Source organism: Carassius auratus, unplaced genomic scaffold (genome assembly GCF_003368295.1).
Source record: "Carassius auratus strain Wakin unplaced genomic scaffold, ASM336829v1 scaf_tig00032276, whole genome shotgun sequence".
NCBI classification, from domain to species: domain Eukaryota; kingdom Metazoa; phylum Chordata; class Actinopteri; order Cypriniformes; family Cyprinidae; genus Carassius; species Carassius auratus.
The window spans coordinates 19,021-143,967 of record NW_020525987.1 but is presented as its reverse complement, the minus strand read 5'-3'; the positions used below and the strand labels follow the sequence as shown (position 1 = coordinate 143,967).

General features: G+C 37.0%; 2 protein-coding genes, 1 long non-coding RNA gene, 2 other non-coding genes and 1 pseudogene across 6 annotated transcripts in view; 2 read left to right on the top strand and 4 right to left on the bottom strand.

Annotated features, from left to right (window-relative positions):
• Positions 1 to 13,750: 13,750 nt before the first annotated feature.
• Positions 13,751 to 78,984, bottom strand: LOC113080852 (attractin-like protein 1; annotated as a pseudogene).
• Positions 78,985 to 79,035: 51 nt separating this feature from the next.
• LOC113080851 (uncharacterized) lies at positions 79,036 to 108,023 on the bottom strand. The gene is made up of 3 exons (XR_003282032.1): positions 107,536 to 108,023; positions 107,235 to 107,315; positions 79,036 to 79,147 (listed from the first exon to the last, which is right to left on the bottom strand). It is a non-coding gene; the product is annotated as an uncharacterized LOC113080851 (long non-coding RNA).
• On the top strand, positions 93,558 to 93,628 carry trnag-gcc (transfer RNA glycine (anticodon GCC)). The gene has a single exon. It is a non-coding gene; the product is annotated as a tRNA-Gly (tRNA).
• trnag-gcc (transfer RNA glycine (anticodon GCC)) lies at positions 104,465 to 104,535 on the bottom strand. The gene has a single exon. It is a non-coding gene; the product is annotated as a tRNA-Gly (tRNA).
• A 3,537-nt stretch (positions 108,024 to 111,560) lies between the features above and the next one.
• LOC113080849 (hyaluronan-binding protein 2-like) lies at positions 111,561 to 122,907 on the top strand. Of its 2 annotated transcripts, XM_026252904.1 has the most exons (16): positions 111,561 to 111,686; positions 111,977 to 112,097; positions 112,186 to 112,272; positions 114,305 to 114,412; positions 114,491 to 114,607; positions 114,756 to 114,866; positions 115,271 to 115,442; positions 115,731 to 115,825; positions 116,003 to 116,122; positions 119,381 to 119,500; positions 120,307 to 120,426; positions 120,800 to 121,091; positions 121,593 to 121,735; positions 122,046 to 122,180; positions 122,270 to 122,415; positions 122,519 to 122,907. In XM_026252904.1, the coding sequence occupies exons 1-16, from the start codon at positions 111,627 to 111,629 to the stop codon at positions 122,681 to 122,683; spliced, it is 2,112 nt and encodes a 703-aa protein (XP_026108689.1). In that variant the 5' UTR covers positions 111,561 to 111,626; the 3' UTR covers positions 122,684 to 122,907. The 2 variants fall into 2 exon arrangements, with proteins under 2 accessions (XP_026108689.1, XP_026108690.1); XM_026252905.1 differs by lacking the exon at positions 119,381 to 119,500.
• A 633-nt stretch (positions 122,908 to 123,540) lies between these two features.
• LOC113080850 (E3 ubiquitin-protein ligase TRIM21-like) overlaps positions 123,541 to 124,947 on the bottom strand; it is a 2,634-nt gene continuing 1,227 nt past the window's right edge. Inside the window, exons 2-4 of the mRNA XM_026252906.1 lie at positions 124,918 to 124,947; positions 124,229 to 124,371; positions 123,541 to 123,886 (exon numbers count right to left, since the gene is read on the bottom strand). The exon at positions 124,918 to 124,947 is cut by the window's right edge and continues 257 nt beyond it. Of these exons, the coding sequence (XP_026108691.1) occupies positions 123,597 to 123,886; positions 124,229 to 124,371; positions 124,918 to 124,931 (447 nt within the window). The 5' untranslated portion in view covers positions 124,932 to 124,947 and the 3' untranslated portion in view covers positions 123,541 to 123,596. The remainder of the gene's footprint in view (positions 123,887 to 124,228; positions 124,372 to 124,917) is intronic.

Sequence of the window (124,947 nt, the reverse complement as noted above, 5' to 3'; positions counted from 1 at the left end):
CACATACACAAGGTGACAGAGCTCCAAATCAATGCTCCTTACTGCCTTTAACAAACAAACAACCATTATTCATCTGTGTAATTAAAACAACTTGAAATAACCAATGCAGCACACTCAATGTACTACAATAAAACATTTTCCATAGAGCTTTGATGTCTGTTTTGGCATTGTAAAACAGTCCAGCATTTGACTGAACTTTGGCTTTGAAGGACTTGGCTTGAACTACAAGTATACTCTCAACAGAGGACCGGAATTGTGAATCCACAGCCACAAGATATGAGAGGGGTGAGGAAAAAGAGAGAAAGAGATAAAAACGGGAGAGATACAAAGTATACGCACCAATCTCCCTCAAATGCCATGATGAATTTCATCAGACGCGTCCCTCGCCTGCAGAGGACTAAATGCACACCAAACAACAAAGCCCTACAGCCTCTAGCTTCAACTTTGATATCTATCAACACACTCTCATGCCCACAATTGCCAAACAACAACAAAAAAGCTCTTGCTATTCATACTGGATAATAAGTGCAAGAATCTGTATAGCAAACATTGAATCCCTGTTGCCATGATTATAACCTTTGTGAATGCTGGGATGCACACACTCACACAATCATATCCACTGAAATTACTGCACACACATATGGATACAAGAAAGAAAAATGCCAAACGTCAAAGTGTTGCGGTGCATTTGCAGCACAATCATTAATAAAACCTATATATCAGTGTATCAAATTAAAATTATGTAAAATTATTAAATACTCTTATAATAAAAATGGCAAGACTAAACCATAGCAGATTACCTTCATCTCAGTTTAATTTATAGCAATATTCTGTATTTTTTTTTTTTAGAGAAACAAATTAACATGTAAGGTTGGGATGAAGTTACATGACATCAGTTTTGACCTGACAGTTAAAAATTCCACAAAAACACAATCTATAGTGCGGCTGACAATCTAAGGCGAGCGTCAATATTTATCCAGAGCAGGCGGCATGTATTATTTATACAGAGTAGATGGCATGCAATTATTTTGCTGCACTTTGAGGCACTTTACATACAACTTAGGTCACTCAGTTCTGTAATTTGACTCTCCAGAACAGAAGTATGACATTTTAAAACACATACGACTAGTGAAAATTGAAAACCAGACCGTGCATTTGCAAACATCATGTGCTGTCATGGACAGTTCACATCAGTTGTTACCATCAACTGCAAAATGTGTATATGGTATATATAAAATCTATATTTTATTATTTCTGCAATTGGAAAACAGCCACATGGTCCCGAATGTTTGAATAAAACATTAAAATATGGTTTAATTTGATGATTTGGCTAAATATGACTTGATTTGCTGCTCAAGAAACATTCTGTCTTATTAACTGAAAATGGCTGTGTTGCTTAAAGGGGAAGTGTTTAAGTTTGAAAAACATGATTTATTATAAAAACATTATACATGTTTTGACTATAATTTCTGATCATTTTAATGTGTACTGAAAAAAGGTATTAAATACTTAAAAACAAAAAACAAACAAACAAGTTTAAATAAATCATACTGACCCCCAAAATATCCAGTGTATACATATAAAGTATTATGATTTTTATATCACATATTGTTCTACTGTATTTATCCACCATTCATTCTCAAAAAATATAAAAATTGCACATCGTAAATAATGCAGGTTTGAAACGACATGGGGGTGAGTGAATGCTGACAATTGTCATTTATGTGTGTACTATTTCTCCAAGTTTATAAAAAAGTAGTTTAATCATAAAAAATAGACAATTGTAATTGTTATAATATAATGCATTTCTCATTCCTAGTTGTTTCCATTGAAATTGTCTTCAACAAACATTCCTCAAATCCATTAAGCTGTTTCTAAACGCAAGAATATGTCCTTTACAAAGATCCCTTAAAACAACATAGGATGCATTTATCTGCAGAGACAGCAAGAGTGGTAGTGTTTGGCTTCAACAACCAACACAATTACAACTATTGTGCTTATTCATCAGCTAGCCTTCATTAATGGCTTTGGATAGTAAGGTTAATGCATCCCTGCATCCTCAGCAAACTTATCTCACTAAATTCCAAAATCTAGTCAATGCATATTATGGAGAAATAAAGTAAATTTTAATTTAGTCACAAAGTGTATTGTTTAATTACACAGAACATTTAATCTAGATCAATGAAGTGTGGATACCTGAACAATGTGACCAAAAAATGGACCAGGTCTATGATGCTGCTGTGTTGAGAGAAGGATATCTGTGAGAAAAGAAGACAGGTGTTTGAGATTGGATTATTATTACACCTGTAAAATATCATGCAAAAACTACTGTCGAAAGACTCCCAAAAATATTTATAAGGGGACATCGTGCTACTGTGAATAACAATCTTATTTCTCGATTAATGTCTCCTAAAACAGCCTTAGTCATATTAAACATAACAGGAAAAATGTGGCTTGACTAACAAACAACATCCATCAGTTTACAGTGCAGTTTAAATGTCTCAATATAATAAATGTTTTAATTACCAAATGGCTTCAAATTTGAAAAAAAAAGCAACACACTGAATTCTGGGCTAGGTGACAAAAAATAAATAAACTACTGTTAAACCATGTTTAAAAGCGTTTGAAAAAATTATGGTCTGTTATAAACTTGAAAAAAATATTTAATCAAGTGTTTATGCTGTTGATCTCTAACTTGAATTTGTTGTGCACCTTTCTCTGCAAACTTTCTGTAGAAGAATACATGCTTTTAATCAAAATAATTTTATTTGACATGTAAGTAGTTTTATTACATATTCATGGCATATTCATTTTCTACAACTTGGCAAGGTTTCCTAGAAAACAAACAACACAAATTTTCCACAAATGTCGAACAGGGACTTGACATACTCTGATATTTAATTATGTGCATTTATGATGCCTTATTTATCTTTGTCAATGTGGAAATTTATTTATTTATGGATTGTATTTATTTGTTTACTTGTTTTGCCACCGTTAAACATAATATTTCCAGCTCATTGCCTAATTTTAAATATTCTAAAACTCCAAGGCTCAAAAACACAAGTATTTTTACAAAGATAACCGCTTGCTACTATCTGCATCATGGAATATTATAATCCACATAATGGAAAGCAATTAAAAGTAAACTCATTATCCAGTGAAACATTTATTCATTACCAAAACACTGGGCAAACAGAACAGTGTTGGCACAATATTGAAACTTCTAACACTCAAAATCTACCCCAATTAAAACTAGCGCATCTCAAATATTAAAGGCCTACTTAAGTGCTTAAAAAACATCAATTAAAAAAATGCGGGGGAAAAAATGGATCCCAAGGTTAGACGAAACACACACACACACACAACCAAATTTTTTCACTCACATAAGGATGAAAGACCCCAAAAGCCACCTAATGAAAGTCTCTGTTGGCTAATTCATTACATTACATGCCAATCCACAACTTGATAGTGTTTGTGACACAGTGCATTAACCTTTCTCCCTGTCCTCCCTTACGTAAGCTGTTCAATAACCAGTGTATTATATAAAATACATTTGATTTCACAACTGTTGCTTTCAACCCCACAAATAAGTTCCTGTGTTCCTGTCCATTCGCTGATTGCTTCAGCTACATGACCGAATTATTTGGCTTTTCAATATCTGAGGCCACTCACATCGATTGCTTAAAAGAATCCAACACACAATTCTCCCAACAAAACCTATCTAAATCTTAATCCGCACTCCGCCTCCATCTAAAAATCGACCATCTGATAAAAGAAAATGTCATTTTATGATTGATTTGTAAATGTCAGATGTTATCACAGTGATTTATTTTTATTTTTTAAGAAGTGGCGTGCTTTAAAGGTTCAGGCGACAAAATGTGTTTACTTTGTTGGAATGAGTTTTGGACTTGCACTTTTCTTTTTGTGGAGGACACACTATTACCGACTGCGAAAAACGAAGGCAGGTATATAGCAAAGCAATTACACACACACACATAGAGACATTACATGTGGACCTTCTCTGTCACGCTACGCAGCTGTGTTCATTTGTGCCAGGGTGCACAGCCGGTGATCATGAACGGTGACTAATACATCCATGAGACATTTCCGAACGTCATAAATGTGCTCTTATCTCTGGTGGAAGAAAGGAGCATTAGGATAGATGGAGAGGAGTGGATTGGGAGGTGTGTGCGTGCGCAGGTGGAAGTGAAGTGGTCAGCCCTTAAGTGATTTACTGGCATTTGCTTTTTGCAGTGAAAGTGCATGACAATCAAAAACTGAAAGAACGAAAGAAAGAAAGTGTTGAGAAAAGCTGATTCTCTTGCCAGAGGGACTGGCCATTAAGCGAGTCAAGCTAGCGGCTGGAGCTGGTACCCTACTGAAGTGCTCTCGATCCTCCCCGCTCCTGAATTCAGCCCTTTACTGTAAACATCACGCTGGGTTGAGATCGGTAACACATGAACTGAGAAAACTACTATTAGTGTAAAAATATAAATAAATAACTGAACATCTGAACATTGAATGAAACCAGGTTCAAAATGTTCAATTTAATTTTGTTGACATAGTAGACTAAAAAAAGAAATACGCAAAGAATAGATGTGATTGAGAAATTTGGTTTTCTTTATATACAGTATAGACCAAAAGTTTGGACAAACCTTCTCATTCAAAGAGTTTTCTTTATTTTCATGACTACGAAAATTGTAGATTCACACTGAAGGCATCAAAACTATGAATGAACACATGTGGAATTATATATGGAATTATATACTTAACAAACAAGTGTGAAACAACTGAAAATATGTCATATTGTAGGTTCTTCAAAGTAGCCACCTTTTGCTTTGATTACTGCTTTGCACACTCTTGGCATTCTCTTGATGAGCTTCAAGACGTAGTCACCTTAAATGGTCTTCCAACAGTCTTGAAGGAGTTCCCCGAGAGATGCTTAGCACTTGTTGGCCCTTTTGCCTTCTGTCTGCGGTCCAGCTCACCCCTAAACCACCTTGATTGGGTTCAGGTCCGGTGACTGTGGAGGCCAGGTCATCTGGTGCAGCACCCCATCACTCTCCTCTTGGTCAAATAGCCCTTCATGCCTTCAGTGTGACTCTACAATTTTCATAGTCATGAAAATAAAGAAAACTCTTTGAATGAGATCCAAACTTTTGGTCTGTACTGTATATATGGCATCAAAAGTATATGGATTAAAAGACACTTACTCATTTTGTCTTCAAGAGGCCCAAGGTCATTGGCTACACAGTCCTAGTGGCTTTAAGCCTTGGCAGATGCAGACACATTCTTTTTAATGGTTTGTTGTCTCATTGTCAATTAAAATAATAAAAAACCATAACAAGCACTGAGCTTCAAATGATGCCTTTACCTACCGTCAGCATATTTCTCTCCATCTCATTCAAGCTTCTGGCTAATAACCCTGACTTTGCCACCTCCATTAAAGAGCTCTTTGAGGACATAAAAGAACATTATGGGTATGCTAGCCAGCAGATTCCAAGCTCTCGCCTTTTTCCTGACCTTGTAGATTTTAGATATCTGCAGAAGAGATTTAATGACCTGAAAATGATGATTGATGGTCAGGCTCAGAAGTTTAGGCCCAAAGTCCACTAAAGCAAAATCACGTTGGTCTATGAACGAGCGCACGTCTCTGTTAGTGCCAGACCTCTGGCTCGTAGGGCCGTGTCAGCCGCACTCACAGAAGCTTCACCAGCATATTTTATTGCAGGTGGGTGAAGAGAGGGTTTTTTAGCACATGCTGTATCATGCTGTCTTTTTTGTAATTCACTTATATTGATCAAGCTATAATTTACCATGCAGAGTAGAACCACATCCTCCAAACACATATAGAGAATGAATAGTTTAACTTGACATGACAGCAAAAAAAGCTAGTGAGGTCTAAGCTACTAAAATAGTGTTTTGGACTATAACGGAAGTTTGTGGAACACCGTGCCAGACATCAGGGATCACGGAAGCAGATTGCATTACCATAATTTATATTTTTACAAAAAAAAAATTTTTTTTTTTAATTGTGATAATATTTAAAACCAACTCCCTCAATACTAAATGTATTGATTTATTTTTGCATTAGCATCCAATTATCCTAAAATGCTTTCCTATACATCTAATTTACATTTAGCTGCTGCCCAATGCAATATGAAAGAACAGTTTGGCAGGAAAAACACTCTAGAAAAGTTTCTTAAAGGCAGACCCACTTTCATGAAACTTTAAATCTGTCAGAAAATATGTTTGCTTGTGCACTAGAATGGAGCTGCGCTTGCAAAGGCCCTGTGCATGTTACAAGAAAAGAGCTGATAGCAAATTAAGCAATTTTGTTTCTTGTTTCCTGTCATGTTGTTGGCTTAATGACAAATATTATACATGACCATTTGCAGACTAGAGTCATCATTCAGGAGGTCATTTTTCCTCCGACTGTAGCTTCAGAATGATCTCAAATTGCACTCTTACATAAACTCATAAAATAAGAATGTCAATAAAGCATACTGAGGTCTTTAAAAATTCAATAAAACATAACAAGTAGAGACCAAACATATGGAAATATTGATCAAACTACAGCTGATCTATCAAGCATTTTACTACTCAAGTACTAAGCAAGGGATTTTCAATCTTTCTGATGCCAAAGACACTGCACTGCACTGATATTGACACTGCATTCAGCTCTACCCACTATTAATGTTAAAATAAATTATGGCTGTCAATACATAAAAAATTATTAAATTATTCTCGTAATTTCCTTTAGAAATTCTGCACAAACCTGTTTCAGACACTGTCACACCTCATCTTAAAGTATATATTGTAGGTACTAATGTACAATGTAACAGGGAGCATTAGAAACAGGTTGAAAATGTAGTTCAGAAGCACATAGAACATCTAAAGTGATCTGACGGAAGAGCTCATGAGAATTAGCATTTTAGTGTTAGTGTAAAATTGTCCACCACTACACCATAATTGTACACAGATCAGAGGCTAAGTGATTATTGAGTGCATGTGCTTTTTAAAGTTCAATACCACCTTTGAGCACCAAGAACTCTGAGGCAAAACAGAATCGGGGTGAATCAGAGGGTCTGTGAGACCTACACATTAAAGCACAGGGAGCTGTTAAAGGCAAATACAACAATTCTCCAAAGAGAATATCAAGAGCTGGGGTGAGGAGAGGACACTGCTAACCTCAGCAAAGGTCAGTGAACAACATGCTGTTGCAAAAGGGGGAAAACATTTGCTTTGCGGTTAAGTGCATGGAAAAGGGTAGAAATAGATCCCCTAATTTTTCCAGGTATATTAAAAGAGTAGGAAAAGGTTTATGAGTGTGATGTCTGACTTCTTGAACTGGATGTGTTGGACAAAGAGATGGCAGAGCAACACGCAGACAGAGAGAGAGAGAGAGAGAGAGCATGAAGATCTGCAGAAGGTACATTAACATATTCATTACAGAAACTAATGACTGTATTAAGATATTAGTTGAATATTATGCATACCTCCAGTATTCAGATGAGCTTCATATTTGTAATCAGTGACATTCAGAGATGTGGCTCACCCATATTAACGGAAGTGGAATAAACTAATCGTATGCTTGTTTGACATAACGCTAAATCATACACAATCATAATCATAATCATCTGGCATCAAATCAAGCCACAATATTAAGTTTTGCATCCATAGTTTATACTGAATTGAAATCGCTGCTGAAACTAAAAACGTAAAGTTTTAATAAAACTTTTTTTATATATTTTTTTATATAAATCTGTAAAAAAATTAAATAAGTTGATGGTCAATTATATAGATTAGCCACTAATTACAAAATAAAAGCATTTCATTTTATTTTTAATAATTTATTTTTAGAAGCAATAGTTTGGTTATGTGTGGTAGTTTTTAAAATACAAAAAAAAAAAATGTTCAAATAATAATATAATAATATCAAAAACTAAAGTACATGTAAAATAAAGTAAATAGGTGACAGTTATTTTGTCTCTCATAGTATTCACATCAGAGCCAGTTTTGCTCTTCTTCTTCCCATTCTTTCTCACAAAAGAAACCATGGAGCATTCACTACACAGGTAATATAAATGAGAGAATGAGTGAGAACAGACACAGCATATGAAGTAATCTCTGCCGTCATGGCCTTCTCGTATTCAAGAGCACTGAGCACTTAGCTTTACCTATCCTCTTCCAAACCAATGAAAGCCAGTCTGCTGTGATAAAGAAAATCAACAAATATTGCACTGTGTTTCGCCTTTATCCAAAGAGACTCAAACAGATGTTAGAAATGGACAGACACTGAGGTAGACCGCAAACTGTCTGTCAGAAATGAGATTACCAAAGGCATTCTATTTAATGATGTCCACAGGACTGGGGAAAATAAGCGATGTGTGTAGAGAAAATCAAATCACCCTCCATTGCTTGGTCCAGAATGGCTGCGACAAAATGACCATTCAACATGGAAAGCTATCCAGTCAGAATAAGTATTGTTGCTTATTGTTAGAGTAATATAAACACTTTTTGTTTTTTAATTTATTGATATTTTGAGATAATCCTTTTTCATATTCATAAAAAATAAAAGATGCAACTGAGGATGCAAGAGAAGTGTATCATAGACTCAAATCAGCATTGCACACAGACAACCCAATGAGTCTCATTCATGAAACATTCGTAAATATACGAGTAAATATCTGAGTGATGTTCGCGTAAAGTGAACTTCCCGAAAACTCTTCTCCTGATTCACAAAAACTTTGTAAACTTCAGATGTGATAGTGAAATGTGTGTGTGTGTTAATGAATTCCAACCAGTCGTAAATGGGACGCGCGTGCATGCTCACTCTCAATTACCATAAATCCCGCCTATTAAATCCGACTGACAACTATATATGAGCATCATATTATGACACCCAACGAAGGATTTCAACATGTCTTCTCAAAACCGACTGAAAAAGAAACATTTCTCAGCTGCAGAAATTGAAGTTTTATTATCAGAAGTTCATTCAAAACGCCACATTTTATTTTCAAGCGTACTAGTGGCGTATCAGGTCCTAAAAAAGGAAGTTTGGCAGCATATTACAGATCCTATTTCTGGCTCTCATAATAAAAGTTAAAAGAAAAACCGTATGTAATTAATATATATAATATTTTTTTCAAAATGCTGTGTAAATATGTACCCGATTAAGGTGAATTAAAATGCAGCCGTATTAATGAGCAAAACGTTCAGACGTTAAACGCACTATTTACGTTTAACTATTTTTGTTCTGCTCGTGTTTCATGAATGAGACCCAATGTCTGTACACTGTGTCCAAATAGTGGTCACTTAAGATGTTGGTCAAACAGTCTTTTCTTGTCTAAATGGGAAGTAGAGTAAACTGAAAACTGGACCAGATTTAGCAGATAGTTAAAACCCTACCCTCTGTGCTATTCCTTTAAGACGATATGGACATTGATGTTTCAAAATAGACTAATAAATAATAATTATATAAACAGCAACAATCATCATTATGGTTTCATATGCTGTCATATGTTTAGCTATTGGCAAAATCCAATTATTGACAAAACATGACATTAGTGTCACTATAACCTTCATTATACCCATCATTCATAATGAACATCATTCAGTTTGATTAATGGATGATTAAAACCAATACTAAACTGTATATTAAACTTCAGCACAAAATCTAGTTTGCTGAAAAAGTTGAAAAAGTTTTCTAGTTTGCTAATTCCTCATTTAAAAATAAACATATTAATGAATATAAAAAGGTGTGAGTAGAGCGACCAGCTGTGATGTGGACTGAGAAATAACCGAGCAGAGGAGTACAGGATCATAGTGAAAAAACTAAATACAAGTCTGTTCCAGTAGGATGGCCAAATCCCCTTATGTTCTGCCCTCTAACCAGCCCTCAGCTCTAAGTTGATGTCATCCTGAGACTGGGGCGATAACCCCAGGGAGCAGAGTGAGGGCAGGAAATGCTTTCATCACTGGGATCAAGATGCCTCCTCTGCACATGACTGCCCTGATTCTCCTAATGTTACTCATTAATGAGTCTGAAGGGCTGGGCTTATTTGATCTGGATTAAACCTGATAACCAGGTAATGTTAAACCATGAGCACAAATTCATGATTAATAGGAAGAGATGCAAATATTGGCAAGCAACAGAGCAGAAACACATGTGCAAACACATGTGCAAACACTGCTGGGAATAAGTGATTGATTCTTTTTTTCTTTCTTTTTTTTGTAATAAATACATTACCACATTGATTATATATATAATAAAACAAAAAGAAATACTGAAATATCACAAGTATTCAGACCCTTTCCTCAGTATTTAGTAGAATCACCCTTTTGATCTAATACAGCCATGAGTCTTTTTGTGAAAGATGCAACAAGTTTTTAACACCTGGATTTGGGGTTCCTCTGCCATTCCTCTTAAGTCAGGGCTCTGGCTGGGCCATTCAAGAACAGTCACGAAGTTGTTGTGAAGCCACTCCTTCATTATTCTAGCTGTGTGCTTAGGGTCATTGTCTTGCTTGAAGGTGAACCTTCGACCCAGTCTAAGGTCCTGAGCACTCTGGAGAAGGTTTTAGTCCAGGATATCCCTGTACTTGGCTGCATCTTTCCCTCGATTGTCGTCCTGTCCCTGCAGCTGAAAAACACCCCTACAGTATGATGCTGCTGCCACCATGCTTCACTGATGGGACTGTATTGGTCAGGTGATGAGCAGTGTCTGGTTTTCTCCACACATACAGTACCACTTAGAATTAAGGCCAAAAAGTTCTATCTTGGTCTCATCAGACCAGAGAATCCTTCAGGTGTTTTTTTAGCAAACTCCATGGGGGCTTTCCTGTGTCTTGCACTGAGGAGAGGCTTCCGTCGGGCCACTCTGCCATAAAGCCCCGACTGGTGGAGGGCTGCAGTGATGGTTGACTTTCTACAACTTTCTCCCATCTCCCGACTGCATCTCTGGATCTCAGCCACAGTGATTTTTGGGTCTTTACCTCTCTCACCAAGGCTCTTCTCCCCTGATAGCTCAGTTTGGTCGGACGGCCAGCTCTAGGAAGGGTTCTGGCCGTCCCAAATGTCTTCCATTTAAGGAGATTATGAGATTAAAGTAGAAATTATAAGAATAAAGTCACAATACTTTGAGAACAATGTCGAAACATTACGAGAATAAAGTCAAAATGTTTCGAGAATTTAAACAGTAGAAATTAAAGTTATATTATTTTGAGAGTACGCCTTTATTGCGCATGTAAATGTCCCGGATTGAGAGCACTGGGAGAAGTTGCAGGCAACCGGGATTGATAGGGGGCACTGTGGCTCTCTTATTTAACGCTTTTTTTATATAAATTACAAATATATGTGGGAATATTGACAGGAATCATACCACGTGTGTCATACTCACGGGGACAGTATACTTGGAAATAATATTTCATATATTCCATTGCATTCGTTATTTGTAGAGCGCCAGCCACCTAATAGCAATAAGATTTGTGCTTTTGATAGAATTATTTTTTTTTTTACGTTTTATAGCAAAACACAAATTATGTGTCTTACAATAATGTGTTTTTCAAGCTCTTTAATGATCAGATCGCTGTATTTATGTGAAACAATTCATTAAATTGAAGTCTTTGTGAAAATTCCAAATATGTGAAAATGTATTCTTGTAATATTTTGACAATTCTCAAAATATTTCGACTTTATTCTCGAGATATTTCGACTTTATTCTCGAAATATTTCATCTTTATTCTCGTAGTATTTTGACTTTAGTCTCATAGTATTTCGACTTTATTCTTGAAACATTTGACTTTATTCTCCTAATTTCAGTTTTATTCTAGAAATATTAAGACTTTAATCTTGTAATCTTAGAATTTTTTTTTTTTTTTTTTTTTTTTTTTACGTGGCACTAAAACACCATCGTAATATACAGTATAATTCTATTTAAAAGCATTTATTTTAAATAGAAATCCTTTCTACCTAAATAATTGACAGTACAAACTATCACTTTACTGTCACCTTTGATTGATTAAATGCATTCGTGCTAAATAAATGTATCTATTCCTTAATAATTCTACTTTTGTTAAGTAGCCTACTAATAAAAATAAAATAAAAACACTAAGTATTTATGCATCTGCTTATCTGCTCAACTCTTTCAGACTGAACACGGACTGAGATCTGTTATAAATTCAGAATCTCTGCCAGTGTCTGACATGAAAGAGATAGAGAGAGCGTACGAGGAGTGAGTGAGTGACTGCAAGAGAGTGACTGCAGGCAGCAGAAAAGTGAAGACTGAGGGTGATGAATGCAGAGCACAACTCCAACTGTGATAGCAATCACTTACATGTCAGCAATTCACTTCAGCCTCAGGGCCGACTGCGACACATCTCTCACTCTTCCTTTGTATGTGTCTAGCCTGTGGATGGGTCACTACAGCCTTGACCTGCAGAATTAACCCACATGAAGTATGAGACTACATAAAATACTGTTCTTTTAGACACTTGCGACCACGCGTAACCTTCACTGACAGGCGTGAGTGCACATGGGCCACGAGACACAGAGAGTAATAGAAAACACATTTGGAGCATTTGTCATTGTGTCAATCTTTCATTATCACTTTGTATGAAGAAAATAGGCAAATAGTGAAAGACAGTGTGCTCTAAGCGAGAGTGGAAGCGGCTTCATCTCTTTCTCTAGTCGATAAAAGAGTCATTTAAAAGGAAGATGCAAAATCTCTCACTGCAGATGGCAGGAGGAAATATTATTTTATCTTTATCCACCAAATAGGTCAATGAATCTGAGGGATAGATGATTTTATTTTGAAAGCAGTTTGGCTGGATGTCCATCAGATGTGATGAAGGTCAGCAGCGGTGCTTCTCAGGTTACTTGGATCAGTCTACAGATGACTGGGACTGATGAGAACAATTAAGGGCTCGTGTTACTCTCTCATCTATATGTGGCTAAGGTAAAACTGCATTAATGGGAATGATTCACAGCCACAATCAATACCTAGTTGAAACTAACAGGCCACAGTGCAGCTGCACTCTCACATACGCCACAGCAGGATCTGACTGACGGTTGCTGGGAAGGCTGATGACTTTTGTGGCCCGATTACAAACAGCACCACCTGTTCTGTCCAAAACCTTCACATGTAAACTTTACTTTAGAGTTGGGATAGATAAGTAGGGTAAACTTTTTGATGGATATACCATTTAAATATTTGGGGTCTGTAAGAATTCTTATTTCATGAATTTAATACTTTCATTCGGCCGAGAAATGCTGTTGTTGTTTTATTTTCTATTCAACAAAAACATATTAACAACCGTTTTCAGCAATGATAATGATAAGAAGTGTTACTTGAATATCAAATCAGCATATTAAACATCATATTTCTGAAAGATTATGCAACAGTTTTACCAGCACAGGAATAAACTGCATTTTAAAAGAGTTTCAAATAGAAAATGGCTCTTTTAAATTGTAATAATATTTTACAATATTAGTATTTTACTGTATTTTTCATCAAATAAATAAAGCCTAGGTGAGCATGAGAATCCTCTTTCAAAATATCAGTTCACTGACAAAGCCCTTTTTCTCTCTCTCACACGGATAATAACAAACATGACCTCAAAAATACAGTATGAACTTTTATGAAATAAACCATATTTGTCAGGATTATCTAAACTCAAAATTCAATGGAGATTATAAGCACACTTATTTAAAAATGGTCTTTAATTCATAAATGAGAATACTGAGAGAATAAAGATATGTTGTACAGTTTGTCAGAGCTTTTCTAAATTGATGAGCACAAAGCTGACTCATGGATCATTAAACATATTATTTTTGCATAACACACTTCATAATGGTTTATGCTCTGTGGCCTATTTAGACACAGGGGCTTAGAGAGTCTGTCTTGAAATCAAAAACAAATTTCATGGATGATATTTACAGAAATTTGTTGTTATGGTCCATTACGAGGAAGGTATTGATGACCATAATGTCGTTTTGATCAAAGTCAGAAAAATCTCAGCAAAAATGTAATCAGTTTGCAACTTTATAATTTACCATATTTAATACATCAAAATAAAAAGCTATTCTGTCAACAGTTTGGCACAGAACAAGATGTCATATTAGCTCCGAGTAAAGCAGTCAAACTGAGTGATGGAGCTGAAACTAAACTTTTTCGTTTCTTTTATGCATGTACATCTATTAAACCATTTTGTATGAAATAAAATTGATATATGTGCTGCATAATAGAACACCTATTATTATAGAGATTCAGATTATTTGTGTAGACAACTGTGAAAAAACAAAAACATTGTGATTATCTTTGATTTTTCTTTTCATTGTCTATATTGTCCAGCTTGTGTATGAGTGTAGTCTAAGTCGTGGATGAAATGGGTGAATTATTTCAACCCCTGTACTTGACAAATAAGAAAAGGCTGTTTTGGACTGGACTAAATCAAATGTACACCTGGCAGCTGATCTTCCCTGTATTTTAATTGGCCATGAAAATTTGCTGACATGAACGATGGAAAGTGATGCTGGGATTTGCAAGGAAGGAGCATGTCTCAGAGGAGAAGCAGTCTCTGTATTCTTTGATGTTAGTCTCGGACACTATGGGGAATTCCCCCCCGGAGATCGGACCCGCTGCAGGGACACAAAACACAGCATCAGCACAGTGCACATCAGCCAACAACAACACCCGCATACAAAACCTTCTGCAAGATTAAATATGGCATAACATTCTGATCAACCCTGCAACCATAAAACATCTGAATAAAACCACTGTAAGGAGCTGTACGTGAATACCAACAGGATCAATAGTGAAATTATCATGACAAAAAAAGCCTAAAAACTTCACGCTTCTTGCCGCTTTTCAAAACATTTTAACAGATTAAAATGGTTAATAGTGAATACAAGTTCTATTATAAAACAGTAAATCCCGAACCACAAATGAACATGAACATCAGTGAGTATATACTGATGATTCCCAGACGAGCCCTTCAGCGGCTGCTCCATTAAATATGACAGGATGAAAAACTGATTTATTTTAGTTATTAGCAATTCATCACAACGCAAAATGTGACTTTTCCATAAACCCCTCTTTTGTGCTCAGTCATAAATATTTCTATAAACATGCACGCACACTTGTCTAGTGATCACTGGGAGTCTCTATAGCATAGCATCTATAACACTTCGACTTTAATATCTGTTTGTCCTAAAGGTTTACTCAAACAGCAAAAAAAAGTAGGCATTTGCCGGTGAAAGAGCACTGCATGTTTATCTTTTATGTGCTATATTATTCCCAAATGTTGGTAACATTTTTAAAAGGACAGCCACAGCTGTGAAGGATTTTCAGCACATTATAACGATTTAAATTTAGAATAATAGGTTATAATATTATATTCTAATGTCTTTATCATTTCATAAACATATTGCCTGTGATTGTTATGTGATTGTAGATTGTAAAAAAATAAAAATAAAAAACACACGCAAACAATTTGTATTTGGAATTCATATGTCAGATTGTTTCAGCATAAAATCATGATTACTGTATGTTAGAAAGTGATTGCTTGGCAAAAATTCTTCATGTTGATGTCATGTTGAAATTACAACATCACGGCAATCACAGCTATTCTTCAAAGTAAAACAAACTCTTTGGGAGAAAGAAGTAGTAGTGATATGAAGGACTTTTTGACAGCCCACATCTGCACGAGCAACTAAAGGTCAACTTGTCCGATTCAATCGTGAAGAAGGCATATGATTAAATAGCAATAGACAGAGAAAGGCTGAGGATTGATTTGATTGTCCAGCAGGTCAAAATTAATATCAACTCTGTCGAGGGAAGAAAACATTGAACTGTCATTGACATTATTGCACAAAAAGATCAAAAAGCTTTCACTGGATTCTAGTTATCATTTATGACCTTCAAGAAATCGTCAGAACCTTTTACAGATTAAAAAATAGTGGTGGTGTGACTTTTTCACTTTTTTGTGATTACAGTTCAATTTATTGCTAATCTAAATCATCAAGACCTTGATAACACATCATCAACCCTTAAATGAGCATTTTGCAATCTAGCAAAACAAATTAAACGGTTTCTGACCCCTCACCAATCCAAGAAAAACTTTCAGGCCTTGTTCACAAGATGTTTATCACTGCATAACCATGCATGACATAGCAAATTCACACTAACCCATAGCAGACTGGGAGATGTTCACAGAAAGCGAGCGAAACGAAAGGATATTAGCTTCAACAAATAGCCGTGTTCGTTCCGCAAACCACAGCGAGAAGGAGAATTACCACAGATCAGATCAAAGCAGCCATCTTGAGCTTATCTCTCCCTCTGACCACTCAGAACCCTCTGATGTCATAGAAATAGAGAGATTACTGCAGGATCCCTCTCTCTATTCTGCTTGTTCTTGCCCCAGGTACACAGCAAAGATATGTTTATCCCATAAGGGTCTTTTTGGTAAACTTCAGAGAGTTTTTTCATCCCATGAAGGGGAAAATAAGAGCAGAAAATCTTAAAAGGGATATCAACAGGCTTGTTTTGGGTTGTATGATATACATGTAGTTATGTCTATGGTGCTTGAGAGGACACTTAGAGCTATTTATTGGCCACTCTTTTAGACTTCCTGCTGTGATGATATTAATACTTTTGAGCGTGCATCTGTGTTCACTTGCATGACTTTATTTATATGTGTGCATGAGTGAATGTGTATCAAGAGATCATCAAGCACAATGTTAATATTAAACAAACCTAAATTGCAATACAATGAAATTTTTCACTGGCTCCAATATTTTTACATTCATTTAGCAATAATAAGCCAATTTATTGTACAAATTTAGCCTGTACATCAAATTTCCCCATGAGAGAAATCAGACGAGACTGAATGATGTGGTTATTTTGTGGTAATTTAATCCAAGCAAAATTGTATGAAAACATATGCTACTATTCAATTCAGAGGAATGAAATTATTAACATATGAGGTTATTAACCTTTCATGAACTCTGGAATATTTTCACCATCATTTTATAAAACAAAACATACATACGCAGCCAAAAGAGGACGTTCTGATTACAAACGACAACGTCATTCTCATCTCGTGACATGCACTGGTTACAAAATACACACATTTACTTACAATACATAATTCAATAAAGCTATTACAGGGATCTCAAATAACAGTCTCATCAAACCGAAGTATATTTGTCTCTAAACATCCTGCAGAACCCATTTCATTTCCAGGTTCGGAGGTGTGAAATGAAGCAATAACAGAAAGCCATCCCTGGCAAATGGGATCTAGGTATTTTATTTAATGTCTCCTACCATAAATGTTATCATCCTCAATTTTGGAACACATTGCTGGCGGTAATGAGAACAGCGGAGAGTTAGGGACATCTGGAGTCATCTTTTTTAGAAGCAGGAAAGAAAATGGCACACTTCCCTTAAATAATAAGCTGGAACAAATTATCAAAATATAAAATATAACACTAGCTTGCTCTATTCTTTTTCTATTATGTCAGTTTCTTTTAATGTATTATATTATTTAAAAGCCCTTGCTAAGTGTAATGTGTTTAGCTAACTGAGAACTAGCACTTGTATATCATTGCTCTTTTGTTGATTTTGATTGCTTCCATTGTCCTCATCTGTAAATCGAGTTTTTTTGTTGTTTTTTTTCACTGTAGACCTGTCCACATAACAAAAAAGAATGATTTAGATAAACAGACCTAATAAGATAAGGTCAGATATTCATGTTTACAAATTATTTAGCCGGTATGCTGTAGCTGAATGCCAAGTTCTGTCATGAGACTCTAGATGGTGCAGGCCGACAGGTCCCTAATGCAAATTTATGATATTCACAGCATTATACTACTTGGCAGAAGCTGATTGGTTTATGTTGCATGCTCAGCCAATGAGCTTTCTGCTTTAAATTTAAATGGCTGGTTAGCATTTGCTAGAACATTTTGCAGTTCACTTTCAGAGTTCCTCTGAAACCCTCCGAAACCCTCCACCTTCCCCAGCTCCACCTGTATAGATCTGCTATGGGTTATTATGTATGCTATTTGTGCAGCAGCAGTATGTCTTAAATACTCCCAGCACCATACTGGCGTATGCATCGGCAGTAGCAAGTTCCTGTACTTGCTTTGCAGCATCAGCAGCAGCAATAATCTACAATAACAGCAATAACCAACAGCAGCAGCAATTCAGAAGTGTAGCAGATCCATTCCGCCAAACACATTAACATTGAGATATACATTACCATGTTAAAATTTTCTGAGAGTTGTCATGATAGAAATACTTTTTTTTTTATGTGTACCGAAACACAAAATACAATCTTAATCACACAAATGTGTGACAGTGGACCACAAAACCAGTCATAATTTGCATGGCTATAGTAGCAATAGCTGACAATACATTGAATGGGTCAAAATTACCAAATTTTATTTTATGCCGTAAAATCATTAGGATATTAAGTAAAGATCATGTTCCAATAAGATATTTAGTAAATTTCCTACCGTAAATATAAGGTGATTTTCTTTATATTTTGATTTTTTTGGACCCTCAGATTCCAGATTTCAAATAGTTGTATCTCTGCCAAATATTTTCATATTCTAACAAACCATACATCAATTGAAAGCTAATCTATTCAGCTTTCATGTGATGTATATATCTTCATTTCAATAAATTGACCCATATGACAGTCACATTTTGCATGTTTTGAATGGCATACTAGTACTTTTGTAGTATGCACTGTGTATTATGTGTTTTTTGTTTTGTTTTTCTGTTCTGTCAAATTGTGCAGTACACAGCTTGACTTAACTTGACTATTGTATTTCTAGTGTGACAAAGAATCTGGGCACAGTATCAACCAACATATCCATTATCACTGACTATTTTCACTGACTTCATTTGAAAGTCCATATTATTGACATTAGAGGTTCTGGATTGATTGCATCATAGCTGTATCTTGACATCAATTTATTTTCCATATCACCAGCATGCCCAAAATATGATAAAGAAATGAAAATCCTACTTCATCCTCATGCACATTGGAGAAAGATACCTACATCGAAGGCTTAAAGCCAATACAATTATTTTAAGAAAATAAAATAGGTCCTTAGATGTCCAAATAAAAGTGCCTTTGTGTGCAAGTACAAAACAGCCTGACTACAATTATTTAGCTGTCTAGGCAGAACGCCAGATTCGATGAGGGGCCCGAGGATGTCTGGTAGTCTCTGTCAGGCTGGTGGGACACTCATTTCTGTATGTGTTTAAAGCAGTAGTTATGGCTTTGATTCAGGCTGAGGGAAGTTAGCCGTCGATCAGTGTGTCAGGTGTAATTATCTTTTTAGGGGTTCTTAATATCTTTTCATTGTTAAGAGTTTCAGAGCTGTCTTTAACGAATCACAGACTTCAGTTAAAGTACAATATGGTTCAAAAGTTTGGGGTTGGTAAGATTTGTTTTTTGTTTTGTTTTTGTTTTTTGGTAAGGTTTTTTTTTTTTTTTTTTTTTTTAGTCTTTCATACACAACAAGGCATTTACTTGATCAAAAATAACAGTCAAAACATTCATATTAGTATTAATATTCCTTAATACTGGTGGTAGATGAGGAGATACCCCCTGACAATGTAAAGTGCTTTGAGTGCCTAGAAAAGAACTATATAAATGTAAGGAATTATTGTTATTATATTGTGAAATATTCCTACAATTTAAGATAGGTGTTTTCTGTTTGAATATACCTGGAAATGTGTTTTTACCTATGATTTCAAAGCCAATTTTTGAGTCCGCCAGACAAATTCAGTGAGTTACTGTGAAAGAATCGTTCAGTGTGATCTGTGAAACATTTCAATAGGTTCACAGAAAAGTACTGACTCAAAAGAATGATTTGTACACAAATTAGAAATAATACTCGAGCAGGCCTTGATTTCTGCAATTATATTTTATGTTTTTTTTTTTTTTTTGACATTTACTGGAGCAAAAATGTAAAGAAATCCTAAAAGAAAGAAAAAAAAAAACTAACAGTGTTCTAATAGTGTGAAATTGCAGTACAGTAAAAAATACTTTATTACACAGTCCACCGCTGCTATGTACTATTAGAATATGATACAAGACGGTAAATATGACTTCTGTTATGATAAAGACAACAAATTGCTAACTGATTGATGCAATATGACCCTAAAGACATTGGAGGTCAGACTGTAATAAATAGCTATCTGTTACGTTTATTCAAGGAGACGTTCAATTACTGTTATGGCGAGTTGCATTTATGGTCATCATTAGTATTACCATGTTTGATGGCCCTTGATTTTTCTCCTTGTGATAACATACATTAGTGTGTGTTCAAGCTTGTTACAAAGCCGAAGCATAACCATCAATCCCAGTCAGTGGGTAAATGTCACAGATGTTCCCTTGGGGAGTAAGACTTGTCTCGCTCCGAACTGCCTCTTCTCCGTGGCTTTAATTGGTCAGATTAGCATGCCCGCCCCACATATTTGAAGCTGAACAACTGAATCTCTGCAAATGTGTGATGAAATCCATAGTGACAGAGTTTTGAGAGCAGCTCTAGTAAGAGATAACAGCTGGATGCTGGAAGTGTGAAGTGCTGCTTGTGGTTGCTGGGATGTGTGTGTGTGTGTGTGTGTGTGTCTGTGTGTGTGTTAATGTGTTTGACTGTGAGAGAGACTGCAGGCCAGCTGCAGTATACACTTTAGCATTTAGTACACCATACAAGAAGTATGAAATGAAGAAGCTTGAAACAGTTGCTTGAATCTGAACTTGAGTGTAACATAACCATAAATACTACAGAGGTTATGTTATCTAGCCATGACTGACATCAGATGCCTTAGACCATGTGCTGTGAGTTTAATGTGCACTTGGAAACGCAGAGTGTGCTAGGTTCACTGTATTTTCACATGACATCATTTCTAACATTATAGTGCACAGAAGTTTACAAGTTTTTGCCAATATTCCACCAAAATGTGAGGCTTGAAATGTTAAAAGCTTGAGGGTTTGAACATCAGAAAGTGATGCATGTAAGACATAATTATTAATATTGTAATTTGTTGTGTAATATATATATATATATATATATATATATATATATATATATATATATTTTTTTTTTTTAAGGAGTATCTTATGCTCATCAAGGCTGCATTTGTTTGATCAAAAATACAGGAAACAATTTAATATTGTGAAATATTATGATGCAAAAAAGTTTTTTCTATTTTATTATAATTTATTCCTGTAGTGCAAAGCTTAATTTGTATCATCATCATTACTCCAGTCTTCAGTGTAACATGATCTTTTAAGGCACAGTTATTTTTATTCTTTCTTTTTTTTTTTTCTTTTTTTTTTTAAGAAATTAAAACTTTTATTCAGCAAGGATGTATTAAATTGTTAAGAATTAATGGCAAAGATTGATATTGTTAGAAAAGATTTATATTTTAAATAAATGCTGTTCTTTTTAACTTTTTATTCATCAAAGAATCCTGAAAAAAGTATTGCAGTTTCCCCTCAAATAAACTGTTGCCAACACTGATAATTCTAATAATAAAGGTGATTAAAGAGTGATTAAATTACAGAATTTTATAAATTTACAGTCACAGTTGTATTTATCTGCGTTTTACAATAAAACATCCAATGGGAATCTGCTTTATAATGCATGTTTCAATTCAGCTGGAAAGAGTGGGGATGTTGGAAAGGATTTGTTGACCACAGGAGGATATGATGCAGTGTGCTATCAATCATGAAGTGATATAACAGTATTGTGCTGCAGAGACTGGAGGGGAGGTCAATTATAAATAATGCATTGGTAATAAATCCTCCTACATACAGGGAAAGCGAGTCTGGTCTGCTCATAAAATCCTTGCAAACCCCTCACACTCACTTTTGACACACAGTCATCTCTTATGTGTGTTGATTAATCATAAAACTGAGAACCTTTCTGCCACAAGGCACCTTTTGCATTTGTAATGCAGAAGATAACACAAATGCCTGGGTAACCAACAGCAACAACAAAAAGTGTTGTCACACAAATTGCTAAGAACAGAATAGATCCCCTACTGATGATTTTGCGTCCATTAAAACAAACGGGCTGTCTGGATGTGGTCTGCTTATCTGAGACTGTAATCAAATGGAGCTTAGCTTTAAAAACCTTCATTGATGACACTGGCGACAATTTACATAAGCCTGGTTTGGTTGGTCAAATCTGATCTGGGATGGAATTTCTGGGAAAGTGGTGACAAGTACTGATTAAGAACAGGGTTTTTTAATTTTCTTTGAGTACTGACTTAGTTTAAATTCCTGCGTCTTGAAGTTTGTGTGGATAAACTCTGTATATCTTTTATTTTTTTCTGTGGATGGATTAAGTTATGACCCGCTCTAAACTGTTAATTTTGAAAACTGGACTAGTACTAGAGCTGTAAGGCTGCCATCTAGTGCGCTCAGTGTAAACTAAATCTATATTGTGTGTGAGACAGAGAATTTCTGTGATAGACAGAGAATGCTAAACAGGCAGAGCTATACAAAGCACAACAGCATGACATAAACATTACTGCATTTCTAATTACTGCAAAATAGTTGCTTGTAATCACATAACGGCTAATGTTCACTAGAGTTGTGGCACAGTGAGTGGTGCACACGCTCACAACATGTAGCAGTAAGTGCTCAAGGGATTCGGGATGTGATTCTTAAGGTAAAAATATTGGCACCTGTGAAAACTTAAAATATAAAGTCATTTTTTATTACAAAATAGAATAAAAATAAAATAAAATACAAAAATAGATTAAATAAATATAAGATATTAAAATATATTGTTTACCTTATATAACACTTTTGTTGTTTTTTTACAGAATTTTATAGCAGCAGATGTGTGGGAGTTGAATCAAACCTGACTGTTTGCCCACTGCACTCTCTGACCTTCAGATATCTCTCTGAGGAACCTTAAATCAGAATCTGTGATTGTGGCTTGAGGACATGCTGCCCACTTGCACTTCTTTGAAAATGGAACAGAAGCCCCTACTTAGGTGGAATAACATATGTCACCTGAGTCAATGTCCATGTTACGGCTGCTGAAAATGATTCTGAATAAGATTCAATGTCCTATTTATTAAGCACTGACAACAATTAAACATAATTCCTCCGCACACTCTTATTAATGTAATGCGAAACAAATCTCATTCTCACTACTGTGCAACAATCACCTTTACCGGATTTTAAATCTGCATAATTAACATTGGATAAGACATGAGATTCATCCATATGAACTAAAAATAAATCAATGAATGTGCAGAATGAATAGGTAACAACAAATGTTGTCACTCCAGGGCATATGTGATTATTATCCTCAAAAAGTCTGTCCCAACTGTTTCCAGTCACAAGACATTTTGTCTAACGACATCAACAGAACACAGCCTTTCTCTGAAATCCATCACAAACAGCTGTATAGAGAACCTAAACCTCTTTAAATCTGCTCAAATAAGCAACATGTGAAACTAACCATCTCAACTCAGATTCCCTCACACACAGAGTGTACACATTTACACATAAAGATACAGCAGACAGAAGCCAAGATGAACAACACAAGTGGCGATACACCGTCGACAACAGATGAATGCTTGTGTGATGGAGTCCTGATAAGGGGTTAGAAGGAAGCACTTCCATCTGCTGTTCTTCCAGAAGGTGCTGTAAATGTTTACTTTGTGGACACAGGATAAAGACTCAAAGTGCATGGGTGAAATGTAGGTTTGACACAGATAATGTGTTTGAGTGTGTAGGGCTGGATGATACACTGAATACTTACATTAGATTTGTGGTGTTTTTGGTACTTGTTCTTTTTTTGGCTATATGAAATTACACAACATTGAGACTATCACAACGTTTATTTTTTTGCTTTTTATTTTGCCATTAAGTTTCCTAAGGGCTGTGTTGTTGTACTGTTCTTACATTAAATCGACTTGATTCAACAATGATTGTTAAAATGATGCAAGAGAAAATAAATAAAAAACTGATAGAATATAGAGTACATTAACAAAACAAAATGGCAAGATATACTAGATAGCCATATCACCATGTATGTGTCTGTGTGTGAGAGAGGTGAGGGTTACTTACAGTAACATGTTCCTCTAAGAGGGTTGCCAAGGTAGCTATTTTTGAAATCACATCTGCAGTAATTTAAAAGGAAGAACAATTAGTTTACCAATATGACGCATACACACAAACAAACTACATCTGGCAACTCGTTTTGACACATCAACTGAGAAATAGTTAAAGGGGGGGTGAAATGCTCGTTTTCACTCAATATCCTGTTAATCTTGAGTACCTATAGAGTAGTACTGCATCTTTCATAACCCCAAAAAGTCTTTAGTTTTATTATAATCATAAGAGAAAGATAGTCTGTACCGATTTTTCCCGGAAAAACACGAGCGGCTGGAGGCGTGACATGTGGGTGGAGCTAAAGAATCACGAGCGCGAGTAAGCTTTTGCGTTGAGAGCGTTTGGAAGCTGTGAAATTACCGTGAGGAAAAAAAATCATCTAAAACAAACCATGGCTAACAGTCAGATTCAGCGTATATTTATGATCCAGAATCAGATCCAGAGGCTGAAATTTAACAAGAGCAGCAGCAGCAACGACGTCTCTATGTGGTGTGTACTGAAACTGTATATATTTGCTTAGCGGTTTTGAAAAATGACTAAGTTCCACTTTATGTCGTCTTTTTTTTTTTTTTTTTTTTTTAAGCTTTACATGTGGAAAGTGCAGTTTGATGACAACATCGCATGTTGTTTACTTGATGTGCTTATGCGCTGATAGCTAAGTTAACAACACAGAGATATTTGAAGCAGTTTTACTCACCGCATGCGGTTCCAAGTCACAATCGTGACCCTTTTTCGTTGCGACTGCATTATCCTTAAGAAATAAACGATGTGCAAATCCGGCGTCAAACTGGGCCTTGTTTGTAAAACAAGCATCTTCGAAATGCAGGGAACAAACACAAACACTTGCACAACTCTGTTGATGCTCTGTAAAAAAATGTCTGTGCTCTCAGTGCTGTGCTATACAGGAACGCGTGCTTTTCCGGCAGAAGTGCCCTCAGGACCCATATAAGGAAATTCCGCTCCATCTAACGTCACACAGAGCCATACTTGAAAAAAAACTTTCCGAAACTTGTGACAAACCAGAAGAGGTATTTTGGGAACAAAAATACTCCTTCAAACGTACAACTTAATTTTTGAAACTTTGTCCATGTTTAGCATGGGAATCCAACTCTTTAACAGTGTAAAAAACTCAGTATGCATGAAATAGCATTTCACCCCCACTTTAATCTAAAAGAAAATTCTGTCATTATTTACTATAGGTATACAACAAGACAATAGTTAATGTTTGGACTTTTCATCTAAACTTCTAATTCAAATGTGCTGTATTCCTTTTAATCAGGATATTAGAGTTATTTCTGAAAGATCATGTGACACTGAAGACTAGCGTAATGACTGAAAATGTAATCACACGTTTACATTTTTAAAAAAAAGTTATTTAAAACTGCGATAATATGTCACAATATTACTGTTTTAAGTGTCTTGGTGTGTATAAGAGACTTTCAAAAACATTTTAAAAATATTACCAACTCTAAACATTTTTACATTATTCTAGATACTATGTTAAAGAACCAAAATTTGTTGGTACCAAACACCGAAACTACTACATTGCTTTGTCTCAGAATGATGATTGTGAGTGTTTCTGGTTTGTGGGACTATAAAGAGCTGTGTGGTTTTATTTTTATGGTGATTTTCACCCTATGCTGAAGGTAGTGTATTCTCAGCTGAGCTTGAGATGATTATAGCGGACGGGCCGTCCGGTGCCTTGAAGAGAAGGATGAGACCACACTTCTGATCAATTCAGACTGAAAACCAAACAAAACCCTTTGTGCTTTGCCAAAAGCACAAAACTATCACCTGACTCAAGATCAGAGAGATGAGCAAAAACCCTACGCGAAATAAACAGCATAAATACACTTTGTATGCAGATGAGAAACATGCATCAGCTTAAACAGTGGGTCGGAATAATGTTTAAGCTTTCATAAAAGGAAAACTATTGAGACAAACTTGTGTCAAGGGCAAATGTGTTGATAGGTTTTTGTGAAGAACATATTCTTTTCAATTACCATTCTTGAGATATATATATATATATATATATATATATATATATATATATATATATATATATATATATATATATATATATATATATATATATATAGTCAGGATTATAAGAGATTGTGACAGACGTACAGATAGAGTCTGTCTGTGTGAAGAACACAGTGGCATGTCTGGTTCAGTTTAAAGCAAACACTCATTACTGGTAAGTAAACACTGAGTGTTTATTATTCACCTCATGCTACAGAAGCAGTGAGTTCATGTGTGTGGATTCCGAGCTCAATAAACACACAGATGGATGGACGGACCAGCAGGGCAAACACGAATGATTAATCAACAAATTGCCCTTTGAAGTGCAGAAGTGGCCGAGGGCCTGAGAAAGAGTACTGAAATGAAAAAGAAAGAAGGCTGCTCTTATCTTATAAAAAAATACAACAAAAATGGTAATAATAATAGTAATTTATATATATATATATATATATATATATATATATATATATATATATATATATATATAGGCAAGGCAAGGCCAATACCAACTAATACCAAGGTAGTTGTGAACAGTGAAATATTATTACAGTTTTAAACAACTGTTTTCTATTTTCATATAGCTTAAAATGTAATTTATTCCTGTGATGGCAAAGCTGAATTTTCAGCATCATTACTCCAGTGTTCAGTGTCCCATGATCCTTCAGAAATCATTTTATTACGATGATTTGGTGATAAAGAAACATTTTTATTATCAGCAATGTTGAAAAGAGTGCACTTAGTGATACAGACAAACAGTGATACATTTTTTTTTTTCAGGATTACGTGATGAATAGAATACAATGAACTTTCACTTTATAAATAATCACTTTCACTTTATAAATAATAGAAATATAAATATTCAGTAAGATTATAAATGTCACTTTACTTTTGACCAATTTAAAGACCGCTGAATAAAAGTGTATATATATATATATATATATATATATATATATATATATATATATATATATATATATATATATATATATTTATATATACAGTATTGTTCAAAATAATAGCAGTACAATGTGACTAACCAGAATAATCAAGGTTTTTCGTATATTTTTTTATTGCTACGTGGCAAACAAGTTACCAGTAGGTTCAGTAGATTGTCAGAAAACAAATGAGACCCAGCATTCATGATATGCACGCTCTTAAGGCTGTGCAATTGGGCAATTAGTTGAATTAGTTGAAAGGGGTGTGTTCAAAAAAATAGCAGTGTGGCATTCAATCACTGAGGTCATCAATTTTGTGAAGAAACAGGTGTGAATCAGGTGGCCCCTATTTAAGGATGAAGCCAACACTTGTTGAACATGCATTTGAAAGCTGAGGAAAATGGGTCGTTCAAGACATTGTTCAGAAGAACAGCGTACTTTGATTAAAAAGTTGATTAGAGAGGGGAAAACCTATAAAGAGGTGCAAAAAATGATAGGCTGTTCAGCTAAAATGATCTCCAATGCCTTAAAATGGAGAGCAAAACCAGAGAGACGTGGAAGAAAACGGAAGACAACCATCAAAATGGATAGAAGAATAACCAGAATGGCAAAGGCTCAGCCAATGATCACCTCCAGGATGATCAAAGACAGTCTGGAGTTACCTGTAAGTACTGTGACAGTTAGAAGACGTCTGTGTGAAGCTAATCTATTTTCAAGAATCCCCCGCAAAGTCCCTCTGTTAAAAAAAGGCATGTGCAGAAGAGGTTACAATTTGCCAAAGAACACATCAACTGGCCTAAAGAGAAATGGAGGAACATTTTGTGGACTGATGAGAGTAAAATTGTTCTTTTTGGGTCCAAGGGCCACAGGCAGTTTGTGAGACGACCCCCAAACTCTGAATTCAAGCCACAGTACACAGTGAAGACAGTGAAGCATGGAGGTGCAAGCATCATGATATGGGCATGTTTCTCCTACTATGGTGTTGGGCCTATTTATCGCATACCAGGGATCATGGATCAGTTTGCATATGTTAAAATACTTGAAGAGGTCATGTTGCCCTATGCTGAAGAGGACATGCCCTTGAAATGGTTGTTTCAACAAGACAATGACCCAAAACACACTAGTAAACGGGCAAAGTCTTGGTTCCAAACCAACAAAATTAATGTTATGGAGTGGCCAGCCCAATCTCCAGACCTTAATCCAATTGAGAACTTGTGGGGTGATATCAAAAATGCTGTTTCTGAAGCAAAACCAAGAAATGTGAATGAATTGTGGAATGTTGTTAAAGAATCATGGAGTGGAATAACAGCTGAGAGGTGCCACAAGTTGGTTGACTCCATGCCACACAGATGTCAAGCAGTTTTAAAAAACTGTGGTCATACAACTAAATATTAGTTTAGTGATTCACAGGATTGCTAAATCCCAGAAAAAAAAAAATGTTTGTACAAAATAGTTTTGAGTTTGTACAGTCAAAGGTAGACACTGCTATTTTTTTGAACACACCCCTTTCAACTAATTGCCCAATTGCACAGCCTTAAGAGCGTGCATATCATGAATGCTGGGTCTTGTTTGTTTTCTGACAATCTACTGAACCTACTGGTAACTTGTTTGCCACGTAGCAATAAAAAATATACTAAAAACCTTGATTATTCTGGTTAGTCACATTGTACTGCTATTATTTTGAACAATACTGTATATATATATATATCCATTCATCCATCCATCCATCCATCATCTTCCGCTTATCCGGGGCCGGGTCGCGGGGGCAACAGTCTAAGCAGAGACGCCCAGACTTCCCTCTCCCTAGCCACTTCTTCCAGCTCTTCCGGGGGGACCCCGAGGCGTTCCCAGGACAGCCGGGAGACAGTCCCTCCAGCGTGTCCTAGGTCTTCCCCGGGGCCTCCTCCCGGTGAGACGTGCCTGGAACACCTCAATGGGAAGGCGTCCAGGAGACATCCGAAATAGATGGCCGAGCCACCTCAGCTGGCTCCTCTCAATGTGGAGGAGCAACGGCTCTACTCTGAGCTCCTCCCGAGTGACCGAGCTTCTCACCCTATCTCTAAAGGAGCGCCCAGCCACCCGACGGAGAAAGCTCATTTCGGCCGCCTGTATCCGGGATCTTGTCCTTTCGGTCATGACCCACAGCTCATGACCATAGGTGAGAGTAGGAACGTAGATTGACCGGTAAATCGAGAGCTTTGCCTTACAGCTCAGCTCCTTTTTCAACACGACAGACCGGTACAGCGACCGCATTACTGCAGAAGCTGCACCGATCCATCTGTCAATCTCACGTTCCATCCTTCCCTCACTCCTGAACAAGACCCCAAGATACCTTAACTCCTCCACTTAAGGCAGGAACTCTCCACCAACCTGAAGTGGGCAATCCATATTTTATATATATATATATATATATATATATATATAAAGAAAATTATTATTTTAAAAAAATGATGTAAAATGCATTACTATCTATGGGTAGGTTAGTAATTTAGTCAGATAGCACGATAATTAAGAAAAAAAAGTAACAATAAACATTTACATTTAACCATTTATAGCTCTGGTTACATATACTACATTCATTACACCGTAATAGTTGACATATAACTTAAAAGACATTAATTGCCAAATTACAGTTATATTAATAAACATAAATCTTTAGAGCAAATTTTTTTTTTTTTTTTTTTTTTTTTTTTACAATTTCAAATCAGGCACTGGAAAAAATTACCCGTTAAAACATCTTCCAGCCAATAGAACTGTTTTGGGTTCTGAGGGGAAAGCATTCTGTGGAAGGGCAGGACCTTGCATGAGCTCACCCCAGGACAAAAACATGCAAAAAAATGGGTATACATAGAAAGGCTTGCCCCTCAGGGCTCCAATGAAATGATATAATTCCAGAGGAACATTTTTAATGATGACTATTCACCATGCACAGTTAGACAACCATACACGCTGTGCTCCGATTAACAAAACATTTCATTATAGTTCAAATATTTCTAATTCTCTACAACTCATGCTTGCTTTTTAAACCCATATTTCTTCTTCATGGCTTTACACTGCACTGTGCAAAACAGTACCCTACTGTTAACGCTGTTTTCCTGTATTTTTATTTCATTAAAGAGATGAGAAAGAAGAGAAAAAAATCCTTTACTCACCCTCAAGTCATTCCAAACCTGTATGAATTTCTTTCTTCTGCGGAACACTTAAGTACGTATTCTGAAGAATGTTGGAAATCAAACGCTTTCAGTTCCCACTGACTTTCATAGTCAATCTTTAATGTTCCACTGAAGAAAGAAGGGCATACAGGTTTCAAACAACACAAGGTTTGAAAACAACAGGTCAGCTGAGAAACTGCCATTATGATGAATGCTAATGCGAACACATAGCTATATTTTTTCTCCGGGTATTACTGACCATCTTGCTGTTGAATGGCAGCAGTCAGTCGAGCAACAGATTAAAGCAAGTGAACCACAACATGAAGTCCAGAAAATAAATAAAGGGACAGAAAATGAAAACAGCAGGTGTCAGACAGTGGGCATGCCCTCTAGTCATCTGTCTACTCCTACTGCTCTCTTAGTTTGAAGGAAAGAAAGAAGACAAACAGGTGAGACAGAGTGGTATGCTAACCGCCCTGTGTTGATCCTTCTAGCCACACGGTAACAGGCTCTCATCCTGACTAAATAAACAGAATGTGTGTGGCGCCTGCTCGCAGGAGACTGAATTAGCAGATAAATCCTCCGAGTGCCACATTTCACACTGAGAGAGCTCTGTGTGTGCGGATATAACAAAAGCATACGCAATAGCTGCTTGCGGGGTTTAAGCGTTCTCGCTTGAGTACTCCTCAGGAGGGCCTGTCTAATTAAATAGCAGCTTCCTCGTGGATCAAAAGTGCATAAACACTTATGGATATTAAAAAATGGATAATAAGTTTAAATGAAACAAACATTAACATGAATGTAGGTGTGATGAACAGGAAACTAAAACCCCCCAAAATGTACTACAATAACAACATGAGTAAACTAACTTTGTCTTGAGAGAACCTAATCTGAAAGCTTTTTTGGTGTGCCGAGTAATTTAGTTTCTATTAAACTCTCATCTGACTCTAATCTCTAATCTGTACACACTTGAATAAAGCAACATTATCTCTAGTCAGAGGTATTAAGATGACCAACATTACTTTCTCTGATAGATTTGGTATGGTCGTGCCATGGTTTCCCGTGTACAGGCTCATCCTATGCATGTTGTCTGAACAACCATCAGTTGGAATAAACAGAAATTCAGTCTAAGTACACTTGAACTAATACTAAGTGTTACCTAGGTCTCTAAAGATCCAGTTGGTGTGCCCTATGCTCCATCTCAACTGGATTTTAGTCTGTCACTAATCTGATGCAGAACTGTGATAAGTTAACAACATAATGCACTAGAAACAATAATTTTAAAGTGCACCTATTTAGCAAAATCCACTTTTACAAGTTGTTTGGACAGAACTTTGTGTTGGAACCATTTTAGAATGATAAAAATCCATCCAGTTTTTTTATTTTTTATTTTTTTAATCGTCATAAAACCAAACTAGACTAAAAAAACGAGTGATTAGTCTGATTTAAAATCTACTGTTTTGTGCCACATACATATAATGGAACACACATCAGCAGCCCAATGCAATATCTACATCCATCCAGGAGGATCCAGCTGAGAGGAAGTATGTCTTTATGAACAGCTCCAATAGCACTAACTTTCAGTCCTCTACCAGCTTCTAAACGAGTACCAGATCTTCATCTCTCCCGCCGTGCTCAACAGACAGCTCAGCTCATTACTAAAACAGGCCACAGGCCACCTGCCAGCTCCCTCTCTTCCTCCCTTCACTCTGTCTTTTTCTTGATCCATCTTTCCCTCATTTTATTTTCTCACACTCTCATTTTGACTCTCGCCCTTCCTCGCGCTTTCAAACACAAAGACACGAAGCAACAAAGAGAAGAACCTTGAAAGAGACCTTGGTGTTCACTGTCTCACAGACTTTAGCACCTCGCTCACTTTGTCATTCTCTCTATATATAACACTGGTTGAATTCCTTGTCATGTCGGGTTGACTGCTTTCAAAATAGCACTGAAAGAAAGAAAAAAATTAACAGTGACCCTACAGAACCATAGGAGAAACCAAATGAGATTGTTTTACTATCTCAGTTGATTCTTAAACGACTTCTAAACTACCATTTTTTCAGAAAACGTCAATGCCACAAACAAGATACCAAAGTCTGCAATCGAGTCAGCGATTTGAACATTTTCCATTTCATTCTTCCAAAAATTACCAATGTTATTCACCTTTCCATTGAACAAAACATTATTTATAGTGGAAAAAGGTTCTTTGTATTTTTTAAAAATGTTCTCCACACTTGATTCGTTCGGTTATTTTAAGAGTTTACAAAAGGTTCTTTGGAAAAAGAAACATTTTCTTTGGATTATTAGACTTTTCTCCTCACCAAAGTGGTTCTTTTAAGAAGTGTTGGCTAAAAATTTCTTTGGGGAACCCATAATATTTAGTCCATGGCATTTGCTGCCATAGATTTGTTCCTGCATCTATCTATCTGAATCTATAAGATCTAGTGGAAAAATTTCCAGAAGAGAAGATATGCAGAGGTTAGAGAAAGAGAAGTAAAGGTCCATCATGGAACCATAGATACCAATAAAGAACATTTATTTTCAAGAGCGAAGTACACAGAACAAACATTACATATTTTACTGTTCTGTGGTTGTGTGGTACACTGCAGTATTCTGTAATATAACTGCTAAAAGCATGTTATCAACAGACTCAAAAACAAAAAGGACAAACAGTCCCTCAAAACACACATCTTCTCAGCTGTTGGGCCAGCTTTCTCAGCTCATTTCACTGAACACACAAACAGGCACATCTGAGGTTAAATGGGGCACGGATTAAAATTCAGACCCAGAACTCCAGACGTAAACATCCAGACCCAAATCCAAACCAAACCAAAATCAGAGCAGATACATTTTCGTATCCATTTACAAATCTGGAAATCTGCAAAATTATCAAGTCTGGATCCACTCGTGTGTCCAACAAACACTGCATGTTTCATTCCTATTACATGCAATCTGATTAAAAATGTAATTAAAATGAGATGAAGTGCATGAAGCAAATGGAGATCATGAGTTTACAGAAGGAAGATTGATGTGCTTAAAAACAAGAGATTCAGCGCTTGGACTGTGCGGCTCAAATGCTCATGTACCAACTGGTAGACAACAAAACATATGGCTAGTCAATGTTGTTTGGCTTATTTTGAAATGAATTCATGTTCACCGTTGATTTTATGTTTAAAAGCAACATTCCAGTTCATAATAAATATGGAAACTGTATTTGTACATTCTTGAACTAATAAGAATAATAAATAAATCTACCGGTAATTGCTACGTGTTCTTAGTTCTTCACATATTCAGTTTGACCAAATGTCAAGATAAAGACAAAACATTAAGTTGGATTATGTTAGATAACCCACCTTACCATGCACGGTCCTCTTGGCTCAAGCTTGCGTTTGAAGCTCTACTGCTTGTTTGGCATCTAACTCTCTACCCACGGGTCATATGAGTGATATTTTAAATAAAGGATAGATGGTGTGTGGAAAAGAGAAACGTTTGAGAATCCTGGGGAACTCATTACTGCTTAATACATTATCAGTGCCACTGGCAGTGGTGCAGCCTGTTACAAATACATCCACACAGCACTATGTCTTTATGGACCTCAGTACACACACACATAGGCCACAGTGTCAGCCCCAAAAGCGATATTTAAGCTACTGATAAGTTCCCTTTGCTACTAAAAACAGGGGCTCGCTGACACAGCACAGTTCTGGTTGCCATTAAAATTAATGTCCCAGGATTATAAAGACACTTAGGTGGGAAGTAATAACAGAGAACTTAGAAGAGGATTAAATATGTGAATAAAATGTGCTATGATTCTAATGAGAGAATTATAATGCGAGAAAACTTGTTGAAGGTCATGTCAATCACTCTCTGACTGACTGCAGTTGATGGGAAATGCAGTCATACTCACAGCTGGCATTGGTTCCCTTTGACCCCTTTAGTGGTACAATAGCATTTCCCTGAGCTGGAGTGACACATGTTGGTGTGGTTGTTACATCGGCAGGCTGAAGAGAAGATGGAAGCTGTAGATAGAGAAAAAAAGAAAAAAAAAGGGAAGAAGAACATTAAAGGTATATTTCACCCAAAAATTAAACCATTATTTACTCACTCCCATGTTGTTCCAAAACGGTATGACTTTATTTTTTTCTGTAGGACAAGTGGAAAAAATTGGAGACCTTTTCCATGTAATTACAATGACAGCTTCAATGAAAACCGAAGCTTTCACACTTAAAAAAAAAGACCCAGAAGCACCATAAAAGTAAAAGTATTCCATCAAAGTCTTCAATATGAGGAACAGACCAAAATTCATTCTTCACTGATTAATTATGCTGTCAAATACTATATACTAAGATGGTTCACTTGTATTACTTGGAAATGTAGAAGCTGCATGGCTCGCCATATTAGAAGTAGAAGAAAGTCCTGCCTTCTAAACAAACGAGCCAGTTGGCAATTGGAAAAGTTATCGCTTCACTGCAGCTGCTGTAAGAAGCTCCAGAAACAGTTACCAAAGTTTCCTAAACTTATACTTAGGGACTGCAGATTCACATTGGCTGGATGAAACTGAAATATACGCCTTTTTACCACTATTTGAATGTAACAAAAAACTTTTATTAGACAGGGAATGTCAAATTTACTGTTGATTATTTACAGGGAAAGTCAGACCCAGAAGAATGATTAATTCATCAATACTTCTCTCATAAACATTCATAAATGCATGATTTTTGGATGAATCGTGCCCTGAAAAGTTCATAAATAAACAGAGTCCAGTTTGCATTTAAACAGACAATTAATGTGACAATTTTAACAAACCTGAGCCTACATCTTTGGGGCTAGTGAAGAGTTTTGTGGTGTGTGGTATAGTATCTAAAGCCCCCTGAGGTAGTCCAGAGAGGATTTTTGGATAAAACGTGTTTGCAAAATCACTACTTGATAAGACCTACCTACTTAATTAAACTGCCTAATTATTAGATTAACTCTAATTTCTGGTAAGGCAATTGTTTGGCTGCAATTTCAACTCACAAGAGAGACAGTCCTAGTCAACATCAATTTGCTGTCGGTATGACTGCCAGGGTTTTGATAATTTTTTACTTTTCATGGCATTCATGATACCTGAAAAAAAAAAAAAAAAAAAAAAAAAAAAAAAAGATTGGCAAGAACTGTGGCAAAATGCTGTAAAATGAGTCCGCTTTCAAAAATAATGTCATAAATATATTTACTTATCAGTTAACTTCTATTAATTAAATCAAAAAAAAAAATAAAAAAAATAAAAACAATTGGTGTGACCACTCTTTGTGTTTAAAACAGCTTTTGTCCTAGGTGCAGTTGCGCATAGTTTTTAATGTAGCTTTGCAGGTACAGTAGGTTTCTTCAAGTATCTTGGAGACATTGCAACAGTTCTTCTGGATTTAGTCTGTCTCAGTTTTTTGTTTTTTTTTCTGTTTCTTCATGTATTTCCAGATGGACTGGATGATGGTGAGATCAGATCTCTGTGTGGAGCACAGTGGTGTCAGACTCCTTGTGCATACAAAAATCTATTTTATGGCAAAAGGAATGTTTGGAAATGTAAACTGATATTTCCTATTATATTGACACCCCTGCATTTGTGTCAATACTTCTCTAAAAACATTGTTCCTCTTTCCAAAAAAAATAAAGACTTTTCACACAGAATTCTACAAATAAACTGAACAAAACGAAGACCAGCTGTCTGACACTGGGCTCTACACTTTGCCCTAGAATTCATAAGTAGTCTTCAGATTTCATAATGCCATGCACACAGTCAATACATCCAAAGCCTGAAGCAGTGAAGAAACCCAAAACATCAGGGAACCTCCACCTTGTTTGACAGTAGGTATCGTGCTCTTTTCTTTGTAGAACTCATAATGTTTTCTGAAAACAGTAGAATGATGTGATTTTCCACTCTCATCTGTCCAGAGGACATTCCCCCAGATGGATTTTGGCTCCCTCGGTTATGTTTTGGCAAACTCCATTTTGGCTTTTTTATGTGTCTGTGTCAGCAGTGGAGTCCTCCTGGATCTCCTACCATAGCTTCCATTTTCATTCAGATGGCGATGGATAGTGTGAGCTAACACTGTTGTACTCTGTGCCTTCAGGTAGCTTGAATTTGTTTGGAATTTGATCATGGCTCTTTATCCACTACTTGAACTTTCATCAAAATGTCTCTTTCGTCTATATCTACAGTGCCAAAGGTTGTAAACCTATTGACAAAGTTGTGCACACTGGACAAAGGAACATTAAGCTCTAGACTTGTTTCCTTAGGATTGTTAATGCTTTTCCACAAATTTGGTTCTCAAATCTTCAAACAACTTTTTGCTCTTCTTTCTATTCTTCCCTTTCAACTGTTACTAGTGCGATTTCTATATTGCCAGCCCCTGTAAATTGCTACAGGTGAGTCTAATTACAGAAAAAGGACCATCATACAGTTGAACTAAGACTGCTAAAAAAACTAACAGCACACCTGTCTAAAAGAGCTGTGGTTGACGTATTTTTTTTATTTTTTTTACAGCTAAGAATGCAGGTGTTTGCCAGAGCATTCATCACCTTCACAGAACAATGACACAGAGGTGCTTGTACACTATATGGTGAGGTGTGGCTGTTTATGTTGATCTATTCACATATCTTTATGCTGTACACATTAATGAGCTAGTTTAATCACTGTGTAATTTATAGAGTATGGCTGTATTTGTTCCTTCTCCGGTACAACTGATATCAGCAGACTCCACATGACTTAAACTCCCCCTCCGCCCAAAGTGTCATATTATACAGTGCCATTAGACTAGAAAATGAACGAGATGCCTTTCCAGAGCGACCCTGCATAAAAATGTTTTTTATTGACTTGTTTAAATAGCATGGGATGGATCTCCAAGTCAAAGACTTTATTTGGATTCAGATACGGCCGTAAAAAAGGCTGTCACATTTCTAAATGAAACAAATAAAGAGCAACAAAAAGGGAGAGAAGAAAAGAACACAGACTTTTTATCAAGAGGCTTTACAGCTTGTTGGCTTTTTATCTGCAGGTCTGTTCTTTACACAACTCTCTGTTCAAATTCCCCCAACATGCACTGCAATCGCTCTTTCATTCCAGCCAACAAGAGACAACTGGCAAAGGAAAACATTCTTTTTTTTTACCACTCAAAAGATTTTATTGGTGTTGTCTGCTAAGCGTATCACTATTATGAATGCTCATACTTTGTGTTAAAGGGGTTTTCACACAGTTTTTGTTATGAACATAAAATAATGAGAAAGTAGTCATAATTACTTGTCATGAAGTCATAAATTTCTATGCATTCAGACTTTCTGTCTGGCAATCAATAACACACACACATACATATATATATATATATATATATATACACGCACTTCATCATCATCATAACCATCCTTATAATTAACTACTGTTCAAAAGTTAGGGGAAACATTTTGAAAGAAGTCACCAAGGCTGCATTTATTTGATCAAAAATATAGTAAATTGAGAAATATTATTACAAATTAAAATACCTGTGTTCTTTTTGAACATATTTTAAAACTTAATTCATTCCTGTGATGGCAAAGCTGAATTCTCTAGCATTATTACTCCAGCCTCCAGTATCACATGATCCATAAAATATGCAGTTCTCATATGCAGTTTTGGACTGTTAAAAACTAAATATAATTACTTATATATATTATATTATATTTTATATTAACCCAGGCAAGGGTGAGGTCCACTCTTCCCTGCAGAAGTTGTACAAAATGTAGATGCAGGACAAAATACTAGCACACATTAATAACAGTGCATTAAACAGTGCGGTAACATAAAAGGTTTCAAAAAAAGCCAGTATAAAAGACTCGCATACATGATTTTCACATGAACTCAAACGTGTACATGCATGTTCTTACACATTATGTGTATGTGTGCATTTGTGCATCTGTATGCTTGTCATTTTGACAGGACTGTGGGGACAGGTCTGCTGCAGAGTGTCGGTGGACTGTGCATGCTGCAAAAAGATTTATAGCTAAATTATGATGTGTAAAATGTACTCACATTATAGCAGAGGAAGAGCACTGCCTGGAGCTGCTGTTTCAGCACTTACTCTGAAAGCGATGGACTACACACACTCACACGCAGGCAAATGCGCACACGTACACGTCCGCTCTCTCATAAATATTTCTGCCAAAAGCCATTTATGCCCTGGAACTGACAAAACACACTCACAAACAGGCATACAATGAAAGTAGTCACCAAACCATGTCTAACAAAACTTTTTCATAACGCACACAAACATTAGCAAATATCTGACATGCTTCATTTAGATCCACAATAAAACTTAATGAAGAAAGGAAATAAATATGAAAATAAAGGGAGACAGAAGAGATAAACTGTGTATGAAAACAAACTGTGGAACATAAGTGACAAAACCAGAGGGAAGGCTTTCATAAATCCTCACAAACAGATGTGTGCACGCACACACACACACGACATTAAAGCTGATGGAAGTTTAACCAGTCTTGAAAGGAACAAGGCTCAAATGCAATTTATTCTGAGTTTATGACTGGCTAAAAGTCAAATGTGATAATGCAAAAAGGGTATTTTGGTTTTACTCCTAAATTGACATGATTTAATGTTTGAAAAGTGAAAACTATTCAATATGCCAAACACTTTTATATAATCTATCCACATGCATACTAATTAAAGATTATATATGTATATATATACACATCCTCAAAACTCATTTACTCTTCATTTTGCAAGCACCACACGTGTAAAAATGTACACATGTATACCATTTTCAATAAATGTTTCAATTAATGACTTTAAAATGTTATGTGATATATATTTTTTTTTCATACACCTTCAAAAATTTTGGGGTCCTTCATATTTGTTATTTTAAAAAAACATTTCTCAATACATTTTAGAAGATAATAGTATTTTTTACAAATATCATGATATATTATTCTATAAAAATCAACAGACAGACAGACATAATAGAAAATCATCTGTTTATTTTTTTTTATTATTACTATTAAGGATAAAGGTAACAAAGCACAATATACCATCATTTATCATTCACCACTTGATAAATAATTTAAATTTAATCAGTGATTTCTACAACTTTAACCGCTTATAGATATGACATAATATATATATATATATATATATATATATATATATATATATATATATATATATTACACAAAGATGATTAATAATTATTATTGCTATAAAAAGTGCTGTAAAACATATCTGATCCATAAAGCTAAAAATAAGCATTTTTTTCTCTTTCTCATTCACCAATTTAGATTAAATTAACCCTGAATAACGTTACTCATTCCTGGCTTGTTAGAGGGCTCAGAAGTTATATGGACAAGATAATATAGCCTACATAATGAAGGCACATAATTTATAAGAACTATAATCTACCTCTTAATGTAATATTCCCATGTCTGATTAAAATAATACAATAGGAGTTGAGTCACTTTTATATAAAGCACACAGTTGAAATGGCAGAAGTCACAGATATTCTGAGTAAATTGGTTCCACTCACCTCTATGGGGCAGAAGGTTTTAATTAATGGATAGCAAGGTGAACCTGATGCTGTGCCCCTCATGACCTCCATTGTCAGCTCACAGTGATGAGCCAAATACAGCAGATGCTGCCAGCAGACTGCGTGGAGACATCGCAAAGACTGAGCCACTGTACAGGGACATCAGGAGCTAAAGGACACATACAGTCCCAGTGTACTACACAACTGTTCAAACATATATACACATTTTTATAACATATATACAGCAAGATTAATCAGTTAATAAAATCTTGAACCAATTTTGTTGTGATGTCAATCTATTATCTTTGCAGAGATTATAGCAACTTCAAATGAGATTTCGTATAGGCCATGCATTATTATTAGTAAAAATATATATTGTACTAGTATTAAATTAAACTAGTTATCATAATATATGAGTATTAAATACAATGAAAAAGTGCTCGCTCAGTGAACTTTTATAACATGTAGGTGGACTGAACATTAAAAATAAATAATAAAAAAAAATGTGTTGCTTCAGCTCATTTTAACAACATTCTTTGAACAAGCAGCAACAATTTTTCTTGAGTGTTTAGGCTGCTTTTATTAGGGGTCGCCACAGTAGAATTAATTTAGATATAATTGAAACATAATTGCTAATTATATATTGTTACCGTAAATCAATAATGAAGCAAATATTTACAGGGCTCATTTAACAGGATGCACATGCTCCCATGAAGCATTTCTACAGATATTTATAAAGAACTTCAAGTATGATCCTCTATGAAAGCACCCCAATCACCCCAAACCCAACAGAAGCTTGTACACCACAAACTGGATTTGGCAAAACATGATTAGATGCCACAGTTGTTTTGTTGGGGATGAGGAGCGTGGAAGGAGCCACGCTTTGTGTAAAAGCAGACTGCCGTCTCAAACGATCCTTAAAGAGGGGTGAAATGTACGGAGCGAGAGGCAAAGCAAGGCTCTTTTCCATCTGTGCCTGATGTTAGTTTCCCCTCCTGTCTGCATTATATGACTGCCATGTGCTCGTAGAGTGATGTTAGCAGTGCTGACACATGGGAGATCTTGATGCCATGAGTGAATGATTAACAAAAATAATACTTGACAATTTAGGACAGAAATATGCATACTATACATACACAGATATGCTGGTCTTCATGTACCCATCCACAGTTCCTATTAAATATGAGTTCATGTGTGGCATCGAGCAGGCACAGATGGCTTAGTAAAGTGAATCATCGTCAGTGAGTGAGGTTTGTTAGAAATGAATGGCGGACTACTAGCATGTTTTAAAGAGGATTCGTGCAAACGTATACAGGAAAAGACAATAAAGGGAGAATGAGAGAGAGCTACACTAAATCCCTCTTTGGTTCTATCAATAATGTTCAAATATTCTTAAAGGGTTAGTGAAAAAATGAAAATTAGGCTGCATTTTACTCACCCCCGAGGCATCCTAGGTGTATATGACTTTTTTTCTTTCAGAAGAATCCAGTCGGAGTTATATAAAAATTGTCTTTGATCTTTCAGGCTCTATCATTGCAGTCAGTGGGTGTTGCATTGCTTCAGTCCAAAAGACGTAAAATAAAAAGCTCCCTTCCATTAAAAAAAAAAAAAAAAAGTCTCACACGGATCCTTGGGGGCGGCTCGCAGACTCGATGTGTTCTTTTATGAAAAATATTCATATTCAAAACGTTATAATCACTTAAATCTAGCTTGCAGTAACAGTTGTACAAAGAAGCAGTTCCGGGAGCATGACGTAAGAGGTCAGCATTGTGCTTGCATCAGTGAGTCTCGTGAAAACCAATTTTTGTTTACAGGATCAAAAGAAGCAAAGTTTCCTTACTTTAGCAAAGGAGGAACAATCTTATCTTGTCTTATATCGAAATCCTCGGTCAATCTTCTTTACAAATCCTTGTTTTGTACTTCTAATTAGTGACCATATTGTTTTGTTTTGATCTCTCTGCTGCGTTTTCGGATGCATTACCTCTGAGTGACATATGCACGCCATTCCCCCAGAGATGCTTCCATGTACATCAGTGAGCACAAGCTAGATTCAAGTGATTATTACGTATTGAATAAGGTAAACTGAAACGTGGACTCACTACAGGTCTTAGTTCAACCCCCGGAGCCATGTGAGACACTTTTTATTTACAGAAGGGCACTTTTTATTTGAAGCAATGCAACACCTGCTAACTGCAATGATAGAGCTTGAAAGATTAAAGACAGTTTTTAATGTAACAGACTGTATTCATCTGAAAGAAGAAAGTCATATACACCTAAGGGGGTGAGCAAAATGTAGCCTAATTTAAATTTTTGGATGAACTTACCCTTTAAAGGGCTCATGGACTATAAAATCAAAGTTCACTTGATCTTTTGACATAAGAGGCCATTGTACTAGAAAAACATCTGGTAAGTTTCAGAACTCAAAACTTTCTTATAGCTTCTTCTGAAGCCAATCTGCCAAAATGACTGAATGTGAAACTTTGTGACGTAATAGTGTGGCTTCTTCCTCCGCAGAAGATGATCAACTCCCACTTCTACATCACTGCCTGTTTTTAACCTAAATCACAGCAGGGCCCATCTATGAAGGCTGTAGGCTGCCAAACATACACAACTGTAAGCCAACCATAACAGTGGGAGTTTACTTCAGAGTAGATGTAAAAATAACATTAGTATCATACAGAAAACATTACATGCGGACCTCAGAGAACAGAACAAAATAACAAAAAAGGCGGTTCATGACCCCTTTAAAATGTTCAGATATATTAAAGCAAACCAGGTTTGAAAAGGCTCAAATAAGGATTGAGGATGAGGAGATATCACAAACTCCAGAGGAATAAGAGTGGATAAACAGCTGCTTATTTACCTGTAGCATTGCAATTAGCGGAACTATTTAACATGCACCTCCCAAATGTTCATTATAACTTCATTATATACTGTCATACTAGTTCCACCAGCTTCACAATCATTAGGGAACCTTCGTCAGACACTATGATTAGTTGGAGTGCTTTCAATTATCTTGTTACCGAGGCAACAATTTTACAAAGCTAAAACAGATTTAAATGGATTTTAATCTATTATTAGAGGTTCATGTTTTTATAATCTATGAACAAATGATTCAACTTTTTCTGTGGTTTAGCTTGAAATTAGGTTGATGAACTTGCCAGATAGCTCACCCAAATAAAAAAAAAATAAAATAAAAAACATCCTAGTAATTATGAAAATGACGGAGATTGTATGTTGATTAAATGAACACACTATTCCAAAATGTTCATGTTTTCATGCTCCAGGTCCAGCTTTGACTGTCATGTTGGGTGACTGAACAGGTGTGTGTTTTATACCTCAAGCAGAGAATGACTTATACAGGTCAAATAAAGAGAGGGGAAATAAGGGTGTTGTGTGCATGTGTTTGTCCAGTCAGAGGCCAGGAATAACACCGCTGTAGGGTCAATATGACTCTGTCAGGTTCACACACAGACACACACAAAAAAACAAAAAACAGTAAATGTCTACAAACAAGTATATGGATAAACACTACCGTATTGTGAGGCAGTTGGCGATATCCATACCTAGCACAAAATAGCACAATAGTGTAACTGGATCAGGCAAAACGTGCATTGCAAAGATCACTATGGCAATTGCTTATACTTGTAATGGTAAGATGAACAATTGAAAAGCCAAATTACTTTAATGATCAAATTACAAAATCACTCAACATAGAAAGTATGCCAGAAGCACAGTCAAATTTTGCTCCAATACCTTTTTGTAAATTAAAAATAGGGTGAATGGGTCAAATGTAAGATCAATTTTGAGCATTATACAGTAATTTTTGAGTATTTGTGAATCTGTTTGATTCCATTAAATCAGCTCAGAGTTAATTGTATTTGAATTTAACAGATTTTTTTTAATTAATTCTGAATTAACCTAGAATTTAATCATTATCATTTGACAATTGTTATTTTTAAGGTGGAAAATTATCGCTGCTCATCTTGATTTTTTTATGTTTTTAGCATTTTATTTATGTTCATTTGAACACAATTAAATCGTTTACAGTTTCTCATCTGAAAGTAATTAATTCTAAAATAAATCACTCAAACAAATAAACAAAAACACATACTGTACATACACCAAATCCCAGGACTCAGTCTGCCCTCCGTTGTCCCCTAACTAAGTGGGCCATTTGAAAAGGACACATGTCCTCTATCTTCTACAGACGGTTTTCTCTCTCTCATCAAGGGCAGCCGCCATGTCTCATATTTTACCCTGATCTTACTTTGATGGCCTGTCTCTTTTCTCCTTCAGAAAACACACACACACACACACACACAGTGAGAGATATCCATCCAGCCTTCCCTGCTCTCCATCTCTCCTCGTCTAATCTAACACAGATCAGTGGTTTAAACGTATTAATGTATGAGTCGAGGTAAATCTCCTCCATTCACTAACTTTGAAAAATGACACTGCTGGATTAGCGGTGGCCACAATCAGAGCATTAAAGGCACGTGCACATTTACACCAAGACGCAGTCAATAAAGCACTCTTAATCATGGTGATAGTCAACAGGGAGGAATGAAGAGGCAGAGCGTGTTTCCTTGAGAGATGCGGAGGGCCGCACATCTATCAAATCTCCGCTGTGAGCACTGGACTGCTTGTATAGATGAGGAGGTGGGACGGCCGTCAAGTCCAGGATATAAGAAAATGATTGAGAGTGATTTAATGTCACATAATGTTGAGAAAACGCACATCTGTCCGACAGAGAATGATGTTATTACACCAACTTCTTTGCTCCTCTTTCTCTCGCTCCCACCGCAGTTTCATCTCAATGAGTGATGAAGCTTGTATATAAACTCACCGATTGGAAACTGGGAGGAAAGCCACAGTGAAGAGCTAACACGAGTAGCCCACATCAAATCAATACAATTTGCGTCAGGTTGATTACTGCACTCGTAATAAAATATGGCCACAATCACTATTAAAACAAAATAAGATGGGGACACTGGGATATCCTCTGGTTCATCTGGATGCATGCAGACTGTTTATGAATTAACTACTGAATCGATTTCAGTTTGAAATAGTGTGTGGCCACATGTACACCTTAAAGTGGTAGTTTAACAAGTAATGAAAGTTCTCGCATCCTCTACTCACGCCTCAAGCCTTTGCAAACCAATATGATTTTTTTTCTTCCACTAAAAAGGAGTTATTTAGCAGGTTGCCCAGGCTAAACTGGAAAGACTCCCTCATTAGCTTGCCTTGCGCCACCTCAAATTTGCACAGAATTCACACTCCATTTTATGACGATATATGCAAGAACCAGGGGTTAAACTGGAATGGCATTCAAATAAAAATACAAAATATAGTGGCAATCTGTTGGTCAGTCAAGTTTGCCCATGAACGCATACATTTATACAAAATGTTACATATTAGCTTCGCTCTAGTCAGTCTGGTAGAGGCAGGTCCTGTCTAGTGAAATTGCAAAATTAAGAACAAACACAAATGGAACAAAATAATGATACATATCAGGAAAAACGTCACATTTGCATTTACATTTTGCTTTGTTCTTCACATCAAGCTGTGGTTTAAATATTTGGAATGTATGGCATGTTCAAACGAACTCCTTCTGTGGCTTCTGTTTTGATCGTAGCTCGGCATCCATATTTATTATTCACTTTCATTGTATGGAAAACAACATCTGGATATTCTGCTAAATATATGTTGTTTCTCTGAGACTAAATCATGCATGCTTGAAAGAATGAGCAGATTTAGGGAAAAAAAAGAAACTATTCCTTCAAACGCAGATACAAACAAGCATACAAATAGACAGAAACACACTTTTAGACATATCTCATCTTGGCATTTCCCTCCATTTGTGGGGTCTCTATAGTAACCAGGTAGACAGATCTGGCACTGCGTCCCAGTTGTGAGATTCTTGCACTGCTCAGATACACTGCCATTAACACACGTCATGTTCCCGTTACATTGGCATGCTGAAACATACAGTGAGAGGAGTGTGTGTTCATTTGATTGGACCGATTTAACACACAACATCATTTACAGGTTTTGAGCATGTGTGTTTTGAAGTTTATCTGGGCAGGTTATGTTGGCCCAGTGTTTCCTTGCATGGATACTTGTGTCCAATACCCTCTCTCGTCTCTGTCTGCTCAGGCTCCTCATTGGTCCACGGTATGATCCCTCAAAACACTGACCCTGACCTGTGTCTGTAGGGTCCACGCACAGAGCACATGTACGATCACCTGAACAGTTCTGAGCTAGAGAGAGAAGATTTAGATCACTTTTGAATCAATTAGTACATGAAAACTGAAATAAATAAATGGAAATGCTAAATATACTAAAAGTAAAATACAAATATGTTCCATGTGGCACTGAATACTGAAGTGCTGAGAATTCAGATCTGCCTTCTTTAGTGCAATAAACCAGCTGTAATGCTTACCACTGAAGTGTGGATGAAATATGGCATTTAAAGTGATTTTTTTACAGTCAAGCAAACAATTATTTGTTTAGCCTAACAGAAAAGACCACCCACAGAAGCTGTTTTGATGATCTCCAGCAGATACATTTAAAAAAGTCCAGTGACAGTCACTGAAGCTGACAGAGAAAAAGAGGGAGAGACATGAAACAAGAAAAATAAAGGCCTAGAGACCCGAAACATCAGCTTATTTTATCTAAATAACCCAAGACGAAACAAAAAAAAAAAAGAGAATGCAAATGCATTTTCACAGTCTGTCTGTGAAACTCACAAGACTGCCAGATATATATACCTGAGACATTCATGATGCAAAAAAAAGGAAAAATGTTAGCACCTCCTAGAAGCTCCAGCAACTTTTAGTTTATATGAATCTATATCAGTTTTGTTGCAAGCACTGAAATGTGCTTTGTTATAGTATCTGACATTTTAATTTCAAAACAGATCGCGTTTTGTGCCATTACATTATGAATGCATATTCATAGGATGTGTCTGACATTCAAAAGTGCTGGACATTTGAGACACATGGGACGTGTCATATGATTTACATTTTCTTTGCTAGTAGCAGTTTTCTATAACAAAGTTTCCTGAGCCTCTCAGTAATGACCTCCTTTCATTTTTAGACGGAGCAGAAAATGTATGCAGGCATTAGGGACAGAAGCAGCATCCATCAATGTACCCCTTGACCAGTCCCGTCTAATGGGTCCTTAGACAGTGCGAGGGTCAAAAGTGTCTCGGGGTTAATGGCGAGGGCAGATTCTAAGAGATGAGGAGTGTATCATTAAAAGCAGGGCAGAAAGGCACTCTGAGGGAACGACACCTCAGTCGGTGTGATACTCAGAAGTGAACGAAGCTCTCTGAAGTGCCACAGTATTTGACCTATCTTATAATATTCAAAAAGGTGCTGTTTGGAGACATTAGGCGCTTCTAATAAGAAATTTTAAAGATAAAGTTTTATCATGTACATGGAGGCTTTCAAGCTATTTTATTAAATTGAAAATATTGTTCATGTGTGTTCATGTAATAATATTTAAGATTACAATTTATCAGTATTTACAAAATTTATCATTATCAATATAATAACACCAAACCACTGACAGGGTGAACTGAAGCTATTCTCATTACTGAAGGATGTATACAAACATCTTGTATCAATAAATAATACACCACATGGGGAAAAAATGAAGAGATTTGAAAAGTTTTCTGACATATTCTGTAGAAGTTCTGGAGATATTTGCATGTTCTTTTGCATTCTTGATCTAGATTTCCACAGCACACAGATGCGTTAGGTCAACTCTCTACCCAGAAGATCCTCACTCCTCCTGCATTATTCACGATCAGTTTAATCATTCATTTTGCCACGCCATGCATTCAGCACAATCACAGAGGTGTTTCATAATTACAAACACAATTCTCATCTCTTCCTCTCACTCCTTCCTTTCACTTTTTGTGTTTTAGCAAGAGATATGAGTATTATCCTTAACCAAGGACACCTACACATTCATTGCATACCCAAATTCTCAAATGTTGTGTTTTTTTTTTCTTTCTAAAAAGTATCACTTGCTTACACTTAATAAATGCACAGATGGGACTTTACACAGATTCAGTGTGAAGTTTCACAAAAGGTAATTACAAATTAAGTCTAGAAATAAGTCCTTATTATAACGAAGTAAATTGCTAGTGGCACTGGTTCAGATATTAGACTTTATTCTGGGCATTGAGTGAAATCTCCAGAAGCTGTGAGAACTGATTTACCTATGTTTTTTATAACTATATGTGTGGACGTTATTAGCACCATTAATTTATGAATAAGACATCAATGTAACTATTGTTTAATTTCACCAAATGAAACTTTAACAGAAGTATTAACTCTAAATTAAAATCTTAGGGATGTCTGACCTAATGCCAACATGAATACTTGATCTCATGGAAAGGTCTACCTGGGACAAGGATGCCTGTCGAATAGATTGCAGTTTGGATCAACAAGGGTTACACTTTATTTTACAGTTACATCTATAAGTTGCTTATTACTAATAACGATGACTTTTCTCTTGATAAATTCTTAATTTTCTGCGTACATATTAACAGTAAGGTAGTTGTTAAGTTTAGGTATTGGGTATGATTAGGGATGTAGAATAAGGTCATGTAGAATAAGACATTAATGTGCTTAATTAGCACTAATACGTGGCTAATATTCTATTAAAATACACGCTAATAAGCAACTAATATATGTACCCCTAAAATGAAGTGTTACCGCATGCATGACCACATAGATATCAAGGGAGGCACACACCCCCCTCAAAATAATGGGTTTTGCAAAGACTGATTGCAAGTCTTTGGATAAGTGATCTTGAAATGGCCATGTAAAATAAAACAGGTCACTGAAATCAGCCTCTTTAAAACAAGTCACTGTCATTAGCCTCTTTTACACAGATATTCAGATAAATACACGGATAATGTGTCCCGTGATCATTTGATTGTGGTACATTCACACTGTCAGTGCTTTTCTGGAATCTGTGTGTGCTTTCACACACATCCAGTAAAGATCCCATAAAAAACACCTGACATTACAATGTGACATTAAGATGTGATGTGTAATGTGACGTGTTCTGTTTTACTTAAGATGGTGAACGATCTCAGTTTCAGCGCTGAAAGAGAGGTGCTACCTGATCTCTGCTTCATTACAGTTTGCACAGATTTTTTTGCCGTGAACATTGATCTGCCTTCAAAACACCCAGGAAATGAGTCGCATATGGCATTGGTTCTCATTCAGGGACTATACCCAGCAATGTTACTAGGTCCCCAACCTAGGATCGATCCCGGAATCAATCCAGGGACACGTTTGTGTTCACATAGAAGGCACTCCAACAAATTTCCGGGACCAACATGCAGTGTAAAAGGGGCTATCATGTGTCAAAGAGATTTTTATTTTTTTAAGTAGTGAGTATTTTTATTCAGCAAGGGCACATTAACTTTATCAAAAGTGGTGGTAAAAACAATTGTAATGTTAAAAAAAATTCATCAAAGAATCCTAAGAAAAAAAAATTGTGATATAAAATTATTAGAGAGCACAACTATTTTGAACATTGATAATAATAAGAAATGTTTCTTGAGCCCCAAAATCAACATATTAGAATGATTTCTGAAGGATTATGTGACACTGAAGACTGCAGTAGTGGCTGCTGAAAATTCAGCTTTGGCCATCACAGGAGTAAATTGTTGCTGAGAACATTTTTGACAGAAAGGAAAAAAACAAAGAGCTGCTCACCATACAGTTGCCTGAAGAACATTTGCACATTTGTCCGTGTGTTGGACTGAATAATAACAAAGACTTTAGAACATTAAAAAAAAAAAAAAAAAAGACTTCAAACTAATTCGTACTACAACAATACAACACAATGGATGCAGCCGACTTGCAACATGCTGGCGCATTGTACAATATGGTATTTCCATTATCTCAACTTCTGAATTCAAAAGGCTATATTTGCTGAGCATATTGAGCCAGCGAAGAAGTTCGTTTCCATTTTGATTAAGTGCATATTATCGTGCAATCACATTGTTTCTTTATCTCTGTTTGGACCTTTGTTTAAATATGAAAACTACTTTCTCTAATTAAATTATCCTCCATCAAAACAGGTACATCTCTGGGCCTTCACACCAAAGAATCACCCAGTAAAAGCTTTGGCCATGAACTGACTCCGCAATTGACTTCCGTCAGAGAGCTGACCTTAATGATATTTATTCTCTGAAAGATCGCCTCTATGAAATACAACCATCAACATCTAAGTTAACAACGCACTGGAGGCCTTTAGTCCCTGCAGTCCAGACAAAATCAATGTCCAGCACATCCACTGAGAAAGAACAGTAATAACTGTGTAACTCTATAATGGAAAATGGAAGTGGAGGTCATGGTCTCAAAGCCATGAAAGACTTTCCACATCCTGAGACACTACACTCAGGTTTTTGCAGTAGTATTTTTTTCTGAAGAAATATGTTATTAAGCATTATGCCTCTCAGTTGGACTGCATATCCATTTTTCATTCTCATCCCCATTGCATCTGCTCATTTATGCAGCATTACGATTCCTGCTCCAGTGACTCTTAATGCAGAAAGAAAGCATGGCTCCACGCGTCTACAAACTTGCTGATGAGTATACAAGGTAGGTCCAGATCAGCTACTCCTAAAGCTTTTCCGAGATGACTACCATCAGTCATCTCAGATACTTTGGCATGATTCTGTGTTGTTTTGGACCAAGATATCACTTTTGTGTATAGGGATATGTCTCTTAGAAGGAACTAAAGCAGCTGTTAAACCATAAAGTGACTGAGCAGAGATCTGAACAGCCTCAGACACCTTGCTCATCTGACACATGATCTGAACTTCAGAAATAAAAGCACTTAAAAACATCTCAACAACAGAACTTTGTTTACAAGAAACCGAACTGATAAAATTAACAAGTTATATAAAGGAATATTCTCTAGATTTGACAGATTACTGACATCAAATCTGTAAAAATAAAAATAAAATAAAAAAGTATTGTGATTTTCTTTCCACGGAGACAGCCATACCATTATTTTACTAAAAAAAAAAATATATATATACTTTTGGGGGTCAAAGCCTCACATTTCAGGATTTTTTTTTTCCAATTTTTTATTATTTGTATTATTATTATTATTTTTCTGCGCCAAATGTGTCTTTACCTCAGAAACTTCTCAGCATTGCAATTAATGAAAATCTGAATTGAAAAATTAACATGAGTTTTAGTGATTATGGTCAATGAGATATATTTAGGTATTATTATATACTACTGTTATTTATTAATATAAACATTTGTCTAAGTTTCGAAGCAACTATTTCTAAGTTTTTTTTTTTTTTTTTTTTTTTTTTTTATATTATCAATCAAAAAATAATAGTAATATTAATAATAATAGTTCTACAGTTTTGTCAACACTAAAAGATGATAGTTCCAACCATGTATATTACAATCATGATAATGACAGTATCTATTCTTACTGGTCCAAAAAAAAACAACTGAAATGAGCACAATGATTAGGAAAAACATTTTAATAAGACATTAAAAAGAGCAGAATAAACAGAGAACAGAAGAGGACCAGTTGAAATTCATTCTTTATGCTCTTTGTATGTATTTGTGCAACTCTCGTTCAAGGCCTAATTTGTGCTTCCCCTAATCCAGAGTGTTTTAAACAGGTCCAACAGACATACTGCAGCAAAGTACTCAACAGCTCTGCACATATACAAAGTCAAAGAAAGAAAGAAAGAAAGAAAGAAAGAAAGAAAGAAAGAAAGAAAGAAAGAAAGAAAGAAGAAAGAAAGAAAGAAAGAAAGAAAGAAAGAAAGAAAGAAAGAAAGAAAGAAAGAAAGAAAGAAAGAAAGAAAGAAAGAAAGAAAGAAAGAAAGAAAGAAAGAAAGAAAGAAAGAAAGAAAGAAAGAAAGAAAGAAAGAAAGAAAGAAAGAAAGAAAGAAAGAAAGAAAGAAAGAAAGAAAGAAAGAAGAAAGAAAGAAAGAAAGAAAGAAGAAGAAAGAAAGAAAGAAGAAGAGGAAAAAGAAAATTATATAAAAAAACAAATAACTATATGCCCTGGTTTTTACTGGAAATTATCATTTTATAAAATATGTAATTTGTTCAATACATCATATATAGAAAAGAAGATGAAGACACCAAATCACATGTGTCATAAATAAAGCCAAAGGCAGGCCCAGACTATAAAAATCAGTATAAAATCTCCAGAATTCTGTGGAACAGATATTAAACCGTTTATGTTACCAGAGCTAAAAAATACTACACCCAAATTGCTAACAAAAAACATCAAATTAAGACCAAATGTATTTAATAAAAGTCTACTAAAGGAGTAGGGATGTGTAAAACAGTGTGAATGCCAGACGTCCCATTTCTTCAGAACTCAGAGCCAGCGCTGAATCGCCTACAGGTTCATGTTACAAAGGAAAGGTGAAGAAAAACAACAATACACACAACGAAAACTTTTCTCACAGATAGTCCCTCCGTGTTAGCAGTGCAGGGTTTGGCTTTGAGTCTGGCCACCTCAGCTCTTTCCAGGTATACACAAAACCCTGAGTCACTTGGCTCCCCTGGTACCCACTACAGCGTGCTGGCAGTATAGGGAGATGAATATGTCCTCCCACCCCCAGTATGAAACATTTATCTTTCTTAGACCAACCCAGGGAGTTAGTTTCTGCAAGAAAGAAAACGGCCTTGTTCATGTCTTCTTTACATAAAGTACACAACATATAATACAATTCAACATAAATGCATACAAATTTAATTCATACATGCAATGACTTAACTAGACCTCTTCTATGAATAGTTATTATTTCTGGGTTATTTTTTCATTTAGTAAAAAGCCTCGAATGAATGTACAGACTTTAAAAAATTGCTTTTTTTTTTAATTTTTTGAAACCACAAAAGCAGTACTATTATTTGAAAAACAATGTGTTTTTAGAAAATGCGCTAATGCAGGAACATGTTATTTGAAATAAATGCATACATACGGTCATAAAAAAAACTTTCCATTTGCTGGATACTAAAATGTGACTGTGCCACATATCTAACACAAATCATGTTTAAATGCATTAAAATTGCTTTGAAAAGCTTCAATAAGCTTCTATCGGTCTGTGTTCATAAATACTCTGATTATGAACATTAGTGTGAAGAACAGAAAGACATTTGAAGTTAAAACGATAAACAGACTGACATATTTGCAGATGTGATAAATTCAGTGAAATAAAACCAAAGAGTTCATCTTCATAAACTGCTATTTGAACTCAATTTGAACCCGATTTTGCAACATTACAGACCATCCTGTTGGACATTCATTCAGTGCACCTTGACATTTTGATGGCTTATAAACCTGTCTACTGTGCATAAGACATGTTATGGTCTTATAAATATGCCTTTCTTTCTGTCTCTATTTTCTCTCTTCTTTAAGGAAAGGCAAAAGGCCAACCCAGTTTAGCTATAAATTCAAGGCAAACAAACTGAATCTGACATACCCCAACCTTTCAGATTTTCCATTCAATTGAACAACTCCTCTGTGTGAAAAGGTCTTGTGTACTTTGATTAAAAGGTTTAAAAGGTTTAAGATCTCCTGTGAGTTTTTGAGGGAGTGACTGACTGTCTGTGTGAGTGACAGCAAAGACAAAATATAGTGGCAACCAAAAAAAAAACGTGCATGGGAATCTTTTTCACATCAAAGGTGGGTCTTTTAGAAAACTGTGTTAATCTTCAAAGGACAAAAGCTGCTTAAACACAGAAGCTCACGCTGCAATCAGCGAGGGAGCGGATTACAGGGAGAGTCACTCCTTTCCTTTTAATTAACACATGACAAATATTTACAGCACAGGACCGTGGAGACTCCACAGATTTTGTGCAGAATGACTTTTTACTGAAGCCATGAGTAAGGTTTTTTGACGTGTAAAGTTGAATCTTTACTGACACTTAGAAACCAGCCTATACCCGAAACATCTGGACTTGACACACAGAAACTTACCAAATAAAATGTAAATGCTAATGTTTGTTTTACTTGGACAGAAATATCTGTCGGGATATTTGAGGGTGTTTAAATTATCACTTTAAAATGGGCTTCAGAGCAGTGCAAGGCAAATATACTTAAAAACGAAAACTAATTTAGGTAAACAAGTCAAGTGCCCAGACAGAAGCTTAAAAAAATAAAATAAAAAGCTTGCTGTCACCATTATTACTTTATTTTACACACTGCAGCTGGTGTACAGAAATACTGCCATTTCAATACCAAGCCAATGTTATATAAAAAAAAAGAAAAAAAGAGACAAGATATGTTTTCTACATTCTGTAATACCTGTCGTGGCATAGTATTAAGTGAATGTAAACTGGCATTATTACTATAGCTCATCCTTGTATGAGAAATTGTTTTTGATGTTCTTCATGTTTAAATTGTTTTAGAAAATAGCATATTTAATGACTGAATGTAAGAGATGTAAAAAAGGCATTTTTTTTATTCATGAAAAAAACAACTAAATTCAAAAAAAAAGGAGAAAATCTGTCACTGCTTTCAAAACCGGTATCTAGTACCATGAAATTTCACTGGTATGGCACTTACTGGTGACATAACTAATCAGTATACAACATATTGAAAAAAATGGTAACCGCTGACTGTGCTCGAGATTAATAGCAAACTATTACCAAGACAAATCAATGTAAACTAGCTCACAAGCAACAATGGCTAAGCTTGACTCACCTTCTCCAGCAGCTCATCCAGTATGAAGTCCACCTGCCTGGTGGGGTGTCTTATCAACCCCAAACTTTTGAACATCAAGTGTAAATCAAACTACATTTTAAAATTAAGGACCATGCTACAATTTTGTTTGAACTCTGAATAATTAACTGTAAAAATGGTTAACTACAAACACCCACCTCCTCAAATTCCCGAAAAGCAAAACAAAAGGAAAAGCACATGGCCACTGTCAATTATGAAACTACACAACACTAAAAATAAGCATCCCTTCAACTGTGTATTTTAGAAAATGCGGTTGATTATACTTTAAGATAAAGGCTGTTATGTGATAAAGAAAGAAGTATCAGAGTGAAGAAAAAGAACAATAAACACTGGGTTTCTTGACAGGATGCTCAGCCATGAATGGATAAATAGCTCTGTAAACTTGAATAATTACTGCACTTGGAACTGGCCTTCTGGTCAGAATTGTTATTGCTTGGATATGCATATGTCTTTAATACAGAGTTGATGTCCTTTGCAGATAAAGTTGTTCTCCTGTGTTTGTATGTACATGTCCAATTGAGCTATCAGTCAGAAATATGACAGCTGAAAACTTAGTATTTCTGCCACCCAAGAATGTTAATAATACTTTAAACAACTGTATCACTTCTTTCTCTCAAACTAGATCAAATCAAATAAAACAGGTAGATATTTCCTTTGTTTATGTGTCAGAGATGTACAAACTCACATACAATTAAAGGTGCCCAAAAAAAGTAAGACATTTTATAACTTTTCTACCCATTCCAAAACAGCATCCCCCGAAAATCAAAACCCAATCAAAACCGGCAAACCCAATGTCAACAAATCTGAATGCACAAGATGATCACAGGTAGAGAGCACTTGTACCTGGCTGGTGTTCTGCTAAAAAATGTGGACCACTTCCGTATGCCATTTTTCAAAAAGACCGGTGTGAAACTTTGACACTTCCACTACTGTTCAAAAGTTTGGGGTCAGTAAGATTTTTTTCATTTATTTATGTTTTTTTAAGACATCTCATGCTCACCAAGCTTGCATTAAAAATACAGTTAAATTGAAACATTTTGAAATATTAAAATTTTAAAAGACCTGTTTTTTATTTAATACATTTAAAATGTAATTTATTTGTGATGCAAAGTTGAATTTTCGGCATCATTACTCCAGTCTTCAGAGTCACATGATTCTTCAGAATTCATTGTAATATGCTGATTTAGTGCCCAAGAAACATTCTCATGATTTTAACAACTAAAACAGTTGTGCTGATATTTTTGTGGAAACAGTAATATTCTTTTACAGGACTATTTGATAAATGAAAAAAGTATTCATTTACTTTATTATTTTAATCTTAATAACCTGTCTAAATTACAACCTTGTAAACAACTTTTTGTAAGGTCCAGGTACTCGGCCCAAGGAAGGTATCCGGTGCTGGATGAAGGTTTCCTGCGTGCTCAGTCTTTCAGCGCGTAGAGTTATTCAGTTTAAATTAAACTCAAATCTGGCTCCATTTTATCATTTAATCTGACTCCATTTTCTTATGATCTCGAATTTAGGTTGAAATGCAAATTGGTTGAATGCCTTTTTAATTAATATTCTTCTGACATTTGATTATTCTAGTTAACTCTATTTTTATATTAACTCATTCATTCGGGTGCTCATGTTGCTAACAAGGATACAACGTAATCTACTAGTCAATAATTACAGAGTAAAACAGAATAGAATCAAATTGTAACAATTTATTTACAGTCAGGTAGATATGTATTTTGCCAATTACATATCCAATTGAAACGCATCAAATCATATCAGTACAAAACATCAAATTCTCAAAGATGAATCTAAATGTAAAATATGCATACCTGACCTTAGAAAATACATAGTATGAAGTGAAGAGACACACAACACACTACGGGCTTTCTGGCTACAGAAATCGCCCTGATCCTTTTGCTGCAATCCTTTAAATACCTCAGACCAAGACAAACATCCCCCGAGATGGAGACAGAAACTAACAATTGGAATTTGCATTACCTCAGGTACCAAGCCTGGGTGGTTTTACAACACAATGGGAATAGCGGGTAATTTACATGGAGGGCCCTAGGAAAGGACACTCCCATCACAGTAATCAAGATATCTCTTGACTCTTCAGATCTGTATTATCTTCTAATCTACTTTTGTAAGATTGAGACCATTGTACCAGTTGCACTGAGACATTTCCAAAGATACTAGACATGAGTGTTAGTTCACTTGCATTGACATTTTCATGTAATCATTTTGAGCAGACTGAGTAGAAGGAAGAATGGGTGAATGGGTCCACTCTGTGGGGTGTCTCGAAGATGCCCGTGTATGTTAGTATTGTCTGTTTTTCAGGAGATCAAAGTATCTCAGGTTCTTTCATCCTTACATTTTCAAACAGATGAAATGTCTACTTAAACTACTGTTTATAAGGACATGAAATTGCTCTGTCAGTACATCTATCCATTCATCCATAATTAAACTCACCAGGCAAAGCGTGACATTCCTGCTGTTATGGCTCCCATTGACAGTTGATGTTAAGCAAGCAACTCCTGCAGTTCTCCAGTTTGCTGCAAATCTGCTCACTTCGAACACTGTATTTGGTAAAGTTCTTCACAGACTGAAAAACATGAGGTCAGAAATAAGATAACTTCTAGTTCTATATTTTTAATATGCCAAGAAAATGTACCGCACAACACTGTGTTGTGTTTAAAGAAGAAATCCATGGAAACCCCCTAGAACATATATATGTGGAAAAACGAGAGAAATCAAGGAGTTACAGATGAAAATTCTCTAAGCCAATCAATCGATCAAACATTTTAAAAGCTTTGTTGCTGCATACCTGGCCATTTTTGCACACACCAGGTCTCCAAATAGAGAGCTGCTGCTCAGAAAGCATTGCAGGGGGAGGGTTGAGGTACAGGGGACCTCGAAGGTGGCAGGCAAGCTCAACTGTAAGCTGAATGCAGACAAATCATATTTTGATTGCTATAAATGCTTTTAAATCCTTTTAACAGTGGTTTCTCTATTTGGACATACCACAGTGCAGTTACTTGTAGAAGAGATGCATTTCTTGTCTTCACACCATTGGCAGTCATTGGTGTTGGCCGTACAGGAAACAGTCTGAAAACTGCTTGCACTGCTTATCAGCTGAATCTATGGTCAAAAATAGAGACATGGAAAACATCTACTTATAAGCATAAAACATAAAATTGAAGGTTGGAGGTAGCGAGGGTCTGACTCAGAGCTCTCAAGGTGAAACACTTCACAACTGTGGTAAAAAAATTAGTTTGCGATGACACAGTTAAAGGCTGAAGTTGAACAGCGGAGGTGGACATGGGCAGGGCAGAGCAAAATTAAAACCACAGAATCGAGGGGAAGAGCCAAGGACAGAGAAGAAACTTTTGTACTGAATTTGTTTATTTCAGACCATGAATAACCAGCATAACACATAAGTTGTTCATGTTCTTTTCTTGTTGGGAGGATGTTTTCTGTTTGTTGGTTTGTTTTCATCATTATTTCTTGGATAGAGAGATGACACAGGAACTGGCTTTTGTCTGGAACCGTTTCAAAGAATAAACAACGAGAAAATCCAGGACAAAAATGAACACTATATATATATATATATATATATAAGTGGTGTAACGGTACGCAAACGGTTTGGTACGTACCTCGGTTTTAAAGTCACAGTTCGGTTCATTTTCGGTACAGTAAGGGAAAAGAAATGGAAACATTAAACTGCAGGTTGTTTATTGTTTACACTTCTTAAATATATATAAAAGAATACAAGAATAAGAAATAAAATACTGCTGCAAAGTTCTCCACTAAATAAAATACTTTTCCAAAGTGTAAAGTTGCAAGTGTAAAGTTGCAGCATCAACGGTTTCAGATTTTAGACCTGCTCAGATTTATTTTGTTGGACCGATCGGAATTAAGAGCAAAGGTCTGTTTAAATGCCGACGGGAGCTGCGTTTGAATTACAATCGTTTTTTTCCTAGTTGTAGTGATGCCTTTTGAAAACCTAATTCCGGTGACACACTGGCATATTGCACCTGTGAAGACAAGATCCTGGTCTGTCAGCAGCCTCTCTCTATGTCACTTACAGTAGCAGCAGCGCGCCAGTGCCGCATCAGGCACGATTCTGGTGTCTAAAGACACAAAGCGCGAAGCAGCAGAAACGCCACGCTCACGCCACGCAGCCAGTGTGTCACCGGCCTTAGAATCAGCTGCGGGGCAGGATTTGCGCTAAACGCGGAATCTTCCGCCACTTAATATGTTCGTTTGGAAATACGAAAATGTATATGTTCCGCATACAAAATATACACACATGCACTGTACCGAAAGCCCTGTACCGAAACTGTCCGGTACGAATACACGTACCGTTACACCCTAATATACCTATATATGGTAGGGCATTGTTTTGATGCTTGCATCCTAAAAAGATTAGTAGCTAATTTAGGCACGGTCATTTTAAGAGACGATGAACGCATCCCATTTTTTTTTCCTCAACTGTTTACTTTCACTTAAGAAATAACTGACAGTTTTTTCTAGCATAATTTCCAAGGTGGATATTTTGACATATTTTGTATGTATTTGTCTGCCCAAGAGCAAAAAGAAGCAAATTCGATGTGCAAGTGTTTTGAGACGCCTTTCTCTGCATGAGCCCTGAACACCGTGAGTACTGAATTGGGCTCTTTCACATCTTTTTGTTTCTTCAAACTGCGATTTGTATTTGTTCGTTCAGGTGAAGTAGGGTCTTCGAGGATAACTTCACAGAAGAGAGCTCTGTTCAGTGTCACTGTCCGTGATAGGCGGCTCTCGATCTCTCTCCGCGTGCACACTGAACACAGCGCGGGAGTAACCAGCTGTTAAGCTTTTCCGCGTCTTGTGTTTGGATGCTTTAATGTTTAAATCGACAAGCGGTAAGGCTTAAAGACAAGTGAAAAAGATAAGCTTACGTGACGATGCGCAGCAGTTGCCCGTCAACTGTCCTGAGCATCTTTTTAGGCTGGCCTCAGCCAGTCGGTTATATAAAATATCAAGGTGAAAGTCATCATAGCTTGCTTAGTATAGACCCAGCTCCCAACCCAACTTTGAGAATAGATTTTTTTTTTTTAATCGCCCGATAAGAGTCTCACGGCCCACCACTAATATATATACACACACAATGTTATTGCTCTGCACTATTTTGTCTGAACAGCCTCAGACTTTTGAATGGTAATGTGTGAGTGTATACACAATATATAATAATATCAGGAACATAGTGCACGGTAAAGCATACACCACCCAAACAGACGATTACAGGTCTCTGAGATACACGCAATTTAGAATAATCCATCATGAACTTGTGTCGTCCAATCCACCTCCCATAGCACTCCAAACTCCACACAGTAATTGCAGTAATCCTCTCGGGTCCAGTTTTGCCCACAGACAAAAACATCTGTATCCCCAATCGCTGGAGTTTGGTTTCACTGCCATCATAATTACATCACAATGAGATTATTATGCGCCAACTGACCTTTTGTTCAGTCAATAATCAACAGGCATTTTTCACAGTCAGGCAGGATTTACCCAGTGGAAAACAGGCTGTATGCCATCAAGGTAAAGCAGAACATGTGAGTGGCTCTGCATATAAGTTTCCCAATGTATCAAGTGTAAATAGGATTATAAGCGTTTTAACAATAATCTCCTGACAGAGGATTTATGGGAAGGAAAAATACTCTCCAGGTGTGTGTTTGACACAATTGAATGAGATGTAAAGTGAACTTCACCCCACTGGGATGGTGATGTGCGATAGTAAACCAGGTGTATAGATATTCCCACAAGTTGAAAAGGATGGGTAAACATTTATAAAAGATCACACTACCATTCAAAAGTTTGGCGTCAGATTTTTAAATAAGTCTCTTATGCTTACCAAGGCTGCATTTATTTGATCAAATATACATTTAAACATTTAAAACAGTAATGTTTTGAAATATTCAAAGAATTTAAAACATCTGTTTTCTAGTTTAATATATTTTAAATGTATTTGTTGAATTTTCAGTCTCTTCAGTGTCACAATCCTAATATGCCGATTAGCTGTTTAAAAAACTTTTCTTATAATCAATGTTATAAAGAGTTGTGCTGCTAAATATTTCTTTTGAAAGGATACACAAGATTTGTTATGCTTATTTGAATAGAAAGTAAAAAATAAAAGAAATAAACTTTTGTATTGTTAAAAAATGTTTACTGCCACTTTTGATCCATTTAATGCATCCTTGGCGAGGAAAGATCTTAATTTCTTTCAATAGCCTTGTTAAATAGTCTTGTAGTAGGTGGAATAATTTAGTCAACCACGAAATAAACCCCTTTAGCATGAAGCAAAACCCACTTTCGCTGACTCGAATTAGAAATACATTTAGTGTGAATGTATAATGAAACGTGCCTCTAAAGCAGGTCACAATACTTCCATAATTGACTATAGACGTAATTCTGTGTAGCCAGTGTCTTAACTTAAGCTTTTAAAATGAAAGGTTCTTATGTGTAAATGCAGGACAGAAAGAGGCAGGCACACTGTCATTAGCAAGGCTGCAGTCCCAGGGTTCCTCAATCCAGACACAGCGAACACCAGGACCAGAGCTCTGACAAAGATCCACCTCGATTGAGGCCTCACATCTGGCAGGCTTATACACCAGCATATCGTTCAGGATCATACCAGAGAAACCACCAAAAATTTATATCGAGCTGAGGAGAAGAGAAAACACAGACCTTTTCTGTTTGTACTTTAATCTGTTTGTCTTGCCAAAACATCTTTCCAAAAGAACTGAGAGGATAAGGCCACAAATTCAAGTGAACTTGTTTTCAGACACAAGATGAGTTGTTTAACTAAATGTATTTCAGTGTAAAAAAAATAACCTGGGTACAGGAAGAGTACATATACTACTGATGGTATCAACACACGGAAAGAGACCACATTAAGAATTTACTCATTGCTCACAACTGCTGTGTCCAAAATGGTTGACAATACGAAGATGATTGGGATTCGGAAGAACTGTCCACTCATCACATGCTGCAAAATACACACGCAAATAAAGTAAAAGAAAAGCGAAATAAATAAAAAAAATAAATAAATGCTATTGAGAAAAAATTACAAATTTGTAGATAAAATAATTAAATGCTTTTGAAAGAAGTCTCTTATACTTAAAGCTGCATTTATTTGTATTTAGATCAAAATACTATAAAAACAACAATAATGTAAAATATTATTACAATTTAAAATCACATTCTTTTAATGGAATTTATTCCAAATTGCTCAAGAATCATTTCTTTTTATTATTAATGCTGAAAACGACTTATGTATTTGGAAACCATGATTCATTTTATTTTATTTTTTTTCAGGGTTCTTGGATTAGAAATCTTTTGTAACATTATAAATGTCCTTATAATTTAATGCATCTCTTAATGCATTTCTTTAGAAAATCTTACTGATTTCATCAGTCTTCAGGTGCCCAAAGTCCAAACTGAACTGACTAGCATCAGATAAAGATATTCAAAAGACATCACACACTTTCTTAGTCAACACAGACTACCACGGCATTACTATGTAAATTTGGCATTTACCCCTCAGCAATCTCAGACAAACAGGGAGCTGAGAAAGTGTGGCCAGGTTGCAAAAAGCTCTACTGAGTGTAATTCTGATCGTGCTGCTGTTTAACCAAGATCACACAAGCACACACGCAAAATTTTACCTCAGAAAACAGACCAAATGCCCACACAAAGTGGATTCAGCACATTTCTGACCTCCTGTGAATCTCTGCCATTTGTGGATTAATCCATTGCAATTTGATGGAACCCTCTGTCATTTAACTGTATCATACACTTTGACATCATACAGCCTATAAATTGCAGCAGAAGCTGCATGTGAACAACTTACAAAGGAGTGAATCAGTGTTAAGAGTGTAAATTAAATTGAAATACTGCCCTATTCTTATCAAAACACAACTGACATAGCTTAGAAATATCTTCAAACATTTTACATTGTCCTGATATCTGTTAAAGCTTTTTGTAAGTGATTTCTGCATCACATTTGCAAACTGTCCCCAGGAATGCATAAACTATAAATGTAAGTCACTTTTACACTGGCTGCATCTGAAAGCTAGATGCATACGGAGGTAGGCCGTAGACTGAAGGCAGACTGAAGGCAGACTGAATCCAATGATCGTGTCTCTTCCTGTCTCCTGAGATGACTACATCTATTGATTTTTAAAGGCAGAATGGATGTACTGTATCCTTCACTGCCTATGATATTGCACTATTCTGCACATTCAATTCCAAGACAGTTGAGCTAAACAATAAAGATGGCATTTGAAAGTTGCGTTTGGTTGTCAGTTTGTATATAAATCTAAGCTTTGACCAACTTTTTCCACTTTTGAAAAAAAAAAAAAAAATCAGCAGTGTAGTAATTAAATGTTTGCTTCGTTATCACCAAAACTCTATTTTGTTGCAGATCACTGAATTATTATGCTGCTTCAGAAGTTTGTCGGAAATCAGTTTCAGGGGGTACCTTCATAAAAAATGCTGCCTGCACGGTCATTGCATCATAGGGCAGAGAGGCAATAAGTCAGTTGCCTAAGCTTTTGGAAGCAGCCACTGTTTTCATCCCATCACAGTTTAGTCAAATACTGTAGACCTTCCAACTGGAACAATACAATTCTTCAACAAATCTGGTCCAAACCTCTACAGATCTAAAGATGACACTCATATTCTCTTAAATGGTAAAACCATTCCTGATAGTCATCGTTGGCTCTGCCCAGATTTCATTTCCTCACAGGATATTGGCTCAACTCACATCGCTAATGTACAGAAGACAAATAAACGGAGCGAAGAAACACTGGATAACAGGAGCAGATAGAGTAGAGGTAGAGAACAGGAGAAGCAGTAGGAAGGAAATCAAACCCATTTTAATTGCAAGCCTAATAAAATATGTTTTTGTGCCGAGGCAATCTGCTACCTAGTCTGTTGGTTGTATTAAAACAAAAGGTCTGTGCTGAAAAAAAAAAAAAACAAGCTTCACAACGCCTCTCAGCCAGAGCGCTACAATTTTAATTAGGGTTCATTTTCACTGAATCTAATTAGAGGTACAAGAGTGGGGGAAGACATTTCAAGAAAACTGCTTTCTGTGTCATTCTGAATAGGGATGGGCATGATTAATCGACGATCGATAATTGATCGTTAAGATTTTCCTCGATCATGTTAATTTGTTATCGATTAATCTAAAGCATTTTTTTTTTTATCTAATGCAGGTTGCGTTGCGTAGTGCGAGTCTTCAAGCAATTAAATGAATTTCACTGTGTGGCAGCAATTAAATATTTTACCACCATGGGGCAATATTTGACACCCTACTCGGTTATCTGTGATCTTCCGTTTTGATTTCAAAGAATAATCATGAAGATGTCACGGCGAAGTGTGGCGTGGGACCATTTTGATTTAAAAAGCGAACTAGTTAACTGCAAACATTGCGATGCCGTGTTTAAGTACAACACGGCCACGACTCAAATGATGTACCTATGCATCCCGGCAAATTTTCATGAGGCTTTAACCCTTTCGAGTCGATTAACGCATATGTGCGTTTTGAGTCATTTTCTCCTGATAACCCCTGATAAATTACACTCTCAGTTTTAATCGTACAGATAAGAGCAATACATCAATCGAATCTGTAAAGGGTCTAGTTTTTTTTGGATACAGACATAATAACAAAAAACCTTTGTGCACTTATAAAATAAAGATAACAAACAAGGTGCGCTGTCTACAGTCTTTGTCTCCGCTGGTCGTCATGTACAAACATTTCATTAAAATGAACCGTAACTCCGTGAATACTCAACGAAGAGACATGAGAGAGATATCTATAGAAAGCCTGGAATGTCTACTTTTAAACTAAACAAGTGCTTCCGTAAAAAACAAATATTCTGAGATAAAGTAATCCATATGAAAACAACGCAATGTCTGTTTTTCATATCTTCCTTCATTATATTTAATGTGACCACGCCCCCGCGCTGAACGCGCTATTCAGATTCAAACTGAAGCGCGCGCTTGAATACGCCCACACAGAAGAAAAGGCAGCGAGACTGTTCTTCAAGTTTTTATTTTATTTTACTGTTTGCTTCGCGATGAGAGGACTAAGACATAATTCACCCCAAAAAGATGTGATGTGGTTGATGATTTGAGAAATGGATTTCCTCAGAAAAAAGAATGAAGCACTTTATTCAGACTCAAAACGCATATATGCGTTAATCGACTCGAAAGGGTTAAGAACGCCTGCTAGCAGCTGCAGGTTCCGCTGCTTTAGAGCACTGCATATGCACGCGGGTATATGTTCGGTTTGCCTGAACGTAGTTTAACTGTCTGCCACAAGTTGATCTTGTAATAAAGGTCTCACCGAGGAAAAACACGCTGTATTTTTGTATTCATTGCATTTTTTTATTATAAAAATTAAATAATTATATTATAAAAATATTAATGATTAATCGATAGTCGATCGTTAATTCTCCCGACGATCGACTAAGAAAATTTAATCGAATGCCCATCCCTAATTCTGAATTCAGTCCCTCATTGTGAGAAAAACTGCATAAAAACAGCTAACAATGTCCCTTCTCTATCCTCAAAAGCTGAGGCAGAGTAAAAACAAAAAGAAAGAAAAAGAAATCAATGGAGAGATGGAGTTTGCTCGAGCAAAAAGAGGAGAGCATGGTTGAAGACAGGACAGGGACCTAAATATCATTAAAAAGCTATTAAATATGGTTAAAAAGCTCAGTAACGCAAACAAAGGAAGAGAAAACTAAGGCCCACTTCATATATACACATATACTTTTCGTCTGTAGAATATGTGTGTGTATATATATATATATATATATATATATATATATATATATATATATATATATATATATATATATATATATATATATACAGTATTGTTCAAAATAATAGCAGTACAATGTGACTAAGCAGAATAATCAAGGTTTTTCGTATATTTTTTTATTGCTACGTGGCAAACAACTTACCAGTAGGTTCAGTAGATTCTCAGAAAACAAATGAGACCCAGCATTCATGATATGCATGCTCTTAAGGCTGTGCAATTGGGCAATTAGTTGAATTAGTTGAAAGGGGTGTGTTCAAAAAAATAGCAGTGTGGCATTCAATCACTGAGGTCATCAATTTTGTGAAGAAACAGGTGTGAATCAGGTGGCCCCTATTTAAGGATGAAGCCAACACTTGTTGAACATGCATTTGAAAGCTGAGGAAAATGGGTCGTTCAAGACATTGTTCAGAATAACAGCGTACTTTGATTAAAAAGTTGATTAGAGAGGGGAAAACCTATAAAGAGGTGCAAAAAATGATAGGCTGTTCAGCTAAAATGATCTCCAATGCCTTAAAATGGAGAGCAAAACCAGAGAGACGTGGAAGAAAACGGAAGACAACCATCAAAATGGATAGAAGAATAACCAGAATGGCAAAGGCTCAGCCAATGATCACCTCCAGGATGATCAAAGACAATCTGGAGTTACCTGTAAGTTAGGGCTGCAACTAACGATTATTTTGATAATCGATTAATCTGTCGATTATTTTTACGATTAATCGATTAATCGGTTTATTTACTTATATTTTAGTTTTTTTCCATTTTTTCCCCAAGTAAATTATTAATAAAGGGTCTTTATCATTCAGCATAGATTTTTAAGAGATTTTAACCATTTTGCATTGTCATATCCTCATCAAAAATATACCTGGAGTTGTTTTATTATGTTAGTAATCCTTTGTCGAACTCTTCTGCAATCAAAACACTGACCCATACTCTAGCAAAATTCACAAGGAGATTTCAAATATTGTTTTCACCATGGCAGTCCTTAGAGCTCCTAAAGTAGTTTAACATCCCAAACAAAGCTTAAGGAATCTTTGAGAACATATTTTCACGAAGTCTAAGGATAAAACAGAATAAAATTGCAGTGCATTGTATTTTATTATTTACTGGGAAAAAGCTTTATAGCTTACGCTGTGAAATTGTAAATAATCCTTCGAAAAAAAAGTGCCAATGGCATGAAACCTGAATGGAACTCACAATGTAAAGTAAAATCCATCAGAAGGTTGTCCAGAAAAAAAAAATTTGGGACACACACAAAAAACCTGCTGTGTGAAAAAGAGCAGTGAATACTTAGAAAAGAAGTGCATTTTAAATATACTCAAACATTTACCCATCTCATCCAGTCTTAATTAGGCTGCAAGTCTGAATTATGAACTGGTAAACGACAAACTGATCACATAACATGTTTGTAAAGCTTTAAATGTTAACTGTTAAAAAGCAATGTTATCAGCTTGTACGACTAAACATTTGCAAACAACCTTGTACTGGAGAATCTGCACAAATAAAATTCTTACGGGCCGTTCACATATCGCACCTAAAAACGCGTGGAAAACGCTAGTCGCGACGCTTTCTCCTTCTTTCCAAAGCACTCGGGCACAAGCGCCCCTGAGGCGTCTGCCTTTGCTAAGCAACCATGACGTTCTTTCTCCATGACGTGCCCTCTCCATGAAGACCCGGAAATTTCAGCAAAGGATAAATGGATGCGGTGTGGACGCGCCTGGAAAAACGGGCGCATCGCACTGCGTGCGTGTCGCGACCGCGTCGCTTCCATTATGAGAGTGCATACTGCGCGCATACATAGGAAATAACGAACTTGAGCACGCAAAAGACACGATATGTGAACGGCCCATTAAACAGTTCAGTAGTGCAGAGTTTACAGGTTACTCTTCATTTTGAAGGCTCAAAGTAAAGTACTCCCACTTCCCGCTGAATGCTGCAGAGACGCTGTTCGGGAAGCACGTGACATAAAACGAGGCCAGCTATTGGCTATTCGCTACTTCACCTGCTGTACTGGCTGAGTAAAACCTCCGGTGGCTCATTACTGCCACACTTTGGTCACCGCAGATTTGAAATATGCACGAAATGAGCCGCTTATGGCAAATAAAATTTATTTAGCGACGAATCGATTACTAAATTAGTTGACAACTATTTTAATAATCGATTTTAATCGATTAAATCGATTCGTTGTTTCAGCTCTACTGTAAGTACTGTGACAGTTAGAAGACGTCTGTGTGAAGCTAATCTATTTTCAAGAATCCCCCGCAAAGTCCCTCTGTTAAAAAAAGGCATGTGCAGAAGAGGTTACAATTTGCCAAAGAACACATCAACTGGCCTAAAGAGAAATGGAGGAACATTTTGTGGACTGATGAGAGTAAAATTGTTCTTTTTGGGTCCAAGGGCCACAGGCAGTTTGTGAGGCGACCCCTAAACTCTGAATTCAAGCCACAGTACACAGTGAAGACAGTGAAGCATGGAGGTGCAAGCATCATGATATGGGCATGTTTCTCCTACTATGGTGTTGGGCCTATTTATCGCATACCAGGGATCATGGATCAGTTTGCATATGTTAAAATACTTGAAGAGGTCATGTTGCCCTATGCTGAAGAGGACATGCCCTTGAAATGGTTGTTTCAACAAGACAATGACCCAAAACACACTAGTAAACGGGCAAAGTCTTGGTTCCAAACCAACAAAATTAATGTTATGGAGTGGCCAGCCCAATCTCCAGACCTTAATCCAATTGAGAACTTGTGGGGTGATATCAAAAATGCTGTTTCTGAAGCAAAACCAAGAAATGTGAATGAATTGTGGAATGTTGTTAAAGAATCATGGAGTGGAATAACAGCTGAGAGGTGCCACAAGTTGGTTGACTCCATGTCACACAGATGTCAAGCAGTTTTAAAAAACTGTGGTCATACAACTAAATATTAGTTTAGTGATTCACAGGATTGCTAAATCCCAGAAAAAAAAAATGTTTTTACAAAATAGTTTTGAGTTTGTACAGTCAAAGGTAGACACTGCTATTTTTTTGAACACACCCCTTTCAACTAATTGCCCAATTGCACAGCCTTAAGAGCGTGCATATCATGAATACTGGGTCTTGTTTGTTTTCTGACAATCTACTGAACCTACTGGTAACTTGTTTGCCACGTAGCAATAAAAAATATACTAAAAACCTTGATTATTCTGGTTAGTCACATTGTACTGCTATTATTTTGAACAATACTGTATATATATATATATATATATATATAGTGTATATGTTTTTTGTATATAGTGTATATTGACCATACTGGTCAATTGTAGCACTAACCATCTGATCACACTGTGTTTGTTTGCATGTCATGCATCTAGCTAAATAATGAAAGAAAAAAAAAAAAGTCAAAATGTTATAATGCATTTCACATACTATGATTTGGCAAGCATTATTCTTAATTTAATACAATTAAGAATAATACACAAATGGAGTTGGTAGCCAACATGAAAGGTTATTCTGGATATGTGACATAGTCGGCCTGAATATTGACATAACATTTCAGACATTAGCACCAAGGATTACGTGAAAAAAAAAAAATGTTGTGTTGCGGTGTGCATGCCATTTTTGGTAACGTGAAGGCACGCCATTTTTATGTAATGTGAAGTTTAAACTCCATCAGGTGCTTTTTGACCCTTTGACAGAAAACAATACATTGTTTTTTTTTTTTGCATAGTTTGTCCAAGGCTTTTTATTTGAAGTATGTTTTATTTTTATTGTATAAAAATAGAATTAGAATTCATTTAGATACTAATTATACACTATTTGCTTAAATTTGTCTTGTGTTTGATGCGAAATAAAGTCAATAGTTTAAGATTGTTTTTATAAAGAAATTATTAATTCATCAACTGATTCACCACGCATAAAAATCTTGTACTGAAAAATTACAACAACTCACCGGTGATACCCGATAGTTTTAGAGGACAATTACTCTTCGTCGCCCCCCGTCATTTCAAATAATAGTACAATGGCGAACATGACATATACGTAATATTATGGCCCTGGAGTGCGAATTTTACCAGATAAACCCCACTCCATTGGAGCGTCAACCTCCCAATCTCTCTCGTGAAGCCCATACAGACTCACCATGTTAAAATAGCCAACTTTGAAAGAAAAAAAAAAAAGAAAAAAAAAAGAAAACATGTTTACAGCCTGGTTCAAAAAAACTGCTTGCTCTATATACCTAATTTTGCCCTTCATGACAGCTGTGAGGGGGAGAATTTTTTTACAACTCATCCATTTAAATTATATTAAGCCTTAAAGTTCGGCATGGGCTCCTCACTGGCCTTCCCAAAAAGACCATTAGACAGCTGCAGCTCATCCAGAACGCTGCTGCCAGGATTCTGACTAGAACCAGAAAATCTGAGCATATCACACCAGTCCTTAGGTCCTTACACTGGCTTCCACTTACATTTAGGATTGATTTTAAAGTACTTTTACTCATATATAAGTCACTAAATGACGTAGGACCGAAATATATTGCAGATATGCTCACTGAATATAAACCCAACAGGCCACTCAGATCAATAGGATCGAGTCAGTTAGAAATACCAAGGGTTCACACAAAACAAGGGGAGTCCGCCTTTAGTTACTATGCTGCCTGCAGTTGGAATCAGCTTCCAGAAGAGATCAGATGTGCTAAAACACTAGTCACATTTAAATCTAGACTCAAAACCCATCTGTTTAGCTGTGCATTTATTGAATGAGCACTCTGCTATGCAACAGATTCCATTATATTTTCACTTTTTTTTTTTTTTGTTAAATCATTTTCTAACAGTTTTTAAATGTTTTAATCATTTTAAAAGTTCAAAAAAAAAAAAAAAATTTTTTTCTTCGTGATTTTTACTTTCTTTTATGTAAAGCACTTTGAATTACCATTGTGTACGATATGTGCTATATAAATAAACTTGCCTTGCATAATTAAGGGCGAGGCCACTTGAGTGACAGGTGAATTGCCGCTGCGGTCACTGCCGTCGAGCTAAGTGGGCGTGGTTTCAGCAACCAGTTTCCGACCTTTTTGCCCATTTTCGATTATGCAGGCCGGCTCCGCCTACTTTTGGCTTAAAAAATGCTCTTCGGAAACCTATGGGTGACGACACTACATCCATTTTTTTTTAATACAATCTATGATTTTATCCCCCAGAAAGCAATTTTTAACATGGAGTCCCCCCCTCGAAATGTGACTGAGATAGTTTTTGCTAGCAATTGGGTGGGTTTTGTTGTGAAAACCTGGCAACTCACGAATAACATCTCCATAACTGCTCTGAGAGTCACTTGATGAGTATTTTACCATTTCATTTGAGTAAAACTAGCGTCATATTATATACACACAGAAATATAAAAGGTATTGACGGCAACCCATCAAAATAAAAGTTCAGATTTAAGCACATTACAGCAGAAATACACTACATTTGTTCTGCAGAATGTACATACTACTACTACTACTTAAATTATTAAAACTTTATTCTTTAAAGAAATTATCACTCAACATGTCTTCCATGTTTTAAGTTTAATAGTAAATTAGAGCTGAAACAACGAATCGATTTAATCGATTAAAATCGATTATTAAAATAGTTGTCAACTAATTTAGTAATCGATTCGTCGCTAAATAAATTTTATTTGCCATAAGCGGTGCATATTTCAAATCTGCGGTGACCAAAGTGTGGCAGTAATGAGCCACCGGAGGTTTTACTCAGCCAGTACAGCAGGTGAAGTAGCGAATAGCCAATAGCTGGCCTCGTTTTATGTCACGTGCTTCCCGAACAGCGTCTCTGCAGCATTCAGCGGGAAGTGGGAGTACTTTACTTTGAGCCTTCAAAATGAAGGGTAACCTGTAAACTCTGCACTACTGAACTGTTTAAGGGGTCGTTCACATATCGTGTCTTTTGCGTGCTCAAGTTCGTCATTTCCTATGTAGGCGCGCAGTATGCACTCTCATAATGGAAGCGACGCGGTCGCGACACGCACGCGGTGCGATGCGCCCGTTTTTCCAGGCGCGTCCACACCGCATCCATTTATCCTTTGCTGAAATTTCCGGGTCTTCATGGAGAGGGCACGTCATGGAGAGAGCACGTCATGGTTGCTTAGCAAAGGCAGACGTCTCAGGGGCGCTTCTGCCCGAGCCCTTTGGAAAGAAGGAGAAAGCATCGCGACTAGCGTTTTCCACGCGTTTTTAGGTGCGATATGTGAACGGCCCCTAAGAATTTTATTTGTGCAGATTCTCCAGTACAAGGTTGTTTGCAAAGGTTTAGTCGTAAAAGCTGATAACATTGCTTTTTAACAGTTAACATTTAAAGCTTTACAAACATGTTATGTGATCAGTTTGTCGTTTACCAGTTCATAATTCAGACTTGCAGCCTAATTAAGACTGGATGAGATGGGTAAATGTTTGAGTACATTTAAAATGCACTTCTTTTCTAAGTATTCACTGCTCTTTTTCACACAACAGGTTTTTTGTGTGTGTCCCAATTTTTTTTTCTGGACAACCTTCTGATGGATTTTACTTTAAATTGGGAGTTCCATTCAGGTTTCATGCCATTGGCACTTTTTTTTCGAAGGATTGTTTACAATTTCACAGCATAAGCTATAAAGCTTTTTCCCAGTAAATAATAAAATACAATGCACTGCAATTTTATTCTGTTTTATCCTTATACTTCTTGAAAATATGTTCTCAAAGATTCCTTAAGCTTTGTTTGGGATGTTAAACTACTTTAGGAGCTCTAAGGACTGCCATGGTGAAAACAATATTTGAAATCTCCTTGTGAATTTTGCTAGAGTATGGGTCATTGTTTTGATTGCAGAAGAGTTCGACAAAGGATTACTAACATAATAAAACAACTCCAGGTATATTTTTGATGAGGATATGACGATGCAAAATGGTTAAAATCTCTTCAAGATCTATGCTGAATGATAAAGACCCTTTATTAATAATTTACTTGGGGAAAAAATGGAAAAACTAAAATATAAGTACATAAACCGATTAATCGATTAATCGTAAAAATAATCGACAGATTAATCGATTATCAAAATAATCGTTAGTTGCAGCCCTATAGTAAATCCCCTTTGTTTGCCAATAATAATAATAATAATAATAATTTTTTTAATAATTTAAAGGCAAATTAATGTTTTATGCCTTCATTTGATAACCAGATACACAACAGAATTTCTGAGAGAAAAGAAAACATTTCATAAAGCTATTTTTAAAAGTATGCGTGAAATCAAAATTGACTATTTATTTTACTAGTGCACATTGCTAGTCTTGATGTAAACAATCCGTGCAAGTCAACCAGCTGAAAATAAATAAATTGTAATCAAAATATGAACATTTGCATCCGCTCTGAAATGGCATTCCTTTTCTGATGACGTCAGTTTGATGGCTTGGGCAGAAAATTAAACACACCCATCCAACCATTAGAATGCTATGAGTGAGAGACAGAGAGGAGGAGCGTAAAACCATGCCTTCTATTCAGTAGTCTGTTTCAGCTGGAAATACTTCACTACACTGAAATAAAGTTGGTAGCAACTTCCTGTTCACGTGGACTTTAAGGACAAATGTGAATAAAGTTGTTTTTATGCATTCAAATAATTTACACATGATGATGAAAGAAAATAAAATTTCATAGGACCCTAAACATGTAATTTTTGTCAAACTTTTAATAAACTGATGTGACATTGTATAAGTTCCATGATTTTAATAAATTTGACATACTAAATACAATGTAATTCAACAATTAAAAAGGATTCTAGAAAAAATATGAATGGAATTTGGGAAAAAATAAAACAGATTTCATAGGGCCCTATATTTAACACAAGATTACAATAGCATATGGTTTGTATGTTCTTTTTTTTTTGTAATGAATTTTATTTTATTTTTTACAATAAAGAATGTTAACATAAGAAATGCAAAGCTGGTAACTTAGTATATAAAAAAAAAACTACAAATATGTTATTACAAACACTCAATGGTTTTGAAGTTATATTTGAGTAAAAGCTTACTATTAATTTTATTAAAAAGCCTTAGTTTGGTGCTAATGTTAGCTTTAATGCACCTGTTACCCTGCTGCGAATGTATTTCATGATGTATCAGAAAAATTCACTTTGTAGGTTGTAAGGAAATATTGTTTTCTAGAAAGACACTTCTATGTGGACCAGGAGACTATAAGGAGTGCATAAAGATTTTCAATTTCATGAAATGTTTAATAACCTAATGTTATATGTCACCTATACTACAAAAGGGTAGTTAGCTGGTTTGTTTTATTTAATTTCATGTTCAACAGGTTTTAACTTTATAATTCAATCATATAATTATTAAAGCACCTTAGGGTGTACTCACACTAGCCAGTTTGAACCGTGCCCGAGTGCGTTTGACCACCAAAGCGCGGTTCGTTTGACTAGTGTGAGTGCTCTGAAACGTGCCCGGGCGCGGCTCGATTAGCCGGCCCTGGCCCGCTTGGAAGAGGTGGGCCAGGGCACGGTTCAGTTGGACTCGGGCGCAGTTCGCATGCAGATTGAGCGCTAACCGTGCAGGAGCACGGAAAAGGACGCGCTGCGTCACGGTTTTGCGACGCTCCAAAACAAACATGACAGGGAATTGTACACTGTATAATGTCAAGAAAATAGTTCTTGACAAACCCTTTTAATGTGTTCCATAACACTGCAGCAGGTGGAAAGGTCAGCCTCTGTATCATCAGTAGGAAGAACAGAAGACCAATAGTTATGAGCAATACCAGGAGCATTTCCAGGAAGCCTGGTTGTGGACAGAAAATGACCTAATCTACTACTTTAATGATTTAAGTGAGTGGAGCGGATTTTAGGCCAGTGCTTTAGTGGTAGTGATGGATATATGGACAGACCAGAATGTGTAAAGCCAGTCAAGGCTGTCCAAGCGAACTTGTGCAATCAGACAAAGTGGCTTGAGCACAAAGAGCCAACTTAGACTCAAGCCAAAAAAGACCACTCCTTAAGACCAGAACTGAGCCAGCACAATCCACTTGAGCTGCAAAATACAGTGCAAACATACTGCAGTAGAGCAGCGCCAGGTGGAAGTGATAGTTTCCAGTCTACATTTACTGAAATATGAAAGACTGTGGGAGGAATTCTCAAAGAACAAGCACAATCTCTTTCTTGTTCTCATCCTTTCTCTCACCCTCCCCTGGCTCCACAACCTCCTTGTCTAAAGTAGTGTAAAATATATTCATACACCATCTGGCCTGCTGGCATTCACTGCTTTTTATGAGGATTTAATGATGGCTAAATATTACTGTCAGCGCTGAAAGGAACACTTAAATCATTCACTGATATTCCTCGTACATGTCCACCATTCAAAAACCTACATTAGCCAAAGTTGCCGAAGGCCATAGTAAACCTATAGCTTGTACTTTGTGATCCACTGAGGCATTATAAGCTGTAGAGAATATCAAACAACAGTCATAAAATTAATTGTTGGTTTGGAGAAAGTGGTTGAAATGTTGTATTTTAATTGGTATTGGTATTATGTATGCCGTGCACCCCTTATCCATATCAGCCCATTATAAATTATTATTTAAAGTGTTGTCAATGTTTACAGTGCCTGACTCTGCAGAAGAAAGTTTTGTGAACAAAGTCTGTAAGCAAAAATCATTTCATAAGTTATTTTTTTTTTTAAGCCCTGGAACACAGCACCACACAGTGAGTGAAGAAATGACTGCATACCGCCAAATACCTTCAGACAGATGACTATGGCCAGACATTATACAACAGAGGTCAAAGGTTTCAGGAGCAATCAATCACAGGGGTCTTGCCTTGAGAAAGGTCATACTGAGGCTATCTGTAAACCTATGTTAGCCCCTCAGCTGCATGTGTGCTTGCAGATTTACAAATGATCTGCATGACTGCAGCAACACACACTCACATGCTCTGTTCCAAAACCTAGCAAGCCACCTTGCTGTACTGTTTGCAGCCTACATAGGAAGCTCCCTTCAAACACCCAAAGTATACTCCTTTTGCATGTAACAGCATAGTATTTGCACAGCCAGATTTGTTTAACTGCGTAAACTCAGCTTGCACATGCACCTTGATTTTTTTATGCTAATTAGTTGATCTACAAGGTGGCAACACTAAAGAAACTAACAAGGTACTAAAATTTCCTGCAAAATTATATTATGTTGCTTCTTGCATGTTTTGTGACACTTTCAAAGTGAAATCTCAAGTCGGTGGCACATTATGCATGTTCAGTTTATCTGAAACAGATGAATGTTACTGTGGGAAAGATTTATTACATCAGTTGTTGTACGTATTACGGAAATTCAAAAATATAATGTTTAGTCAGTGGTGCTACAAGTTAAATTATCTATATCGAAGAAGGTAATATACCACCTACATTAATCCTAGCTGATGAGAACAAACACATTGCCATTTCAGCTTGTTTCTACAAGCTTATCCTTTTTTTTTTTTTTTTTACTGTGACTAATATTTCAAGTGCAGTGCTGTACCAGGTGAGCTACCAAGCAAGTTTATTGCATCAGAAAAGCTGTAAAGTACATATGGAGCTGGTAATGTAATACCTACCTCAAATGTGGTAAAAGTGTTTAAAGAACAGTACCGTGCAAAGAACAATGCAAAATAAGTCTTTATTGATTAATTGTCTGCCCGTTAAAATTTATAAAAAATTAACATTTGTGTGAAAAGAATAAAGTTGTTTGTGTTGTACCACCACTAGTGTTCATTTCAGTTAGAAGCCGCAGTGAAGTGTATGAATGGGAAATTAAAAAAAAAAAAAAGCCTATGAGCCTAGATTGGCATTTAGGTTTCAAAAACAGTGTGCTGCATTTGGGACATACTTGACATTTTGTTCACTCCATCTTTGTTTTCTGGAAATGATCTTAGAATTCAACCAATAAAGGAATCTAAGAAGCTTAGTTATATCATTCAACTAGCTTCATGTCTTTAGCATATGATGCCTTAAAATCCTTACCACATAGACAGTTCCTTAGGTTTTGGAACAGAGCCAGAGGCACTCACTTCCGAAAAGTGAAGAGCACTGACGAGGTGGTATGTGTACTAATTAAAGGTTCGGCACTGGGAGGTCTTCCATGAGGGTACCACCAAAGATCTTATTACAGACACCACACATGGAGTCACTGCATCCTGTATGTTTCTCACATCAGCAATATTCTTGGAAATTCCATTCTGACTCAACTGTGCATTCCAGTAGACCTCCACTGGCTTATCAGCTTTCTATAATGAACTGTCAGTAAAAATCACAATGCAGCGGCTTGAATGAAACAATTTATAGTAATGGTTCTGCTGAGTGCGCATGCATTCTGATCCATTCATATTCAAGAATCGTAAATAACAGAGTATATGGTTAATGAATAAATAGTGTGGCGGTAGTGTATGTTAGAAAGCTTCATTACATGTGAAAAAATTTACAAGCAGTGGCACTATTATTTTTCTGAAAATCACAACTGGGAATTCTATAAGAATTTTGAAAGAATTTATAAGAATTTTATAAGATGTAATCAGAGAAAGAAGCTCGCAGGTGGTACATATAGAGGTCATAGGACAGGAAGTCAGAAGAGAAGCATTTAGCCCCGATACTTAGCAGTGTTAATTTTGACACGAAATTTTAATTTAGTTTTAGTCTTAGTCTTTTGACTATAATTCTTTTTAGTTTTAGTCAAGTTTTAGTCATCTGATTTGTTTTAATTTTAGTCTTATTTTAGTCGACTAAAATTGCTTGGTATTTTAGTCGACTAAAATTGCTTGGTATTTTAGTCGACTAAAATTGCTTGGTATTTTAGTCGACTAAAATAAGACTAAAATCAATAACAGATTTACTAGACAATTTTTTACAGCTGGTATAGGAAACAAACTTAACCAAAATATATAAAACACAAATTCAACTTTATTTCAACACAACTGTGTCTTTATTTTGATTCAAAAGCTTTTATGCAGCAACAAACACTGTCATGATAATGTAAACAATAACTAGCTGCCAGTTGACCATCAATAAAAGAAAAATAACGTTAGGTCCAGGACCTTAAAGCTTACAGCTGAGCTGAACAATAAGTGCATACATTTAAAGTAAATATTTAATAAGTTGGGTGGATAAAAAAAGTAACAAGATTTTATAAGGTATTCATTTGTCTAGCAATATTGTATGTTTTAAATACTACAATATTGCTAGATTTGTATGTATAATGATAGGATGTGAACATTCATGTTTCACATGACTAATATAGAAATATTTGTGATATTGTCAACAAGTAGAACATTATAAAATATACTAAACATTAGTATTAATCAAATGTATTTATCATGATATTACGTATTAGTATTGTGCTCGCATCTAATTTGAAGAAGGGGCTATTTTACAGTACTTTTCAGTTCGTAATATTTAATGCTACAACATCTACGCACTGCACTATTCCAATTTTGCTTAGCTCAATAAACAAAAGAACATCGTTGTGAAATTACATTTGAGAAAATGTCCGGGTGGCTCGTCTGTAAATGTCTTTTCAAATTGGTTGTGTTCTTGCCACGAATGAGCGCTCTGCGTGCTTTACACTTTGTTTTGTTTTGTTCGTCGTCAAACGTGAAGTGAGCTGAGGACATTTTGTCGCTCTTTTAGACAGTAGGGACTTTAAGCAACAGCTGCGAATGGAACGGCCACAGCGACCGGAAGTTTGCCGTCACACCGCTGTAGCCAAGAACGTAAAAGTCACTAAGCAACGGTAAAACAGAACAGCGCAACGCAGCATTAATTCATTTATTGAGATCCAAAAAAATATATAATTTAAAAAAGCAAGAGAAGGATTGCTTTTGGCGTTAAATGACAATCTTTTGTCAGAAGAGGAGTTTTTAATATTGTATGATGTAAATAAGTCTAAAAACATAACATTTATTTACCTAACCTCTCACGTTGTAGCGACTCCGGCAAATCAGCTGTTCTCCCGTAGTAGACCGTTAAATTAGAACGTCACAAAGTAGCAGTTAAATTCGCGCAGGCGCAATACAACGCCAGAATGGCGTTGCCGTTCCACCAGAGGCTGTTGCTTAAAGTCCCTATCACCTCTTCGAATGCCGACTTCCCGGGAGCTCATAAAAACTGAAAACCTTCGCTTCACGTCTCAATAAGTCAGGCTCTGATTGGTTCTCTTCTCTCATGCAGTCTGTTCTGTTTTGCCGGTTCTTTTGCTCATTCCTCGCATCTCTCCCGTCTGCTGATTTGATTTTCGTCACAGTCTATTTTCGTCTCGTCCTTTATTCGTTGACGATAATGTCAATCAATTTAGTCATAGTTTTAGTCTCCATCAGTGCCTTCTATTTTAGTTTTCGTTTCGTTTTCGTCGGCAAAAATATATTCGTGACGAAAATAATGACGAAAATATTTAGTCAACGAAATTAACACTGATACTTAGTGAGGTGTCATTATGAGTGTTTCCCCCGAACTCCAGCAGAACTCCACTGATCAGCACAGCGGAGTGGAGGTATTTTGCCAGGCCACTTTCCTTCAGAATAAACCCGAGGAGAGGCAAACACACAGTTCATTGGCTATTGTGATGCAGCGTGTGTGAGAGAGTTTAGCTTATGGGATGGAACAGTTGGTCTGAAGGTCACCCTCCACAGGCTAGGTCAGATATGCAGACGGACGCCATCAGTAATATAGCACCACAGAGACATCTACCCACACACATGGATGCATAAGAACTTGAGCACAAACACAACCACAAATTAACAAAACTTTCATTGTCACATGAAGAACCAGACTCACAGGCTTTAAGTACAGAATAACATAATAACAGTTATAGATCTGGTGCAAGGTAGACATGATGTAATAATAACTGAATAGTAAGAAATACAGATCATTTTAGTTACCGTTTTAATTCACTAAAAGTTAGGTTAGGAATCGGACTACACCGATCGTGCTGAATGTTTTGATCTCATAAAAATACCCAGCTCATAAAAGTTATTTATTAATGAAGCTGACTAAACGGGCTGCACTATATGGTTTTGATTCACTAAAAAAGGGCCCCTAAGAAACATCGGTTCTTAAATAAAATGGTTTGTACTTTATGTTTTTGGTTCATTTAAAAAAAAAGTATGCGTGTTCAACAATCGGACTACACTTGTCACACTGATTTTTTTTTTATCTAAAAACCGTGAACACACCCGAGAGCAGTGGGCAGCCATTGGCTGCAGCACCATGGGGAGCATTTGGGGGTTCAGTACCTTGCTCAAGGGTCTCAGCTCAGTCATGGTATTGAAAGTGGAAGAGATCGCTGGTTCTCTTTCTAAAATTCGTTCAGTATCTCACTATGGGACCGCCTCAGGTGTGGCCGATCGCGGAAGCACCAATAACACCACGTCTACCAACCATAGCAGACCAATCGCTGCAGCGATCAGGGAGTCCTGCTCCCTGTATATAAAACGCAGCTACATGCCATGTCGTCATTCTCATTCTCTTCCCCGTGAAGATTTCGAAAGCTGTCCTTGGAGAATTATTGCTAAACAGTTTATCGACGGAGCCGCAAGGTAATGTCCCAAACACAATATATTCTTAACGTTTGTGAAGTGACCTAACACTTAGAGTAAGATAACTAACGCGTCAAGGCGACTTTTCTACTTTAAGTTTCTCTACTTATTTTTTCCGAGTTTTTGGCGCGCTCACCACGCACCAAAAATAAATAAATAAATAAATTATTAGGAACAGAGCTCTCTGTCGCAGCACAGCTCGGTACTAGCAGTCACGTTGTGGTGGGCATACCGTACGAAGAGAGTGCAGGCTTCATGGCCACTGCAAAAGAGCCGGAGAGCCCCGGAGGACAGGGCCGTCCTCCTTGTCCGTGTGTGTGCGGAATGTGGATTTCTGCGAAAGATTCACACGGTCTCTGCATCTCCTGCTTGGGTGCTAAACACGCTCAGGCAGCATTGACCGAACCCGAGGGCTGTCCCCACTGTGCAAAGTTCTCGGTCAAAACCCGAGAGCAAAGGCTTCGCATTGCAGTAACTGGGAAGTCGGACCCGTGCCACTCTGCTCCTGCTTAGCGGGAGAGGAAGATGACGATGATGGAGTTTTAACGTAACGTAACCCCGGTTCTCTGATAATATGAAGTGAGGTATCTCACAAACATTGCCTGTTCTGCACAGAGAAGAGATATGGGAGAATAACGAAATGGCAGGTAGCTGCGGTTTATATACAGGGAGCAGGACTCCCTGATCGCTGCAGCGATTGGTCTGCTATGGTTGGTAGACGTGGTGTTATTGGTGCTTCCGCGATCGGCCACGCCTAAGGCAGTGCCATAGTGAGATACCTCACTTCATGTTATCAGAGAACCGGGGTTACGTTAGTAACCTAACGTTATTCACTCCCCCATCTACAATCCCTATCAATACTAGACTCAAACCTGTGACCTTTGGGTTACAAGTCTGACTCTCTAACCATTAGGCCATGACTGCCCCAAAAACATGAATCAAACCCTAGCCACGGCTATGAGAGCACATAATCCTAACCACTAGACAACATAGAATAATGTTCACTCAGTATTCAAGACTCAACAGGCTCTGCTGTATAATTTTGATTTACTAAAAGAACCAGCTCTTAAGAGTTGACCTCATTGTGTTTGTATGTTTGAGAAAAAGCACTCGGTTTCACTCTGCATCCACTCAGCACTCCTCACGCTGTCAAACACATCAAGCCCTGTAAGCGAAGCATTGTTTGATGCACTGTGCAGCTCCTTTCACTTACTTTGCCAATCCTAAAGCCAGACAGTGAGAAACGCAGTCAGACTCATGTGTTTGTGTGTGTGTGTGTACGCAAGTGAGAGATCCTTGGGTTTAAAGGTAAGAGAGCTTTTAGAGACAGGTTTCACCATTATGCCAAGCAAAGAGACAGTAAAGGCAAAGAAAAAAAAAACTGGGCATGTTATGTTGCTCTTTCTTTAATGTCTTTCATCTTGTAAGCACAGAAGACCGTGACATTCTAGGAGAGATGAATACAAAAGCTTTCTTTGTGCAGCCCACAACTTTTAAGTGAACTGTCTTTCAGTGTGAAAAGGAATGAATGCGAAGAAGAAACCTCAAATTAACATCTACCACTACTTTGTGCTTTGTCTAAGCTTCAAAAGTGCTCCATAGCATTCATAAAGTCATAGAAGTCATGTAGACCAAACACTATGTTTATAACAAATAATGTCATAATATTTCAAAGTTAGTTTTAGAGTTAAAAAGGTAAAGAGTGCAATATCTGTACCATTAGTAGCACCAAAAGTGGCTAAAATCCATATGTTTGAGTGACCAGATTTGAGAACATTGCTAGAAAATGAATTTTAAATGAGTCAGCACTAGGGATGTGACTAGATCCGATGTGCCTTGTGAGAACGTGACGATAATCCTCGCAAAACAATTTGCAGTGTTTACATTAGAGCTGCAAGATGAATAGTTTAAAGATGGCGATCTTAATTCAAACACCAACGCGATCTTATTCCTGAATGACAACGATTCAGCTATGTCTATTATGACTGTTTCGCATCGCGAGTGTCAGTGGAGCGTGAGAAGCATGTTTAGTTGCTGCACGTTAATTAATCATTAATGCAGCAGGTGATCCAGAAAGAGCAACACAATCAGTTCTTTATCACTAAACATAAAACCAATGCCATTCTTTATACTTATTTACAATTGTGTTTAAAGTTTTTCTGCAAGTTATATAATTATGAAAAACAGTAAACAAGTTTCACCCAACTTTAATGTCTTTTAATTAATGAAATTTAAATATTTTATTTTTTTGTAAATAAAGGTGATTTGCTATTAAAATTAAAACATGGAAGAAATAAAAATTAATTAGATTTAAAACATTTAATCGCTTTTTCGGCCCTAAATTTTTTTTGTCTAATTAATTATATGTGGTGGTTATTAATTAATCTAATTAATCGCACATCAAATTTGGAGAAATTACTCTGAAAAGATAATTTAAAGTCATTGTTGTGCAAAGCATCAAACAGAGATTACAAAAAGTATGTTCAGCAAGAAATATTTTGTTAGATACAGATCGTTCAAAATGTGGATTCAGAAATGAAATGCCGCTGTTGGTTGCACGGGGTTGTGCAGGAACAGTTCTGATTCGTCTTTATATTTTGGTTGGCAAAATAGACAACAGTGTGTCTAAAATAACACAATATTAACTCCTTAATGAACGGTTTAAGATTTAAGGCCTCATATTAGTCATCAATCGACTGTATGAAATGGCAGATGATCCACAGAGGTCTGGGGCGGGGCAAGTGCGTTAAATGCGTTAATAATTCTAATGTGTTATTTTTTTCCATAATTAATTAATCTAATTAACGTCTTAAATTACCAGCCCTAATAAATACATTTAGACCACTTAACTGTCACAGGCACGCAGAGATAATGACAAGCAAGCAGATAAAGTTTCGGAAAGCGCCTGGACATCCCGCACCACCACCGAAGTGGGTCTTTGTTTAGAGGAATAGATGGCTCCTTCCAGTAGAGCTCCAGCTCGTCTTCATTCATAGAGCCTCTGTAGTCAATGACAAAGAAAGCGCACAGACACATTTTCTTCTGTTTTGGAGTGTTGATGCCATGTTCATTCACAGTACCGCTGATTTCATCATCATTTGATGGGAGGCTTTGGTACAATGATGTGATTTTGTCTCTCACAGCCTGTTGCATGTCCACTTGTAGAAAGCGGAAATGCGTGTGTCAAGGGTCAAGTGCAGAAGCAAGCAGTTCTGCACTTCCAGCTTTTTCTGCATCCACGGTACCTATCCTATCGCTCTAGTGATGCTGCAACCGTCCCTTTGAACTCTGCAACTTTGTTTAAATCACCTGCTGCTGGGCAGAGATGCCTAGAAGGATTTATTGATAAAACAATTTTAATTTTAAAATAAAGATAAACGATCATATTATTAAACATTGTAGTCTATATTTGGCCATATTTATTTACCAGTTCAGTAAGTTCATTTTCACGGGAAATACCATGGAACCCGACACATATGTAGGGCTGTGACAGTGGCTGATTTTTACCACCGCGTTAGTCATGGACCAACAACCACCGATGGCGCGGTGTTTGAAGAAAAAAAAAAAAAAAGATTTTTATATATATATATATATATATATATATATATATATATATATATATATATATATATATATATATATATATATATATATATATATATGGTTGACCATCCACTCACAACTGCTGCTTCTGTCACTTTTTCTCAAGACAAGAAGTGAATTTATTCATTCGCAGAATGACTGAACAGGAGACGTTTCAGACACGTGCTACACTTCACTTTATTATCAGGTGCAAGTTAAGCGAGCGTGGACGGTCCTATGCTCAAAGGCGGCGTGCAAGCAGTGTCGTGGTCAGTTAATTCATGGAATACCAAAAAAGGTGATTAAAGCTGACTTAAACTGTGCATGCATGTAATATATTTTATATATATTATACAGGATATATTTATATGTATGCACGTGTAGAAATCAGCCCAGCATTGTAAGTTTGTGTTTATTTGAGCACTTCTGTCAGTGAACACCGCCTGCAAAACACTAAAATAAATATCAAAGAAATAATGCAGTTAAACAAGAAAGTAGCCTAAATAAGAAAGTTAAATACACCCTGTCTAATGGACTCATTATAATCAGTGATGCTACAGGGGATGCAGCACAACATGACATGATAAATCCCCATCCGGTCTGTGAGGTACTGACACAAAGTTTAAATGTCCTGTAAAGACACTAGACAGACTAAACTTGTCGCAACGCGGTTGTGTTGCGTCCGGTTTAATTTTCCGCCACCAAGCAAGCTCAGTAGCTAACTCCTCATCTGCACACGCTCTCTTTGAAATAGGAATCGTTGCCATATTTCTTGTAACCATGTTTTATTCATCACTGTCTCGTTTGTATTTGGCCAGTTTGGAGAAAGTCTCACCAAACCTGACCAGCCAGCGTTTGCGATCATGAGAACGTGTGCAAACGCTGATGTGACATGAATGCAGATGACTCCAGATCGGTGATGCGGTATTTGCTTTCCCATCAAGATCCATCGCCCCAACACTAAATTAATTTGCTGAATGCATAAACTGTATTTTCCTGCGCTCAAATCTGCCAATCTAAAGGAAACACTGTGTTTGAGGTAATTTGTTAATTACAATAGACTTAGAATGTGCAATTATTACACTTATATTTATATACAAAACTTTCTATTATGCTTGCTTTAGAGTTTGTGACGTCACGTGCACTACCGCCGGTGGCAGTAGACAATCACCGTAGCAACCGACCACCACGGTGACGCGGTTGTCACGGCAACCGTCACAGCCCTACACATATGTCTCGCTGCATAAAGCAGTGGTAGCACTTTTGAGGGACTCCAGTATGGGTAGCATGGTTTCGTTTGTAGGATTATCCTTGAAAAGTCCATTTGATTAAATGAACCCAACACCGCATTCCACAGTTCGGAACGATTCCCCATCAAACCATTAGTGCATCATAATACACGGTCATGGTGCCGAGATGGCTAAAGGAGATGTCAAACGTGGTATTAATAAATTATTATTATTACACCATGGATGATTTTGGTTAATGTTTTTCAACATTTCGTTTTTCATAGTTCCTGTCGTACGTTTCCCTTGGCCTTATGTAATCCTGCTATTGGTTGTCTTGTTCATGTATCTCATTCTTATTGGTTGAACTGGTCATGTGGTTCTCAAGTTCTGTTTTGTGATTGGGTCACGGTCTTGAATGTTCACAGCATTCCTTGTTGAGTCATTTTGCCTTGTGGTATAGATAGCCCTCATTTCCCTATTGGAATTGCTCAGTTTCTTCTTCTTCGTAATGAATCACATTTTTGAGGGCCTAAAGATGCTCCAAAACTCACAAAACTTTGCACACGCATCAGAACTGGTGAAAATTTACATCTGATATAGGTTTCAGAAGTGGGTGTGGCAATATGGCTCGATAGCGCCACCTGTTAAATTTCAACGGAGTGCTCCTCGAGCTGTGTTTCACGTACATGCATGAAAATCGGTACACACAAGTAACACACATTACCTACAAAAAACCCAACAGGAAGTAGGTTATTTTGAATTTCCTGTATGATGTTTGTGCAGTTTTTGCCATTTTCATGCCTCATACTTTGACAAACTCCTCCTACAGTTTTCATCGGATTATCTTAAAATTTGGTGAGGGTCATCATAAGACCTTTGTGATGTTAAATAAAATAAATAAAATTGTGAAGGTTTCGAGTTTTCGTCAAGGGGTGTGTCCCTGGCGGCCTGACAAAATTGGATATTTCGCCGTGAAACAGGAAGTTGCTGTAACTCAGCCAAGCAATGTCCGATCCAAACTTCACACATGTGATAGGTATTCTGTCCTGAACAAACACCCATGACCAAATTCAGTTATAGTCATAGCGCCACCTGCTAGTAACAGAAAGTGACAAGGTTACCAATGTTATGGACTCCTAGGAACATATTAAAAAGCAAAGCATCGACAAGTGTTGAATAGGCTGGCAACATACTAGATACATACTAATACATGCTAGCAACATTAGCTAAGTGTTAAAGCATGCTAATAATGTAGTGAAAAAGGAAGTTGCTGTAACTCAGGCAAGCAATGTCCAATCTTCCCCAAACTTCACACGTGTGATGGGTGTTTTGTTCCAGACAAACATCCATGATCAAATTCACTTATAGTCATAGCGTCACCTGCTGGTAACAGGAAGTGACAAGGTTAACACTGTTATGAACTCCTAAGAATAAATTAAAAAGTGTAAAAAAAAAAAGTGTTAAATAGGCTGGCAACATGATAGAAGCATAATAAAACATGCTAGCAACACTTAGCTAAGTGTTAAAGCATGCAACTATGGCATTGAATAAGGAAGTTGTTTTAACTCTAGCTAGCAACGTCCGATCTGCCCCAAACTTCACACGTTTGACAAAAGTCCTGTGCTGAACAAATCAGCATGCCCGTATTCAGTTATGGTCATAGTGCCACCTGCTGGTAACAGGAAGTGGCATGGTTAGCACTGTTACAGACTCCTAGGAACATTAAAAAGCGTAAACAAGTGTTAAATACGCTGGCAACATACTAGAGGCGACGGAGGCGATCGCTGTTGTATGTTTTCTTCTTCTCATTCTTCTGGGAATTCGAACTTGCCGCGGTGCCGAAACACGGAAGAGCGCTAGCGGCCGAAAGTATATTACATCCGTAGTGGATTAGCACTACCATTGACAATGAATGGGAAACGGTTTAGGGCCGTTTAGCTAAACAATTCAAGGCCGCGGGCGCGGGAGGCCCGGGTTCGATTCCCGGCCAATGCAACAATGCTTTTTAAATTACGAAAACAAAAAATAAATTAATGCATTAAAACTAATTTTAAATATAGGTTTACAATATGGTGTTAAATAAAATAAAATACCCTTATCTCAATTTATCAGTGGACGAATAGTTGATAAAGCGTTAAATGTTTATTGGTGTAAAATAAAATGAAATACCCTAATCTCAATTTATCAGTGGACGAATAGTGTTAAATATTTATTCTGAATAATTTGAATACTAATTCAGTTTTTATTCACTGTAATTCAATCCCCTTTGAGTTATATTGATCTTGATTCCCTTATTAATCTTACATGATGGTCATCCAATTCTCATCACATAACTCTAAAGTCCTGGCATCTTAAATTTCGGTGATGGATCTGTTCTGGGCCCATCTCTGTTTGTGTAACAGTGAAAACATATTGCTGACTGAATTCCACCTAATTTTGCAGGACTGTATAAGTGTATGTTGAGGCAAAGCTTGCTGTTCCTGCTTTTTCTTGAGTGCAACAGTTACCATAGTGCTATGGTGGAAATGGATCACCAAACTTGTGCATGCACCAATTAACCGTGTCATGGTATTAGCTTTAAATCCATCTGTTACCGCTAACTGTGGAGTTTGACTCCTAACCCTAGGGTTGTGGGTTCGAGTCTCACGCCAGCAATACCACGACTTGGGTGCCCTTGAGCAAGGCACCAAACCCCCAACTGCTGCCCGGGTGCTGCAGCTTGTCTGAAGTTTAAAATCATTGGTGTACCCGTAAGATACTCACAACGTCTGGTTACGAAATGAAACTTTTCCCAAAACCTGTCAGGAGTAGGGCCACAACATCACCTCTATTCAAAATGTGAAACAAACACTCTTCTTGTTCAAGCTTCAGTTGGCAAATGCAGAGATTATGCTCCACAACAGAGCGAATTGCATCCTATGTCTCCATATCTGCGGTCATTCTCGATTTCTCTAACCTAAACTACAATCTTAAATTCGGCGCCTACGCTTAGTTAGCGTCTACTTCACGGCTCTCAGCCCGCCCTCTGTTCGTTGATTGGCCAGCTGGTTTGGAGCCGGAGGAAATCTGGGAGATGGTTTGTTATCTTAGTCTGAGTACAGAAGCGAACTGAAATTAAGCAGAAGTACGAAGTCTGACATAGTCAGGCTAGTATGTATACACCTGGGTGGATTAAATGCAGAGCACAAATTCTGAGTATGGGACACAATACGTGTACAGTATGGTACACTTTTTTTTAAAATTGAAATTAAATAGTAAAATAAATAAATAAATAAATATTAGTGGTGGGCCGTTATCTGCGTAAACGTGCTGCGTTAACGTGAGACTCTTATCGGGTGATTAAAAAAAAAAAAACATCGCCGTTAATCTATTCTCAAAGTTGGGTTGGGAGCTGGGTCTATACTAAGCAAGCTATGATTACTTTTTTTATAACCGACTGGCTGAGGCCTGCCTAAAAACATGCTCAGGACAGTTGACGGGCAACTGCTGCGTATAGTCACAAAAACTTATCTTTTTCACGTGTTTTTAAGCCTTACCGCTTGTCGATTTAAACATTAAAGCATTCAAACACGAGACGCGGAAAAGCTGAACAAAGTAGCTGGTTGTTCGGTATACACACGGAGAGAGAGAGAGCCGCATATCACGGACAGCGACACTGAACAGAGCTCTCTTCTGCGAAGTTCTCCTCGAAGTCCCTCCTGCATCTGAACGAACAAATAAAAATCGCAGTTTGAACAAACAAAAAGATGTAAAAGAGCCCAATACAGCATGGCAGTGTTCTGGTGTTCATGTAGAGAAAGGAGTCTCAAAACACTTGAACATCGAATTTGCTTATTTTTGCTCTTGTGCCGAAAAATACATACAAAATATCCATCTTGGAAATTATGCTCGAAAAAACCGTCTGTTATTTCTTAAGGGAAAGTAAACAGTTGAGCAAAAAATGGGATGTGTATTATATTGGATGCGTTCATCGTCTCTTAAAGTTACCGCGCATAATTTAGCTACTGGCTGCTGTAATGTTAATCAAAGAAAATTAAATTAAAAGCACTCACTGTTCTTGACTGAATTACTTTGTAGTTTTAACAGTCAAACCAAAAATTATTCAGACACCAGACATAATTGTTGATATATATATATATATATATATATATATATATATATATATATATATATATATATATATATTAGGGATGCACCGAAATTTCGGCCACCGAAAATTATCGGCCTGAAAATGGCCTTTTCGGTTTTCGGCCGATAGACTTATCACCGAAACAACACGGCCGAAATGTTGTGATGACACAAACAGAAACCGCGACCTGCACGTGCACCTGCATAGCTCAGACCACGAGCTCCACGCGACATTCACTTAACACCAGTGAGAACATTCTCTCTCTCTTCGTATTCCTTTATTCGCAGCACTAAAGCGTCTCCTAACAAAGAGATTAAGACGGACCACAAAGTAAAAACAAAGAAAAGTACAGTCTTATAAAGTCTGTGAGCACACGTCTCACTGAGATCTTTTCGGATCCTCTGCACTTCATCGCGAATGTGCTTGATCCGCGTTATAAAGAACATTACTTGGATGTGGAAATAAGGCAGCGCGCACGAGAAATGATCCAGGACGCGCTGGATGCGGAGAACCCGCGTGGAGACGGAGAAGCGCCAAGTGCAGGAGACAGATCAGAGCGCAGAAAAAAGACTCGTCTCTGCACCAGATGAGGGGCATGCACCATCGTTGTCTGATATGTTCAGTGGAATTCTGCAAGAAAGTGCCTCAAATAATAATAATAGGTTGGCTATTTTGTTCTTAGGCTACTATACACACACACACACACACACACAAACATATATACATACATAATATCAGATTGTAGCCATATTTATGTTAGATTTTCTGCTAGATTTCTGCTTTAATTTGATAAAAATGTTCATTTATGCCCTGACCCTATTTAAATACACTCTCTCAAATATTTCTCAAATGTCAGGCAGATGACAAGCTCAACTGCTCAACAGCTAGAAGGTTAACTGTCTGAAGTCCCCATCCCCAGAAGTTATAACAGTCTTGCCTACTGGAGAAGTAATGCACTTTCTAGTCCTACATAGAAAAATGTCAAATGCACTTCACCTAAATGCACTTTGTTTTTATGAGAGAACTGTTCATTTTAAAACCTTTCTGCAGACCAGTAGGCCTGTACATTATTATTAAATATACACATGAGTGGGATAAATTTTTAGTTTGAATTTTATTATTCAAATTTTATTATTGTATTTTCTACTGTGCATTGTTGCAATGTGCTTAATAAATATTTGCATCATTTGTAATTATGTGTTTTTATGTTTTTAAATAAGTTATGTAATTGTAATTATTTTTGAAACTTTAATATTAATTTATGCAATTGCAATGTCTTAATTTTAGTAAAGTTAGTACACGGTCATAGCAATAAATGCAACGGTACTAATAATTGCCATATTTTCTTTCGGTGTTTCGGTTTTCGGCCTTGGTTTTCTCTTTTTCGGTTTCGGCCAAGAATTTTCATTTCGGTGCATCCCTAATATATATATATATATAGCAAAACTGTAATGTTGAAAGTGTCTGAATAAATGTAGGTTTGATTGTATATTTCATTTTTACATTGAAGACTATCCAGTGCTATTTTACATTTAATTATTCAGTTTCTGTACCTTGAAACCTACAAACTTGAAAAAAAACTTAAACGTATGCAGTCTGAGAGTCAAAGACTTACTGTTTGTCAATTTTATTTGGGTAACACACATATTCAGAAGGGGGACAATGTCTTGTATAAACAGGCTAAATACACATTGGAAAAGGAGATCAAAGTGGCAAAGAGGAATTATTCTGAAAAAATAAGGACTCCGTTCACTTCCAACGACTCCGCATCAGTGTGGAAAAGTCTAAAGAAGATCACCAATTATAAGACACCACCCCCCAGCACTATAGAGAATCAACGACAGTTCGATCTGACGTTCTGAACGAGTTTTACTGCAGGTTTGAAAGAACACCCATCACCTGCCCTGAACGCCTCCCCACACAACCATTCACACCCTTCACAACTCCTGCAACCAGCCCCAAATGCCTCTCCAAACAACCGTTCACACCATTAACAGCTCCTGCAACCCATCCTGAACACTTCTCCAATCAAGCACTCTCACCATTCACACGTCCTGCATCCCCCCTCTCAGGTGGGGCACCTGCAATTCAGATCAGCGAGGATGCGGTGCGCAAGGTCTTCCGGAAGCAGAAAAGGAAAAAAAGCACCAGGCCCAGATTGTGTTACACCAGACTGTCTGAAATCCTGTGCTGACCAGCTGGCCCCCATCTTCACACAGATCTTCAACAGATCGCTGGAGCTGTGCGAAGTCCCTTCATGCCTCAAATGTTCCACCATCATCCCCATCCCTAAGAAACCCAAAATTACAGGACTAAATTACTACAGGCCTGTGGCTCTCTAACGTCTGTAGTCATGAAGTCATTTGAAAAACTGGTGCTGGCCCACCTGAAGGACATCACTGGACCCTTGCTGGATCCTCTTCAGTTTGCCTACAGAGCAAACAGGTCTGTGGACGATGCAGTAAACATTGGACTGCATTATGTTCTGCAACACCTAGACAGACCGGGGACTTATGTGAGGATCCTGTTTGTGGACTTCAGCTCGGCCTTCAACACAATCATCCCAAACCTCCTCCTGCCCAAACTAAATCAGCTCTCCGTGCCCACCTCCGTCTGTCAGTGGATCAACAGCTTCCTGACAGACAGGCAGCAGCTAGTGAGGCTGGGAAAATACACATCCAGCACCCGTACAATCAGCACCGGAGCTCCCCAGGGCTGCGTTCTCTCCCCACTGCTCTTCTCCCTGTACACTAATGATTGCACATCTAAGGACCCCTCTGTCAAGCTCCTGAAGTTTGCAGATGACACCACACTCATCGGCCTCATTCAGGACGGTGACGAGTCTGCTTACAGACAGGAGGTAAAAGAGCTGGCTGTCTGGTGCACTCTCAACAACCTGGAGCTTAACACCCTCAAAACAGTGGAGATAATCGTGGACTTCAGGAGAAACCCCCCTGCACTCCCCCCACTCACCATCATGAACAGCACTGTGACTGCAGTTGAGTCATTCAGGTTCCTGGGAACCACCATCTCTCAGGACCTGAAGTGGGACATTCACATTGACTCCATTGTGAAAAAGGCCCAGCAAAGGTTGTACTTCCTCCGCCAGCTGTGGAAGTTTAACCTGCCACAGGAGCTGCTGAAACAGTTCTACTCCACCATCATTGAATCCATCCTCTGCACTTCAGTAACTGTCTGGTTCAGCTCAGCTTCTAAATCTGACCTCAGAAGACTACAGAGGGTAGTCCGGACTGCTGAGCGAATCATCGGTTCAACTCTCCCATCTATTCAAGAACTGTACTTATCCAGAGTGAGAAAAAGGGCTGTCAAAATCACTTTGGACCCCTCACATCCAGCAAACTCCCTCTTTGAACTGTTGCCATCTGGTCGACGCTACAGAGCACTGAGCACTAGAACAACCAGACACAGGACCAGTTTCTACCCTCAGGCAATCCATCTTATGAACAGCTGATAAAAACGGCGAACACACTACACTTTATATTTATATACACATACACTTTATTTATCTAACACACATACTTAGTATACACTTAAATTTTGCACATAATATATATGTTCATACATAACTGCATTTTGTAATATACTTGCCTACAATTGTCATTTGTATATTGTCATTCACTATTTACTTATTTGTATTTTTTATTCTTTTATTATGCGTTTTATGTTCTGTCGCTGTCATTCTGTTGTACTGCTGAGCTTCTGTCACGAAAACAAATTCCTCGTATGTGTAAACATACCTGGCAATAAAGCTCATTCTGATTCTGATTCAGAATTCGAATGAGCCGTTTTAATCTAGATTGATCTAGATTAATTTCAAAATCACAGTGAGATTAATCTAGATTAAAAAAATATATATATATATATATATATATATTACATGCTTAAACGTGGTATTAATAAATTATTATTATTATTACACCATGGATGGTTTTGGTTAATGTTTTTCAACATTTTGTTTGTCATAGTTCCTGTCATGCGTTTCCCTTGGCTTTATGTAATCCTGCTATTGGTTGTCTTGTTCATGTATCTCATTCTTATTGGTTGAACTGGTCATGTGGTTCTCAAGTTCTGTTTTGTGATTGGTTCACTGTCTTGAATGTTCACAGCATTCCTTGTTTAGTCATTTTGCCTTGTGTATAGATAGCCCTCATGTTTCCATTGTTTTTTGTTAAGCTTTGTTGCCTGTAACTAGAGTTGTGTTCCTTTTAGGATATAATAAAACTGCACTTGGATTCTCCCAGGGATCACCTTCAGTGGACCCTTATTATATATTAATGTTATTATTCTTCTTGTTGGTGTATTAAAGTACTAAAATATTTAGGAACATGCGTGAAACACAAAATTTTAATGTTCCATTTAACTTACATGGAAGTAAATAAAAATCTCTGTCAAGCAAATCTATGTCTTATCTAAAAATCTATGTCTAAAATTTAGTGAGGGGCAGGTTGGGTGCAACGTTAAATGTTGGAGAACAAAAAAAAAAACAGTATAAGTGAAAAGGAATGATTAAAAATAAAAGGGGGGAAAAAAGAACATGTTACGGGGGGAAACCACGGAAGACGACGTGTCACAAAGTCATGTGAGCGGAGTCATGTGAGCATTGGTGGTTCAGTGGTAGAATTCTCGCCTGCCACGCGGGAGGCCCGGGTTCGATTCCCGGCCAATGCAACAATGCTTTTTAAAATTACGATAACAAAAAATAAATTAATGCATTAAAACTCATTTTAAATATAAGTTTACAATATGGTGTTACAAAATCGAACATTCTGCTGACATTTAGCATGCTGGTGTCTGATTTCAAGACTGAGGTTAGTTGCTCTCTGGTAGAACATCTGTGATGAATTACACATAACTAAGTGTTACAGAGACAGAGGATCCAAGGGGTCAAGTGGTCTCTGCCTTTCATTGCTTTCCTGACTTGTTACACTTGTTACATCACTTGAAGTTTTACCTATAACTATAGTTTAAGAAAGCTTCTTTTTCCAATATTGTATCACTCTAATTGTCCAAAGTTCTTTATGTCATCAATTTTAACAAGATGTGTAGTGAGTTGCTATTGCCATCATTTTCACAAGCTCTAATAAGCTCATATACTCATTTAGAGAGTATGAATGGAGAAAGAGCAAGAGGGGGAAAGAGAAAGCCTGAGAAAGAGAGATTTATGTGGAGCGTCAACAGAGCTCAGAAACATTAATCATCATTCAATTCAGACAGTGCACATCAAGGTACCACCACTTCTTAATGACCTAAAGCATGAGTTTGTGTGTGTCTGTGTTTGTAACAGAGAGTGGAGTGAGTAGATTTGAAAATACAAATCAAAAGAAAATAAAGTGGAAAACTTTTACTTTAATGAGTCTGGCCAACTGGTCAACTAACAATGTCATGACTGAAACGCTACACTAATTAAATATTATAATACACTGCCATCTGCTGGTAGTCAGAGAAACTGTCTGTCAGATTGACATCCTTGCAGTCTCATCTTAAGCGAACTATCATAAAACCACACACCCAGCTCATGTGAATAATATTTTTCTCAAATGAAATTCTGAATCTATTTTAAAGGCACGGGCACACATGGGTACTTAATGTTGTACTCTTGGATGTGGCTGTAAATGGGTGAATAGCTAAAAAGCATCACCATGATGGGAACTCCATTCCTGTTGTCCACTGTGTGAGCAGTAGGACTGTCGACGAATATTCTAAATTCGAATATGTATTCGAATAGTTTTAAAAAAACGAATGTCAAAGGTGAAAATTAATATTCGAATAAAAAAAAATGTGGGAAAAAAAGGCCCGCAGTAGTAGAGGTGTGGTTGTCTGCTTTGCGAGTGGGCACGCTAGCGTGCCTGAGGGTTCAGGGACAGGTCACAGGAGTCGCACTGTCTGGCACAGCATCACTGCTGAAAGTTGACACATCTTCATGGAAGATGCCAGCAAGTGCAGAGCCCAACTCGACCGCAGCAGAGAAAAAGAGGGAAAATTGTTGACCCGTGAGATAAAGTTGTATACAAGCTATTTAAGATACAATTAGCATACCATTCGACCACTAGCAACATGGTCACATCTCAAAAATTTGCACCCAAATGAGCATGGCATAATGTGTGGAACTCCAGCTAAACAGAAATGTCTTGAGACTTAACGTTACTTTGCATCGCCTGCCACAAGCTCTTTGTCTGCAACACGACAAGAGGCCATAACGGATAAAATAATTTCGTTCATTTGTAAGGACATGAGACCGATCAGTATCGCGGATGGGGCACACTTCTGGGAGTTCTGTCAAGCAATGGATCCGAGGTTTGATAATTAATGTTTCATGTCAAGGAAAAGTTCCATGTTTACCACAGCACAGCTCGCTCGGAGCATTCAATGTCAGTTCTATATGCTGTAAAACTTCAATTAATATTAATAATATTTCAATCACTGAATGAAGCCTGCTATATTTGGGACAACAGTTGCGACCTTAAATTGCTTGTACAAAAATTTGTTTGTTCATTTAAACCATTATGTGCAGAGAACGTGAGGGTGAGAGAGCGTGAGGTCTGCAGTCTTGGCCATTAGTTGATTTCCTTGTTTTTGTGTAGGTAATACATTGTCATATATTTAAACTTAAATAGACTAATCTATACAAGTAGTTATGTCTCTTTGTATTGTTTTGGCCTGTTATTGATGTAATGCGCGTCATTGACAACATGCGCAACCAGATGTTCGAATATTCGTGTATTTTTTAGAGGGAATATTCGAACGTCATTTTTGAGCAATTTTGACTGTATCAAACAGCCACAGTTCATTGGTTAGGTTTTCCGGAGCCCGCCTCCAGCTTCCCACTAAACACATAGATATCATCCTGCAAAGGGTAGAGCAGAGAAATTAAGATGACATGAGTTCTTGTGCAAGTATTTGAGGTATTACATTACCTCAGGCTGAGCTAAAGTTGGAGACCAATTTACCAGCATCACAGTACCACATATTCTCCTGTGTAAACAGTCAGTCAATACACTGCATCTAGAAATGACTCCATGGAGAACAGACTCAAACCTAGTGACACTGACTGCTGCATCTTTTCGCAGCTCTGCATCTCGCACTAATAAAATCATACAACTACGGAAAACTAGTCTCCTTACTAGTTTTGTACAGTCGTGGCCAAACGTTTTGAGAATTAAATAAATATTGGAATTTTGGAAAAGTTGCTGCTTAAGTTTTTATAATAGCAATTTGCATATTTGTGGGAAGTCGTGGCCTAATGGTTAGAGAGTCGGACTCCCAATCGAAAGGTTGTGAGTTTGAGTCCTGGGCCGGCAGGAATTGTGGGTGGGGGGAGTTCATGTACAGTTCTCTCTCCACCTTCAATACCACAACTTAGGTGCCCTTGAGTAAGGCATCGAACCCCCAACTGCTCCCCGGGCGCCGCAGCATAAATGGCTGCCCACTGCTCCGGGTGTGTGTTCACAGTGTGTGTGTTCACTGCTCTGTGTGTGTGCACTTCGGATGGGTTAAACTGTGGGGCAGCAATGAAGCCACTTCTCTCCAAAAAAAACATCAGGGACAGATTGATCTTCTGCAGAAAGTATAGTGAATGGACTGCTGAGGACTGGGGCAAAGTCATATTATCTGATGAAGCCCCTTTCCGATTGTTTGGGGCATCTGGAAAAAGGCTTGTCCGGAGAAGAAAAGGTGAGTGCTACCATCAGTCCTGTGTCATGCCAACAGTAAAGCATCCTGACACCATTCATGTGTGGGGTTGCTGCTCATCCAAGGTAGTGAGCTCACTCACAATTCTGCCCAAAAACACAGCCATGAATAAAGAATGGTACCAAAACACCCTCCAACAGCAACTTCTTCCAACAATCCAACAACAGTTTGGTGAAGAACAATGCATTTTCCAGCACGATGGAGCACCGTGCCATAAAGCAAAAGTGATAACTAAGTGGCTCGGGGACCAGAATGTTGACATTTTGGGTCCATGGCCTGGAAACTCCCCAGATCTTAATCCCATTTAGAACTTGTGGTCAATCCTCAAGAGGCAGGTACAAACAAAAACCCACTAATTCTGACAAACTCCAAGAAGTGATTATGAAAGAATGGGTTGCTATCAGTCAGGATTTGGCCCAGAAGTTGATTGAGAGCATGCCCAGTCGAATTGCAGAGGTCCTGAAAAAGAAGGGCCAACACTGCTAATACTGACTCTTTGCATAAATGTCATGTAATTGTCGATAAAAGCATTTGAAATGTATGAAGTGCTTGTAATTATATTTCAGTACATCACAGAAACACCTGAAACAAAGATCTAAAAGCAGTTTACCAGCAAACTTTTTGAAAACTAATATTTATGTGATTCTCAAAACTTTTGGCCACGACTGTATACACACACACACACAAGACTGCACAACCTATAATCCTCTGTAAATGCATGTTTCACTAGCCAGCTACTGCATTCCTTTCTTCAAAGTGCATTCAACAAATAAAGACATCTGCCAGATGACATCTTAAAGAAATCATGTCTTGTGTATTTTGGACATGCCATGACCTTTTGCCACAATGAAGGCAGCCAATTTAAAACGACGTGCACTGCGAATAAAAGAGAAAGTATATGTGCATTAGGGCTGGACGATTATGGCCTAAAGTCAAAAACCTAGATTAATTGAACACTTTACCTCGATTACGATTAATGAACGATTATTTTGTCTCCATTTTGTTTTTTTGCCCTCATAGTTCACTTACAAAGTTTATACTGTAACAGGGCCATAGTTGGGGTTTGCGGGGCCCCGGCTCAGTTTGTACTAGTGGGCCCTGTTTGAAAGTGTTTAATTTGTATGTTCGTTCTGTTTATTTGTTCATCAAAATGCCCAAGCCCTATTAGGCGCAGTCACTTTAAGAGACAATGAATGCATCCAATATAATACACATACGATTTTTTTCTCAACTGTTTACTTTAAGATATAACTGACAGTTTTTTCGAACATACTATCCAAGACGGGTATTTTCACATTTTTTATTTGTCGGTACAAGAGCAAAAACAGACAAATTTGGTGTTCAAGTGTTTTGAGACGCCTCTCTCTGCGTGAGCCCTGAACACCAGAACACCGCGATGGTGAAGATAAATAAAGATTAAAAGGTAAACCGTACCAGTACGAGTGATTGCGTGTGTGAATTAGTCATACCGTATCTATATTATTGTGAAGCTGGGGGTTGTAAATAGCCTAGTTCCTTCAAAAGTAGAAAAATATGCTATAATAAGTAGAGCCCGACCGATTTATCGGCCGATATGAGCTAATTTCATTTAAATCGGCATCGGCGTTTATAACGGCCGATGAAACATGAGAAACGGAGTCTTTAGTTCATACACTGTATATAAAAACGGTGTGGTAGTTCTAGCTAACGGTCCTATCATTATCACTTCTAGATATTCTGCAACATCACTTACAGTGGCTAATGCATTGCTATATTAGATTAGCCACAAAGCTAATACCATGTTTATCAGTGGAAGAGCGCGAACGTTAATAAGAGGTCAAACTATAACGTTAGCATTTAACTTATTCTATTGCGGTGTGTTTCCCACATAATGACCGCGTAATGGTCCTTTCACACAGGACGCGGTATGCACGGCGCTTGCCCGCTGAGTTTAGCGTTTCCCTTCAGATACAACGCGTTTTGCGCTGCGCTGCGCTATGGCGTTGACGGAGTTTTAAAAACTTTTAGCGGGAGCTCTTTCATAGTCTGTTGTTCCTCCTTTCGGTCAGCAGCAAACATGTATCTGTCCCGTTGTAAGAAGCGAGCGATAGCGCTAGTCCTGCTGATGAGAATTAAGAGAGAAGCAAGGAAGAAGAGGCTACCCTCAGGTCCAGAGAACAATTTGGTGAATTCAGGCTGGTTACGTTACTCTAACACTAATATAGCTTCCTTTTTAGCAGGCCCCTTAAATGCTTGCTATTAACTTGTTTGAAGGTGGTTCTTAAAATTGACAGCGGTGTGTTCATGGCACTAACGTTAACCATTCAACTTCGAATTGATTCCGTAATCTGCTGGTAACAGTAGGCTAACTCTACGTTCGCCATCGCATGACGATGTTTTGATTTAGACTGCACAAAGAGAAGAGGAGAAGATATACGGGTCCGTTGTGAATGTGTCTGTGAGAGCAAATGTAGTGTAGTTACAGTAACTACAGTAGGTGCGTCAGAAATGATTAAACCAGAGGGGACATGTAAATAAATGTGAGCTGAACACGCGCTTTTTTCTTTTTTTCTTTTTACATATTGTTTCAAAGCAGCTTTACAGACATAACAGGGAAATGTTTAAATAATATAGTTAAATATAAGTAGGTAATACCTATTGCTTGACAAATAAAATTTTTTTATTTTTTTTTCTAATTTTTGCCTATGTAGGAGATCCCTGTTTATTATTATTATAATTCTAATGATGACATGAGTAATGATACATGGTGATATTATTAATACACATGCTTATTCTTTCTCTGTCTCTCTTTCTGCCCTACAGATGGCTGAAAAAGTTGAATGCTGTAGCAGCAAAGTGTGGGACTACTTCTGCAAATACTTTAACTTTAGTATTATAATTTATTTACAGTACACACACAGACTGTTAAAACCAGCTTCAACTGGAAGAAAGTAAAAGTGTTAAATGTTTAAAACCAGACTGTTTTTCGATCATTAAAAAATATATACTTTTGATGTGCAATTGTTTAGTCATCGAGACTGTAATCCATGGCTTTTTTTTTTTTTTTACATAAATCCCTTCTGGAAAATGGTTTATACAGCCCACATACATAGAACAGGCAGATATTTTGCTATTGAATGTTGTGTAAGTGCAGTTTATAGGAAATGGGTCTAATATCCAGTTTTTCAAAATCAAAATATCGGCTTCTAAATCGGCTCTTTTCGAGTTAATATCGGCATCGGCCCCCAAAAATCCATATCGGTCGGGCTCTAATAATAAGTTGAGAGTCTAAGATACTTTAGTGAGAAATCACAGGACAGCGCTGACAATGAGTCTATGAGTTTTCGTGCCACAATGCAGCTGCGTGAACATGGTAGCTCGATATAATAATACACATCCGATCGTCTTATCGCTTGAACGTCCAAACCATAAAACAAATACAACTGACAAAGTTTAGTGAAGACTCAAGGCTCACCACTCGCTTGCCATCACTATGTGTTGAACCGCCGTTCACCTCCGTGTTTTTATTTTATGCCACTGACTGGTAGAATCATGTGGCTCCACACGCTTTTTAAAGCTGCGGTAGGTAGTTTTGACGCTCTAGCGGTTAATAAACAGAACTGCTTGCGTCTTGCGGAAGAACATCGTAGCCAGAACTACTTCTCTCTGTTTAGGTCTATGAAGAATCACAAAGGTACTGGGTTACTCCGCCGCGGTATCCCCGAAGCAATCTAAAATAGTCCGAATATAAACACTTATTATAGGTGCACCCTAGTGATTCAGGACAAGCCAAAAACACGGTTTGGAAAATGGATTCATGTTGTACTCGCTTATTATATACATTTTTCTACATTTTAAACACAAACAAAGTTACGGACCGCAGCTCTGATTGGTTGTTTTCTTACCAGGAGCTGCAAATGGCAATAGGACCACTGGGAGGAGCCAGAGGAGCTTGATTTTTTTCACAGATTATCTGTCTCATATTCTACTGTCAGGACATAATGACAGATTTAATAAATATGTAAAAAATATTTTTTTTACAAAAGTTCCCTACAGCACCTTTAAGGGGGAAGTATTAACAGGAAATAACCAAAATAACCGACATGGGAAAATTACGTCGGTTAGAGATTCTAAATTACTTTTCGATTAATCATCCAGTCCTAATGTGCATATATATATATATATGTGTGTGTGTGTGTGAAGAGTTCAGATGGAAAAGCCTCTAACTGCCATCTGATTTTTTTTAAACTGGCTCCTAAATATATGTTCATTTATTTCACTTTAATGGCATAGAAAAGGACCTATACATTGCCATTAAAATAAAATGACCGATCCTAAACATAGGAGTCTGATAAAAATGCTAATTTAAGAAGAACATTTCAGATGGCAGTTAGAGACTTTTCCATCTGAACTCTTCTTATCCATAATGAACAAGTGTAAGGTCTTGTTGACCACTAACAAGTGTAAGGTCTTGTTGACCACAAGTATATCCACTGCTCTTTTATACGAATAAAAAAAGCCCAGTGAAACCAGTTTACACTGCGAACTGAGAGAAAGTTCCTGCTTATTTCCTTCAGACTCAGTGAGTGTATCTTTGAAACCATTAGCAGTATAAATATTCTTATGAATCCACAGACATTATCACAGGCTCTGGTGGTGAAAACGAACACCCTGCGGTGAAAAATTCATCAGAAAGAATGTAATTCACAGTTGTGTACAGAATAACTTCACTCCATTTCTTCAATTAACATACATCACAGTAGTGCATGACAGCATGCGTCTCAACCAAAATTAAACCCAGTTCTAGTTTGTTATCTAAACAAAATGGAGCACAGAGTGATAAAAGTGGCTTTCTAGGTATAAAGGAGTCCAGTCTATTCTTGTGCATATTTTTGTGCATACTGCAGCAATAATATCTATTGCACTCTCTTATAAAATTCAGATTGTTTCTAGAATATTGTGTAGAGTGATCACATGCATTTTAAATAATTGCTAAAAGCTTCATTGGCCAAAAAAAAAAAAAAAAAAAAACTTTTCACAAAAAACAAATTTGACTGTTTTTGAACCTGGTTGCCTCCAAAGAAACACGTGCAGCCATGATCGCTTTGCATCACAATGGCCTCACATGCAAGGAAATCGCTACAAAGAATATTGCACCACAAAGCAAAAAACATTTACTGGATCATCAAGAACTTCAAAGAGAGGGGTTCAACTGCAGTGAAGAAGTCTTCAGGACGTCCCAGACTGTCCAGCAAGCGCCAGGAACGCCTCCTCCTCAGGATTCAGCTACAGAACCGTGTCTCCAGCAGTGCAGAGCTTGCTCAGGAATGGCAGCAGGTTTGTGTGAGAGCATCTGAATGCACAGTGAGGCCAAGACTTTTGGACAAAAGCCTGGTGTTAAGAAGAGCAGCAAAGAAGCCACTTCTCTCCAAGACAAACATCAAGGATAGACTGAAATTCTGCAGGAAGTACAAGGATTGGACAGCAGAAGACTAGTGCAGTTATTTTCTCTGATGAAGCTCTTTTCCGACTGTTTGGGACATCTGGAAAATCAATTGCTACCATGAGTCCTTTGACGCGCCAACCGTGAAGCATCCTGAGATCATTCATGTGTGGGGTTGCTTTTCAACTAAGGGAGTGGGCGCTCTCATAATTCTGCCCAAAAACACTGCCATGAATAAAGAACGGTATCAAAACCTGCAAGAGCGACGACTTCCCACAATCCATGAGCAATTTGGTGATGATATCTGCATTTTCCAGCATGAGGGGGCAAAAAGCAAGAGTGATAAAGAAGTGGCTTGAAGATCAATACATTGAAATTTCGGATCTGTGGCAACTTCCCGGATCTCAATCCCATTGAGAACATGAGGTCAGTCCTCAAAAGGCGAGTGGACAAGCAGAAGCCTAGAAATTGTGATGAACTCCGAGAACTAATAAGCCAAGAATGGATCTCCATCAGTCAGGATTTGGCCCAAAAGCTAATATCCAGCATGCCCGAGTGAACTGCAGATGTTTTGAAGAACAAGCGTCAACATTGCAAATACGGACTAATTTTTTTTTGCCAATAAAAGCTTTTAAAACTTATGATGTGCTTATTGTTTTTCAGTATACCATAGAAATGTGAAAAATAATGGCCATGACTGTTTTTTGTTTTCTTAAGTTCTGTTTTTAGGATGAAAACCATGGGTTCTTGATAGGGTTGGGAGTCGTTAGAAAATTTCCGGTTCCGATTCCGGTTCCACTTAACGGTTCCGGTTCGGATTCCGGTTCCATTAAAATAATTAAACAATTATTAAGAAATAGTGGTAAGGAAAAATACACAATACTCAACTACTAAATGACCAATACTGTATATTACTTACTGTCAACTTAATTTAAAGGTTGGCAATGTCAAAATGCAACATATATTACAGTGTACAGATCTTCATAAGTAGGGTGGGATATTTTTAGAAATTTTCTGGTTCGGCTTCTGGTTTCATTTAAATGAACTATGTTTTTTACTATTTTACCTTCACTGAATGTAGCGTTGCTGGAAGGTAGTAAGTAATGTTGAGTAATGCTAGTCCATCAATCAGCATGTGTTTCAAAGTTGATGTTTTTTACACTATCAATAACGTTTTCCTTTTCAAGCAGGAATAAGCTTGTTGGCCAAATAGTCCCTTGAGGGCTGGGACACTTGTTAATTTCCCTTAATTAAATATAAACGGTTAAACTTAAACATGTATACACACTCTCCATAAAGTCCCTGTTTACAAATAATCATGCAGTCAGGAGATGGTGTGATGCAATGAGTGGTTTCCACATTTTTAAACATATAAAGTGCATGAAAATAAATATTTTTATCACTTTATCACTCTTGAAACGACCTGTACACTAAATAATCTAACCCTCATACTTGCAGAACAATAGCAGTCTATTTATTTAGTGGTCCTAGTTGAAGCCAGTATGTATATTAATGACAATATGGGACAAATATAATGCAATTTAGTATTCCTTTATTATTATTAAACCTATTCCACATAATAATATTCAATAAAACTGGTGACGTGCAGGGCTCTGTAGGATATCAACAGAGAAACAAACAAAGAAAATAAAATGTAATGCCAAATGGCTGACGGGTCATGAATGGCTTGTGTTTGATCACAAGAATGCTGTAATGCTTTGTCAGGATTGCCGCATGTAAGTTACGCGAAAAAAAAAAAAGCAATTTCGTGGTTGGAACTAATCATTTTAAATTTGAGTCAGTGTGTATTTTGTTGCATTCAGTGGCACTCATAATTTGTTATTTTTACAAAAAAAAAAAAAATGGCTAGTGGAAATTCTGTTTGGCTGGTAACTTTAGAAAGTTACCAGCCACATTGGCTGGTGATCAAAAAAGTTAATTTAGAACCCTGGATAGAGCAAATGTCTGAAGCGCTAAGAGAAAGATAAAAAATGTGCAGAGCAGTGGGGCGCGAGGACTGCAATTGAGAACCGCTGCTTTACGGGAAAAGCCGAATACTCAGAACACCGGCACAAGGCTGCTCACAGCGCTTGGTCACGTGTTGCACCAGAACCGTTTTCGGAACCGAAACTTAGAAATTGCTCATGGTTCCGGTTCTTTTCAAAGAACAAAGATCGGTTCCCATCCCTAGTTCTTGATCAAATGCATTAACTGCTAAAGTATGTTTTTATTTTCCTCTTTCCAGCTTTTTCTGCCATTGTCACTTTACTTTCATAATTCTACTTTGAATAATTACTTTAAGTTAACAGGCAGGCTAAGCCAAGTAATTACTTTAGTGTTTCAATTAAGTGGTCACTACTTTTTTTGGTTGACTGACAAAAGAAAAGCTGTGTTGCATTGGCCGGGAATCGAACCCGGGCCTCCCGCGTGGCAGGCGAGAATTCTACCACTGAACCACCAATGCTTACATGAAAAACCAATGGGAGTTCCCGCGGTCATGAGGAACTGCATTCACAGCTCGAACACTCTCAAAACTATTTTATTTAACACTTCTATAGTTTCTGTACTCTCTCTGCACTGGTTTTAGACGCCATGTGTGCCTCAGCCCCACATGACCACGTGAGCACAACTGCTCCTTTCATGTGAGCATTGGTGGTTCAGTGGTAGATTTCTCACCTGCCCAGGGTTTTTCCTACATTGAAAATTTTTTGGTGGCCGCAAAAACTATTTTTTGTTCCGCCAAAGCCTTATTTGATCTGTGATTGGGTTTTGTGAGTAAAGCAGGGCCAGGCTACTGCCGGAGTGACGGAGAGAAAGAGCACAGCGCCCCTCCCCCGCGCGCGCACTCTTCGTCTTCAGTTCTGTCTTTACTCTCTCCTTGCATCAAAATCTACTCATCCTAAGGTCGGAAGACCGAATCCATGTTTCACGTGGTGCATTCGGAAACTATTTTTGGCTGAATTACCGCTGGGTGTGAATTGCAGTCAAAAAAAAGTTGCCTTATCTTCTCTTACAACTGGTGACAAGCATTCCGCACATGCAGCTGACATAACTTTAAATAAACGCAAAAAATAATGAAATGAGAAAGTGTGCTTAACCCCATTTAGCAAGAGTGTTTAGTAAAATTTAGCCTTAATAATCCTCAGTATGTATAGCCCTAAGACAATGTGCAGTTAATTACCTATAAATCCATTTAGTTTAAAGTTAGACTGGAGTGAGATGAAACTAGATCAAAGCAAAGAAAGCTGTTGCTATTTAGCTGCTAATTTTATATGGCAAAAAATAACACTATTATACCTTTTAACGCTACGTTTTCAATTGATATGATTATACTAAAATAATTATCAGGTCTATCAAAAAAAATATTTTATCTTTCTAAACTATGAAAGCCAGTCATGGAGAAAAAAAAACTGCTTTTTTTTTTTTTGCAAAGAGGGCAATAAAAGGATGACTATAATCATTTTTTCATGAATAAATAGGATAAAAAAACTGTTGCTTTTAGTTTTTTTTTCTTCTGTTTTTTTTTTTAAACCGAACCATTCGGTTCACCACACACGGCTCGTGCTGGGACCGCGGTTCAATTTAAATTTGACAAAGCATCTGTAATATGGTTTATAGCACGTAAAACAAACTGGGTTCGTAAATAGCACGTAAAACAAACTGGGTTCAACTAATATATGTTTCTGTTGATGGATGCGCATTCTGGATTCCCAGACATTACAACAATAGTGAAATAGTGAAAAAAAACCTTGATTCACTCTTGATCAATGTGAACTACTGCTGGAATATGAGCAGTCATTTATTCCATAATCACCGAGTTCTGACAGCGCACGAGCACAGATGAGATCTGAACAGCACAAGTTAATATGTGTTTAAACTAAACTCATTTAAGCTTTGTCAGTTTAAACATTTAAGAGCCAAAGGATGCGAGCTCGCGCACGCAGTGAGAAGAATTGTGCATGTGCTCCACGCAAACCCGCTAGAACGCTCGCAAATATTAAGATCTACCTGAAGTAGCTATTGGGTTTAAATGGACAAATTCACACAAAAAATTATGTCAAAATGCCCGTCTTTGTAAGTATCCTACAGCAGACATAGCCAGCTGAACGTATGCCCGTTGTATTAGTGCATTCTCTTAAAGTGACAGTCTTTACATAAATCGAACAGCAACAAAAAATAAATCACTCACTGTTCTTGATAAAAAAAAGCTTTTATAACTTTAATAAAGAACAATCTTTAATTTATACAGTCCAATATACAATGCTGTTTTACATTTGATTAATTCAATTTCTGTACCTAAAAACTTATGCTAGACCTGCCCAAAAAATAAAAAAAACTTAAAATCACTGTTTGTATCTTTACTCTATTGTATTTATTTGTGTTGTTGCTTGTAGAATACTTTTTTTTAATTAAGAGAAAGTATAGTTTGTCCATAAACATAGCACATACCGAACTGTACCGGAAACCCGGACTCTAAAACCGTGAAACAAACCGAACCATGAAAAAGTTGAACCATGCCACCCCTAGTTTCTTTATATTTATTTTAAATGTAACATTTATTGTCAATATTGGTCTTGCGGACCATGTGGGTACTAGGGTACTCTTTGCTGTGTGTGGATGACCATGTCGGTCAGCCACCACCGAAGACCAATTCTGACCCAGGAAAAACCCTGCTGCCACAGGCCGGCCAGCCGTGGATATTTGTAATTCACTGACAGGCAATCGGAGATCAGCATTTGGGCAGCTTGCCAAAGAGCGGAAACGATGTCACAGCCAATGAGATTTTAGAAGCATGTTTTGCCCTTTTTTTTCCATACCTGGGTTTCAAAGGGCTTTGTGCTTTTTATAAAACAAAAGAATATAATTTAACAAATTATGAATCCAAAGTATTTTAAATGTGTGTCTTGTATCTTTTGATTAGAATGCATAGTATTAGGAATAAATTATTAATACTAAAATACAGCAAAATTATAGTAGTAAAACATTACATGGTTATTTTAAAAACATGACTGGTTATTTTAAAATCGCTTTTGGAAAGTAAATGAGAGGCATTTCAATTGAACTCAAACTGAGTAATATTCAAGTACTGAATGAGAATTGATTGAGTGATGGAACTTTGGTACTTTAAGTTATGCAAAGTATGGTGATTAGCATTGTGTTTACCTTGTGAGGAGCCAGAGAGTGTCCATAACACTGCAGAGGGCCACCATTGATTGGAACTATATGCTGCTCTCTAGGTTATAGCTGCAAAACAGAGACATATAAGAAAGTTAGAAATATAAAATCACACTCTTATATGGATCAGTAAAAGTAATCCGCGGGTCACTCTAAATGACGACGCGCCCACAGCAGCAAAACTGTAAAAAAAAAAAAACGCTGTACATCCACACACCATGCCACAGTAAAATCAACGCACCACGTGCATGATACAATAACGTTACTCCTTAAATAATAAAGCACTTACCTTTCACTTGTAGATAAAGTCCGTGTGTCTGTCAATCTATGCCCCTTTACTCATATAAAAAGTAAACACAGCCAACAAAATAACTTGTTCAGCTCAGTGCTAGCTGTTAGCCACTCATAGCACTCCTAGATACATATTTGAAATGGCGGACAAAACCTTTGCTGGCTTTTGTTACCGAATCCAGTTTCGGTGCAGTAGGTCTTCCTTTCTCTGTTAGTTTTCCTGCGTCTGCAAAAGAGTAAATTGGCAACAAGATCTGGAGTAGGCGCCGGTGACTGCGGTTGTTATTTTCCTTGCGATGAATTTCTCTTTCACGCTGCCTGGGGACAAGACTGGGCACGTCGCTAGACCCAGATGGCGTGATGCCTTTGATGATTGAAAGTCAACATTTGATTGGCTGATGATTCTGTCACTAATGATCGTTCTTCTTCTTCTTCTCTTAGTTAATGGCGGATTGCAAACAACTTTTAGGTGCATACCGCCACCTATTGTACAAGAGTGTGGAACGTCATGTCTTTTTAACTGTACTCATATTCTGATCATTAACCCTGTATCATTAGAGAATTTAAATAATGCTTTCCTGGTTATCCTTACCCCCCTCCTTCTGTTCCTAGTATCCACATCAGACTCTAGTCCCGCCCTGCCTCCTGAACCCTATCTTGAAACACCTCATATATTATACAGTGTAACATGCTGAGCATTTTCTTTAACCCCACAGTTTCCCCATTAAAAACAAGGTGCTATTCAGTCCTTGTATAATAGTTTAAAAATATTAGACAGGTCTTGTTATCTCTTTCCGCCTATTCCTTTCTCTGTAATTTTTAATGCTATCAGACTTTTATATTTTATAATATCCCCTTCCTTTATTGTCTTCCTCCCACCATTTCTGCCATATTCCATTACCTTTCTTCTTAACTATTGCTTTTCCCCCACTTTTCCAAGCACTATTGGAACTGATATTTCTTATTGCAGTGCCTCTTTTGCTTATTTATCTGCACTTTCATTCCCTTTCACTCCCTCATGTGCTGGCACCCAACCAAACTGAACATCTGTACCACCCCTATGTGATCTTGACAAAGTGTGATAAGAGTTCTATCAGTAAATCTTCTCTGACAGATGACATTGACTGAATGCTTTTTATATCAGCTAAGGAGTCCAACCCACTGTAATGCAATGGTCACTGCCACAATTTCTGCCATAGATAAGTGATCAGATAATCTTTTGGAAACATTCATTTTAAATTATTTACAATAAGTATTCCAATTTCTACACATTCCTCCTTGTTCTTGGATACATCTGTATAAATTTTGAGATAATCATAATAACTGTTTCTTAAGTAAATGCTTGTTTTAACTCCCACTTCCTTCAATCACCATTCCTTTTTATTTTCCATGCTACTAAAATCTATCTTTGCCTCTGGAAAAACCATGGTGGGATGTTAGTAACTGGGGAGAGGGTAGTGAAATCTAAGGCTTCCATTCAATATTCCCTCACTTTCTTTTCTCTGTTCCATCCAAACCCATGCCCCTGAAACTCGAAATACTCCCAAAAATTATGGATGTGACGTCTTTCAACAAAAGGGTAGCACTAGATAACAAAAACTGAGAGATATGGACCATAACTGACAACACACTGATTTGTATTTTCAATAACATTAGCAAGTAAAATATCTGAAAATCACTGAATATTATGGTGATAAAAATGTAAATAATAAAAGTAGCAGTATACATATACTTGGAATTACCACAAATAAGCAGCTACACTTTTTAATGACAGACTTTAAAATGATCCAACACTGCCATCTAGCGTTTAGTAAAAACACATCTCTAAATAAAGAGTAAGTTCACATCAAGCCAAAGCGAAAACTTTTCCGAACATTTTTCCAGTCATCTCCATCATAAAGACATCAAACAACTGCAGGTCATCTCAGCATCGCAATAATAGTATATATAATTCTTTTTTAAGTCTCCCTGCAGTCACTACTTATCTTTGATAAACAAAATGACATTTAAACGCCATTCAAATGATTCTTTCTTTATGTCATAAAACACCATGAATGTAACTTCACCCTTACATTATTAATTTTCGCATAAGAGGAGCTATAAATATTTTAAGTATTACTCCCCGCCATCATTCAGTCACCCCAGCTCGGACTTTCTCCGCTTTTTTCACTCATTTAACTTAATTATAGCTTTGAATGTGCATAAAAAGAGCGCTCCCCTTAAGACTATAAAAGCTGTCACTTCTGAAGCTCTACACTGCCCAATCAATCTCTTATTTGCATCATCTTATTTACAGCCTTGATATTCTTAAGTTTATTTAGGTGGCTTTAAAGAATATTGCATATTTGCATCAAATGCACAAATGTACACTACCTTTGAAGAGTCTGTTTTTTTATGTTATTGAAAGAAGTAACAGTTATACAATGAAATAGTATGACAACCTAAAATACCTGTTTTCTTTTTTTTAACTGACATTAAAATGTAGTTTATTTCACCACCTCGATCCCAAATTTATCATAAAGCAGACACTGTCAGACCGTACCCTTTCATTTTAGACACATGGTACAGCAAATTTAAATGGCTCCATCTCGATCAATGTTGAAGGTGTTTTGTGTTTTTATTGTAATAAAGCTTTTAAAACGCAAGTATCTTCCCTTACGAAAAATACAGAACAAGCATTTGCTTCATCTGGTTTCAAGAAAAAAAAAAAAATGCTTAACAATTTGTGGCCTGCAAGGAAATACAAAAAATTCTGTTTGGAAGTTTTGATTAAAAATATCACTTTGATCTTTAAAATATAAAAACTTGTAAATACATTGATTTAGGTTTTATTGATATATTTTCATAAAATGTATGTTGCATAAAATGACTGTAGATGTAACAGGTGCAGATCATATAATTAGATTATCATCAAAGTTGATTTATTTCACTAATTGAAAGTTTTGATATTTATTTTTATTTCTTTTGTCTTTTGCTTTGTCTTTGTCTAAATGGCTTGTCAGCCCACAGTTTTGGTATACTTTGCTGTATTTTAGATTTTCCCTCATAGTGAATACATCAACCAAACAACTGCAATGAAACGTGGTTGTGGAACACAGACTAGGATAAACATGTGATATCATGTTCTGTAAACGATTTATAGCAGACACAGATTGTGCAATAGAGCCTACCCTCTGTCCCGACTGCAGAACACACAGTCTATTCTCAGTTGTAGCAGCTAGTGAAGGGAAGAATCCTCCTCTGTCTGTGTAATGGGGGCTCAAACAGCTGACCTACTCTTTAGTTAAGAATCTTTCTAACCTATATATGTTTTTTCTAATCCCTCTCCTTTTCTCACTCACTTACGTTCAATGTCACTTTATTTCTGAACAATTATTATCATTATTATTATTATTATTATTATTATTATTATTATTTATTTATTTTTTGCCTTTTGATATTGTCTGCATTATAACCCTAACTACCAGATAATGTAAACAATGCATTTGAAACTGTAATATTGAAGGCCTATGCATTTCTTTCTTTCGAAAAAGTATTCATCATGGGGTCTTTAATATTTGCATATTATAGTTTTAGCCTTTTACCTTTTGATTTATATTTCACAATCTACAATTAGGACAAAGTCTGCAATGAAACAAACAGTATCCTGCTTTGTCAATATGATCTGTGAACTGCCAGCCTATCTGTTAATTCAGGAACATTCTCTACAGGACTTTTTGTTGAAATGATTGCTACATATTTAATTATTCAGCATCACAATACAATGCCACAACAACTTTTCCACATATTTTGAAATATTAAAGAATAATTTATACTGGTATGAGGGATGTAATGACCAAAAAAAATTGTACTTGATGCACTCAAGTACAGGTAAACTGAAGATAACTGAAGCCTTTTGAAATTCATAAATAAATGGTTTGAATTTTTGTCCATTACATAGACCCACACATGTATGTAAACATGACCCTCACACACACTTGTATATACACACACACACACACACACTCTCACAGGACACTGACCTTATACACAGAGTAAGATTTCAAGCAGATCTGCTGTGTGTCACTCCTCCAGAGAACAACGACCAGCATGAATCTCAAGCTGTGGCTGCTGCTCCTCTTTCTCTGTGCTCTCATTATCCCTGCACAGGTGTGTACGGACAATATATACTGATCATTATATAGAATCATTACCTTACAATAAGATTACTGAATTTTTAGCACAAGACATACATTATTCTGAAAATTCTGGATGGAAGAATTATGAAACTATATTATGTTTAGTTTTTCACTTGGTCAAAGACTGTTTGACTGAATATATAGTAAAAGCTTTTGTAATTATTCATATTGTCTAATGACTGAATATTAGACTTGAATCACAATGATCTGTTCTTAATGAATTAATGTATTTTCTGAGCAAGTTTCTCACCTCTCAATTAGCTGCACAAAGACAAACATGATAAACACGATAAGCATGCTGAACGTGCTAAACATGAGCACCGTGGCAAACATGGGAGGCCTGGTAAACATCATGGAAAGAGAGGCAAAGAAAGATTGGAGAGTAAGTGTTTGAATTTTGGGTTGGAATATAATACATATGCATTTTCTAAACGTCTTTGCAAATGTTCTATTTGGAACAAAAATATCAGGCCTGAAGGCTGAGTTTGGCAGCTCAGATGACTCTGATGAAGACGATGATGCAAACAAGTGGCTATTTGAGCTTCAAAGTCTCACAGGTAGGATTCATTCACAAGGACACACGAAACTGGTCAAAAGTGACTGTAAAAACGTATTTATAAAGTAAAAAAAAAAAAAAAAAAAAAAATTCAATTTCAAATAAATGCTGTTCTTTTGAAATAATCAAATAATCAATAAAAAAGTCACAGTTTCCAAAAAAAATAAAAAATAAAATAAAATAAAAAAAAACTTTTTTTTGCAGCCACTGTTTTCATCATTAATAAAAATAAGAAATTACTTAAGCACCAAATCAGAATATTAGGATGATTTCTGAAAGATCATGCAGAGATGTATAAAGTACTAGAGAACCATACTTGAGTAAAAGTAGAAGTGCTCTATCAAAAAAATGACTTGAGTAGAAGTAGAAGTGCTCTTTAAGCACCACACTTAAGTAGAAGTACTAAAGTATTCAACATTTTTTGTACTTAAGTATTGCAAGTAAGTTAGTCTATTTTAAAATGTACTACTCAAGTACTGAAAGTAAAAGTAGAAGTATTGTGTTATGTAGCTATTAAAGAAAGTAGTCAAAAGTTTGAACATATTGTTTTTACTATTTCAAATGATTAACCTAAAGGACAACCACAATTCCTTTGACTGTAACTTCTTGTAAACAAAAAACGGTTACTAGGGTTAGTTAGCCCAATTTGCAAAATGATGTCATTAATAACTTACCCTCATGTTGTTTCAAACCCCTAAGACATCAGAGGGTCATTTAGAATTTTTTGAAGCATCGAAAATACATTTTGGTCCAAAAATAGCAAAAACTACTACTTTATTCAGCATTGTCTTCTCTTCCGTGTCTGTTGTAAGACAGTTAAAAACAAAGCAGTTTGTGATATCTGGTTCGCGCACGAATCATTCGATGTAACCGGATCTTTTTGAAACAGTCCACCAAATCGAACTGAATCGTTTTAAACAGTTTGCGTCTCCAATGCGCATTAATCCACAGATGAATTAAGCTGTTAACTTGTTTAATGTGTCTGACACTCCCTCTCAGTTAAAACAAACCAATATCCCGGAGTAATTCATTGACTCAACAGTACACTGACTGAACTGATGTGAAGAGAGAACTGAAGATGAACACCGAGCCGAGCCAGATAATGACTCGTTCACGAGTCAAGAACCGTTTCTGTCAGACGCGTCCGATTCGTGAACCGAGGAGCTGATGATACTGCGCATGTGTGTTTTAGCGTGAAGCAAACCGACACACAGAGCGTCTGAAACGAACTGATTCTTTTGGTGATTGATTCTGAACTGATTCTGTGTTAATGTTATGAGCACATGTGCAGTCAACGCCAATGACGCCATTGCATCGAGCGCAAAATAATCGGTGAACTGTTTTCTTCAACTGGTTTACTGAATCGAACTGTCAGAAAGAACTAACGTTACTGGTCATCCGAAAACCGATGCAACCGGTTCTTGACTCGTGAACGAGTCATTATCTGGCTCGGCTCGGTGTTCATCTCTCTCTTCACAGCAGTTCAGTCAGCACGCGCAGTCTCGCTTGATTCGCTCAATGATGTGGCAGCTTCATCAAACCTGCCATCTACAGTTCTGGCAGTGGTTTGTAATGGAATGATTCGTAACATTATTATAATTGTAACGAGTAACGATGCAGCACATAAAAAAATATCGGAGTAAAAGTATTAAACTCAGCGAAAATATGTACCGAAGTAAAAGTGGAAGTAGGAGAAAAAAATAATACTCTAGTAAAGTACAGATACCGCCTTTTAGTACTTAAGTACAGTAGTGAAGTAGTTCTACTTCGTTACTATACATCTCTGAGATCATGTGACACTGAAGACTGGAGTAATGATCCTGAAAGTATACTGTTGCCATTAATGGATTAAACCACATTTTAAAACAGAAAACACTTATTTTAAATTGAAAATATAACAATATTCCTGTTTTTATTGTATTTTCCAAAACCAGCCCAATACACAAACCAAAATACATCGTTATAAACATTGCATCAAATTAAATACAAGTAAACTAAAAGCCAATAAACGTTTCCCCCTTTTGGTTATTCAGGGAAATGCAGTCCAAATCCTTGCCTGAATGGAGGGGTGTGTGATGAAAAGAAAAATCATTTCAAATGCAAATGCCCCAAGCAGTTTGTAGGTAGAAGGTGCGAGAGAGGTATGAGCTCACTTCACACTGTATCATATTTATATAGATCACTGAAGTCATTTTGAAAGGCACGATGTTTGTTTTAAGGGAAAAGGGTTTGTAAAAGGGGAACCTGTGGGGCAGGACTTTGTCTTCTGACTTCATCTCCTCCCTATTATAAGTGCAAGTGTATTCCACCCTTTGCACCACCAAACTGCAAAACACGTAAGACGTACAGCACTGAACTCATTCTGTACCAAGCCACTGTTTTTTAACAAACAGACGCTAACATTTCAGATTCTAGAATGCTCAGACAAAAAATGAGTTTGTTTAGGCCTACTTGTTGATTCATGATTATTGCCCTTTTGTCTAGTTTCTCCATGTGCTCCAAACCCTTGTCAGAATAATGGCAAATGTGTTGATGAAGACGATGATTTTGAATGCATTTGTCCAGATGGTTTCAGTGGGCAATATTGTCAAGTCGGTGAGTAAATAAATACAGAGATTCTGTGTTTCTCACCTTGGATTAATATCTGTGTATAAAGGATTCTGAATTTACAACATATTTCAGAAATGGAATGCATGTTAGCGAAGAAGACAACCATTCGTTTTTTATTTATTTTTTTATTTTTGTGCTTTATACATAAATAATGACTAGAAAATGTTAAATGCAATCTGTTACTACACATATCATACGTTTTTACCCATGAATAACATGATTTTTATTGGGTCATTCCAGTTGAACCATGAATCTTAACTTTACTTTTACACAATGTCATGAGGTTTTCAGAGGTTCTTTTCTGTAATTCTGTTTCTTTTTTATGATTTTCTTGTGACATGAGAACAACATGACCATACAATCATAGTGCACTGTGACTTTATCCTCAGACCCTGATGACTGCTATGAGGGCGATGGACAGTCATACAGAGGGAAGGTGTCCGAGACAGAAGAAGGGGATGAGTGTCTCGACTGGAACTCTGAGTTTCTTCTGGATAAAGGATCTTTTCCTGCAGCGGCATTTGAATCTAGTGGAGGCCTGGGACCGCATAACTTCTGCAGGTAAAAAAAAAAACACATGTGGACAAAAAGCCAGCGACTATATATTTAATTATTGACTTAGAAGTAGTGCATTCTTTGTTTTACATTTGTCAAAATCCTAAAACTTTGTCAATTTACAGATTTAATTTTGACTCAGACTTTTGGACTCCATCATATGTGCAAACATGCAAAAAACAAAAAAACAACAAAAAAAAAAAACACTTACACACCTGAGCTTGAGCTGCAATGGACTCATATTCATAGTAACCCCCAACTCAACTGAAAATCCTACACCTTTCTGTATTACAGAAACCCTGATGGAGATAAGAAGCCATGGTGCTTTGTAAAGAAGAACAGAAGACTTCGATGGGATTACTGTGATGTTAGAAAATGTCCCACGCCTGGTAAGATTGATGATTAAGACACAGTGTGGTTTATAATATGATACTTTAAAGTCGAGAGCTCTAACTCAACAACAGATGACCCAGCAGATGTATTTAATTGCATGAACTAACATTACTAAACCTGCATTAAATTTCAGTTTTGCCACAAATTATTCACATGCTGCAATTATTCTTCAGCAACCACTACCAGAAAAATGGTGTCCACCACAGCTGAAGCTCAACCCACCACAATTGCATTCACAGACAGTATTCCACCAAAAGTAACTACTCTTCAACCAACCATACCATCTACAACAGGTAAGACTTGTCTGGCAAAATTGATGACGATTGATGATTGCATTAGTGTATAATCCAGTTGTGTTCCATTGAAAGTTTAAACCAAAAGCTGTGAAGTTTTTAGCAACAGTCACTGATATTCAGAATCAGAATCAGAATCAGAATGAGCTTTATTGCCAGGTATGTTTACACATACGAGGAATTTGTTTTCGTGACAGAAGCTCCGCAGCACAACAGAATGACAGCGACAGAACATAAAACACATAATAAAAGAATAAAAAATACAAATATGTAGACAGTGAATGACAATATACAAATGACAATTGTAGGCAGGTATATTACAAAGTGAAGTTATGTATGTACATATATATTGTGTGCAAAATTTAAGTGTATACTAAGTATGTGTGTTAGATAAATAAAGTGTGTGTGTATATAAATATAAAGTGTAGTGTGTTCGCCATTATTGTCAGCTGTTCATAAGATGGATTGACTGAGGGAAGAAACTGGTCCTGTGTCTGGTTGTTCTAGTGCTCAGTGCTCTGTAGCGTCGACCAGATGGCAACAGTTCAAAGAGGGAGTGTGCTGGATGTGAGGGGTCCAGAGTGATTTTGACAGCCCTTTTTCTCACTCTGGATGAGTACAGTTCTTGAATAGATGGGAGAGTTGAACCGATGATTCGCTCAGCAGTCCGGACTACTCTCTGTAGTCTTCTGAGGTCAGATTTAGAAGCTGAGCTGAACCAGACAGTTACTGAAGTGCAGAGGATGGATTCAGTGATGGTGGAGTAGAACTGTTTCAGCAGCTCCTGTGGCAGGTTAAACTTCCTCAGCTGGCGGAGAAAGTACAACCTCTGCTGGGCCTTTTTTACGATGGAGTCAATGTGAATGTCCCACTTCAGGTCCTGAGAGATGGTGGTTCCCAGGAACCTGAATGACTCCACTGCAGTCACAGTGCTGTTCATGATGGTGAGTGGGGGGAGTGCAGTGGGTCTCTCCTGAAGTCCACGATTATCTCCACTGTTTTGAGGGTGTTAAGCTCCAGGTTGTTGAGACTGCACCAGACAGCCAGCTCTTTTACCTCCTGTCTGTAAGCAGACTCGTCACCGTCCTGAATGAGGCCGATGAGTGTGGTGTCATCTGCAAACTTCAGGAGCTTGACAGAGGGGTCCTTAGATGTGCAATCGTTGGTGTACAGGGAGAAGAGCAGTGGGGAGAGAACGCAGCCCTGGGGAGCTCCGGTGCTGATTGTACGGGTGCTGGATGTGTATTTTCCCAGCCTCACTAGCTGCTGCCTGTCTGTCAGGAAGCTGTTGATCCACTGACAGACGGAGGTGGGCACGGAGAGCTGATTTAGTTTGGGCAGGAGGAGGTTTGGGATGATCGTGTTGAAGGCCGAGCTGAAGTCCACAAACAGGATCCTCACATAAGTCCCCGGTCTGTCTAGGTGTTGCAGAACATAATGCAGTCCAATGTTTACTGCATCGTCCACAGACCTGTTTGCTCTGTAGGCAAACTGAAGAGGATCCAGCAAGGGCCCAGTGATGTCCTTCAGGTGGGCCAGCACCAGTTTTTCAAATGACTTCATGACTACAGACGTTAGAGCCACAGGCCTGTAGTCATTTAGTCCTGTAATTTTGGGTTTCTTAGGGATGGGGATGATGGTGGAACGTTTGAGGCATGAAGGGACTTCGCACAGCTCCAGCGATCTGTTGAAGATCTGTGTGAAGATGGGGGCCAGCTGGTCAGCACAGGATTTCAGACAGGCTGGTGTAACACAATCTGGGCCTGGTGCTTTTTTCCTTTTCTGCTTCCGGAAGACCTGGCGCACCGCATCCTCGCTGATCTGAATTGCAGGTGTGGGGGAGAGGGGGGATGCAGGAGGTGTGAATGGTGAGAGTGCTTGATTGGAGAAGTGTTCAGGATGGGTTGCAGGAGCTGTTAATGGTGTGAACGGTAGTTTGGAGAGGCATTCAGGGCTGGTTGCAGGAGTTGTGAAGGGTGTGAATGGTTTTGTGGGGAGGCGTTCAGGGCAGGTGATGGGTGTTCTTTCAAACCTGCTGTAAAACTCGTTCAGATCGTCTGCCAGTCGTTGATTCTCTATGGTGCTGGGGGGTGGTGTCTTGTAATTGGTGATCTTCTTTAGACTTTTCCACACTGATGCGGAGTCGTTGGAAGTGAACTGAGTCCTTATTTTTTCAGAATAATTCCTTTTTGCCACTTTGATCTCCTTTTCCAATGTGTATTTAGCCTGTTTATACAAGACATTGTCCCCCTTCACGTAAGCATCTTCTTTGGCCTGACGGAGCTGTCTGAGTTTTGCAGTGAACCACGGTTTGTCATTATTGTAAATTAGTTGAGTCTTTGTAGGAATACACATATCCTCACAGAAACTGATATATGAGGTTACGGTCTCTGTGAGTTCATCCAGATCGGTGGCAGCAGCTTCAAAAAACACTCCAATCAGTGAGGTCAAAACAAGATTGTAAATCCTGCTCTGCTTCATTAGTCCATCTTTTTACAGTCCTTGATACAGGTTTAGCTGATTTTAGTTTCTGCCTGTAGGACGGTATATTAATGGTCATTCTAAATGTAATAGTTTGTTCTTTTGAATTTAATTTACTGAGAGATGGTCCAAGAGTACTTATATTTCCATTAGCACTAGGACTTTTCACTGTTTGTATTACTCCAGTTGTCTATGTAAGAGTGAATGGAGTTTTCACTTACCCTTTCTGCAGGTAGGTGGTGAATAACAGCGTTGGGGAAAGTTACTTTTTAAAGTAATGCATTACAATATTGAATTACTCAAAGTAAATTATTGCATTCATTTTATACTTTTAAATGTTTTACGTTACTTTTGCGTTACTTTTTTTCATCTGAACTGTTTTTTTTTTTTTGTTTTTTTTTTTACATAAAAAAGTTATATTTTTGGCAAATGTACCAAAAAGTTAAATTAATAATCCTCAGACTGAAGGAAATGTAAACTCATGTCTGTACTGTGGAGGGAGCAGCTCAAAATTTGCATGAGGAATAGGATGTGGGAGAAGTTCAGCACTCTTCAGCAATATTTTATTTTATTATTTTATTTATTTATTTGCTTATTGGTATGGTTGAATTGGATAATCGAAGGTCAGCATCAAAGATATTGGTTTTAAAAAATGGGATTTAATAGATAAAGGATATTTTTGTTAACATTTATTTATTTTACATTACTAAACCTGCATTAAATTTCAGTTTTGCCACAAATTCAGACTGTAATTCACATGCTGCAATTATTCTTCAGCAACCACTACCAGAGAAATGGTGTCCACCACAGCTGAAGCTCAACCCACCACAATTGCATTCACAGACAGTATTCCACCAGAAGTAACTACTCTTCAACCAACCATACCATCTACAACAGGTAAGACTTGTCTGTCAAAATTGATGACAATTGATGATTGCATCAGTATATATTCCAGTTGTGTTCCATTGAAAGTTTAAACCAAAAGCTGTGAAGTTTTTAACAACAGTCACTGATATTAATGGTCATTCTAAATGTAATAGTTTGTTCTTTTGAATTTAATTTACTGAGAGACGGTTCAAGAGTACTTATATAATTTCCAGTAGCACTAGGACTTTTCACTGTTTGTATCACTCCAGTTGTCTATGTAAGAGTGAATGGAGTTTTCACTTACCCTTTCTGCAGGTAGGTGGGACGAATAACAGCGTTGGGGAAAGTTACTTTTTAAAGTAATGCATTACAATATTGAAAAACTCAAAGTAAATTATTGCATTAATTTTGTACTTTTAAATGTTCTACGTTATTTTTGCCTTACTTTTTCTCATGTTTTTTTATGGAAAAAAAGTTATCTTTTTGGCAAATGTACCAAAAAGTAAAATTAATAAACCTCAGGCTGAAGGAAATGTAAACTCATGTCTGTACTGTGGAGGGTGCAGTTAAAAATTTGCATGAAGAATAGGATGTGGGAGAAGTTCAGCACTCTTCAGTAATATTTTATTTTATTTTATTTTATTTATTTGCTTATTGGTATGGTTGAATTGGATAATCGCAGGTCAGCATCGAAGACATTTGTTTAAAAAATGGGATTTAATAGATAAAGGATATTTTTGTTAACATTTATTTATTTAGCATTACTAAACCTGCATTCAATTTCAGTTTCGCCACAAATTCAGACTGTAATTCACATTGCTGCAATTATTCTTCAGTAACCCCTACCAGAGAAATGGTGTCCACCACAGCTGAAGCTCAACCCACCACAATTGCATTCACAGACAGTATTCCACCAGAAGTAACTACTCTTCAACCAACCATACCATCTACAACAGGTAAGACTTGTCTGTCAAAATTGATGACGACTGATGATTGCATTAGTTTATATTTGAACAAATTTTAAAAGTCTAGGAATTATACACTTGACGACTTTGTAGTTAGTTACAGAGAAAACTGAACATCATGACTGTGGATCGCACACAATCAGACTTTCAAGTCTGTATCCATAATCACAGCCTGTATCCATAATACTATTCTATATCTTTGAAATTGGTTAACTCCAACTGCCCAAAAAACACCAGAACGTCCTCCAGTCCTCCAGACTGCAAATCAGGACAAAAGTCATGTAGTGTATTCCAGCCTTAATTGCCAATATTATGTCTAAAATTTAAGTTACTTAATATTAATGTCTTCTTTATTGAAAACCAGATGGTAGCATAACCCCAGAGAGCACCAGTTCAGCCCAAATAGCCACTACTCCTGTCCCGACAACCCCATTACCTACGATCGACGCTTCAACAAAGAGCTTTCTTACCTGTGGAAAACCTAATCCGAAAAAACAACTTAACCGGATTTATGGGGGTCTTAAAGCTATTCCTGGAGCCCATCCATGGCAAGTATCCGTACAGGTGAAGCCTAAAGGATCCACCCAACAGTACAGACACATCTGTGGAGGCACCCTTATCAAGCCTTGTTGGGTGCTGACTGCTGCCCATTGTATGTAAGTATGGCCTTTAGTATACAGTATTAAAGAACATAATGGACACAGAATAATAAAGACACAAGACATGATTAAGATTTGGGGTAGTATAGCCTAATGGTTAGATATGGAATGGTATCTCTGGTAAGATTTGAATCTTAGATGCAGTTATAATTATTATTATGTGTAAATTTTAATCAAGGCAATATGTTTACTGTCTGGTTTGATTTTCGGATGGTATATGTGTGTTTTCTCTAAATCACACAGAAGGTGAAGATTGTGTAAACTCATCACAACATTTCTTTTTCAATCCATGATCACTGTAAACTGGTTCGGTTTATATTTCACCACTTTTAACTAAATTAATCTGAAAATGTAATATTAAATTTGACTTCTTATGCATTATTTTATTAATCGTCCATGATTCTTTTAATAATCTGGAAAAAAGTATCGTAACAATATTTCACATTAAAACCCAAATTAACCATAGCTTGGTTTTATTTTCTTTTTATGTGTGTACAGTAATAAAATAAATGACTACAGAGTTATATTGGGGGGACTAAATCTGATACAAAAGGAGCAAACAGATCAGACCGTACTGGTGGAGGACACCATCATCCATGAGAAGTTCAAGGAAACCGCTGACACCGTCTACAATGATATTGGTGAGCAACATAGACATATTTGCACAAACGGATTCTAATTATATTCACTGCTATAGATTGATGTGTGCATGTGTGTGTTTGTTTTTTGATATTTATTTTTGTTTGGAATCAGATTCTAGTGTTATCTTTAAGTAATCTAATCAGGCTTTTATTTTGAAGTGCATCTTTTTACTTTTCATAGCTGTGGAAAAAACTGACCATCACCTTATAGCATTTTGAGCGTTAGCCATTTTTAGTGGAAATGATGTAGTGTACACTGCAATTAAGTAGTGTACAACTGATCAGACAATACATATTTCTTGTGGTGCAGCTCTATTAAAACTGAAAGTTACTAATGGAGAATGTGCAAAGGAAACTCAGTTTGTGAAGGCCGCCTGCTTGCCCAATGAACCTTTTGCAGATGGAACAGAATGCAGCATTTCTGGATGGGGAGCCACAGAGACGTGTATGTATCCGTATGTCTATTTCTGAATTTGTGTTGAAGGTTCATCAATGAAAGGACTGAATCTGTTCTCTTTTCTTTCCTGTCCATAGCAGAGTATGGCTCTATGCATTTGCTTGATGCACAGGTTTTGCTGATTTCTCAGGAGGTTTGTTCAAGCAGTAAAGTATATCCTTCTCTGCTGGATGATGGCATGTTTTGCGCTGGTTATCTCAAGGGAGGAGTGGACTCCTGTCAGGTGTGTCCTAATTCTAACTGTATAATGTTGTTTACTAATATTAAAAGCCGATGGTTCTGCCGTAAAAAATAATGATATTAACATTCAACTCTCTTTCTGAAAGGGTGACTCTGGTGGGCCTTTAACCTGTATGAGAAATCAAACACACTATATCTATGGTATAGTGAGCTGGGGAGACGGCTGTGGGGAGAAGAACAAGCCTGGTGTCTATACCAGAGTCCTTAAATATTTGGATTGGATCAATAAAAAAATTGGTGGGACACAGTAGCATGTCCATGAAAGATTAGCCACAGCCAGTGTTTTCTGTTGTGTAGTCTGATCTACCGGTAATGCTTTGTACACATTAGCATTGTAGAGTTTCTGAAAGACTTCTGAAATAAATGTGTCTCAGTTTCCACATACAATTAAGCATTACAACTGTTTACAACATTGGTAATAATAAAAAAAAAAATGTCTTGAGCTTCAAAACATCATATCAGAATGATTTCTGAAGGACCATGTGGAGACTGAAGACTGGTGTAATGATGCTGAAATTGTACATTTGCCATCACTGAAAAAAAAAAGAAAACATTTTAAGATGTATAAAAATATAAAATTGTAAAATTTTAATAATATTTCACAATATTACTGTTTTACTGTAGTTTTGTCAAATAAATGTAGCCTTGGTGAGCATAAGAGTGTTCTTTCAAAAACATTAAAAGTTCTTGATGAGCCCAACGTTTTGAAAGATAGTGTACTTATGTCATGCATATGTATTTGCATATATATTATTCCACCATGTTGAAGTGCTGATTCTTCTAACTGTTTATAAATGAAATCATATTTGTTGGAGGTTTGCAGTGCAGTTGTATCAACTGTTGCGCTACAAAAATTAAATATTGTTCATAACTTTTTATTTTTTTACATCTGGAAATACAAACTAACAAATCTTATCTACACAAAGTCAGAGTGAAATCAAACAACCCTGTGCTAGGGAGGTCTACTTTATCTTCTAAATGCTACAATATGCATTGAAATATGAGGTATTTGTTTCAAAGATGATTAAGATCGACAGATTTTTATAGGCTTTGAGTTTGTCCCCTGAAGATCGTGACCTGGACAAAGAGCCAGGTGTAGAGAGTCTGTAAATGTCCCAGCACAGAATGAGTACAGCGGTGTCATGGTATCCACCCCAAAAAATGTCACCAGACCTCCAGGAAAGCTGCAGAAGAGTCCTCCTTTTGGCCTTTTCTTGAGATGGATGGGTAGGTGAGACCCAGTTCCCAATAGATCTTTCCACTCACATCTATCTCCCAGTCATGGAGACCAGAATCCCAGCGCTGGGTGCTCAAGACGTTAAGGGTGGTGTCAAAACGTCCGTCATGCTCAGGGACATCTTGCCATACATCTGTGAAAGTGACACAGTCCCCTTCAGAAGAAACAATCAGCTTGGGATGGGCAGTGGAAGGGTCCAGGACCGCTTCTGAGGAATCTGAAAAATGGACATAGGTTCAAGACTAACTGTTTACACAGAATTCGTTCATTTACATTCCACTGTGTTACTTTTTCTATTGTTTTTGTGCATGACAAGGCATGTCTCACTACCTTGCATTATTTCCCTCATTTCACAGCCTATGGGTTGCGTTTTTTCAAAGCAAAAAATAAAAGGGATTCTGTGTGAATGCCCCCTCATGGTTTATTGAAAGAATAAGGAACTCTACTTTAATTTGTTTAATTTGTTTGTCAGTGATCTAAAAAAAGTAACATTCATTTGCTGCAAATTGTTCATGCAAAAGATCAACAATTTATTACTGTGCTATTGACAGTTACTCACAGCTCTTCAGCAGCCTCTTAGCAATTGGGATCTGTGAGCGGATAAACAGTAGTAAATTGTTGGTGAGGCCCAGTAGCTGATCTGACTTGGCCTCATCAAGTTTTATGAGACCTGGATCTGTCAGTGTTAACAATTCCAGCACCCTGCCAACAGAAAGTATGTCAGCTCACAGAGAACACCTGCCCTCTATATAAAAGGCTGATGGTTATATTGAGGTTAGTAACTGTAGGATTTAAGACAAAGTTGATTATTCTTCATCAGTCATTTCCATTATTCTTCATCAGTCTTCAGTGTCACATGATCATTCTAATATGCTGATTTAATGCTCGATAAACATTATCGTTATTATTAATTTTGAAAAGAGTATTTCTGTGGAAACCTTGATAAATGTTTTAAAATCAGGATTCTTTTGGATGAACAGAACATTTAAAAATAGCTGTTATTTGAAATCTAAATATTTTTGTCGTATTTTGCCATCCAGCTATAGGATGAAAACAGTCTTTACGGAGCTAAACGGTGTTCATAAAAGCAAGAGAAAATCTAAACATGAACTGGATGCTGGCGTACATGATCTCTATAACAATAACGCCTCTGCAGATGAATCATTCAGATTTCATTCTTTCTAAAGCTAGCATGCCTGACATGGTGACAAAACAATATCTCTTAAGTGCGGTTCTAAATATACATACCTGTCCTCATACATTGTGACCTATGAAAGA

Excerpts from the sequence above, each read along its gene's own strand:
- LOC113080849 (XM_026252904.1), top strand. The coding sequence starts at position 111,627 with ATGAATCTCAAGCTGTGGCTGCTGCTCCTCTTTCTCTGTGCTCTCATT. Across the intron at positions 114,867-115,270 it reads TGGGCAATATTGTCAAGTCG|ACCCTGATGACTGCTATGAG; the intron begins GTGAGTAAATAA and ends CTTTATCCTCAG. Across the intron at positions 119,501-120,306 it reads AACCATACCATCTACAACAG|TAACCCCTACCAGAGAAATG; the intron begins GTAAGACTTGTC and ends ATTATTCTTCAG.